We start from the raw sequence: 142,312 nt of genomic DNA on the forward strand, positions 1-142,312 counted from the left end.
ATCCTGAATGAGCCAACAGCACCTGTGTCTCCCTCCCCCCTCGCGCCTGCCTAGTCCTGGCCAGTCCTCTCCTCTCCGTCCGCACACAGCAGCTCCCAGCTTGGCTCCGGCCCAAACTGCATCGGATTTCCCTTCAGCCAGAGCGCTGCTTGCTCCTTCTCCGCCATGAGAGCGATTCCGTCCCCGAGCCAGGGCGCCTGGGGCCATCTCAGTTAAACGTTAATAGGTGTTATTATGCTCCCCGTCATTATCACTACGGTTATTACTAATGTGCTTTTCGGCAGCGCCTGGAAACCGCTCCCGCGGTGACATCTGGCTCCCAGGATAATGGATCTTCTGATGGGCAGCGTGTGGACCTGATGCCTGCCGCTCTCATCCCCGAGACGGCGCTCCTGACCTGGGGGGCCCGCGGGCGCTGGGCGCGGTGAGTCCCGGCTGCGTGGCCAATGCGACCCAAACCTCCCTGGGCAACCAGGGTGCCAGACTCCACCATAGTCACCGATGGGAACAAGGAACCCACGCAAGTACAATTCATTCATTCATTCATTCATTCAACACAAGGTTGCTGCTCACATGCGGACCATTCATTTTATTTATTTATTTTTAGCCCAGACGCGGTGGCTCCGTGGTTGAGTGCCAACCTATGAACCAGGAGGTCATGGTTAGATTCCCGGTCAGGGCACATGCCCAGGTTTCGGGCTCGATCCCCAGTGTGGGGCATGAAGGAGGCAGCCAATTCATAATTCTCTCTCATCATTGATGTTTCTATCCCTCTCTCCCTCTCCCTTTCTCTCTGAAGTCAATAAAAATATAGGGGAAAAAATGAATAAATAAAATTGGGGCCAGTTGCTTTGTGGCTAGAGCGTCGGCCCTCAGGCAACCCCACCGACAGTTCAGTTCGGGCCTCGGGACAGCATGTGAACCAGGAAGGGCGGTCAGAGGACAGCACTCACTGTGGTCGGAGGAGTCCCAGGTGGTGGAGGGGATTGAGGAGTCCCAGGTGGGGGAGGGGATCAGGGAGTCCAGGTGGAGGGGATCGGGGACACCTGGAGAGGACCTTGCCAAGCAGGAGGGGAGGGCCGTGCCGGAAACCCTTCCGGGCCAGCAGGAAGCAGCCGGCCTTGTCCTGGAGTCCCAGGCTGCTGGTGAGGAAGGAGGGAGCCGGGAAGGACCTGCCGGCGGATGCTTCCCAGCCAGGCCAGGCCACGCCAGCTGAGCCCATCTCCCTCCCGTGAGTTTCAACCCCAGGTCACCTTATGGCTGTGCCTTCTCTGCATTTGTTGCCTTTCCAACCCTGAGGGCAGGAGCAGAGTCAGTCTGACCGATCCCTGCTGAGCAGCAGAGGGTTAGAGCTCCCAGAAGGAAAGCAGCGGGTGGGGGACCTCCTCTGAGCGTGGATTCTCCTAAACATGGCGGGATGTTTCTGACAGAAGCCCTGCTCAGCGCCTCGGCAGTTAAACGCGGGACTCTTCCCTCCCAGCTCCTGGCACACAGGGCCCTGGGAAGACCAATGGCATGCTGAGGGCCGCCCTGGCTGGATGCTGAGGGCCGCCCTGGCTGGATGCTGACAGCAGCCCTGGCTACGCGCAGACTCCCCCGGCCTCCCTCCCAGAGGCACCGTCTCAGACCCTGAAACATGCAGAGAACAGCACACGCACCTCCATCGAAGCCCCTTCCTGGGTAGCGTCCGCGTTTGTGGGGTTATCCGTGGAGGGAAGGACGGATGAGAGGCGCTGTGGGCGGTGGGAGGGAAGTGGAGGTCGGAGGAGGCGCCTGCCTAGGAATCGGGGAAAATAACTCATTGTTCCAGGAGCAGGTTGTGCTTCTGCGAAGCCCTGAGCTTTGCTTTCCTCCTGGGCGCCCGTTAGTCTCCGCTGTTCTGTGGGGAGAAGACGGACTGGCCCCGGATCAGCAAAGACAGGGCCTTCCTGGCAGGAAATGAACAAAAAGGCCAGGAAGCAGAGGAGAGGGCCCGGGAAAGAGCAGGAGGAAGCGCTGTCCCGGCAGAGAGAAACCATTTGCTAAAAAGGGCATTTGGCTCCATTGCCTCCCAGTTCTAGTCCCACTGGGCCTTCGGATCAGCAAGCACAAAGCATCGTGGAGAGAGACTAGCGATGGGACTGTGTTGCCCTGAGATCCTGCAGGGGTTGCCAGGGAGGGGGTCACGACCCCAAAGCGCTGGGGGCTCCAGGCGACCTTTCTGATGCACCAGCTGTCCGACCTGGGCCTGGAAATGAGTCCAGGAGTCGCCGTTTCACCAGCTGTGGTGCGAGGCTGTAGCCTGTCACGGAGGCGCAGGCTCAGAGCCCATGCAAGGCTGGCCCCTCTGCCCTGCCTTCCGTCAGCCCGTGAGACTAGCAGGTTCCTCAGCGTGGGCCACGGGATTGTCAGGAAAGACCCACCGTGGTCAAGGCTGATGGAAAGATTACCAAAGGGCTGGGCGCCGGAATCCCAGGAGGTGGAGCCTGGGTGGCCCAGACCTGGGTTTGAGTCCCGCCTCCTGAATTGCTAGGGTGTCCGCCTGCCCAGCTGCCGGTCTGGAGACCTCGGATACCGACCTATCCGCCGGGGAAGGGAGGCCCGTCTGGAAAGGCCCGACTTGAGATCGTTGCTTTAGACACCGGGAAGCCCTCACCCAGTGAAGCGCGATGCTCGGGGCTGTTCTGTGTCCTGGTCAGTCGGGTCCCACCACAGAGGAGGCAGAGGAGAGGCCCAGGAGAAGAGTTCGCATAGAAACGGGAAATGGGACGTCACGCAGGGCCGCCGGGGCCGGGGTGGGGGTGGGGAGGCCCCGGCGTGTTCAGAGGCCGGAGGGACAGGAGTGAGGGAGAGCCTAGGCCCTGGCCTTTCACAGAAAGGAGAAGAGTAAACACACACGTGTATCTCACATGTGCATACACATGCTGGCACATACGTATGTTTATGTTGTCCCAGCATGCCTCGGGAGGGGCTACTGTTGAGCTCCTTGACCTCGCAGTCGCTGTGAGGAGGAGACGCATGCGTTGTCCCTCCTGAGTGGCAGGTCAGGACCGAGGCCGCAGACTCTGCGTCTCCAGCATCTGCAGCTCCCCTCGCAGAGAGACCGGGAGCCCCCAGACCTGACAGCCCAGCCTGCCCTGGCGCAGGAGCAGCGCCCGAGGATGTCTCAGAGCCACGAAGCAGCCACTCGTGTGCAAAATAGAAAGTGGCTCCAGCCGCTGGCCCTCGAGGAGGGAGACCAGGAGGCAGGGACCTCTCTCCTCCCCTCGTGGCTGGATGTGCTGGCGATGAAAGTGCGGGGCCGGGCCTGCGGAATGGCCACCGCAGGGTGAAACAGGCCGCTGTTATCTAGAGCAAGAGGGTTGTGCACAGCCGCCCGCGAACACCTCCTCATGCGGCCCGCGACGCGCTCACGCCAGCGCAGCCGAGATAAATCACCGCGGACGCAGCGACCTCAACACGCCGTCGGGCATGAACCCGCGGGCGGCGCGCAGGGTCTGTCTGTGAAACAGGAGTGTCAGTGGCGCGTCCACCGCCTGCTTCCTCCGCACCCGTGCCCCCCCGCCCCCCCCAGGCCAAACCACAGGGGCAGGAACAGAACCCACAGGCCTGTGTGTTTCCAACCGGCATGCGAGCACCCAGCAAGTCCATGCGAGCGCCAGCATGTGTATGCACATGTGAGATACACGTGTGTGGTTACTCTCGGGGCCCAGCCGCGGCCAGCCGGGAGAGCTGCGTGACTGAGGGGGCCCAGGGGACCGTGTCCCAGTCCGTGAATAGTGCAGGCTTCCCGGGAAAAGAGAGCAAAGCGTCGCTCGTGTTTTCGAGAACACGGGTCACGGGAAGTCGGTTAGGGAAGCTTCATTTGAGTCACTGCGTGCTCCTGAAAGCAGAACAGGGGGAATCTGTTTTTACCTAAAAAGATGACGTTTTCATAGAGGGCCTTAGATCTGTTTTAATAAAAGGATGAGATTTTTGTTTATCATTAGCATAGCAGTTATTTTCAGATGGCACTCCAAATAATTTGGAAGTAAAAAATACTTTTTAAGTGTTTCTCTTCCACATTCACCTCCAAAGCCTTTAACGTTGGCTGTTCTACTTAATAATCGTCTGTCTCAGGTGACCTTTAAGCCGGCCTTTCTCCAGATTGGTTCTCACTCTGTGAGTGCACGCACGCCAGCGTGACCACGAAGGCCCACTTCTCCTCTCCCCGCCCCCGCACCCGTCTGCTGCCCGTTGCCCATGTCCACACAACTCCCCCGTCACCGGATCGAGTCCTGTGCACCCGGCACGAGGGCTCCCTCCAGAGACTCGTTAAGACACATTTACTGCCTGTCCGCCCCGACAGGTCCCCTTCTGCTCACCCCGCTGCGGCGGCAGAACTGACTCTTTCTAGGTGAGCCCAGTGGCGATGGTTCGCTGCTGTTCCTTCTCCATTCTTCATCCAAACACATCAGCCTTCACTCTTCCATCGCCCGGTGTCCTCCACCGCACAGCTGGTGGAGCATCAGGAGGCCACCTGGTCCCCGTCCCCAAGACCGTGCAGTCCTCAGTCCGTCCATGGACCAGGCAGCGTGCTCAGAGCGTGGGCACCGGAGAGGGAGCCAGAGCGTGGGACACGCTCACCTTCACTCAACCCTCAGCCAGGCGTGTCCACCTCCTGAAGAATGAGAATTGCACTAATGACCTGATCACTCAAGATGTCGCAGCTAAAACACGACTGAGTTGGGACTCAGACCCAAGGCCATCTCAGTCTAAACCCACAACAAGAGAGATTGAACTTGGGGTCCATCAGAAACCCACTCCCTTCCAGTCCCCTCGGGGCATTTTGATGAAGTGCATCGCACAGCCTCTGGTGCTGAGGGAGCAAAGACTGGACACCAGGACGGGCCTCTGTGGGCTGCGGAGCCGGCTGCGGGTGAGCACTCCTGGCCGAGGCAGAAGAAGGAGAAGGGACAGGAGACCGGGGTGATGCAGACTGGCCCCCAGAAGAAACGCGGCAGTGACTGCTCTAAAGGAGATCCCTGAAATCAGCTCTGTGCTTTCACACGGAGAAAGTGTCCCCTCTCTGCCTGGCGTGGCGTGTGGCGTCCTATAGATGAACGAATTGCCCCTTCTTGTCACTTCTCTGCATCTAAAGCGTCATGTGTCATGCGTGGGTCCCGATTCCAGTGTTAGGTCTGACAGGGACAACAGCCTCTTCCTGCGGACGACCTTGGGTTCTCACCAGCTCTGTCACTGGGACGTCCATCCTTATGGGGACGTGGGTGGGATAGTAACGCCTGCCACAAGGGACTGTCCATACAGCGTGCCCGGCGGGGGCTGGCGGGGGCTGGCGGATAATCTCCTACCTGTCTGACCTGAACACATGATGTTAATAAATTTCGTTCATTTTTAGGACCTCAGTTTCTTACACTTCTCATTCCACAAATACCGGGGCGCGTTCTATGGGACAAAGCTGGGAAGGCGGCCACACACAGGTGCAGAGGTTCGTGGCCTCGTGCGCGTACATCCCAGCAGGAGAAGCCACAGAAATAGGTTAATGGTTAAAACAGTGCAGAGCTGTGATTCAGGTAGGGAACAGAGTAAACACGATGATGTGAGAGAGAGGAGTCGGTGGGAAGTGACGTGGCCCGAGGGTCCTTCTGATTGTCACGGCCTGCGGGCAGCACCATAGTCTGCCCTGATCACCCGACCACTCACACGTGACACCCACGTTTCTAAAAGGGTGCAGAACGCAGTGGCTGCGTGCTGGCCTGGACCACCTCCTACCTCCCCGGCGTGTGAATTACTTGACCTTGAGCAAGCCCCTCCACTGCTTTGGGCATCACTGTGGTCCTCCATCAAATCACATGATCAACGTCCTAATGCGGTTGGTATAAAGAGTACGTGAGCCCTGGCCGGTCTGGCTCAGGGAACAGAGCATCGGCCTACAGACCGAAGGGTCCCGGGTTCGATTCCGGTCAAGGGCACGTACTTCAGTTGCAGGCTTGATCCCCTGCCCTGGTCGGGGCGCATGCGGGAGGCAGCCAATTGATGTGTCTTTCTCACATCGATGTTCCTCTCTGTCTCTCCCCATCCCTTCCACTCTCTAAAAATTAATGGAAAAATATCCTTGGGTGAGGATTAACAAAACAAAAAAGAGGCGCTGAAATAACGCAAGCGAATGGCTCGACAGGCGTGTGCACAGCCGCTAATGATGCCCGTGACAGGTTTCCACTCCTGAACCTGATCTCGTCCTCCTGTCGCAACAGGCCCAGGGTGGACACCGGAGACACAGGTATGTCTTGCCATGGCCCCTTTTGTTGACACAATGATGCACTTCCATTGTACGGGTCGGTCAGCCGTGGACAGCGAGCTGTTACCCAGGAGCCCATGGGCCAGCGGGATGCTGGGAAATGCTCTGTGATAAACATGCCCCTCCCGGTCCACGCTGGGCGGGTGGCAGCTGTGTCCCAGAGCACGTCCTCCTCCCGGGGGAGGTGGGCGCACGGAGGGAAGTGAAGTCACCCTGCTTCCTGCGGCCCAGGCTTGAACTGGCCCCTGTCCATCCACCACGTCAGAGGCCCAGCCGCGTCCCAGGCCCCGCCCAGCATGGATTGGGGTGTGGGCGAGAGCCGGCCCCCCGCTGGATGGGAGTGCAGGGCCTCGAGGCACAGGGTCCAGGAAGGTGGGAAGTCAGAAACAGTGATGCAGTCTACCGCATCCTGTCATCCGCTTCACCCCAAATTCCGTTACGAATCATTCCCAAAACTGGGCAAATAATTTTACCTGGAAACTCCATTTCATAGACAATGCATGGAAGGCCCACAGAGGCGTCACCGGACCCCAAGCCTGGGAGGCAGTGCCGGCTCCTGGGTGGACAGGCCTGGCCTCGGGAGGGATGAGGTGGGTGGGAGTCGTCCCCCGAGGTCCCCGAGCCCATCTGTGTCAGGCGACTCGCGATCTGAATCACAGAACAGCTTTGCCACGAGGATCCTATTCCTCCCACTTTACCAAGGGCAAGGAAATCAAACACGTAGACAATACCTGAAATCTACTCGACTTTTTTAAAAAATGATAAATTGTGTTCCAATTGTATGTACTACTTTGCATCGTCTGTCTCTTAAATGTATAAAAGGAGACACGTAGTCAGCACTTAGAAATGACGTGAAACCGGGGGATATGCCCGGGGGCAGTGGGGGGAATGCAGGGGGGTGGCGGTGGCCAGGAGGGATGGAAATGCTTTTCCACCAGCAGAACACTGTGCAGGCGGTTAATGATGGCTTGATTGTGCTGATTGCAATTAGAGCCCTTTGTCGGGGGGAGAGCCTGTGGGAATCCCAATCTAGGTGGAGTAGGCCCGTCTCCAAGAAGTCTGAGGAAAAGCAAGAACTGGCGACCCTCACACTGTGAAGGTAAGGGGCCGGCACGCTGTGTAAGCTCCTGGGGAAGAAAGCCACTCTCAGTCAGCACCCTTCATCAGCACACCCGCCCCATTACACAGACGGGAAAACTGAGACCCTGAAGGCCAAATACTAGTGACCGCGATCCCGGCATGTGGGCTCAATGCTCGTTTCTTTGTGGCACAAATACACTGTGTGGGATTCCTCTGCGCCAGGCCGTTCACTGTCTCCAGGACAAAGAGGTAAATTAGCCGAAGTCCCTGCACTCAGGCTGGTAGATAGGACCTGTACCTATATAGTGCATGTCTACACAGTGTATTTTACATAACACACATACCATTAACATATATTAACGCTCTTTCCTCTAGTGTATACACAGGGTGGGCAAAGGCATGTTCACAGCTGTGTTTACACGAAACCCTTGTGTGATTATTTACTTGTTGTATCACTTTCCGTACGAACAACTGTAGACCCGCTTTTGCCCACCCCGTGTGTGTGTGTGTGTGTGTGTGTGTGTGTGTGTGTGTGTGTGTATCATAAGGCAGGGAAGTCGTGTGTGTGTGTATCACTAGAGGCCCAGAGCATGAGATTTGTGCACAGGCGGGGGGATCCCTCAGCCAGGCCTGCACCCTCTCGCAGTCTAGGACCCCTCGAGGGATGTCCACCTGCCAGGTTAGGCCTGATCCCCCCGAGGATCGGGCCTAAACCAGCAGTCAGACATCCCTCTTGCAGTCTGGGGCTCTCACAGTCCGGCACCCCTCGCTCCTTACTGCCTGCCTGCAGCAGAGGCGGAAGATGTTCCCACCTCCACCGCTGCACTCGCCAGCTGTGAGCCCACCTTCTGATTTGGTTTTGGGCCGAGCCAGAGCCTGGACGGCTGGGCTGTCACAGCCACAGCATCCTGAGTCGGCACTTGTGTTCCCTTCACGAATCAGCAGGCTGGCAGACAAGTGCACCCCTCATGGAAGGTGCTGGGTTCCGGCCCTGGCGGTTTTCACTCCCGTAGCATAAAGCCCGACACACGCAGGTCTTAAGATTCCGCTCCAGGGAGAGCCCTTCCGTCCTGCACCCTCCATCCGGCATGAGTCTGCGGTGAATGAAGACGAGGGGGCTTTTACGGGCCTGTCACCCGGGCGCAGCCAGTGCTGGCTTTATTCTCCATATCCGACCTTAAAAATGTTTTGTAGTTTGTCAAGGTTATAATTTTCATCCAGTCGGCTGCAGGGGCAGCTAATTAAGGGGTGTTTAATGACGTTTGTTCCTTACAGGAGCCTGATTAAATGTACCGTGTAATTTTTCACCAAATCAAGCAATTCACCCAATTTTCCAATGTGCTTAATAAGCCAGGCCTGAGCCATCAGCCCGCCGGTCGCAGGATAGATGCAGCCCAGGCGGGAGGGGTCTCGGACCTGCTCTGCCGTCCTGCCTCCCTCCATGGCTCCCTCCCCGGGAACATCCCTCTCCTCCCCTCGCCTGTTCCCACCAGACTCATCCTGGACAATCAGCCTGAAACTTTCTGGGTTTTTTTAATATGTTTTTATTGCTTTCAGAGAGGAAGGGAGAGGGAGAAAGAGACAGAAACATCAATGAGGAGAGAGAATCATGGATTGGCTGCCTCCTGCACTCCCCACACTGGGGATCGATCCTGCAACCCGGGCATGTGCCCCGACCAGGAATTGAACCGGGACCTCCTAGGTCATAGGTCAATGCTCAACCACTGAGCCATGCCGGCCTGGCTCTGTAGGCTGTGACATCAGATGAGCCTGCCCTTCTCCAGGCCCCGTGACTCTCCTGCCCCTCCTGTCTGACTGTGTCCCCAGCTGGTCAGCTCCCTTCCATCCACATCGGTGCCTCTGATGTTCCCAGTGAAACTGCAGCCAGTTCTCTCATCTGGCAGGTTATGAGCCCGAGGCCCAGTGTGCTGGGGGACAGACCCTGCAGAGGCACCTTGCGACCGTCCCTCCAGCACCGTGCCAGTCAGGGTGACTTTGGGAGAAAGGAGAGGGTGGCTGTGAGCAAGGTATCCATCTCTCCTGGAATGCGGCCAGGTGCCCTGGGCCTGGGGGCGGGGCTGGATGACTGGCTGGTGGGATGTGGGCCCGGCCAGGAGGAGAGCCGCAGCCAGGGCCCACGGCGGCCTGCCCTGCGGGGAAGTGACGGATGAGGCTGTCACCTGCCTCTAAGGTCCCCGGAGGAGGGGGAAAGTCCTTCTCAAAGTCAGATGATGGGGAGTAAGTCCAGGCCCGGCTCAGTGGGAGAGGGGGCTGAGGGTCTCACGGGCGGGGGGGTTGCGGGGAGGGCGCCAGTCTACTCAGGTTCTCAACAAACTGAGAAGTTGCATGAAGAGCAAGGCGGGTGGAGGTCAAAATATCTCCTGGGGGTGAGGGCCAGGTGAGCCTGTACATGAACCTCGGAAGGAGGCCGGCCTGTGTCCGACCCTCAGGGCAGGGGGGGAGCCAGGACCCTCTAACCCACCCAGTCTTCACAGGCTCCCTGTTCTCGGCCTGTGACCCCGTGACGCTCCTTATTCTCACGTGATGCTGTTCTTCTTCGGGCCGATCACCTCCCTTCACAGCCCAACCAGGTGCTCTGGGTCCCACAGACCCCGTTAACCTCCCGTCCACAGCACTGTCCCGGGAGAGTTCAGGGACGCCCCTGGACTTGAAGACAAACACAAAAACATGGGCCGCAGACACAGAGCAGAAGAGCGGTTGCCGGGGCGGAGGGCTGGGGGAGGAGGGAGCCGGAGGTGAAAGGGTACAGACTGAGGGGCGGATTCGTGTGCAGGGCGGCTGCGCTGCTGACCACGTAAAGGTCCATGGAACAGGGTCCTGGGGGCCCCAGGCGTGCGGAGAGCAGGGAGGGACGCCATGATGTCCTGAGGGTCCGGGAGAGCCTGGAGGGGGCTTGCGGAGGGGGAGAGGGGTGGGGAGACAGACTGCTTGGAACTCACTCAGAAGTCTGCTCTTTCAACAAGCCCGCGCCCTGATAGGAAAACCCTCAGGGGAAGTTACTGCCTGCCTGCAGCAGACGCAGGAGATGCTCCCACCTCCACCGCTGCACTCGCCAGCTGTGAGCCCACCTTCTGAATTGGTTTTGGGCCGAGCCAGAGCCTGGACGGCTGGGCTGTCACGGGCCACAGCATCCTGAGTGGGCACTGTGTTCCCCGCACGAATCAGCAGGCTGGCAGACGAGTGCACCCTCATGGAAGGTGCACGTGTCTGGGTTCCGGCCCTGGCGGTTTTCACTCCCGTAGCATAAAGCCCGACACACATGAGTCGGGCTCATGCAGCCCCTTTGCCTGTAAACCCAGCACCTTTTCCTGCAGGAAGGCAGAGGGGCCCCCGCTGCGCAGCTGAGACGTCCTCGGGGAGGCTCGGGGGAGAGGCTGGCACCGTGGGCATCCGCAGACAGGCGAGCGAGCAGAACGGAGCCTGCCCGGTCAGAACGCAGGCCCTGCCCCAGCGGGTCTCCTCGTCCCCTCCCTGCACCGCCCAGGCTGCTGCCAAACCCCAGCTCCCCCAGGCCCTGCCCCAGTGGGTCTCCATGTCCCCTCCCTGCACCGCCCAGGCCGCTGCTAAACCCCAGCTCCCCCAGGCCCTGCCCCAGCGGGTCTCCTCATCCCCTCCCTGCACCGCCCAGGCCGCTGCCAAACCCCAGCTCCCCCAGGCCCTGCCCCAGCGGGTCTCCATGTCCCCTCCCTGCACCGCCCAGGCCCTGCTAAACCCCAGCTCCTGCGTTAACTCCGCAGAGCTGATACCTCAGCCTCCCTCTGCGTCGCCCGGTGCTGAGTGCACAGTCTCTTTAGCAGAGTTTGCCGATTGACTGCTCCTGACAGACAACACAGGTCTCAACATTTACACGGAGCTGTCTGTCACGAAGCAAAGGAAAGAATGCCCTATTTTAGGCCGTCTCTGTGCTTAAAGCACGGGAGAGAGGAGAAATCTCCTAGGCGCAGAACAGCAGTTACGCCTGGAGGCAGGTCTTGCTGGCAAGGTTGCTGAGCAACTGCCTGGCGTGTGTGGGGGGGGACGAGGTGGAAAGGCTCCAGGGCCTGGGCACCCTGGACAAGCAGAGCCCCCTACCCCCAGGACACGCTCCCCGCCTGCGGCAGCTAGGACCCCTCGAGGCTGATGGCGGGGTGAGGTTCCTCTCTGTGGCCTCGAAGCCCATAGGAGAGACCCCACAGCCAGGGCACAGCTGGCACACGGCACCGCCCCTGGCGTTCAGTCTGCCACCTCCTGTGCAGCCAGCGGACTCAAACGGGGAGTCCGACAACACTCGGTGTCTTCATCCACACGCGTGTTTCCGCTGTAGCACGTCACACCGAGAGCGAGCCTGTACTCGCCTCGCGTACCGCCGCCACCATGTTACACGGAAACGGTCTGTGTCTTGTCCGATGTGCCCAGTGGGACTGTGAGGTCCACGCTCAGGGCCACATCTCCCGCGTCCATCTGCTCAGTGGCCAGGACACGGCCGGAACGCAGCAGGCCCTCATTACATGTTTCATTGGACCTTGGGCATCGAGGCCTCTCAGAGTGCCCAGGACCAGCATCCGTGCCCAGCTCTGCCCACACCTCTGCCCTCCTCACCGATCGCCCTTGTCCTCAACCACCCTCCCAACTCCACCTTCACCAAGTCAGCACTCATCTCCCGGTTTCCTGAATGAGCCATGACCTCTGAACCATGATGCCCGCTCCCTGGTGAACTCCTGGTTAATACCTACTCATGCTCTAAAACCCAACTCAAGTGTGAAGGCCTGTATGAGTTTACTTAACATCTCATCTACAGGTGGAGAGGATGGGATGGGAGTAGAGGGGACTGGGACACTCCCAACACCCAGTCTGAGATAGGTAGGTAGGTAGGTAGGTAGATCGATAGATAGATAGATAGATAGATAGATAGATGATAGATGATAGATGATAGATTGATAGATGGGTGGATGGATGGATAGATAGATGATAGATGGGTGGATGGATGGATATATAGATGATAGATGGGTGGATGGATGGATGGATGGATAGATGATAGATGGATGGATGGATGGATGGATGGATGATAGATGGGTGGATGGATGGATGGATGGATGGATAGATGATAGATGGGTGGATGGATGGATGGATGGATAGATGATTGATGGGTGGATGGATGGATAGATAGATGATTGATGGGTGGGTGGATGGATGGATAGATAGATGATTGATGGGTGGGTGGATGGATGGATAGATGATAGATGGGTGGATGGATGGATGGATGGATGGATAGATGATAGATGGGTGGATGGATGGATGGATAGATGATTGATGGGTGGATGGATGGATAGATAGATGATTAATGGGTGGGTGGATAGATGGATAGATAGATGATTGATGGGTAGGTGGATGGATGGATGGATGGATAGAGCGAGAGGGAGAGAGAGCCATCCTTTTGTGACCTGTGCTAGTCCAGGCCGTGGGGCATTGTCGGGATGTGGCCTGCTGCAGATCACACCGAAGGCTGGTAGGCAGGTCTGAGATAGAACCCCGTTCTCTCTGATCCCAAATGCCTGCACATCTCTCCGGTCATAACTTGCCTATGGCATGGCGTGCAAGTCATGCCTTCATCAAGTCAAACCTTTAGTCGCCGTGTATCAGTCGCTCGGGACCGGCTGCTGTGGAGGTGCTGGAACACTGCTCATCCGCTCCCAAGGTCAGGCACGCAGGCGCGCACTCAATGAAGAGCACAGGCTCGTCCCGGGGGGTCCGGGACGCACCGCCCTGCCCTTCGGGTGCTCAGGTGGACGTTGACCCAGCACTGGGCTGGTTTGCTCACCTGTGCGGTGGCCTTATGGTCGCACCTGAGCAATCAGCCCCTAGTAGGCTCTCCGGGGCTCACCCCCGAGCCCTCCAGGGGCCGCTGCCTGGGGTTTGGGCCACAGAAGGGGGCTCATAGCTTCCCTTTGTAGAAAGTGAGCTCCTCCTGGTTCCTTCATCTGATTTACTGCAGCTCAGTTCCAACGGCGGAGAGGAAGGAGGTCTGTGAGGACCCACTGTGTGCCTTGCTCTGTGCGCCCCCACTGTGGGCACTTACCCCTGGGACAGCGCTGAGGCAGAGACTGCCCCTCCTGGCCTCCCCCATGAGAACGCCCAGCTCAGAGGCCATGGGCAGCCTCCCACCGCCAGGACCCACGTTCCCGCCATGGAGCGCGGCCTCAAACAGCCTCGGAAGCGGCTTAGAATCCCATCGACTCAGACCAGGAGAAAGGGGGTGTCCGTGGGAGAAAAACGGGGCAAAAGCATGGAGGTGCGCAGCATTAGGGAACGCGGAACGCCTGGCGTGGCCAAAGCAGAGCGCGAACATGGACGGACTCACGGAAAATGCGCTGGAGGGTGGGGGACAGACATGAGCCCTGGAGCCCTCTGCGCACCCCCCAGCCTCCTGGCCCTCCCCCTCCCCCGTGAACACCAGCACCTGCGCGTCAGGGTCTCCTCCACAGCCAGCCCCCCTCCACGGGGGCCGGAGACGCTCAGACACTGCCTCCTGCCCACCCGCCGTGCTGGCTGCCTCGCTTATCTCTCTGCCTCATCGTTTACAGACCCCCGCCCCCCCCCCCCCCCCCCGCATGTGCACGCCCGGGACATGTCATTTCAGATGCCTCGCTGTGAGCCAGCTCCTAGAGGAGGCTTGCGCCCGACAGGGCGAACCCCGGGCTCTAACCAGTGAGCCACCAGGTCAGCGAGGGTGCCAAACCAGCCACCTCTCATCTCCATGTGACACGCAGACAAGGTCAGCAGCCTGTGACGGCCAGAGGGAGGGGTGCAGGAGCCGGGTGGAGGGGGTTCAGGGGGGGAGTGGGGGCATCTGTAAAATGTCACCAATAAAAGTAAAGTTAAGTGACAACAGCTAGGAGTCTTTGGAGGAGGCCACCTTATCACTTGAGTCAGTACTTAGGACTTAGTACTCCAGTACCCCCCTAGGGACATACAGGACAGGGGATGTGGCCAGGAAAGTTCTATTGAGCCCACGGCGACCTGCAGTGCATGTCTGGATCCGGGGCCACTGCCGCTGAGAGCAGGCCGGGCTGGCTGGGGGCTGGAGGCCCCACCTCCGTGGCTGCTAATTGGGCTCTTCTTAATCACAGCCCTCCTTTGCGCGCCTTGCGCTAGGGAGCGGGAGGGAGGCGATGAGGGTTTATTTTTAACAGCTGCGCTCTCGGGGGAAGGGCGGCCCCATTGACAGCCACACACATGGGACGGGACGGGAGCCAGGGAGATGGCCGGTGATGAAGTGCACATCAGAGGCCCGGCCCCTGGAGCCGGAGCTGGCGAGGGCTGTGCGCAGACTGGGCGGGAAGCGCCCTCCATCCCGTCCTTCATCGTCTAAATGGTAATTAGTGGGAGATAATGTGCCTCGCAGCCCGCTCACCTCTGATTATCTGCTTGACGGAGGTAATTGTGCGGTTTCTCTTTGTTGTTGGCTCTCTTCAGCCTGCTTCCCGGAGTCCTCCTGGTGCGCGAGGGGGCTGGGGACGCGCTTTGTCTGGAGTAACCATGGAAATACACAATTAGACGTTCCTCGTGGTGGAACGACCCGGGCGGCGGGAGGTCCCCGCGGAGCGCGCTTTTAATGATGCCAGGACTCTCTGGGAACATCGGGCGCCATCACCTTCCCCCAGATGCAGGAGGCGCATCTCGGGGGACCGCGGGGAGCCGGTCTGGCCCTCGGAGCCTGTGTTCTGGCCCTCGCCCTGCCCTTCCTGCGATGGCTCACTTCTCCGGGGTCGGGGAGGGCCCAGGTGAGGTCGGTGAGCTCTTGGCTCCTGTGCTGCTCTGCGTTGCCTCCTTAGAGAGGCAGGGGCCTGGCCAGGGTCCTCTCGCCGTTAGAACGGTCACGTGCACCGTGGTCTGTTCTGTTAAAATGCACACACTCGTCCCGTGTGTCATGGTCACGAGGAGACTAAAGCAGCGCGTGTGCTCTGACCATCGACACAGAAACCAGTGGCCCCTGAGGGCGTGGCTTCTAGCATTAGGTTTCCTCCTCCGGGTGGAAACCTGGACAGAAGGACCACTCTAACAGATGGTGACGAGGGAGCCCCCCAAGACATGGAGGGAGAGGGGGAGGCGGAGCAGGCGGACACGTGCGCGCTGCAGGCCTGGCCAGTGCACGGACGGCAGGGTCAGGTCTCCCCGAGGGTGGCCTAGCGCCAGGAACCGCGTCCGTGGCTCCTTCACCGTGAATCCCGAGTCCCGAGCCAGGCACGGCGCCTCTGTGACCTGAGCATGACCCACACCCCACTTCCCGCCTCAGCCCCTCACGCCAGCCCCCGCCGCCTCCTCCCGCCTCCTCCCCGGTTCTGTTTCAGTCACATGGAACTTGTGGGCGTTTCTGGGATTCTCTGCGCTCTCCATCACCTCTGACCTTGTCTGTGCTCGGCCTTCCGCCCAGGATGCCCGAGCTTTCACACCGTCTCTGCAGCGGATTCTGTGCGCAAGGGTGGTGCTCGCTGCTCCGGGCCCACGTGGCGTTCCTGCTGTAGGACGACTCCTCTGCCATCTTGGTCTGCGGGGTAATGTCGTCATTTACTAGTGAAAACCATAGAAGGAAAGCAGCACCCTGCCCTCTTCCAGTGAAACGCAGATGACGGGCCAAGAGGAGGCCCTCTCTCCCGGGTGAGGTGTAAAGAGGAGGCCGTGCACCTGGGCCTCCGCGGGGCCATATGGAGGCGCTAGCCTGGGGAACCCCACGCCGTTGGCATGGAAACAACATGTGTCTACAGTCCTGATCAGCAACAGGAGGCTGGTACCCAGCAGCCAGAGAGGTGGTGCAGAGCCAACACCTCACCCTTATGGTGCCGGGAAAGGAAACGCTCAGGAGACTAGAACTACGCACGGGGTGGGACGGCGGTGGCTCTCAGCCTGCCGTTCGGTTCCCCAGCCGCGCACGCTTCCTCCCGACGGGGTGCCGTTCCCCTCGGCCCGGGCCTCTAGCTGCTCCCAGGCCCACCCCCCAGCCTTCTGTCTTCCCCTCCATCTCAGCTCTTCTGTCACTCTTTCAAGCAGGTTCTCACAGACTTTTATAAACAAATATGTTTTAATTGATCTCAGAGAGGAGGGGAGCAGGAGAGAGAGAGACAGAAACATCAATGATGAGCGGCGGCCTCCTGCACGCCCCACCCTGGGGATGGAGCCCGCACCCCGGCATGGGCCCCGGCTGGGAACTGAACCGTGACCTCCTGGTTCATGGGTCGACGCTCAACCCCTGAGCCACGCCGGCCGGGCTCTCCCAGACTTTTAAGACCAAATGCTCCCCTGCACATCCGAAAGCCTCCCCCTGCACCTGGAGCCTGGGCCTGCCCAGCCCCGGCCAGAGGTTTGGGCCGGTGCCAGGTTGGACTGCACCGCGAAGGGCCCGGGACGCCGGGTGTTGCCCTGCAGGCAGCGGGGGCCTAGCAAAGGTTCGCAAGGCACGGCAGGGTGACCCATCCGTCGCGTTGGCACCAACGTGTGTGATAAGGGGCAGGGGCCGGGCTGGGCAAAGGGTGCCTGGCCCGGGTGAGAGTCTCCATCCAGCACTGGTGAGCTGTTTCTAAACTTAATAAACCACGAAAACGTTGACTTGCAGCAGACACCTTAAAATCCTCACAGAGCCCCCCAAAATGCCCGGAGGAGCACCCATGCGGTCTCCACAGCCTGCCCAGTCCCAGCGGGACCCCGAGCCCTGAGAGCGCGCAGCACGCCCTGGGCGGATCAGAACGCATCAGGGAAAACGTATTCCATCGGCGGACGCCATTTCTCTCTGGTGCAAAGTGACTTTCGCTCCTAACGACAACAAAAAGTGCCCAAGGAAAGGAAAGCCTCCGTATCAAAGCCGTATTGATTTTTCTTTCATTTACAGAAAAATCAGCCAGGCCTGTCTGTCAAAAGTGGAACGTCCGAGGGCCTGAGCTTACGTCGCACCAAGAACCCAACATCCCGCTGAGTTCAAGGAGGCTCCTCATGAGAAGCAAAGCCGAAGAGGCCGGAAAAGGGCGACAGGCCGAACCCCAAACCCAGCTCTCCAAACCGCGCTCCCTGGCCCTGTCCCGCGAGCCACGGAGTTTGGAGTTGAAATATCAGCATCAAAGGCCGGAGAAGCCAGGCCTGTTGTCAGCAGCCTTCTGCGCTCCTGCTGTGTCCACGTGCGGCCCCTGCGGGATGGGGGGGGGGGGGCCCAGAACCAAGCACCACATGCACCTTGCATTTCAGGTTGCAGCCCACGCTAAGCCACGCATGTTGGTCACGTGTGACAGAACGCCAGGACCGGCCAGCAGGTTGCAATAAAGAGACTTGATTGGCTCCTGCCCCCCACGAGTGACCGCCGCAGGCCGAGCTGCATGCAGGGCCCGGCAACGACCGAGGCGCTGCATCTTCCTGCCCGCGCCCATCACCGGCTCCTCTGCTCACGGCTGTGTGGTGGTTAGGGTCCAGCTTCCTCCACGTGGCGGGCAAAGCAGCGGCGCCAGCCCCCGGCCTCCGTGCTTGCGACCCCAGGTTTGGAGGAAAAAGACGGTTCCTCATGGATCACCAGCTGCCAGGGTCCAGGGAAGGGCTCTCACCGGCTGACCCTCACCAGGAAGTGTGAGCATCGCCGGCAACGCGTGGAGGGGGACAGAGGTACCCCGAACCGGGGGACATGGAGAAGACATTGTCCCCGCATTCCTCACACACACACCTACAAGCCAGCAGGTCAACATAATCCCACGTCCCCCAAGTGGAATAGTCTAAGGATAACACGTGAGGCATCTAATCTAATAATAGACAAATATGCAAATTGACCGTACCTTCGCTACACCTAAGCCATGCCCACCAGCCAAGCTACGCCCACCAACCAATCAGGATGAGTATGCAAATTACCCCAACAAAGATGGCGGCTAATTTGCATATCAAGACAGCGTGGAAAGAAGCCAAGAGCTGCAGAAGGGAGTAAAGTTTCGAAGAAGCAAGCAAGCCGGGCAGGGGGTGTGGGGGGAGGAGAAGGGAGGAGCGAAGTCAGGGCCGGGGGCGCAGGCGGGCTGGTGGAGAAGACGGGGCGGGTGACAAGGGCGGAGCGGAGGCGGGGCCGGGGGAGAAGGGAAAAGCAGGCGGGCTGGAGGAGAAGGCGGGGGGGGGGGGCGACAAGGGTGGAGCAGAGGCGGGGTAGAGTGCAGCAGGAAATCCTATTGCAGGATTTTTCCTGCAATGGGAACGCTAGTTTTATTACATAAAATTGGCTAAATCACAATGACATTGTCCTGCTGCGGAGGGACATCACGCATTGTTCACCAGTGAGACAGGATCTGTGGCCCTGGTCGGTGTGGCTCAGTGGATAGAGCGTCGGCCTGCAAACGGAAGGGTCCCAGGTTCAATTCCCAGCAAGGGCACATGCCTGGGTTGCAGGTTCCATCCCCAGTAGGGGGCTTGCAGGGGGCAGCCGATCAATGATTTCTCTCCTCATGGATGGTCCAGGTAAGGGGCTTGCTGGGCTCTGTTCAGAGGAGGCCGGCGCCGGGCCTGCCTGCCGGCTGGGGAGAGCTCTGTGCCTTAATGGCCCTGCATCGATTGGCGCCATCGACCTCTTGGTTTCAAATAACTGACGTGGTTTCCAATGGACCCAGATAATGAAGACGTCTCAAATGGCAACTAATAATTTGTGGGTGCCGTGTGGGCAGCCACGCTGCGGGGGGTCTGGTCTTGCTAATGGAGACTCAGAAACACCACTCGCCTCCTGACCCGAGCAGCCTCGGGGGGCGGGGGGTATCCCACTGATTGGAAACCACTCTCGGCTCAGCATTGGGAGTGTGGGCAGTGGCTCAGCACCCCTCCCCACTCGCTCACAACGGCCAGCCCTGGGGACCCTCAGGCTCTTGTCACAGGTCTTTCTGCTCCAGCCCCTCCCTCCCCAGGGAACAGGGTGGCCTTCCTTGGGCCTTGATGGCTCTGCTCCCACACCACCGTGTGCAGAAGGAGACAAAGTCCAGAGTTTTGCAGGAGATCGGTTCCAATTCCTGGCGCCCCTGCGTTCCACACCCCTGCACCTTGGCTCGGGGCTTGGCCGTGTGCCTTTCCTTAACCAATGGGATGCTAGTGAGCCCTGAGTGGAAGCTTGGGACGGGCTGGCCCAACTGAGCATGCCCTGGGTCGCTGCTGCTCCAGGAGGGAGAGCCACGTGGCGCAGGCTGCGCCCCTCGGCCACCAAACGTGCAGAGCCCAGGAGTTAGACATTCCGGTGCCCCAGGGTCAGCGACCTTCCTCTGGACCCCCTGAGCTGCTCCTGGGAGACCCCGTTCCTGGCTGAGCTGACTTCGGGCAGAAAATGAGTATCTTCTCAATACATTCAGATGACCCAGGCCTCTAAAGGGATCAAGGTCTCAGACAACCCAGGAGGCTGTGCGTGCTTGCCGCGAGAGGACCCTGTCTTCTCACGAATCACCACGCCCACTGTGAGCGAAACGTGGGTTTGGTTACCATTTGCTTCTAACTTCCAGGTTCATTTCTCTTGCGTTTGCTTTTTCTCCCCTCGCGCTTCCCTTCCGTTTCCCATAATCTTTAATTGCATTTCCTTTCATCTCCTTAGCCATACATTTAGATGATAAAAGGAGGAATGCCTCATAAACATCCCTTTCAGGAGCCTGTGATGTATTATTTGTTTTATTTGAAACATTCCAAAACATCCTTTCAATTACAGTTGACATGATGTCTTGCAGCTTTATCCACTTCTTAAAAATAGGTTTTTATTGGTTTCAGAGAGAGGAAGGGAGAGAGGGGCAGACACGTCAATGATGAGAGAGAAACATTGAGCGGCTGCCTCCTGCACGCCCCCTCCTGGGGACCGAGCCTGCAACCCGGGCATGTGCCCTGACCCGGAATCGGACCGTGACCTCCAGGGTCATGTTCATGGGTGGACGCTCAACCACTGAGCCACGCCTGCTGGGCTTTATCAACTTTTCTGAATGCATTTCTTTTACGTTTTCTTTGTGCTCAGGTTTCTCTTCTGACCTTCAACAACGTACGTCAGAACCCTTTAAATATCTCCGTGCCCACGTGCAAGGCTGGATGGCTTTATAATGGCCAGACCGCTCGTCACCTCACAGATCTTTAAAGAGAGAGCTGGCACCGCATGTAAAATCACGCATCTGTAACGCAAGCCTGGAAAGAAAGCGGTCAATGTCAGACGCGCCTCGCTGTCAAGGACTCAGCTTGGCGGAGGCAGCGTTTCCTTCAACAGGATGAAGGGAGCGAGACGCTCACAGCACGCGAGGGGCTGCGGTTCAGTGTTTCCAAAGAGCGTGCGAGGCCTTGGTTCTCCGGGAAGAGCGATGTTTTCACACGACTGATGTGAGTGACACTCAAGGACACGCTACAATAGTCCACAACTCGTGTCACTTTGTCCAATTACCGTCACAGATAGTGGTCAGTTGGCAAAATAACTTAAAATTTTCTCCTGGGGTTTTCTGCTACGAGGAGCCCTCACCATCAGGCTGCAGGTCTGTGCGCCCACCGCGGGGCAAGTTCAATTCCAAGTTCAGGCCCCCTGTCCAAATCCAGCCAGTTTCCCCTCTGAGCTGTGTTTTAGCCGTCGGCCTCTCCCTCCCTCTCCCTGGGCTGTTTCTGTAGGGAGCTCGGCATGGGTCTCTCTGCCCCACAACCCCTGGCATGTGCCCTTGACCGGAATCGAACCCTTTGGTCCGCACGCTGATGCTCTATCCACTGAGCCAAACCAGCTAGGGCTCTTTCAGATTCTTAATGGACAATCCCACGTCCCACCTAAAAACCATAGCAGATGATGGGATCATAAAACGTGAGTTAGCAGTGCCTCTTCCCGGCGCTACTGACACTTCAAACCACGGAGTTCGCCGAGGGAGCCTTCTGTCTGCCGCCGTGAAAGTCCGGCGCTTTGAGCACCAAAAGGAAATTAAGCCAACCAGAGTAATTGATTGAGCATCTGTGAAAGGCAACGTGGTTCTCCAAGAGCGAGAACGAATAATAATCGCCATGATTGCTATTAGTGCCGCTGGGAACGCCCACCGTGCCCTGGGAACGTTCTGTAGTTCTCGCCCCTAAATGCGGAACCGGCCCTGAGAGCCGGGTGTTAGTTCCCGTGTTTCTGCGTGTGCTGAGGGGTGAGCGTCTCCCCCGTGGCTGTGCGGGGAGCAGGGAGCCCGGCGGGAACCCAGCCCCGCGTGTCTCCCACTGCAGCCCCTGGCTGGACTCCCCGCCCATTGCCAAGGCTGACGCCCATGCTCCGAACTGGGAAGCCCCCCCCCTCCCCAGCTGGACCTGCACCCCCCCCCATCCCCTGGCTCCCATGGGGCCCAGGAAGGTTTGGTAAAGCCCTCAACCCGGTTCTCAGAGCCAGACCTTGTGGCAAGTTCTCCCAGAACGGAGTCCGTGTCCAAGGGCACTTCCTGCCCTGTTGGATGCCAAGAGGGTGACTCCCACGGAGCAGCCATCGGCAGCCGCGGCCTGGTTCGTGTAATGAGTACTTACTGAGCACCTGCTGCATGCCTGCGAGCCCTCAGGCCGGAGAGGGACGGCGTGGCTCTGACATGCTACTGAGAGGGCGGGGGGCCCGGGCTGAGGCAGGCTCCTCCTCCACGCCTCCCCCAGGGGCCCCAGCCAGTGCTTCTTGGGACAGCCTGTCCCGAGATGGGCGTGAGGGGGGTGGCCCACAAGTGCTGGGGCACAAGCTGCCCCCTTTCTCTCCCTGGGAGGCCGGCTCATCAAGGCCCATCCTGCTGGGCCCAGATCCCTGGCAGCTGGGGGGTGGTCACATGACCCGACTCCAGCCAATGAGAGTGAAGGGCAAACACAGGGAGAGGCTCTGGAGAGGCCTCCCTGGTGAGAAGATGCAGGTGCACAGGGAGGAAGCCCAGCCCTCTCCTCCCATCTCGGTTTTCATCTTGTTGTGGGAGGCCCTCAGCCCCTGGTGCCAGGCCGGTGGAAGGGACTTGGCACAGAGGAGACGCGTAGGAAGACAGCGAGAGGCGGGCCTGGCGGCACCGGGAGGCCTCTCCGTGCCTGTGACAGCAGAGCGGAGGCTGCCACGGTGATGGCAGGGCAGCCCCGCATCCGAGGCCTCAGGGCAAGAATGGAGAACGCCAAGGAAGCCGTGTGGTTGCTGGGCAGGAGGAAGCACGCGGTGAGGCGGCTGGAGGCCCCTCCGCAGCGCACGGCACGAGGCTGCCCCAGCACCGCCCGCCACTGTCCTCGGCCCGAGGTGTTTGAGTAAGTGCCCACAGCCAGGCCGCCTGCGGCTCCGAAAACAGAGCCCGGACTCTGGTCCCGTCTTCCCTGCCCCCTGGGATCCAAAGGAAGAAGAATAAACCGTAAAAACAGCAGGCGCCAGCCTCCGCAGCCGCCACCCGCCAGGTCCGGAGGAAATGAGGCCGAGGGCGCCTGGGAATGAGCCGAGACGGGCGAGGCCGGGTGGGAAGGCTCCTTTATGCATTTCTACGTGAGCACATCTCACACCGCCCCAGAGGCCGGGTTCCATCCGCAGAGGTAACTGGGGTTCAGCGTCCGGCGGAAGGTGGCAATGCCACCACTCCTGGGCCCTCCGAGGCCCGTGGGTTTCCCAGCGCCTCCTCCAGGGGAACACAGGCCCGACCCGCCCCTTCCCAGGAGTTCTCAGTTCCCTGAGGCGTGACCTTCCCCTGACCTTGCCCTTCAGCCCCTGCCTGTTCCTGGCTCCGCCCCATCAGGACCCGCCCACTCCTGCCTTCCTTCACGCCTCGGGGCCTTGACCATGTGGTCCTTCCTTCATGCACACAACCAGCACTGATTGAGTGCCTTCTGTGTACCCAGCACCGGAGCAAGTAATGGCATACGGAGGAGATTGGACAATCCCAGCTTTCAGAGTGGCTGAGCCTCGGGGAAGCTAAGGTACAGAGAGAACCTGAGGAAGCAGCCCACGGGAGGGAAATTTACCAGAGACGGCCCTGCGGTCCCAAAGGGTCAAGGCTGTCAGAGTCGGGAGAGACCAGATCTGGGTTCCCTGTGCCCAGGCCTCTTGCCACACCTTGGGCGGCCCTTCCTTCCCCGCTGAGCCCCCCGACAGCTCGACCGCGGTTCCCTTTGTGTCCCATCCACCTCCCGGAGCCACGGAGACACCGACATTCATGTTGCTGTGGGTCACCTCATCCCCGGCGGTGCGAGGTTACCAGGGGAACCAGAGGAATTGCAGTGATCAGCAAGGAAAATAATTACTGGGCTGGAGGAGTTGCTAATTGCCAAGTGGTTGAAATTTGCAGAGAGCTGGGACGACGGAGCCGGCTAATGGCTCTTCCTGACAAGGCGTGGGGAGAGGCACCCCTGCCCACTCCCGTCGCCGCCACTTGCCATCCGGGAGGGAAAGGAGAACGAGTCTGTGTCATGCTACATACATGTCTCCTGTCCCCACCCCGCAGTGAGCGCAGACAGGCCCCAGCGCCGTGCTGGGCACTGAGGTCGCACGCGGGCGCTGAGCTGGGACGAGGGCCGGCCCTGCTTCCGGGATGACCCAGCAGCAAGCAGCTGGCACTGAACGCGGCCCCAGCATGGCGGGGGCACAGCCTGAGGCTCCTGTGGCCCCTCCACGTGGCCCCTCCCATCGTTCAGCCAATCGCCTGGACTTTCTTGGATCAACACAACTGGATTCCGAGAGGGAGCCTTCCAAGCAGAGAAGGCTCAACACACACACATTTAACGCCTTTGCCTGCATCATGCTTGCTCACGTGACTATGGCCAAATGCAGAGTCACCATCGGCGGCGAGGTGGGCTCACGGGGCACCATGCAGCTGTCTGCCACACCGGTCCGCCTGCAGACAGACGGGCAGGTGCCCGCCCCAGGGCCTGGCCCGGCTTTACGCTGCGAGGAGCCGGGTTGAGGAGATGTGGTCCTGAGCTGAGCGAGGCCCCGTCCTGGTACTGCACCCGGGACCGCCTGAACGGGGAACAACGGCGAATGCTGGGCACGTTGTGTGAAGTTTTAAAGCCAGGCACGGAAGAACATTAGAAAATTCTCAGGGGCCAAAATCAGGGAGAGGGAAGCCAGCAGTGATGGAGTCGCTCTCACCTGGGACACCACACCAGCTGGGCCCTATGAGGCGAGCTTACCTGCTGGTGCCCACACTGTGTAGGCGGTAAATGTGGGGCCATCAGTGGAGGGGAGTCAGGAGATTCTAAATGGAGCCGAATCCCAAGCATGAGGAGAGAAGGGTTGTCCACCTGTGCCGGGTGTGCAGCCTGTGCCGGGTGTGCCGCCTGTGCCGGGTGTGCAGCCTTTACCGGGTGTGCAGCCTTTACCGGGTGTGCAGCCTGTGCCGGGTGTGCAGCCTGTGCCGGGTGTGCAGCCTGTGCCGGGTGTGCAGCCTGTGCCGGGTGTGCAGCCTTTGCTGGGTGTGCAGCCTTTACCGGGTGTGCAGCCTGTGCCGGGTGTGCAGCCTGTACCGGGTGTGCAGCCTGTGCCGGGTGTGCAGCCTGTGCCGGGTGTGCAGCCTTTACCGGGTGTGCAGCCTGTACCGGGTGTGCAGCCTGTGCCGGGTGTGCAGCCTGTGCCGGGTGTGCAGCCTTTGCTGGGTGTGCAGCCTTTACCGGGTGTGCAGCCTGTGCCGGGTGTGCAGCCTGTGCCGGGTGTGCAGCCTTTACCGGGTGTGCAGCCTGTGCCGGGTGTGCAGCCTGTGCCGGGTGTGCAGCCTGTGCCGGGTGTGCAGCCTTTACCGGGTGTGCAGCCTGTGCCGGGTGTGCAGCCTAGACAAACTATGCAGCCTGGATCAGGCTTGTCTTGGCCACACCCAGCCACCAGAATCTTCAGTTCGTACCAACATATGGAGGCTTTAACGGGGTCCAATATGTCTACTGACCAGATGGTCTCCACAGCATCTTACTCTCAAGGCTGCACCTCCAATGGCCGCGCTGTGGGAAAGGTGGGCAGAGCAACTGTCTGAAGCACAGGTGGGTGGGAGCCTCTGAGTGCCTGGGTCCAGCTCTCCGGCGACCATGTGTTCTCCAAGACCTCCCCCAACACCGTGAGAATGCCAGCATGCTAACATACAAGGCGCCACTTGCACATGGCTCCACCTAAGAATGATGGTAAAACCCTGTTTCTCACCATTCCAACCTGAGCAATAAACCAACGAGGGGAATTCTCTCCATTTATTACCAACACTAGAGGCCCGGTGCACAAAATTCGTGCACAGGGGGTGGGGGTGTCCCCTCAGCCCAGTCTGCACCCTCTCCAATCTGGGACCCCTTGGGGGATGTCTGACTGCCGGTCTCGGGCCTAAATCGGCAGTCGAACATCCCCCTCACAATCCTGGACCACTGGCTCCTAATCGCTCACCTGCCTGCCTGCCTGGTCACCCCTTACTACCCCTCCCTGCCTGCCTAATTGCCCCCAACTGCTCCCCCCTTGCCAGCCTGGTCATCTCTCACAGCCCCCCCGCCAGCCTGGTCGCCCCACGCAGGCTGCTGTTCAGTCGTTTGGCCGTCCCTCACTAACCCCCCTGCTGGCCTGACCGTAGGCAGCCATCTTGTGAGGGCGTGAGGGTCAATTTGCATATTACCTCTTTATTATATAGGATCTCCTCCCCCCCTCGCCCCCCCCCACCCCCGTCCAAGGCTCAAACCAAAAATCCTCCTTTGTTTTTCGGTGTGTTTTTCTCCATTTGTAACTTTTAAAAGTCAAAGCACATGCACCTACAGAAACCTGGTCTAACGCTGACTCAGCTCTGAGTTCCTTACGTCCTGCAAGCGGCACCTCACTTGGAGGTTGAAATTGAAAAGTGAGTTTGGAAATTCAAGCCAAAGCTCGGCACACGAAAGGAAGTCAGTGCCTGAGTGTGCCGCTGTGTCTGCTGCCGTTCCCTTTTGCTGACAGTGACTGACAACCAGCTCCGGCGGGCTTCTCCCTGCCCCCCCGCCCCCGGCCCCACCGTCAATTTAATGATGAGTTATGGAAACCACTGCTGACATAAGCAAGTGGGACTCCACGGTGGCCACGGTTCCAAAGTAAATTTCCAGCCCAGATGAGCCACTGACAAGTTCTCCAGGACAGCTCCTCACCGACAGCCTGAATTCCCAAGGCCAATGCTGAGTCCTGAGCGATCCCCTAACTCTAAGCAGGGCGCCCCGTGATGGGACCTTCCAGGAAGCTGGGAGGCCTCTCTCTGAGGTCCCTCCGGAGCAAGGAGCCCCTGAGGCCACCAAGCCTTAGGATCACTGGGCCTCAGATGGGGCGGGCCTCTGAGTCAGCTGGTCCAGTGGTTTTCCCACTGGGCTCCCATGGCTGGGTGTGCCCGGGCTGAGCACCAGAGGGCGCCCCTGGTGAGCGCCAGAACGTGGCCTTGCCCTGCACAGCCCCATTGCACCAGGTGTTTTATGGGTAAGATTTCACTTGAGGAAAGGACTGTAAAACCGATGGCCAGGCGCAAAGGGCTGTGGGATGCAGGCATCCCTTCCCTGGCGAGAGGAAGCACCCCCCACCCGCCAGTCGGGGCTGGTGGAAGATCCCATCTTGCTCCTCCCGGATCAGAGCCAACTGAGCTCTCAGAAGTCAGCTGAGTGGAGATCAAGACGATGTCTTCTATTGCTTGTAGCGGAGGCTGCTGGTGGGCATGCAACATTCTTTTTATTTTATTGCTTTTTTACAGAGAGGAAGGGAGAGGGATAGAGAGCTAGAAACATCGATCAGCTGCTTCCTGCACAATTCCTCCTGGGGATGTGCCCACAATCGAGGTACATGCCCTTGACCGGAATCGAACCTGGGACCTTTCAGTCTGCAGGCCGATGCTCTGTCCACTGAGCCAAACCAGCTAGGGAATGCAACATTCTTTTTTTTTTTTTTTTTTTTTTTAGATTTTTATTGATTTTAGAGAGAGAGGAAGGGAGAGGGAAACATCCACTGGTTGCCTCCTGCACGCCCCCTACTGGGGATCAAGCAAGGTCACACCGGGGCATGTGCCTGACCTGGAATGGAACCTGCGACCTCTTGGTGCCTGGGATGGGAGAACGCTCCATCCAGCGAGCCACAGGGCCAGGGTCACGCGCCATTCTTTCTCTCCCCCCTCCTGGTTTCGTGCAGGCTGTGCACGCTGGGAAAGGATGGCCTTGTTCGGCTCCCTGGCAGCCAGCACCGAGCCCGTGGCTGAGCACTGGCCTAGACGGTGGAAACCAAAACGCCCTGCCAGGCTTCCCAGCAGCCTGTGCGAGGAGGCGCCCACTTCGCTGGGATCCACACCCGTCCGCCCTCCCTTCTGCCTCCCGCTGCCACCTGGGCTGCCGCAGTGCCAGCCCGCTCAGCTCCTGCCGGTGAGAGCCCGCACGGAGCGTGGGGGAGGGGGCCCTGCTGGTCACGGTGCAGGGGTCCCTGTCGGCCGGTGGGTAGACATCTTTTATGGGAGAGAGACCAAGTGGGTCACGGCTCCTGGGGTTCGCTCCGGCTGCCGGCAGCGTCCCCGTCACGCTGAGCTGGGAGGTCTCCTTGGGGAGGCGGATGCTGCGGGCGGGCGGCAGGTCCGGATCCGCACGGAACAGCGTGAGCCCCCTGGGCAGGGCCCGCGGGTGCTGCCAGACAATGCAGGCCCGAGGTTAGGGTTTCCGATGAAATAGAGGGCATCCCGTTCGACTGGAGGTTCAGGTAGACAGTGAATTTTTTAAAGTAAAATCTGTCCCCCAAGTCACAGAGGACATACTTGCACCGGGAAGGGTGGTGTGTGGGCTGAGATTCAGAGGGAAAGGGGCCTCCTCAGCTCTTATTGGCTAAATCTGGCAGCCCAGGCCCGGGGGGGCCCCAAATATGCAGTCAGATGGCGCCCCAGCTTTGAGGAAGGAGGCGGGGTGATGGAAAACGCGAGGCAGCTGATCTGTGACCCCTGCCCGGGGTCCTGTGGGCGGGCTTGAGCACCCCTCCACCCCCCGAGTCTCCCCTGGGGATCCAGCCCACACCAACCCCAGCGTGGACAATCGCCCCCAGTCGCCCCTCCTCTGTGCCCTCTGTACCCCAGTTTTGCCTCCCCGAGATCAGCTGGGACACGGGGCTGAACCAATCAGAATCTTCATCCTCTGGCTGCAGCCATTGGCTGGGGGCTGGCCTCACGTGACCCCAGTACATCCAATCAGAGTGGACCTGGGAGTTTTTTGCTGCGCCAGGAAGGGGGTCTCCCCGGGAGGACCTTGCACACCCCGAGGCCCAGGGGCAGCCGGGCCAGGCCCAGGTGCGCCCCCTCCGGCCGGAAGCCGGCCTGTTCCGGTGTCTCCCACGGGAGAGACCACCGGCTGTGATTACCACGCTCAGCGGACGGACCTGGGCTAAGCCGTGTGCGGAGCGCTGGGCACGTGGCTGCCTCACAGGGTTGTCTCTCTCCACACTCAGATGCTCACAGTGTTAACTGGTAAGGGATAAGATAATAATAATAATAATAATAATAATCAACACAATAATAAAGCAGCTAACGTTTATTGGAGCAGGCCGAGCATCCGGTCCAGGATGAGACGTTGGCTCTCCTGTTGGATCCTCACACCAGCCATGAGCGAGGGGCCCTTTAGGTCCAGCTTCACAGATGAGGAGACCTTGCTGACATGACCTGCCATGGCGACGTGGAGAGACCGGAGGTGATGCTGGGGCGCGCCCCTAGCCATCTGTCCCAGGCCTGCACCCTCCATCATCGTGAGCGAGCCGTGTCCTTGTTTTGGGCACCGGGGCAGCTCAAGCAACAGCAGCCCACAGACACCGCTCCCCAGCCCGAGGGAGGGTCAGGCCATGGCCCCGCCCCCTCTCCTCTCCTCAGTGCCCGGGGAGGAGGCCGAGGGCCTGCAGGGGCCAGGGCTGGGCGGTGCGCCCTGCTGCCCCGTGCTCAGGGGCAGGTGACGGGGCCGCCTGGAGCACCTGAGCAGGAGGCCCACCTGGAGAGGCACGTCCTGCCACCCTGTGGACACGGGAGAGAGGGAGGTGGCAGCTCCTGGGCCTCTGGACCGGCCTCTGCTGGACAGAGTCCCTGGGCAGCTCCACCCGCTGCCCGGGGCTGGGACGCTGGGGACCAGGCTGAGCCAGGAGGGCGGGGGAAGGGCATCAGGGAGAACCTGGGCCTCTTGGGCTTGGGCGGGTCCTTGCTGCTCTCCGTCCTGCACACCCTGAGAAGATGCATCCCCCTGCCTGGGGGGTGAGGGTAGGAAAGAACGGGGGGTGGGGGCTGTTCCAAGGCCCTGGGCTGCAGCCAGTAGGCCCCGTGGCCCCCTCCACAAGGCAGCGAGCTTCTTCTGAAATGTGGATTTCATCATGCCACTTCCCCAGCTGAATCCCTGTGGAGAGCAGCTACAGGGTTTGGACAGGTTCAAGTCTTGGACTAATGAGAGGGCACAGTCCTCTCGTTGCCACGTGCAAGTCCCAGCTTGGAGGGCAGAGCCCTCCCCGCACAATGATAGCCAACAGCTGGAGTTGTGAGCTTGAACCTGTGGTCCGAACACGTGGCCCCACGTGCCTGAGTGATAGAGGCTGCAAGTAAACAAAGCTGGATCAGGTGCATGTGATTGAGTGGAATCGAAGCCCATGAGGATGTTGTAAACATCTTGACCCGCCCTCACTGTGCCTCGTGGCATCGGCTGTAAAATAAAGACACGGCTTGTGGTCCGTGGCGCTGTCTCTCAGAGAAGTAGCGTCCCACCGAGACCCAGCTTTCATTCTCTTGTCTCTTTTCTCAACCCTTCACCGCCCCCTCTCAGGTTCACCCCTGGCCGTGCTGGTGCGGCACAAATCCCCAGTGGCCCTTCACAAGGTCAAGTTCTAGCTCCTCAGCAGGCAGAGTGGAAGGTGCTCCTGGCTCCTCCTCGGGCCTCCCCGCTTCCCAGCCCCCTCGCCCCTTCTCCAGCGACGCAGACCTGCTTGGACCCCCTGCACCCCCTCCACCTCTCCCCATCAGGCTCTGCGCGTGCCACCCGTGGCCTGGGCTGTCCTTCATTCCTTCCATGGCCAACAGGCACCAACCTGCCAGATGAAAGGCAGGTGTTGTCCCTTCCAGGAAGGCTTCTGGTTCCCACCCCCCTGCCTTCTGCCCCTGCCCCTCCCCCTGCCCCTGCCGCCAGGCTGCTGGGGAGCCCCTGTGTTCTCCCCGGAGGGTGTAACTTGTGGACACTGAGTCCTGCAGTTACCCCCAGTCCCTTTGAGCCTTGGCTGCTGGGATGCTCGGGGGCCCATTTCAGGCTTCCAATCTCGCCTCCCTCTGGTCGCCTCTCAATTCCTCAGCCCCACTTGCTTCTTCCCCCCATTTTCTCCTCTTTTCCTTTTACCCTACTGGGTTGCATGCATGCACTGCAGGAACCACCCCCAAATCCTTTTACGGGGAGTGAGACAAAGCACAAAAATAAGTAAATAGAAATGATAAAACTCTACCAACGTCTATGAACCCAATTACAAAGCTAATAGCAGCCATACATTTCCACGGCGAGGCGATGAGACGGCGTGCCTGCCCCTCGCCCAATGTAAAATGTTGTTGGTGTTTAAAGGAAACGAAGAATAAATCCCCCTGGCGTCTCCCTACCATCCCATCCGCTCCTGCCGAGCTCTCTCTTAAGTAACCGTGGAAACCCATCGGGAAGTGGGAAACGAGGTTGCTCATTCACCTGCCGCCTCCCAGCTCCTCGCAGAGCAGGAGACGCGAGGCAGCTGGCCTCACTCCAAGCTCGGCCGCTTCGGATCACATTCAAGGGCCCTAAGTGGTCTCAGGTGTGTGGGTCCGTTTCCGAAGGCCGCCGTAATGAATTGCCACCCACTTAGTGGCTTAACACAGCCCCGATTATCATCTGGAGGTTCCGCAGGGCGAGGCTCCCTGAGCTCGGGGCGAGATGGGGGCGGTGGGGGTGTGTTCCTCTCCGAGGCTCCAGGGGAGGACCCCTCTCCGGCATTGTCCAGCTTCTAGAAAAGGCCGCGTTCCTTGGCTCACGTGGCCCCTTCCTCCGTCTTCGAAGAGCATCCCAGGCCCTGTCCGCACACCCGCTTCCTCCGACCTTGACCCTCTTACAAGGACTGCAGTGACCAGGGCGGGTTCACCTGGATGGAGCGGGGTAGCCTCCTCCTCCAGGCCCGAGTCACACGTGCAGAGCCGCTGTGCCGTGTGGGGAACACGCTCACAGGTTCTGGAGACGGGGGCGTGGACATGTTCAGGGGACATGATTCCACGACAGCCAGTGCACCCCGCCCCCCAAGCAGACCTTCAGAGACAGCCTCGGGGACACAGGCAGTGGGTCCTCCCACAGCGTCATTGGCAGGTGAGAGGCAGCAGGCACGACGCCTGTCTGATCAGAGCAGGGAGGCCGGTTCCTCATGCAGAACCTGCCGGCGACCTGTGAGGCCGCACCTCTGTGTGTCTGGAGGCGCCCGGAAACAGGTTGGGGTTCCCGTGGAAGAGCTCTGAATGGGCAGCCATGCTGAGGAACCCGCACATCCTGGGTTACCGTATTTTCCGGCGTATAAGACGACTGGGTGTATAGAAGATTTTCCTGGGTTAAAAGGTCGTCTTATACGCCAGAAAATACGGTACTTTTTTATTAGGAGACAACAAAGGAAGATCGGTTTGCTTTCCTTTTAACAGGCTTCCCATAGGACAAGGCATACCGTATTACATAACATTTCACAGAACACAAAATGGGGCCAAAAAAAGAAAAATGAAGATGGTTTTCCAATTCCCAAGTGAATTCCGTGACCGAGGAGGCTCGCTGGTGAGCGGGTCCTGCCGAGCGGTCCCGGTGAGCGGCTCCGGGAAGAGGGAGGGATGCCCGTGGCACGTCGGGACGGACACGCAGCTCGGCGGGCGGCGGGATGCGGGCAGAGGCGGCAGCCAGCAGAAGTTGACCAGCAACAAGGACTTTTATGGAAAACGATGCAAAAGCTAGGAGTTGACATCAAGGACATAAAATACGGCAGGTGAGGGACGAAGACCGCATGGTGGTGACCGGGACGGCACCTGGAAGGACACGCCTGGGTCGGATTGGAGAGCGTTTTCCGTGGGACTCCAAGATGAAGACACGAAACGAGATCCGATGGACACACACAGGCTCCGTCCTCCCGTTATGTCATCTGGTAGGAGATTCAACTCTCAGATATATTTTTAAATTACAACTTGAAAACACCGAATAATGTGTGTTGATGTGCTGGAGACAATCAGACGGTTACCTCAGAGCCTACGTGGCCAGGAGAACAGCCCCATCCCCGTGGCCGGCGGCCAGCACTCCGTCTCCAGGGCCATCGAAGCCACAGGGGCCGGTCACCCTGAGAGAGAAGCCGGGTGCCGACCGCCCACACAGCCGGCGCGAGATGCCTGACCTCAGGGTCCCCCCAGAACCTCGGCCTCGGATAGGCTTCCGCTAGCGGAGGGAGGGCGGGTTCCGATGTTAAGATGCTCTCCCGCCTTTCTCCAAGGCGGCACGATCAAGCACAAAGGGATGTTTTACGTTTTACATGGAACGATGGACTTTTTCCTTCCTAGCCGTGAGACACTGATCAACGTAAACAGACGTTATTTGCATTAAAAAAAACAAGCCTTATTATTGATATTCGTCACATATGCCCTAGAAAATGGCAGAGATGGAGGTTAATTGGATTTTTATCTACTTTCTTTAAACCTTTAGGGTTAAGTCCTGGGACCACAGACCCAGTCAAATTCCGGGATCAGCCCAGGGAGCGAGACTGACTGAATTGCCGCGCTATGACCATGAGTGACATTTCTTCTTTTTTTTTTCGTCTCTGCTAACTGTCCCACACGTAATAAACATCTCTAGTCAACTTGGAGTTCTCGGCGTCACATCGTCCTGTCCCTTTCCAGGTCACACGTCACTCCGGCAACAGGGTCCCACTCATCCCCACAGCATCCACACGGGACAGGCCTCATGCTCACAGCGCTGCCCCAGAGCGAGACCCGTGCAGGGGGCGGACCCACACACAACACTTTAAAAAGATCCAACGTGTCGGGCCTCAGGGGTGTTTCTGACGCTTGGGAAACAAGCCTCTCTGAAAAGTGAGGCCTAATGAATGCCACCTCCCTCCCCAGACACCCAGGTTTTAAAAAATTTATAATATTCGTATAAAAGTAATGATTCATTTTGCAAATTTCAGAAAGGATTGAAAATCACACACGCGCGCGCACACACACACACGCAACCGTACTTCCACAAACTCAAGAAAATGACTGTAAAAAATTCCCACTGTACCTGGCAATTTCTTGCCTATGAAGATAGAGGACACACAGTTTTTAAAAAATAAAATTGGGATCATATCACACAGGTCTCTCTCACTTAATAACTTGGAAAACTTTTGCATGTTATTGACTAGGCTAGTTATGTATATTTTTAAATATCTTTTTATTGACTTCAAAGAGAGGAAGGGAGAGGGAGAGCTAGAAACATCAGTGATGAGAAGGAATCATAGATCGGCTGCCTCCTGCACGCTCCACACTGGGGATGGAGCCCGCAACCTGGGCACGTGCCCCGACCGGGAATCGAACCGTGACCTCCTGTTCATGGGTTGAGGCTCAATCACTGAGCCGCGCCGGCCAGGCGAGGCGGTTACATTCCCGTTGGAGAAAGTAACTGAGTGCTGCCACACTGTGACGGCCTCTTAAACAAAGCTGAGCCGGTCCGGCTTGTTCACGTTCAGAAGCTCCATTTCGGCCTGGACCGGTCCACCTGCTGCAAGCGCCGGCGCTGGAGAGGCCCCAGCGAGGGGCGCCTCCCGTGCGACTAGGGGAGCATGAAGTTGCCTTCATCTTCCGGACACATCACAGTCTCGGACACAGAGGACGCTCACCGGCTCTGCGCCGGGGCCCCAGCCGTTCCTTCGACTTCGCAGCACGGCCCACGTCTCCTGACAAAAGAAAACACCTTTTCAGTCAGAGAGAAGGAGAGCCCTCAAGAAATTTAAAAAAAAATTTAAACGTTTCATAAGCTACAATTTTAAAGACAACTTATGCCGAAAGATTAAAGAGTAACTTTATGAACTATTTGTCAGTGTTAGGTAGTGCCCTCAAGGACTAACCAAAGAATGTATTACAAACAACTAGTTATGAGGTTTTTACATTTGTTTAATAGGGGGTAACTGGCCCCAATTACACTGGCTAAGCTACGGCTTTTTAGAGGACTAAGACGAATTAAACTTTTTAAAATGAGAATTTAGGTGAGCTGGAAACCCTGGTGGGGCTTCTAGTGAAACTCCCTGAGTCGTAAGCTCCCTGGTTTTAGTCTTTCTATTAAAGATAACTTAAGTGAGATTAAAACCTTATTTGATTTATTTACCTTTGGCAATGAAGACCGTTTAAGGGCTACACACATCCTTGGCGAGGGCGACCTCATTTAGTCAGTGTCTTTAAAAGCGTGGGCTTTATGGCTTCCGGCACGGGGCGAGGAGCGCATTAAGGCACCAACATTCTCATAAAAAATCCAAAGTGGCGCTAGTGAGAAAACGCTCGACAAGATGAAGACGGATCACATCCCGCTCCCGAAACTCAAGTCGTTCGTTTAAAACCAGCGTCTAAGCAAGCTCTGGCCCGGACACCCCTGGACTCTCTACACAGCATTTAGGTCTACGGTGAGCGGCCCTGGGGTGGCGCGGTCAGTTTTATACCGTTTTTAAAAGAAGGTGTGCGATGCTTAGCGTGACCCTTTTATGACGAGCGTCGTTAAGTGAGTCCTCTCCCTGTTTACAGCTATTTATGAAGGCCTTTTTAAGTCAGAAAAGCATGAAACTGTTAGCTCACACACACAGGAACATTTCTTTCAAAAGTTTATTTAGTATCAAGCAAGAGGAAAGTCTGCTTAACACTACAGAACATTCCAAGACTGGCGTTACAAAAAGAAGACCACAGTATGTGCACTCGTAATTGGCTTCCCTTTTGACGCAAGAGGGAAGAAAGAACTGGCATCTGGCTGAGAGATAAAATAACTGAACTCTATGGAAACCTTCAAAATGAAAGGTGAGGCGAAGGTTAAAGGATGGGTTAACATGTTTAGTAAACCTATTTTTTCGTTTAACACTAGTTAATCAAAGGTGTGTGTGGTTTTGTTTTTTCCTTTTGATGACCTATTTTTTCCTTTCAGATACAGATTGGAAATAACAAAATTTTACATGTCTTTTTTATTGTTTTTCTCTTTCTTCCCAGGTTGATGTTTCCACAAAGTAGTTTTAAGTTCCATCCATTCCGATTTTTAAGCATTTTGATTTATTTAAAAAGGGGGTTGTTCGTAGAAAAAAATTACTTTGAACAGTTTACAGGACGGGTGGAAACGGGCTATTTCACAACATCAGGAAGTCAGTACAGTCAGTAGCGGCCGTACGGCTGGTCTCGGTAGACGCCCTTCGCCGTCCGCGCCGAGGGAGCCTTGTGTCTTGAGTTAGTCCACTCCTCTTGCCCTGAAACCAGTAGACGAAGCACCGTTAGACCGTCTGCAGGATCTAACTCGGCCCTGGGCCTACCGCGATGTCACACTGGAGACACATCGCCCGACCCACCCAGGGAATTCACTGAGGAGAAATGACAGACACCACGCAAGATGGCCATCTCCTCGCCGAAACCCATCCGCACGGCAGAGATGTGGTTTTTGGATCCTACGTGGCAACCGACTTGGCGGGAACCTTCCTCTGGGCCGCTCACCGAGCTCCAGGAGCAAGTGAGCTCCCTCTTGCTACACATGAAGGCATGTATAGATGGGGAAGGGTGGCTTAGATTTCTTCTAACAAAACACAGGAGAAACAGCTGTGAAGGCAGGCTCGGCCGGCGTGGTTCGGTGGTTGAGCGACCCCCAGCCAGGGCACATGCCCGGGTTGGGGGCTTGGTCCCCAGTAGGGGGCGTGTAAGAGGCAGCCAATCAATGATTCTCATCATGGATGCTTCTCTCTCTCTCTTCTTCTCTCTGAAATCAATAAAAATGTATTTTTTTAAAAAACAGAAAAATTAAAAAAAGAAAGAGTCGTGAAGGCAGAAGGACCTGGAGAGGAACGCGGGGAGGGGCGGACGGGGGAGAAACGCCGCATTGCCCCTCGTGGGTCCTCTCACGGAGGGCGAGAGAGCCGTGGGGGTGCAAATCTAACCTCGGCCACACTTCACGGCTGCGAGGTGAGGCATGGCCTACGCCACGTTTAACTCAAGTGACACGAGCCCACGCGGGACGGCGCCCCAATGACCCGGCACCCCATCGTCCTTCCGCCTGAAGCTAAACACCGCTCAGCTCCGGGCCTCCGAGACCCCGGGTCTCCGACAGCAAGCCGTGCACCCCTGCACCCCAGCAATCCCAAGTCCCCTGGCCCGGAGACCAATTTGAAAAGCTGCCAAGACAAAGGCTTGGCACAAGCACGCCATCAGTGTGCCTCCCGCCAGCTAACTGGCATCCATCTAACCGCCCGGCGTTCAGCGGACCAACGTGCTTCTCAAGTGGTCGCTCCGAATAATGACATAAAAAGTGACCGTCCCACGTGCAGTGGTCGTGGCTGGGGCGGGCGATGGGAGGGAGGCATCTGCAGAGGAAACACCTGGAAAGGGCCTTGCAGGGCGTCACCGACGTCAGCACATCCGTCACCCAGAACCCGACCCGCGCCGGGTGCCGGGCGCAGCGTGACGGCAGCCTCGGTCCTCTGAGCCCCGTGCCCTGCGGCAAAGGATCTCCTGCCCATTATTATGCCGCCACCGCCGCCAATTCTTTCAATTAAACCGGTCGTCCTTCTGCCTACAGAGGCTCGGGCCTGGGTTCCCCCGGAGCCGGCGAGAGCACCCACCTTCACCTCGGCTCGGGGTCCTGTCGCCCCTGTGGGTGGCTCCTCGGTGAGTGCTCAGAGCCCTGGGGCTTGGGGGTGAATTAAGCTATCAGGATGGGGTGGGAGGTCACCCCAGGGCTGTCCTCCCAAAGGGTCTCACGTCCCTTTCCCGTCAAGAAGCCGACACCCTCCAAAAAGCCCCTCCGATCAGGGGCTGGGCGGCCAGCTGGGCCATGAGGGAGGTCACCAACCCAGGGCATCCCCCAGACAGAGCCCCAGTGGGAACCCACTTCCCGCGTCCTCCGCGAGGCTCCCTCCTCGCTCCTTTCCACATCCTCCGGGAGCTTCTGAGCACAGGCGGGCAGGGCGGGCGGCGACGAGGCGGCTGGGCACCGGCCTCGGGTCCGAATCCCCCTGCGGCCTGTCCCGCGGCCCGCACTCACCGTAGGAATCGTACGTCTCGTCGCTGAGCCCGTGTCCGTAGTCGTAGTAATCGGCGCCGCTGCAGGGAGACAGAACAGGGGAGAGGTGAGCGGGGGGCCGCGGGGGGTGTGATTCACACCCAGTGAAGCACTCTGCACCGAGAGACAGCCTGAAGGACAGGCTGGCGACAGACCCCCACGGAGGCCGCAGGCTTCAGGGGGACCAAAGGCCCCGACGTGAACACGTGACAAACGCGCCGACACCTTCGCCCCAGCGGGAAGGTCTGCTGCACACGGAGCAAGGACTTCCCTTCCGATGCGCCCCTCGCCCACCGGACGACTCAGCTGTGTGAGCCACAGGGACGGCCCCCTCCCACGGGCACCACACGGCCAGTGCTTCTCAGAAACACAGCACTGTGCCAGGCCAGCGTGGCTCAGTGGGTGAGCATCGACCCATGAACCAAGAGGTCGCCGGTTCGATTCCCGGTCGGGGCACGTGCCCGGGCCGCAGGCTGGATCCCCAGGGTGGGGCGTGCAGGAGGCAGCCGACGGATGATTCTCTCTCATCATTGAGGTTTCCATCCTCTCTCCCTCTCCCTTCCTCTCTGACATCAATTCTAAAAAACATTAAAAAAAAAAAAGAGAGAGATTCAGCATGAAGTCAAGAGAACCACACCCCTCTTGTCAGAGGCCAGAGGCCCATCTTGATGGCCCCCGAGACAGATGCAACCCTGGCGTCCTGGGAGACTGACCTTCGTTGCACAAATAAGATGAGAGCAACCCCTTCATCAAAGTCAAAGTGACACCCTTCCCTGGACAGGCCCCACTGCCCGCCGGGGAGCTGCGAGCGGCCGTCCCGTCCTCAGCAGGACCCGCGCCGCCTTTCGAGTCTCCTTCACCGAAGGCGCGGGCGGTGAAGGCGCGGGCGGTAACCGCACCGGACGGGCGGGAATCGCTCCCACAGCTCAGCCCGGAGCAGCGGTGCGGACGGCTCTCCCCTGAGCGGGAGGACAGAGGGGGCGTCACGTGGCCCAGCCGCGGATTGCCGATAAGGCCATCTTCGTCCTGACAAGGGAACACTTTCAACTGACGTTTTCCATCATTTCACCGGTTTCTGATTATTTGCTGCGAGACTGTCATGATGCCACGAGCTGGGAGCAGCTGCGCCCCTCACGCCTGTCAGCCCGTCGGGACGGCTCCCCCCGCGTTTCATTCTGGGGACCTCGGGGGTCTATTAACGAAGGACGTGTCCAATTTCCCAAGGATACGCTGAAGCCCCAGCCGTGGCAAAGATGGTGGAAAACACCACCTCCTCCTCACCTAGGTTCACAGCTTCCAGCGCTGATATGAGGCAAGAAAACGCAGCCGGCCGCATACACCTCAACCCCATCGCGAGGTCCAGGTCAAGGGCGCCCCTCCCTCCATAGGTCGAGAGTGGGCTCCTTGCCACGCGAGGCCGCGTCTCCTATGTCTCCTGTCCTTCCCCCATGCCCGGGTCCCCCATGCCCGGGGTCCCCCATGCCCAGGGTCCCCCATGCCCGGGTCCCCCATGCCCAGGGTCCCCCATGCCCAGGGTCCCCCATGCCCGGGGTCCCCCATGCCCGGGTCCCCCATGCCCGGGTCCCCCATGCCCGGGGTCCCCCATGCCCGGGGTCCCCCATGCCCGGGGTCCAAGGAAGTCTACACGTTCAGCATAATTCCTGGCTCTCCCAGGGGTCCCGGGTCCCCCATCAGAGTCAGGAAATAGGCCCAGAACGGGGAGGAAACCCAGGGTTACGGAGCAAACGGTATCTCCCTGGGCCTCCTCCCTCCCTCCACAGGGTTCAAAACAAGGGCAAAGGCCCCGAGTGCCTGACCGCCCGTCTCTGTGAACGGGGCTCGGAAGGACTCCTGACTTGTATCCATGCACCCCTCTCTCTCCCTCCCCCGCCCCCACCCGCGACCTCTTTAAGCCTCTGCACAGCCCGTGGTGTGATCTCCGCAGGCCGCCTGGGAGGCTGAGGGTCACCGGGCAAGTGCGGCCGGAGCCTGTGCCTGACACCTGCCTGCGCCCCTGCGCCCCCTCCCACCCCGGAGCTGCGGAGGCTGCAGCGCATCCTCGGGAGCCAGCCCAGCGCCCGGGGCTAACGCGCTGCGTCTCCTCCCTGTCCCGGCCGCATCCGTCTGGGCGCCTGGGGTGCCCTTTGCATGTGAACCGTAACGTCTCATTTTTTTCGTCTTTGTAGAGTCTCTCTCCTCCCGTCACTCTCTCTGCTGTCCCAGCTGGGACGCGGCCCCTGGGCTCCGGCCTCCGTGTTCCTGGCACCGGTGGCTCCCGGCCCTCCCCAGCGTGGAGCAGCCGCCTCCGCCTCACTCGTGGGTGAACTCCCACCCCCTCGCCGGGCTGGCCTCCCTGGACGCGGTCCTCTTACCCACTGAGGACGAACCTCCTGTGCCACGGCCGCCTCCTCTCCTCGCCCTCTGCCCTCTCCGGGGCCAGGTCTCCCGTCTGCTTCCTAGTTCCTCCGACATTTGGGGCGTGTGCTCCTTTTGGCACGGGGGAGTCCCGTTTTCCTGTCCGGGGACGGAAGCCCTGTTTGGAGTGGCTGCGTCTGGTGCGTGTGGACGGGGACAGCGTGTACTGGTGCGTGCGGTGGGAAGTAACGTGTCCTGAGTTTGGGCCCCGGGTCCCCCCGCGGGTGGAACCGTGAGGCTTGGCTCTGCACCGTTACCTTCTAACCGGGGACCAAACGCTGCTGCGCGCTGGTGGGTCCGAGGCTGCAGGAGGAGCACCGGCCTCGGCGGGCCGGCTCACAGCCGTCGGTCAGGGGCTGTCTCCCTGCCCCCTCTTCCTCTCCTGGACCGGACAGACCCCTCTCCCCAGCGGGGTTTTGCTCCATTTTGTTTTTTTTTTTGTAGATTTGCTTTCATTTGCTTCCTCCTCCTCAGGAATCTTTCATAACCTTCTTCTGACCCTTCATGGAATTTTTAAAAATATGTTTTTATTGATTTGAGAGAGAGAGAGAGAGGAGGGAGAGGGAGAAAGAGATAGAAGCAGCCACGAGAGAGGAACATCACTGATCGGCTGCCTCCTGCACGCCCCACACTGGGGATCGAGCCCACAACCCGGGCATGCGCCCCGGCCGGTAATTGAACTGTCGACCTCTATGGCTCAGGGGTCAACGCTCAGCCCCTGAGCCACGCCCGTGGGGCCCCGTGGGGGTGGGTGGAGCAGATGTATGTCCCATCCTCTCGACCCGTCTCCCTTTCTCATGTTAAGTCCTTTCTAGCTTACAATGCCTTTAGAGACTGTCACCTCAAGTCCCCATACTGTGTCCTTTTCCAGGTACGACAAGGAGGTCAGAAGATGGAGCCATGGCTACCCCAGACCTGTCTCTCAGGGGTCAGTCCGGTAGCAGCATTCCAAAACCAAGAGGGGAAAGAGAGAGGACTGTGGACCCAGGACCGGACCCGGCCCTGCTCCGTGAACAGCGGCCATCACCGCGCTTTGCTGCGACGGCGGGGACAGCTCTCTGGGGCGGGAGCGGCTGCGCATCCTCCAGAAGCTACACCAGCCTTTTCGGTGCCGTGAGAATTTCTCCAAAAAAGGCTGACATTTCTCCCGATTATTCTGGCCCATTCCTTCCAGGAACATCTTATCTGTAATCGTTCTGATAACTATGAATATTAGCAAACGGCTAATAAATTCTTACTACATGGCAGGAGAAATGGAGGGCCTGACCACGCCTAACCCAGACATCAGCTCCAGCCCGGCTCTCGACTCGGGAGCCTTTAATCCCCAGAGGACCGTTAATTTTTATAGATAAAGCAGTGAACGAGAAGCGCCTTTTGAAACGCCACGCCGGCCACTCCTGCGGCCCCATTCGCACCGAGGCTGGAGGACGGCGCGCCTGCGGGGAGCGGCTGCACCTCCCAGCGCTGTCCACCGCCTCACGCACCGCACCCGCACCGGCACCCGCACCGCACCCACACCCGCACCCGCACCCGCACCGGCACCCGCACCCGCACCCGCACCGGCACCCGCACCCGCACCCACACCCGCACCCGCACCCGGGGGCTCTTCCAGGGCGTTTAGCAACACTTCCCAGGGCAGGGGTCCTCAAACTTTTTAAACAGGGGCCAGATCACTGTCCCTCAGACCGTGGGAGGGCCGGACTATAGTTTAAAAAAACGATGAACAAATTCCTATGCACACTGCACATATCTTATTTTGAAGTAAAAAAACAAAACGGCAAAAACACCCGCATGGGGCCCGCGGGCCGTAGTCTGAGGACGCCTGTCCCAGGGCGCCCAGAAGAGGAAGTGTCAGACTCGGGGGGCCAGCCGGGTGGAGGCGGGTTAGAGCCCCAGCCCCGGGCTGTGTGGCCCAGGTCCAGCCTCACGCCGACCGGGGGCCGCTCCCCCAACGGAGCTAAGACGTTCGTCTTTTCCACGCACAGACACGGGCACCTGCCGTGGCGGGGAAACCGCCGGAACTTCAGCAAGAACCAGGCGGAGCTAGAGCTGCACTAGCGGGCGTGGGGCTGCTGGTCTTGTGAGGCAGTTGCGTCGTTAAATGTCTCGATCGAGCTGTAAGTGACGCATGTTCCGAATCTCAACTCTCCAGCAACCCCTTTCATGATCCTGGGCCTTGAAGTGCGAGGCCCCGTCCGTCCCGGGGAGGCCGGGGCGGTGCCCAGCGTGGGAGGCCCACGGGCTGCGCTGCCCGACGTCTCTGTGCAGGAGAGGAGGGTGGCCGCGAACGGGGGCTCTTCAGCCTTCGCTGCTGGGCGGGTGGTCTCTCAACAAGGAAGGCAGCGAGCCGTCACGGGGAGAAAAACAACAGGCCATGTGTTCGCAACGTCCAAGCAGGAGCCAGCCGCTGTGAACACCGGTCTCTGCCGCAGGGAACCAGCGAGTGGGCACTTGGCGGCCTCTCTGCTGAGACTGGCGAGGGTGGCATCAAATCTGACTCTTTCAGAGACGTAACGAGACACGGCACAGCATGGAACTCGGCGAACCGGAGCTTCTCGAAGGACCCGTAGTGATGCGACCAACTCCATCGTGGCGGGGAAGGCACACCACGGTCCCCCGGAGCCCTCCGCGTCCGGCAAGCCTGCCGACCGGGTTTCCGGTCCACAGCTCACCGTGAGGCACGGCCGCCTGCCACGTTCGGGTGCAGCATCAGAGAACAGCCACCCTCACGTGCACGGCGAGCCAAATGCTCTCCCCTTTCCAACGGCGCACCCAACTGTCATCCAACTTCTTCCCCCAACACGACAGGCCCCACCGGGCGGGACACAGAGGCTGATGGGAGAACCCAGCCAGCCCCTCCTGAGCCAGACAATAAAGAGGTTTGCAAAAATATAGGAGAGATGTCTGTCATTGTATTGTTTTTATGGAAATAGTGATTTTCCACGAAAATAAATTCTGTTAACATGCAATGGGTTGATTATTGTTATATATTTCATGATTAATACATATTTTTAAACGTTTCTGTTTGGAGTCTGAATATGGTAAATGGTAACAGATAGCAACCATGTCCACGGAAGAACTTCGTGGCCCTCGCTAATTCTGGGGGGTAAAAGGGTGACATGTGGTCGGGTAACAAAGAGAAGGAAGCCAATCAAAAGACATGACTGCTCGGCATGGCCAGGACGTCATGGCGTCAGGAGGAAGTCTAGTTGCCCTGACTTCCAGTGTAGCTCCTCTCCACACCATGGATCCAATCTAACCACTAATCCCCACGTTTTCGGAATAACGGGAAATATGTCTGTGTACTTTTTCAAAAAACCCAGGTAATTCAGGGAGACCAGACGAGATGGCTGTAAGAGATCCACAGTCCAAAGAAAATGCCCAGAACCTTCCAGGGTGTGGGAACGTCCTCTGGTTACCAAGCAAACATTCACTGAACTACTAGGTGTACCGGTTAATAATGTTGGATTTTGTCATCAAAGAAAACACGGTAATTTCAAGAGAAACATCAAAAGGGCTTTATTCAAAGTAATGTCCATCGCTAGCCACACATTTCCCCCATCTTTCAGGTAATTTGTGGATACCGTCCCAATAGAACTTTTCTAGTTTTGAGGCAAACCATTCAGAGACCCAATTTTCCACTTCATGAACGTTTTGAAGTGCTGCTCAGAAAGTGCATGTGCCATCGATCAGAACAAGTGGTCATCTGAAGGAGCGAGGGCTGGTGAATACGGCGGGTGGGTTCATACTTCCCAGGCAAGATCTTTCAACGTGTCTTGAACTGGTTTTGAAGTGTGTGATGGTGCGTTATCATGAAGCAAAATTACTTTGCCGTGTCTTCTGGCCCATTCTGGTCATTTTACGATCAAAGCGTGGTTCAAATTGATTATTTGTTGTCGGTAGCGATTAGTATTAATGGTTTCACCTGGTTTTAGAAGCTCATAATACACCACCCCTTCCAGATCCCACCAAACACAGAGCATTGTCTTCTTTCTGAAGTGATTTGGCCTTGCAGTCGATGTTGATGGTTGACATGGATCAAGACATGATTTTGTGCGTTTGGGATTCTCAAAATAAATCCACTTTTCATCGCCAGTCACAATTCGATGCAAAAAAGACTTTCTTTCGTGCCGTTGAAGCAACATTTTACTGATGACTTTCGGTTTTCCATTTGTCTCTCCTTCCGTTGAGGTGGCACCCATTTTCCTTCCTTTAACATCTTTCCCATTGCTTGTAAACGATCGGAAATTGTTTGCTGAGCAAAGAGTTGCTTAAACAGTTGCAGATGGGCCCTGGCCAGTATGGATCAGGTGGTTGGGGCGTCATCCCAGACATCAGGAAGTGGCGGGTTCGATTCCCGGTCAGGGCACATGCCCAGGTTGCAGGTTCTATCCACTGTGGAGGTGCGTGCAGGAAGCAGCTCATCAATGTTTCTCTCTCTCTCCCTCCTCCCTTGCTCTAAAATCAATTTTAAAAAAGGTTGCAGAAGGTTCTACATAATTTTTACAAACACTGTGGAATTTTGATGAGATTCTAAGAAAAAGGGAAAAGCACAAAGCAGAGTTTTGTTGACAAGAGCCTCCCGTTCACTGTCCCCGTCTCTTCCCCCAACACACAGCGGCCCGGGGTTTCACAGCCGCGCACCCGGGGCTGAGCTGAGCGTCCCCGCAGAGCTAAGTGTGCTTTCCTTACACGGTCGTACTGTCATTTTTAAGCAGGTTTCTCATCTTACTGTAATCGGTTTGAAAGACAGGAGAGAATTAATAGTTAAGACTCGGGCTTTGGAGTCAAACAAACGTATTATCAGAATCTAGCTCCGGCACTTACTGGGTGTAAGCTTAGGCGAAGTTAATTCAATTTCCTCTAAAATGCTTTTAAAAATAAATCTCGTATAAGACTGTTGTGCGATTTAAATAAGATAACGTGCCACGTTATTAAGCTCTTATTCAAGGATAGCTGTCATCCATCTTAGGAAAGCGAAGTTCCCTCTAAACAAGCAGCATTTTGCCCAGAATGCGTGCTTGGTGCGGTACAGCCCATTGTGCTTAGCAAGAGCGCGGCCGCATCCTCAGCGACACACGTCGGACCAAAACACGGGAACAGGCCCCTCCCCTGCGCGTGCTCCGCAATGTCACCGTTTTATTTGATTTTCAGGAAGGTGAGTCCTGTCTTGTCCACTCACCCCATCAGTGAAACGCGGGGTTCCCTGAGGCGCGCCCTTGGCGTGCTCAAGGTCACCCCGCAAGTGGCAGAGCTGGATCCAAAGGCACAGGGAGACCGGCCTTTCAGCTCGGCTTCGGGATGGCTCCTGGGGCTGCCACTCCAACAACAAACCCACTCCTCAGGCCACTAACCGCAGAGTGCGATTTCTCACGAAGAAGCACCAGGGAACGGATCCATTTTTGTGACATTTTTCTGGCAAAAGATGGTTTTTAAGAAGGTACCACCGTGTGCCCACCACCCAGAGTGAAGTCATCTTCCACCACTAGGTCCCGCTGCCCGACGTCCCCGGAGCCGCTCCGGGCTGTACACCCCGGCTGGGGCGCTCCCCGTCTTGCCCAATTCGCCGGCGCCGCCTCGGACGCTCAGCCCCGGCGTGCGGGCAGGACCACAGGGAATCTGGCAGCCCGCACCGCGCCAGGCAGCGCCGCCCACAGTCCAGACTCACTCCTGCGGCGCGACCACAGCCTGGAGACGGCCACCGAGCCCCCCGCCCCCCTCACCGACGGACCCGAAGCGCAGGTCACGGGACCCGGCGTGGCTGCCCTGGGAGCAGGGGCAGAGCAGGGACCCCTCGGCTCGCGTTGTCCTCGCAGCCACGTCCACTCGGCCTCCACGAGGCCTGTCTCCTCGGGGCCGTGCCCGGCCACTCGCTGCCCACCCGCCACTGCCCCGCCTGCCGGGACCTGCCGGAACCGCCGTCTCCTCCGTCCACGCGGCGACCAGACGCCTGTACAGTAAGCGTGCACTCACCATAGACCCCGGGTCACAGTGACAGCACGTGCCAGCCCCGCGATGGACGCCGGCCGGCTCCCTTCTCGGGGACAAGCCCACGGGAAACGCAGCCTCATCCGGACTTACTGCAGCTTCCCGGGCCCAGAGGCCGGGCAGTGAGGGCGGACTGGACCCTGGGCATCGCGGCGGGCACCCCGACGTCCGTGTAAACCGTCGCTCACAAAACCCGCGCTCTCCGCGCCCCGGGTTCCAGAGTCTGCACACCCCGCCAGGCCTTCGCGGACTCCTGTCCCACAGACACCGGGGTCTCCGTGGCACCTGCAATGGTACTCGGTGCTTCCTGGTTTGGATGCTACGCACCAGCGTCATCCTCAGAGGACAGAAGCAACCACGCAGGTCGTGATCACCAGTTCCACGGAGGGCGGTCCCACCCAGAGCCGGATCCATGCGCGACTGAGGCACTTCCTCCCCATGGGCCTCAGCCTCTGTGCCTCAGTTTCCTCATCTGTGACACGGGCAGTAATAGCTGCCCGCCTCCCAGGGCTGTGGCACCCAGGGCAGGAGACCTCACTCCCAGTTTGCTCAACTCCTGCTTGTGACGGACACCTGCTGCCGCCACAGCCCCGCCTTACAACTCCCATCTTACTGTCGTCGTTGTCACGTGGAGACCAGAAGAATCCGGCCGTGAGAGAACGTGGCCCAAACCCCGCGGCTACAGGAAGCGAGGGAGCTGGGGCTCCTTTCCATCCGCACCCCAGGAGTGAGCACGTTTTCTCAGAGCGAGCGGAAGTGAGTGGGATGGGGGGGAGAGAGAGACACACCGACATCAGAGAGACTCACTGACTGGTTGTCCCCTGCTCTCGCCCCCACGGGGGCCGGGAAAGAACCTGCAACTGGGAATGGAGCCCCGGCCCCTGAGGTCTGAGAGCGGATGCTTTAACCACTGGGCCACACGCCCTGGGCAGGGAGCGGGGGTTTCAGTCCAGGCTGGTGGAACGGAACGTGACTGTCATTTCAACCCCTTCGATCACGCCTCCTAGTGGAGGAGCTGGGAGCCATACAAATGGTAGGTGGCTTTTCTTTTCTTTTTCACTAAAAAGAATGTAGGATCTGTTTTAAAAAACCCTTCTAAAACCAACAGGAATGCATTTTAGGATTGTATGAAACGGGGGAAGTGAACAGGGGCTCGGGGAGCAGAGCTTGACCTACCAGGCGTCAACATCCGAGAGTAAAGACTGGAAACGGGTGGGATGGCCACCGGCCCCTCTCTCACCGCCACAGAGGCGACTTTCCCGTGACGGAGCCCTTCCCGGCATGTTCCCACGCGGAGCTGTCCCTGCGAGGGACGGTGGGCGTGGCCGGCTCCGTCCTCAGCCACGGAGCAGGTGGCCGCATCGGGCCCAGTGACGGCGCCCCGCCCGGTGGACGCTGTTCGCACGCGGCCGTCATCCTGCAATCCCTCGCGACAAATCTGGCGTGTGCCTGGGAGCCGCACCTGATGTATGACCGCCCGTGTGCCCGAGTCCGGCCATATGTCCCCACATGCCTGTGGGGATCCACGTGAAGGTGGCTCGGCGGCTTCCGTCCCGCCTGGGGGGCCGAGGGGCTCTGGTCGCGTCTGTCACCAAAGCAAGCCAGTGGTTTCATCCGGAGACGCGTTTCTTCTGGAGAACGGTGTCTCGGGGCAGACAGAAGCCTCGCACCAGTATCTGTCAGCTGTGCCTCTGGAGACAGATGCGCCACCCGCTGTCCGCAGCTCCCCAACAGGGGCAGCCGGAGAGGAGGGCCCCGATGGGAGCACAGATAATCCACAGGAGGACAGACAGCCGGGCGCTGGACCTGCCAGTTCTCCAAGGTGGGCAGCCATTACTTCCAATTCCTTTTCTTCAGTCAGGTAAAGTGTTTTCATGAAAATCACAGCGACTTAGGAGGACGGAAATGAAGTACGTACTTGAAAGTACGGTCAAACCCCACAGCGCGGTGGGAAATGAGCTTGTCAGTGTTTCACGTCCAGACGCCAATGCCCCTACCACACACTCACCCAGGTGCTTCCGTGTGGGTGTGGGGTGTGTGTGTGGGGAGGGGGGAGGGGGGTGGTTAGCACGTGTGTGAAACCCTTTTATTCCTCTTTCTTTATGATCACTAGAGGAATCAAATATCTCCTCGGAGAACTTACACTCTTCAGAAGCACAGACCAAAGTGCCGTGATTTTTTTTAAAATGAAAATTGTACGTAAGTGTAAACACGATTCGATTCACAGACAGAGTGGCGTGATTGTTGTATGTAAGTGGGAACATAATGACTTGACATACAGAGAGCCAAGCTCACCGGCAGGCCTCCTCCCTCAGGTACCTTTTCCGGGTGTGAGAGCCCCTGAACCCTGCCTCCTCCCTCAGGTACCTTTTCCGGGTGTGAGAGCCCCTGAACCCCACTCTCTGAGCCCCTTTCCGGCCTTCAGCACCGCGCTGCGTTAGCGAGAGCCGTCACGCTGTGAGCTGTGATTGTCATCAGGGTTACAAATAAGACGGCAAATGGAAATTCACTCCACTCGGCTTGGAGGGAATGAATACCTTTCCAAAGGGTTTGCTGGAGAAGAAGCGATGGTTTCTGTGAAGGCTCGGGTCCCGTCGGCTCAGGTCAGTGAGGGCGAAGGTCGTTTCCCGCCTGCTCGTCCCCACGCAGAGACGACCTCCACCTGCCTCGCAGGGACTGCGGCCTTGCCTGTCTCATTCAACCTTCAGGCCGCCCTCGAACACAGAACTACGTCACACCGTCCACGAGCTGGGGCGTGCAGAGGCGGAGCCACTGCCCAAGGTCACCCCCACAGTCAGCATGAAAGGGGGATCAAAGCGCAGGTCTGCAGACTCCCCACACCTCTATGGCACGGGTCCACAGCTTTTTTTTATTTATTTTTTTATACAAGTAAACGTTCATTTAGACACAAAGAAGTGAGCCATGGAAAAGTGAGCCAACTGGGCTGCGTGGGCTCAGGACCCAGGTTACAGCGGCAGAAGAAGGGCCCCTGGAGCTCGGGAGAGAGAAAGCAAGTCTAGTGTAGGCCTGGGGGGAGGGAGAAGGAAAGGAAAGGCGTGGGTGTGCTCCAGAGAGAGCCTCCACCCCACGCGTGTCTGTGCATCGGAAAGAAGGCTGTGGTTGAGCTGGTAACTGTGCATGTGTGACATGTGTCCTATAACCTTAACAAGTTATAGCTCAGACACAGAATGAAACATCAGAACAGAACATTTGAAAGGCTGAGCAGGAGCTGAGGTTCCCTAATTCTTTCTGCTTCTAGTGAGCTGACCTACTGACCTGAGGGCTTAATCGTATACTCTGTGTCCCCTTTCTTCATCGATACAGCCCCACACTCTTCATCAAGTTGCTGGGCCTTCAGTGAGATATGTAAGCTCTTACCCAGAAGACACCAGTGCCAACCAGCACGGAGAGTGCTAACAACCTCACGGACACAGACACCGGGCACCAGGCTTCCAGTAAGTGAGTCTACTTTTTAAATTAATATATTTCTATTGATGTCAGAGAGGAAGGGAGAGCGAGAGAGAGAAACATCAATGATGAGAGAGAATCATCAATGGGCAGCCTCCTGCACGCCCCGCACTGGGGATCAAGCCTGCAACCCGGGCATGTGCCCCGACAGGGAATCGAACCATGACCTCCTGGCTCATAGGTCGATGCTCAACCACTGAGCCACACCGGCTGGGTGAGGCTTGCCCTAAAAAGGACCAGCTGACACAGTCTGAAGGCTACTAAACTGTTACAAATGATATAAGAAAATAACTTGGCGTGAGCAAAAAGGAAATACATTTTTAAATCACTGTCAACCTCGGTATCAGCATGAACAAGTAAAACCTTGCCTGGTAACCCGTCTGAGTCCAAACGTGAGTTTGCGCTCCATCAAAGTGACCACGTCGTCCCTAGTTTTAGTGCTTCACAACGCCAATGTTTTCTTTTGTGTTTGTCTACCTTTATTCTCCACTTAGAATTTCAAATATAAAGCGAGAGGTTTCTCGGCATTTAGGAAAACATTCTGAACAGAATAAACACTGATTTCAAATATCAATGAACAACCAGGTATACCATCACAAGAGGAAATTTTAAAGCTTTTTTATTTTTGCCTCCAATAACATGTATTTCTGAATAAATACTTCTTTAGAAAGCGAATGGGAACCCACTCATTATTACCAGGAACCTGAGGTTCTCAGAAGCCGGAAGGCGTCTGCTGCGGATGGAAATGTTCCGTGAACACAGACAAAACCTCCTGCTCTCTCCCGGCACGGACAGGGCAGGGTGCGGACACGTTTCTCACGTGGCCTGGGGCCTCGGGACCTGAATAACCAGACTCCACCGACACTGCTCCTCCCCAGAATACACTAAGCGGCTAAATTCTCAGAGTGAATAAAATTTCAATGTTTATTTCCCAAGCCTTTTTAAAAAAATATTTTTTATTGATTTCAGAGAGGAAGGGAGGGGGAGAGAGAAACATCAATGATGAGAGAGAATCATCAATCGGCTGCCGCCTGCACACCCCACACTGGGGACGGAGCCCCCAACCCTGGCATGTGCCCTGAGCGGGAATCCAGCTGTGACCTCCTGGTTCATAGGTCAACACTCAACCGCTGAGCCACGCCCACCGGGCCCAAACCACATTGCTTTAAAGCTACAGCCAGTTGCAGAGGAGGTTCTAGTAGACATGCTGGCTGGTCAGCCACATCCACATCCTTTCCCCAGAAAGGACACGGGGGGGAGGAGAGGGGTACGGGGGGGGAGGGGAGGGCAGGGTCGGTTACAGGGCCCAGAGACGGGCTCTTACCTTTGGGCCGGGGTGCTATAGCTGTTATCGTAGGAATCGTAGTTCTGCTCGTCATACGCAGTGCCATAGCCATCGTCGTAGTCCTGAAACAGAACGGGAGGAGGACAGACGGTCAGCGGGTGTCTGGGAAGAGCGAGGCGTGCTGCTTGCACTGCGTCTTCATTCACGCAGCCGGCACTTAGCAACCTGTCTGCTCAGAGAGTAAAGGGAAGTGTAACAGGGGCATCAGCGGAAATGATGTGGCAAAGCCTCCAAACGCAAAACGCAAAACAGAGAGAAACCGGCAAAAGTGGTCAGAACCCACATTTCCCAACTATGGGAATTCGCCAAGGCCTGCGGAGATCGAGGGAGCACTCACTTTTTTAAAGGCTCAATCTTGGGTATGAACAGTGAGCTCTGTCATATTTTAACTTCTCCTCTTCCCACCCCTCACTCCCAGCTCTGTGGGGACCTTAACATCCAACAGCCACAATCACTATGGAAACCAGGAGGCTGGAGGCCAGTGGAGGGGGCACAGCGGGGGGGAGCTGTATCAAAGCCCCATCCTCAGAGGGATATCTTTATGTGACATGACTTGGCGCTCATCCCATGAAAATACCCTTCTCTCCCGGGGTGTTTGAAGAAAATCCTCAGAGGCAATTATTTAAGGTTCCTGCTGCCTGTGATGGTGGAGAAAAACTAGAGCCGACAACAGGCGAGCAGGAAACAGTCGGGAACAGGTGTGCACATGGCTCGGAGAAGCTCTGATCTGTTTCTGGGCGTCTAGACGACTGTGTGCATGCAGCGACAAGGACGTGCCCAGGAGACCTGAGCGGGCCCCGAGCTTCCTCCGGGGGCCGACCTTGAGGTTCCGTGCAGGAAGGAAAGGCGAAGCGAAGGCAGCGTTAGCTGTAAGCTGGGTGGGTGGGTGTGGAAGACACGCTCCAACAGGCGCCCAGAGGAAGGGAGAGGGAGAGAGAGAGAAACATTAACGGTGAGAGGAAACCATTGATCGGCTGCCTCCTGCACGCCCCCTGCTGGGGATCGAGCCGCAACGTGGGTATGTGCCCTGACCGGGAATGGAACTGTGACCTCCTGGTTCATGGATCAACACTCAACCACTGAGCCACACTGGCTGGGCTACCAGAAGTCTTGATGCGAGATCTTAGTTTCAAAAGCCCCACAGAACCAGTCTCCCGTCCCCGCTGAGCCCGCAGTGGGCCTGATGCATCCGCCTCTGTCACTGCTCAGAAACGAGCGGCACAGCCTACCCTGCCCCTGGGGCCAGGGCCAGGTTGTTGGACCCAAGGCCTCCAGGGGCAAAGCCTGCTCAGCCCCAGGCCCAGCTGGCATGGCTCAGGGGTTGAGCATCAACCTATGAACCAGGAGGTCACAGTTCAATTCCCGGTCAGGTCACATGCCCAGGTTGCGGGCTTGATCCCCAGTGTGGGGCGTGCAGGAGGCAGCCAATCCATGATTCTCTCTCAGCATTGATGCTTTTATCTCTCTCCCTCCCTCTCCCTTCCTCTCTCTAAAACCAATAAAAGCATATTTAAAAAAAAAAAAGAGGCATGCAGCAGGGTCTGATAAATGAATACGTGAATAGACGAACAAATTAAGAAACAAGTGGCAGGAAAGAGCAACAGCTTCTTCGAATGAATGCAAATCAAGGGGACGCTGTGCCATGAACGGCAGTGTTTGGTAAGAGTGCCCGTTCCGATGAGCCCTTCCCCGAACTCCTCGGCCACGCACTGCCCGCCACCCTCACGTTCCCTGGCCCAGCAGGAAACTTCCCTTTAAGACGCTGGGTTCTATTTCTGAACATCAGAGCAACATCATTAAAAACAGTGGACGAACGCGGACAAGAAAGAAAAGTGGACTGATAGACGTCCCGGCCTCGTTAACAAAGACTTGCTCATTTTTTTCATCAGGCTACACCTCTGGGCTGTTACCTTGGATGAAAAAGGTGTCTAAATGCTATTTCTCCGACAGGGGACCCGGGCATGGGGTCGGTGCCGGGGCGTCCGCAAGGGACGCCTGTTCCACCACCCGCCATTCCCGACCCACACACGCCGACCCACACACGCCGACCCACACACGCCGACCCACACACGCCGACCCACACACGCCGGACAGCAGGCGGGTCGGGCTCTGAAAAGAAGAGCTTTTCCAGGATAAAGGAAACAGCGTGACATTTCATTCTATTTCTGTCACGGGTAAAAGCGAGCGTAGCCGTTCAGCCGGGGAAAACCATTTCAAACAGGCAGGAGAATCGACAAAAGACGGTTTTTTGAAAAATAAGGGTTCAGCTCCGAGTCCTTTTAAAAAAGACAATTACCCTACGAAAACCTCACCTTAATTAGGGTGATGCCTGGTCACTGCAAAATGTGCCAAGTTTTCATGGATAACGCAGCGTTCACAGCTGACTGAGAGCTGGTTTCACAACGGCTGCTTTGAGTTTATAAAACAAACGGATGAGCTCCTTAGGCTTGGAGAAATTCGTTCTTCCTGGGGCTTTGAGTCATAATGTCCTCGCCGAGTGTCACCCATGACCATGAACACATCACATCATGTAACCACGTTATTTCATAAGTAAAGACAAAAATCACAACATTACTAATCATTCTAAGTAAGAATGTTTCCCATCATCATGTAAATAAAACACCATCTGACAAATCGCATGGGCGTGAGAAGTATGTTATTTGTACTGGAGACTCAACACCTTCGGGGCCTGATGCCCATGCTCAGACTCCAGGTCAAAGTAAGCAAAACAGAACAAAAAAACAACCCACCCAAATGCATGTGGGAGCCGGCGGCACAGTTCCTGCCAGGAAAGGCCGTTTCGTTTTATCTGAAGGTCCGTTTCCTTCCACATGCTCAGGCCGTCAGGCCAGAGACCCACCGAGCCATGCAGGCATTTGTCTTCGCGGGAGGCGACACAGCCTACGCCTGCCTGAACGGCGGCGCCTGCGCTTCCACAACCACGGATGGCAGCGTTAACGACCGCGCCTCTCGGACAAAGAAACACCGGCCGGATCAGCCGAGACCCGGCCCCCGCAGAGCGCGGCTGTCAGAAGCGCTGACGTCCATTCTTCACAGAACACCTTCTCCTCTCCCGGCTCCCATCTCGCACAGATGTGTGTGGATGGGACTAGGTGTTCGAAAATGCAATTCAGGAAAATAAAAGAACAAAGAGGCGAGCCCAGGAATCCCACAGCGGGAGAAGGAAGAGCGTCAGCAGAAACTGAAGACGACGGAACGGAACCAGCACTCCCACGGAGACGGGGACGGGGCGCAGGGCCCGCAGCACGCGCACCGCGCTGCAGGTGTCGGGGTCGGTGTGAGCGTTCCCCGGGACTAGGCGCTGCTGGGCGCCCACGGTGTGGCAGACACCGTGCTGGACACGGGGGTGGCGTACCGCAGACGAGACACACACAGCGTCCTCGCGGCTGACATTCCAGTGGGGGCGGGCGGGCAAACCAAGCATCGCAGATATAACCACGCTCCGTGGCACAGCCAGGGCGGCCGGGAGAGAGACGGCGAAGGAATGGGAAGAGCTGAGGGGCGGGTTGTGCGGATTATTTTAGGGGGAGGGAGTATTCCAGGCAGAAGGACAGCAAGCACAAACGCCCTGAGGCGGAGAGGTCAAAGTGGAGTGAGCCAGAGGGAGAAGGGGGGTGGGCGGGGACACAGATCACCTGGGGCCTTTGAACTTCAAGTGAACAGGAGGCCACGGGAGCCTCTGTGCTGGGGTTTCTGTATTGTCCGGGTTTGCGCTTTCGACCTTCCGGGCGCCTGCTGGGGGCAGCAGGTGGTGCCAACCATTTCTCCAACGAGGCTGCACCAGCCTACACTCCCACCGCGACAGGTGAGGACGCCTACTGACCCACCCCCACTGCAGCTACCACTGGAGACGTCTTGTTCACTTCCGTCCTCCTGGTGCGTGTGGCCAGTACTAGATCCGTGGTCGGCAAACTCATTAGTCCACAGAGCCAAATATCAACAGGACAACGATTGAAATTTCTTTTGAGAGCCAAATTTTTAAACTTAAACTTCTTCTAACGCCACTTCTTCAAAATAGACTCGCCCAGGCCGTGGTATTTTGTGGAAGAGCCACACTCAAGGGGCCAAAGAGCCGCATGTGGCTCGCAAGCCGCAGTTTGCACACCACAGTACTCGATATCACGCTTCTCATCCCTTAGCATCTGAGGCACAGGGAGCAGAGTTTGCCCTGAACGACAGAGCTACCTAGTGAACTGAGGAATTCGACTTCTGAGCCAACAACAAAAATATATATCTCTCTTTCTGAGCCAGGCGCTGTTTCCCATACTCCCCACACGCCGGCCTAGCTAAGCTTCCTAACCACCGCGTGCGGGAAGCACCAGCATTCCCACTGAGATAGAAACGGAGGCGGAGGGCGGCGAAACCCCTCTGGAGGCCGCGCAGCAGTGCCAGGCACAGCACGGCGTGACGTGGTCCGTCTGGCTCCTGCCTGTGCCTCGAATGTCCTGATACACCGCTTGTCCCAACCACCGAGGGCCAGCCTGCGCTGTGAGGGACTCCAGGACGCGGCCCCTTCGCGGCGGACCTGGGTGGCCAGCTGGCCTGGCGTCCGCGTCACCCGCCCTGACCGCCGCCTCTGCCCCTCAGCGTGTGCCAAGGCCCCGCCCTGCTCTGTGCCTCACGCCGTGCCACCGCCGGCAAAGTGAGCGATCGGAGCGGGAGGATGGAGATGCGCGCACCTACGAGGCGCCCGGCGAAGCTCCCTGGTGGCCCCGGCACCGCCGACACCCTCCACGCGCCCACGCCGTCCATCCCAGCGGCGTCCTCCCGGAAAGCCGGCGCCCCGCCTGCCCGAGCCGCCAGTCCGGCTCCCGCCTGGCTTCCACGTCATCGCCTCTAGGAGGTCGGTCCCCATCCCACCCAGGGCTCAGTCCTCCCACTCTGCCCTCCCTCAATGTTCTGGACGCAAGCCAACTGCGGGTGCTGATACCGAGTAGTCACTGTGCTTTGTCTCTGCATCAAGACATCACACATCGATTCCTTATTGCACATGCTGGACGCTGTGGACACAGAGGCATGACCGCTGTCATCCATCATGTGACTGTAATGGGGACAAGAAGACAGAAAGGCGTGATCCCTCGGCTGCAAGGTCAGCACCTGCCCCGGACACACACACACGGAGTCGGACCATAGAGAAGCACCGCCCACGAGACGCAGGAGGCCACGGACGGTTCCAGGACAGGACGCGGCTGCCTCGCTTCCTCGACGGGACCCACTTGGAGGCAAGGACGGCGTTCTATGATGCTGACCAAATGCTCCCGAGGACGGTAAAACGAAGAGTCGGGTTCTTGGGGAAGGAAAACCCAGGGGCTCTCCGCTTCCCCTGGGGGGCGTTCCACACCCATCACAGCAGCTCAAGCGCAGCCACGGCCACGGGGCCCCCTGGGGCGGGACCAGCTGACCAGGAAGGCAGAGTCTCCCTGTCTCGGTGACACCGATCGCACAGCCCGCCCTTCCTTCCTAAGCCACTTTTTGGGGTTGTTTTGTTTAAAGTCAGAAGGGAAAAAAATAAACTCCTCCATATTCATAAATTTAAATCTGAAATGATTTCCTCAAGTCTTGGGTTTCTAAAATAGGTCAATCTTTCAAGCATTTAGAGAAGACATCGACTTGTGAAGCTCCTGACAGACATTTCGAGTAAATTGCCTACGACTCTGATTCTTGCTTCTGGTAAAATGGATATTATAAAAAAAAAAAAAAAATTACAGAACCTTCATCTTTTTGTCAGAAATAAAAAGGTGTCCCTAGGCTTTTCAATTCACATCTAAAAATGCATTTTCATAAATAACCTTTTCACAATCTGTACTCTGTTTTAATTTGTCACCATGGAAAACAAGGTAATTGAAGCAGCTGAGAGATGGGTGAACTGTCAGAAAACGAAGCCAGCAGTCACTGCACGGGGAGGTTCTGCCCTCGCCACAGCCTCGTCAGCGCTCAATCCCCAAACGAGTCAGGTAATCAAAACTTCAGGGGAGCTCTCCAAAGAATGGGGAGCATCACGTCACAGAATCTCCCCACAGAATCCAGGTTAAAGAATTGCATGTGCCGGCTGGCGTGGCTCAGTGGCTGAGCGCCAACCTGTGAACCAGGAGGTCCCAGTTCCATTCCCGGTCAGGGCACATGCCCGGGTTCCGGGCTCCATCCCCAGGAGGGGGCGTGCATGAGGCAGCCAATCAGTGATTCTCTCTCATCATTGATGCTTCTGTCCCTCTCTCCCTTCCTCTCTGAAATCAATAATAAATATATATATTTAGAAAGAACTGCATGTACATTTAATACACACACACACACACATATACACACACACACTTTAACACTCAATTTTCACTCCTTTTCAGGTTTAACTGATTTGAAATAATGGGTGAAGCCAGACTAAGTTTGGAACAAGGAAAATTTATCCTAGTGTACCAGAGAACTCTTTTCTATGGGGACACAGAAAAGATAAAGTTATGGTACAAAACGGGCAACAGTCGACGAATTGAGGTGCAACCGAACCAGCGGGTTCTCGATGTTTGCGATTCCACGGCTTCGCGGGGTCAGCAGGGCCTGGGCCAGGCGGTCAGCAGTTTGAAGACAGGCGTTGATAAAAACATTGTTCCCATCTGAAGATTATTTTAAATTGTGATAATAAACTGTGTTAATAAACACTGATGTTATAATCATCCAAAGTGCACATACACTGTGTATGTGGTTTTCCCTAAAGACCTTCCCTGATGCTCCGTCGTTGAAATTTCCGAAGAGTTTATTCTTATGCCAGAGGAGGGGACGGGGGTCCCTGTCCTGCCACGTCACCGAGCAGGGGCCGCGTGTGGCAGCACGCAGCGCCCTCCTTCGGACAGGTGTCACCTTTCACAGCTTCCCGGAGCCACGCGAGACACAGGGGCAGCCTTCCGCTTCCACTCCGAACGGTCTCTGATGTTTTAACCTGGATTCGGTGAACGGGTGGGACTCGTCCTCCCCAGCCACATCTTCATTAATCCAACCGGAGAGAGAACATTAAAAGGGCAGACACCAGCCCCCCTGAGAGGACGCCCACGCCTGCCTCTCAGCACGGTGCTGCGGGTGGAAGAGCTGGAGGCGTGGTGACTATTGCGAGTTTGGTGAGAACGGGACTAAACAGGAGCCAGGCCAACCGTGAGGAATACAAGTGAGGAGACAGAGGCCACGCCCTTCCAGGGGCCGGCGGGCGGGTGGATCTGCGGACAGGAGGTTATCTGTGGACTGTAATCCACTGAGCTCCCAGTTCGCACTTGCTGCTGAGTAGGAAGAGGTAAAAGCCAGCCAGCCATCCAACCATCCATCCTTCCTTCCTTCCTTCCTTCCTTCCTTCCTTCCTTCCTTCCTTCCTTCCTTCCTTCCTTCCAGGTGCCCCTTCAAAAAATAAAAAGCCATCCATGCCTGTCCTCCCAGAGGTCACAGTCCAGGGCGGAGGGAGCCATGGAATGACCGTGGGGATGTGGGGGGTCAGCTACTCCGAACGTCCTAGTGAAAGCTCACCGACGTGGACATGACACGCAGGAGGCGTCGGTGCAGAGAAAGCAGCGTGAGCCAAGGTCCGGAAGCCCGTGGGCAAACAGCGTTTCCAGCATTTTCGCATAACCCTTCGTCTTCCTTTGACGTCAGTTGTTACTTCTCCACGCTCATTTCTGCTTTTATTTTTCTAAAGAACTGGTTTCAGTGTTTTTTTTGCATGTTTTTTTAGACTCTTTCGCTTGTTTCTGCTCTGAACTTTATTATTTCCTTCCTTCTCACCTTTGGCTTTGTTTGTTGTTCTCTTTCAAGTGTAAAGCCAGGTGATTTGAGATTCTGCCTGTGTCTTGAGGTAGGCCTCTGCTGCTCTGAATTTCCCTCTCAGGACCCTCTCACTGTGTCCCATAGCGTTTGGGCTGGTTTGGCCTCATTTTCACTGTCAAGGTATCTTTGGATCTTCCTTGCTCTCACTGTGACCCCAGTCATTGTTTATAACATGTTATTTAGCATTCACGTCTTTCTGTGTTTTTTTCAGTTTCCTCCTTGTGATTGATTTAGAATTTCATAGCATTATGGTCAGAGGAGATGCTTGATATGATTTCAATCCTCTTACGTTTACTGAGACCTGTTCCGTGTCCTAACGTGGGCTCTCCTGGAAAATGCTCCATGTGCACTTGAAAAGAGCGTCTATTCTGCTGCTGTGGGGTGGAATGTTCTGAAGATGTCAATTAAATCCCCCTGAGCTAGTGTGTCATTTAAGGCCACTGTTTCCTTGTTGATTTTCTGTTTGGAAGACCTATCCATTGATGTCATGGTGTTAAATCCCCCTACTATGACTGTGTCCTTGTCAATCTCTCCTTTTTTTATTATATATATTTTATTGATTTTTACAGAGAGGAAGGAAGAGGGATAGAGAGTTAGAAACATCAACGAGAGAGAATCATTGATCGGATGCCTCTTGCACACCCCCTAAAGGGGATGTGCCCGCAACCAAGGTACATGCCCTTGACTGGAATCGAACCTGGGACCCTTCAGTCCGCAGGCAGACACTCTATCCACTGAGCCAAACCGGTTAGGGCTCCCTTTATGTTCTATGTTCACTGAAGCGTTATTTACAATAGCCAAGATTTGGAAGCAGCCCAAGTGCCCATCAGCAGAGGAGTGGGTAAAAAAATTGTGGTACATTCACACAATGAAGTACTACTCGGCCGCAAAAAAAGAAGAAGGAAATTTACCCTTTGTGACAACAAGGATGGACCTGGAGAGTAGTATGTTAAGTGAAGTACGCCGGTCAAAGACAGACAAATACCACACGATTTCACTCCTTTGTGAAATATAATGAACAAAATAGACTGAGAGACAAGATAGAAACAGACTCCTGGAGAGAGAACAGACTGGCGGAGGGGAGCGGGGTTGCAGCGCCGGGTGGAAAAGGTGAAGGGCTTAAGGAAAAGGACTCAGAGACACGGACAGCAGAATGGTCATTCCCAGAGGGAAAGGGAGGGGAGAGGAGGCAGAAGGGTAAAGGGGGGATAAACGGATGGAAGGAGACACGACTTGGGGTGGTGAACACACAACACAATATACAGGTGGTGTATTGCAGAACTGTACACCTGAAACCTATATAGTTTTATTAACCAATGCCACCCCAATGCATTCAATTAAAAGAAAATGAAGAGCAAAGCATGAATACCAATTGGGTCTTGCATTTCAGCCCTGTCACTGCCGCCCTCTTGGAGGACAGTCACACACTCTTCCTTTAATACTCCCGATTGCTGATGTGAAACTGTCCACTACTACTGCCCTCCCTTTACGGAAACGAGGATCCGAGGGGTCTGTATTCTTGTGAAAGAATTCCTCCCCCCGCCCCCCAGGCGGTTTTCAGGGTTCTATTTTCTTCCTCGTCTGTTCAGCAAGTCTGTGAACCCTATCAAAGAATTACTGAATGGGGAACGAGAAAAATGGATTTGCGTGAATTTAAAAAACGGTGAATTTCTGTTTTCTTCCCTGAGAAGATTGTCGGCTAAGAATCCATACTCGCAGCAGAGGTAAGAGGAGACGCTTCAGTGTAAAGACAGCCTGGCGCGTGCAGGCAGCTATTTTTAAACGACTGGATTACGAGGAGGGGCCCTGAGGCGGAATGTGAGGGGTGTTACGGGAGCACCCTATAACAGCGTGGCGACGCGCTTCTGGAGCCTAGTCTTGGACTCCAAACCCACCACCCAAAGTCATCGTCGACAGCTCGGACTTCAGCTAGTGGGTGAGCGAGGCTCCTTCTCTTTGAGTTTCTGTGCCTCTAGCACCAGGCACTCATTGGGCACTCAATAACCCCTGCTCACACACCCCGGGGAACAGGCAGGGAGGCGCGCAGGGGAGGGGGTATCCGGCTGGTACACGTGCATCGGGCCAATCAGCCCATCAGAGCTGCTGTGCGATGTGTCACTTACGTAGTCGCCGTACGTGTCCTGCGTTGGGGGTGGCGGTGGAGGTCTGTACCCCGTTGGGGGGACTCCTCTTGCTCTGGGGGTGAGAAGGCCTCGTCCCCGACTCACAAGCCCTCGGGTGGAAAGGACTCCCCTGGACGCCGACGCCCCTCGGGGGGCCACAACGCCAACGGGCCGGGCGGTGGCGCCTCCCCTTCCCCTGCAAGCAAGAGGGACAGGTTAGCAGTGTCTGTCATGCTCTCCACCGTCCCGCCGTCCCGCTGATACCGCAGAGGAGTGCACAGGCCGTGAAAGAAAGGAGCGATATGCGAAGTAGCAAGTAAAGCGGGAGAAGAAGGGGCGTCCACCAGAAAGAAGCCTTCCGGGCAGCGCACGCCGCACCGGCCAAGGGAACACCAGAGACTCTCGATTTCGCCGAGAACCCAAAACTGCCCTCATCAATAAATCGGGTATTTTTTTAAAAAAAACACACACAACAGCATTTACTGCGGCAACAAAAGAAGTGAAATGAAATGTTATGGCACACGGCTAAGAAAGTATGTACAGAAACCATGTAAAAAAAAAAAAATACAAAACTCTGATAAGAGAAATGAAAGGAGAGATAGTCCAAGCTCATGGTCTTACGAGTCCATAGTGCTACGTTGCCAATTCTTCCCGACTTGATGTATGGACTCAATGCACCCCCCATCCAAATCCCAGCAAGCTATTCTGGAGATGGACCCACATATTCTAAAGTACACCAGGAAAGTTTAAAATAAAAAAAAAAAAACAGAAGAGACAATACACTGCTGAAGAAGGAAAATGTTGGACGACTCATAAGGCCTGACTGCAGGACTCACTTAAAAGCTACCGCAATCCAGAGAGCGAGGCCTGAAGACAGGACTAGACACACAGATCGATGGGCGGAAGCAGAGGGCCCAGAAATGGATCCACAGTGAGTCAAGGGGTCACTGACAAAGGAGCAAAGACAGAGGAACAATTTTCACAAACGCCCATCACGCTGGTCCACAATGAAAGACGCTGTAATTTCTAGCGTGCTGCGTTCCTCCTTTACCTCTGGTGCACGTCTAGAAAAATCTTCAACGTGATTAGAAGAAAAACGCAGTTTCCACCTACAGTGCGTCTAACCCACCGGTGATATTTCAGCTCATCTGTGTATATTCCAGCCAAGGAAGTTTCCTGCTTCCTTATCGAATGCCCCTCCATGGCCATCCTGCTATGTGGGCCACAAAACAGTCGCTATGTCTTTTGAATATATAAATGCATGTCTTTCATCAAGTTGAAAGACATGCATTTACATATTCGAGAGGTTCACAATTCCTCCCCATCATCATGGACATTGTTAGATCAGGGGCCTATGGGGCGGACGGAGTCACACTGAGGTGCCTGCTACAGAGCTTCAGACAGGTCGTGTGATAGGTGTAGCTCCAGACACTTCTCTGTAAAAGGTGCGTTGAAGACTCCTTTTCAAGGGAACGTCCATGGGAATGGAGTCGAGCAGTTAGGAGCACTGCTTTAAGTGATACCTTGGGGAGAGGAAGGCGTGATGCCGAGTGACACGCTACCACAAAAACCCTGTCATCCTGCAAAGTACTCAGGTGGGTTTTTCTTTTACTTGAAACGTTTATTCAAATGGATAGAAGCAGGCGCAGCGCTGTTCTCAACTAGGACACGGAAGAGCAGAAAGGTAACACTGAGTAGAAGGCTTCATAAGCGGGTGGATGGATGTGGTTGTAATGGTTCCTTCTGTTTATATATTTTCAGCAAAGTGACCAGGGTTTCTAGCTTTGAACCTCAAATATAAAAATAACCCAGAGAGGTTTTTGTAAGGAACAGCTATTTTTGAAGGAACGGCTTGAAGCGGCTGATGACAATAAGTATTGATTAATCAGAAATGAATTAGCTTGTCAATTAATAACAGGTTTTGAGATGTGATGAAAAAGCACATGCTTTGGGTTCCAACATGCCCAGATCTACTCCGTCACGTCACTGCTTCGCCTTGGTTTTCCCATCTGTAAAGTGGGTTTCACAACATGAGCTCTCGCAGGACGGATGCGAGGTCCACCCACAGGGTACACACAGTGCCTGGAGCAGGCACCGGTGAGCGGTGACGATCACGGAGACTCCCCCGTGGCTCTGTCCCGATGCCTTCTGTCTGCCGCTTCCTGGAGGAGGAGGCGGAGGGAGCTGGGGAAGGTACCCCTCCACCCCGTCCTCACTTCACAGATGTAGCAACAGTGCGCTGGTACCCACTGTGTACCCTTAGCAGCAGCAATAGTGTGGCAGAGTGGGAGTGAACATCCTGCACTGTTTGGCTTTTATTCCTAAATTTTACGAGAAGCAGGAAAAGAGGGTAAAGCTACAGATTTGGGGGCGGCAGCCGGGACGCGCAGGCAGCGCCAGCATGTGAACCGGTGACCACGGCTCCCGGGTGCGGCCTGGGCCGCAGGAAGGGAGGCCTCCGGGGACCGGAGCAGGTGTCTGCGGGATCGGGCCCCAGGCCTGCGCCTGGCATCGCTGTGTCCCCGTGAGATCCACGTCCCAGGGGTCCGTGCGAGGCCCACGCCTGCTGCAGGAATGGCCTGAGGGCCCTTTACTCCCGCGGAATCCGTCCTGCATTGGACAGCTTCTCCTCCTCCCGGGAGTGTTCTTCTGAGAGCACAGCGTAATCGTTCCGAGACTCTCCCTGCCGGAGGCGGACAGGGGAAGGAGGGCCAGACACGGGGAAGGCGAGCGCGGCCGCGGCTCCCGCCCTCAGCGGCACGTGCAGCACTGTCAGGGCCGATGAGGACGGAGACTTCCAAACAGGCGGCCTTGGCCCTGGCCGGTGTGGCTCAGTGGGATGAGCGTCGGCCTGCGGACTGAAGGGTCCCGGGTTCGATTCCGGTCCAGGGCACGTGCCCGGGTTGTGGGCTTGATCCCCAGTGGGGGACGTGTAGGCTGGCAGCTCCCCCCCCAGCACCTGTGGCGATCAGTGGGGCTCCAGGGCAGGCTCCTCAGGGTTCACCTGCATCCTCATCCCCGGGACCTCGTCTCCGGGCAGAGACTCACCAGCAGACCCGGGGGGCTGGGGGAGTTTGGGGGGGACTCTTTCCAACCACCTCTCAAGTGCTGCTGCTGGAGCTGGTGTGGATCTGGAGGTGACGGACCGGTTGTGAAACCTGCTGGCTATCTCACGTCTTTATCGTGATCCGTCCAATCTTGTAATTTTTTAAAAAATGACTCAGCAACTGGTTACACTGTGCCGAGTATGAAAGAGAGCCAAGGTGTCCTAGCCGGTGTGGCTCAGGGGATAGCGCGCCGGCCTGCAGACTAAAGAGTCCCGGGTTCGATTCCGGTCCAGGGCACCTGCCCGGGTTGTGGGCTCGATCCCCCAGTAGGGGGCGTGCAGGAGGCAGCCAATCAATGATTCTCTCATCACTAATGTTTCTCTCTCTCTCCCCCTCTCCCTTCCTCAGAAACCAATAAAAATATATTTAAAAGAGAGAGAGAGAGAGAGCTCCAAGGCAATTTGCTCTGTCTCCAACACGGTGCACAGGGTGATGAGCGACACTGCGGACAACAGAGACAGCGAGTGAGGAAGCCAAGCTCTTCGGAAGCACAGGGAACGGTCCCCCTCCTTCCCCAGGCGCCGCACCTGCCCCCAGAGAGCTGACTCCTCCCTCCGAGGCTGCCACTGTCTCCCGTTGGGGCGGTCAGCACCTTTCCCCTTTGTTTCTTTATTCCAAAACAAAAGCAGGAAGATCTTTATCACTTCCCACGGGGCTCCCGGCACCGTCTTCTCCCTCTCACCAGCGGCACTGATGACAGAGGAGCCGAGGGAGGCGTGGAGGTCCTTTAAGGTCCAATGGCGAGGGACTGACCCAGCATCGGTGTGAAACATTCAACGCTGAGGGCGGGGGCCTTTCGAGTGATCAGAGAAGGAATCAGTCCGGTCTGGACTGGAAGGGGACATTTAAAAAATGAATCCAGTTTCATCTTAAAAGACCTTTACGACGGTGAGTTCCAGCTGGAAGACTGGTACGACCAGGCCCGGAAGGACGGCGGCCGCGATGACAGGACACTGACCGGCCGGGAGAGCTGCCCGACTCTGAGGAACGGACACCGGGACGGCTGCACGCACCGTGTTCTGACGACAGAAAACGCAAGCCCGCGAGCGATGGCGACGGCCTACCTGGCTATCGTGGGGGTCGGGGCGCCTCGGGTGCGCGAGGCGGATTTCCCTCGGGCCGCGGGGGCGTCCGCACTGTCGGAGCCGCCGTTCAGGTAGGTGAGCTCCTGCAGCTGCGCCTGGCGGATCTCGTCGTTGTAGTCCTGGGGAGACACGCAGCGTCACCACGGGAAGAGGGGGAGCAGTCAGGACACCACGCACACGGGTTTGGAAAGATGTTTTTATTGATGTCAGAGGGGAGGGGAGGGGAGAGACAGCAACATCAGTGATGAGAGAGAATCGTGGATCAGCTGCCCCCTGCACGCCCCACACTGGGGATCGAGCCCGCAACCCGGGCGTGTGCCCTGACCGGGAATCGAACCTTGACCTTCTAGTTCAGAGGTGGAAGCTCAACCACTGAGCCACACTGGCCGGACAGCAAACAATTTTTTTAACAGATAAAAAGGGGTTGGGAAAATAGGAGACTTCATAAAACAAGATTTGAGTTTGTTAAAATAAAAATGTATCAATAAATTTTAAAAAGCGAAAAAGCACAGTGTTGTTCCCCAAGGTAAAATTTTCCGCCATCAGCCATAACTCTTCCCCCTCAGGCATGGATTCCAGGTGGGACATTTATAATGAAATTAAAACCGCACGTGACAGACCCATGGGCAAGGCCACCCACAGCCCCGTTCCGCCGGCCGCCGCCGAGCACCTGCGACGCGCCCGCCGGGGAGCAGGCAGCAGCCAGGGGCCGGCGGGACCTGCAGGCTCTTTGTCCATTTCCACTTGGGTAGTGAGCACATCTTGTACTGGAAAAACAGCTCCTGCGTGGCTTATGTTCCTGTCCACACGCCACCCGAGGACTCTGGGAGTCACCCCTGACGCCCCCCCTTTCCTAACTCCCCGCTGTCAACCCCCGGCAAGAACAACGTGTACCGAGCAGAGAAGAGAGTGACTTAGCTCACAGTGAAAGGGAAGCTCCGACGTGTGTGACGGACAGGAGCGGCACCTAACTCAGCTGGAGGAGGAAGAGGGGTTTCTACAAGCATCACCCAAGGGTGAGGGTCAGCTAACTGCCGGAGAGGGGGCACCGGTGTTCCCGACGGGGGGAGGGCAGCGTGTTTTAAGACAATGGACCGGCGTGTTGAGCTCGCTGCGAGCGGCAGATGAGCTGAGGGGCCGGGCCCAGGGGTCACTGTGCACACAGACGCTTTCTCTCACGTGTTTGCGGTCCTGGGACCCCAGGAGGCTCACTGGGATCCATCAGTAGCGCGACCTCTCACAACCAACCTATAAATACGTTTCCTACCATGTGACTAACAACGCGTGAGGATTAATAAGCTATTTGTAAAGCACATGCTAAATAAAACGTGCCGCATGAATGCTAAATGCTTGCAAGTGTGAGGCGGGGTGACACAGAATCGTCCGGGCTAAAAACAGGTCCCCGGGGAAAGTGGACGCAGGCCCTATGCCCGCACACGGAGGGCACTGGGGTCTGGGTCCGAGAGCATCGCACTCCCAGGGCAGTTCCAGGCTCACAAAACCCTGGGACCAGGGACTGTGCTCTTCGCCTTCCTTACTCGTGTGACCTCAGCAGCCTGGCCTCATCTCTGAAGATCGGTGGCCTCACAAGGAAAGGGGGAATGATGACCAGTCATTCGTGGGGACAGGGTGAGGTCTCCTTGCCATGACGCAGGCGAGGCTCTGGGGTAGACAGAGGGCCCTGCCAGCACCAATGGCTGCTAAGTCACCAAGGATCTGAGTAAGGGAATGCCCGGCCGGCCGGCGTGGCTCAGAGGTTGAGCATCGACCTAGGAACCAGGAGGTCACGGTTCGATTCCAGGTCAGGGCACATGCCGGGTTGCCTAGTGGATCCCCCGTGTGGGGTGTGCAGGAGGCAGGTGATGTGATCGATGACTTTCTCTCATCATGGAAGTTTCTCTCTCTCCCTCTCCATTCCTCTTTGAAATCAATAAAAATATACACTGAGTGGCCAGATTAGGATGATCTCTGAACGCATAATAATCTGGCCACTCAGTGTATAGCCAAATTGTCCCCTCGACTAGGAGTTCAACCAGCAGGCAAGCTGGCCAATCGCCCATGTCCCCTCCCCCTGGCCAGGCTGGCCGGACCCCACCCATGCACGAATTCATGCACCGGGCCTCTAATACACACACACACACACACACACACACACACACACACACACACACACAGAGTGGCCAGATTATTATGCGTTCAGAGATCATCATAATCTGGCCACTCAGTGTATATTATTAAAAAAAAACACACGTGAAGGAAGAACTGGAACTGCACTAACGGGAATGAGGAACTTCTTGATCTCCTCCAAGGCGTGGCCCATGCGGGCGTAGGCTTCGGCGGGCGGGGCGAACACCTCGATGAGGACGTGGAGGTCGTCGTTGAGGTGGAAGTACTTGGCCTCCCCACTTTTCCTCAGCTCTTCTTCCTGCGGAAACACAAGGCGCGGCAGAGGCTGTGTCGTCAGGAGGAAAGAGGGAGACGAGAAAATCTGCCCCGAGCTCCTCGCACGCGGCTGTCACAGAGGATCCACCCCGAGCAAACGCCACCTAAGGAAGAGTTTAAAGTATAAACGGGTCCTGCCGTTCCGAGCCCAGGCTTTTAGGAAAACGCGAAGGCATCCAGCTGGCGCTCAGTCTCTGCTCCTGTCTGGGGGCCTGGGAGCCCCGCCCCTGCCCTCTGCCCCACGCTGGGCTCCCTGCCTCCTTGGGCCCCTCCAGGCTCCGCACAGACCGCCTCTGTGGTTCTCCAACTGGCTCCGCAGCCCAGCTCGCCTCTGCACTGGTCACGCTGTGCGCCCGCGGTGCCCTGATCACGTCCTGAGCAATCTCCAAAATACCTGCGCGCCCTGTCTGCCGCTCGCCCCTGTCCTGACTTCTCTCACTGCAGGTGACCGCATGGAGCACAGACCGCGATGGCCCCTCTCGGTGCTGCAGCCTTCTTGTTCAGAAAAGTGCTTGGCACAGAGCAGATGCTCAACAGATACTGACTGGGTGAGTGACTAATTGTCTATTCATGTCTATGTCCATTGGCTGATGCAGGTGTCACTCAAAAAGCATTTCCACATGCCAGGCACTACACCCTCCCTGAGGACACAACGGTGAACACGATAAGATAATCGGCGGGCTTTATTAGCTGACTGTACGTAATCGTGATGCATATTGTCTAATTGATTGGTTGTTGTTTGCACAATGAAATTTAGGGGGAAATTAGGAGGGAAAACAGATCATTAAGGGACCAGTGATTTCGCTACATCATCTCTGTATTTTTTTCTTAAGATTTTTTTTTTATTGATTTTAGAGAAGGAGGAAGGGAGAGGGGGAGAGAGAGAGAAACATCGATGTGAGAGTAACGCATCACTGGCTGCCTCCTGCATGTCCCCCCTACTGGGGATCAAGCCCACAACCTGGGCCGGGAATCAAACAGGCGACCTCTCCTGCCACCAGGACAGATGAGTCTGGGAAACAAAGCATCAGTCAAGACAGGAATGCTTAGTGAGTCCTTACACGAACCTGGCCGTGACTGAGAATTATTTCACACACCGACTGGAAATTCACAGTGAGGCTCCACCCTAAACAGGTTGGGACCTGGGGGGATCTCTACTGTTAAGCAGCGTCCCATGGGCGTCTGATGCATAGCCATGTTTTCATCAAGTGAGAGACTGACCCTCCCTGAGCAAGCAGGCCATACACTCGGATGCTCTGAATCGCACTTTCCTTACATTTGAAAGCAAAATGTTGTTTATCTCCCATCCTGTGTCCAAGGATAACATGGAGGAAGGCACGCGAACTGTCACAGCGTGTCTGAGCCACAGTGACTGTTCAATAAACTAATGGTGGCTATTTTCATACGAAAGCTGCTATTTAGACGGACTCTCGGGCGAGGAGGCTGGACTCGGTCTAAGTGACTTCCTTGTCTGACACGGCCATTGTTCCACCCTTCACGGTAAGTGATCACTCAACACAGATTTGGTTCTTAGTAACGTCAGCCTTTAAGCAGTGACAGAGCGACAGAGTGATGGGGGAGAACAACGTACGTGGCAGCACACTGGAAACGTGAACGTTCTTTTCAGAACTTGTGTGTTTCAGAAAGAGATTAGTAAAAATAACAGTAATTTTTGCTTATTAAAAAGGGAAGCATGCCGCCTGTCAGAATGGCTCCCATCAATAAATCAACCAGCAAAGCGCCGCGAGGGTGCGGAGGAAGGAGCTCGGTGCACCGCTGCTGGGATGCCGACTGGTGCCGCCGCTGCGGGACGCAGTACGGAGTCTCCTCAAAGGTTAAGGAGGGAACGGCCTTTTGTCCCAGCGGTTCTGGGGACTTACCCAAAGAGACCCGAAACAACAATTCAAGAGGGTATATGCACCCCGATGTTCCCTGCAATGTTATTGACAATATCCAAAGACTGGCAGTGCCCATCAGCAGGTGAGTGGATACAAGAGCTGTGGTACACTCACACAGTGGAATGCCATTGGGCCATGAGGAGGAGGACATCTTACCTTTTGCAACAGCATGGGTGGGCCTGGAGAGTGTGGTGCTGAGGGAAATAAGCCAGTCAGAGAAAGACAAGTACCACGTGACCTCACTTACATGTGGAATCTGATGAGCAAAACGAACTGACCAACAGAATAGAAACAGACTCATGGATACAGAGAGCAGACACACTGCTGTCAGGGGGTCGGGGGGTACAGGGCTGGGTGAAAAGAATGAAGGGATTAAGCAAAACAAAAAGCAAAAGACAAAAAATCTCTCAGACACAGACAACAGTGCGGTGATTACCGGAGGGAAGGGGGGAGGTGGGAGAGGGTACAGGCAAATGGGATGGAAGGAGACTTGACTTGGGGTGGCGAACACACAACACAACACACCGATGACGTGTTGTAGAACTGGACCCCTGAAAGCTAAATAATTTTATTGACCAACGTCACTCCAATAAATGCAATGAAAGAAATCAACCAATCTTGAAATTCTAAAAATAAAAAAGGAGGCAGTTCACATGAATACATCCAAGTAGAATAACTGTGTGCAAGCAATTATTAAAACTTTTTAAGTCAATAGTATTAACTTGGCAAAATGCATAGGGTGCCAAAGGAAGGGCAAAAAGTGAAAATAAAGGTATCTACTTTATAAAGTCCATGATATGGGACACAGGCCAAGGACAAGACCCCGAGGAGCGTGTCTGAAGGGCAAACAGCAACGGTGAGAGGACAGACAACTCATTGCTCTTCGTGACAATGTCAGTGTCCCTGTGCTTTCTGCAAGGTGACATACCGTTTCTAGAATCAAAACCATAAGGGCCCGGCCGGCGGGGCTCAGTGGCTGAGCCTCGACCTATGAACCAGGAGGTCACGGTTCGATTCCCTGTCAAAGCTCATGCCCGGGTTGTGGGCTCGATCCCCAGTGTGGGGCGTGCAGGAGGCAGCCCATCGATGACTCTTTCTCATCATTGATGTCTCTATCTCTCCCTTCCTCTGAAATTAATAAAAATATATTTTAAAAAACGTAGGTACTACAAGATTATTTTATAAGCAAATATAAAGGTCACAAATGCTAGTTTAAGACACTGAACTGGCCGGTGTAACTCAATTTTCCAGTCTCGTAAACATCGCCCTCGATAACATTTTCCTGTAACTCCATTTGAGAGTCCAGTTGGCTTTTATATAATACTAGAGGCCTGGTGCATGGATTCATGCACCGGTGGGGTCCCTCAGCCTGGCCTGCAGGGATCGGGCTGAAACCAGCAGTCCAACGCCACCTGCCACTCCTGCCTGCCGCTCCTGCTCATCCCGGCCCCACTGCACCTGCCACCGCTCAGTAGGCTCACTGCCGCTCCGCTGGGGTCTCTGGGGGCTGCAGCAGCCAGCTGTGAGCCATGCGTCTGGCGCCCGTCCATCAGCTGAGCGGTGCTCCTGCTGTGGGAGTGCACTGACCACCAGGGGGCAGCTCCTGCATTGAGTCTGTCCCCTGGTGGTCAGTGTGTGTCATAGCCACCAGTTGTTCGGTCGTTCAGTCATTCGGTGGTTCAATCGCTTAGGCTTTTACATATATAGATGTAGGAATACAATGGATGATCTAAAGGTGCATTACAAGCAGCCACACGTCTATAAGGAGCCTTACCTTTGCCTTGTCCCTCATGGAGCCTTTGCCAAGGATGGACATCTTGGTCAAGGTCTCTTCTTGTAAACGCTTCAGAGAATTGCCACGTGGGCCCAGAAGCTTCCCCACGAAGTTGAACTAGGAAAAACACAGAAACCACACTTGTAGCGCCCGTACCTGAAGGTAACGTCTCACTCTCGAATGCTAGGAAACACGGCGGTATGCTCCACATCATTGATTAATCACAAACAGGTCAGTCCCCGCTACGTGAATCACACTGGTTCCACACACCACAGGTAACAGGGCTAAACACGGTAAAATAAAATAACCATTGGTACGTTTCTCTATACCAATCATGCCCGTGATGGCTGTGTTTCACAACCTGTAAATGCAGTTAATTTCCTTGACAACAGGCACACACGTGCAACACCCACCATGGACAGCGCCGGGGTTAGGACACAGGTGAGGGAAAATGCCGCTACATGCTACATGTCCTGCAATGTCCCTCGACTGGTCATAGCATCTGGGCTCTTCGACCTGGCCAGCACTCAGCCTTGGCCAGTCAACCAATGGAGGCTGACTTCAACATGTGGTGGCTGACAGAAGCTTTGCCATAGATCCACCGATCTCTTCGACAACTAGCTATGGCAGTGGTTCTCAACCTTCCTAATGCTGCGACCCTTTAATACAGTTCCTCATGTTGTGGTGACCCGCAACCATAAAATTATTTTCGTTGCTACTTCATAACTGTAATTTTGCTGCTGTTATGAATCGTAATGTAAATACCTGTGTTTTCCGATGGTCTTAGGCGACCCTGCTAGCGGTTCTCAACCTGTGGGTTGCGACCCCTTTCACAGGGGTCACCTAAGACCATCGGAAAACACAGATATTTACATTACCATTCATATCAGTAGCAAAATTACAGTTATGAAGTAGCAACGAAAATAATTTTATGGTTGCGGGTCACCACAACATGAGGAACTGTATTAAAGGGTCGCGGCATTAGGAAGGTTGAGAACCATTGAGCTATGGGGATGTGGACAACTTATGCAGGCTGGATGCTTACGGTTGTTTATTTAACAAGCAGAGAAGTGAGTTACTGAAGGCCCTGGACTCTGAGGCGAGGCTACCCGGGTTTCAAAACCCGGCTTTGCCATTTGGCAGCTGAGGAACCCTGGGCCAGTTACCCAACCTCTGCACACCTCGGCTTCCTCACCTCTGCACACCTCGGCTTCCTCACCTCTGCACACCTGCTGTTCAACGGGACTGTCCTGAGGACTCAGCTGGTCCATATAAATAGACTAGAGGCCCGGTGCACGAAATTCATGCAAGGAGCTCGGCCCCCACAGCCGCAGCGGCTGCCTCTGCCTCAGCCCCCGCCACCACAGCTTTGTCCGGAAGGTTGTCCGGAAGGTCGTCCGGTCTAATTACCATATTACACTTTTATTATTATAGATTATTTAGAACAATGTTTGGCGCAAAATAGACAATAAGTATGTCTTGAGTGAAAGAATTATCATTAGGAATGTCACACAATGTTGAAGCCTCACTATAATGAAGGTAAACCATGAATACTTCTCACTCCCGCACAGAAAGGCAGCCTTCTTTACTACCCAGAGAGCACCTGTCTGTCCCCTGAGGCACGCTGGTTGGTGACAATCTCATGCCTTCACCACTCTGATGTCGGCCACCGTCCCGGGGCCGTGCCCCGGCCGCACCGCTGCTGTTTTTAAGAGAAAATTGTCCTCCATTTGCCTTGCTATGATAATTGAAGTCATTTTCCTGAAATGCCCACTTTAAGGAAAATCAAAGTACTTTTTCCTTGCTCACTTTTCATTTTATTGGTCTTCAACAAGACTCAAGTATCTATTTTTAACCTTTACATGCAACTTTTTATTTTTAAATGTTATGTAAATCACTTTTTAAACTGTATCAGTAACACAGAGTTGAAAATATCAGACAAAACTACAAGGTTGGGGGGATCAGTCTCTCGAGCCGGACACCCCTACCTGCTCCTCGTGCCCGATTTCCTCGGCTTTTACCTTCTTGGAATTTCTATTATTTGGATTCCGGAGCCCTGGGTTGGATCTCTAAGTTTCCTCTTTTTCCCCTCTTTCATCTTCTCTCTCTCTAGTTTTGGGGAGACTTCATTACACTAAGCTGCCACATCTATTATTCCTTCATTTCCACAATCAGATGTTAAACTACTGACAGCATTTTCTATGTGTGTTCTCTTCGTGTCCTTTAAAAAATGTCTATGGAAGCAAACGAGGTTCCTGTCTTTCGGAGAATCTGAATGGCCATGGCCCTCGCCCGTCCGAGTGTGTGACCTGGCCTCTTTCTCAGCACGGGCAGCCCTCGGCAGAGCGGCCCTCCTCTGCCCCGTCCTCAGCATGCAGCCCGCGGCTCTGAAATGCTGCCCGAAGCTTCCTCTCATGGCACCTGACAATGCTGTGCTGTGGCCGCCCAGGTTTCCATCAGAACCTACTCCAGCCCGGCCGGCGTGGCTTGGTGGTTGAGCGTCAGCCTAGGAACCAGGAGGTCACAGTTTGATTCCCAGTCAGGGCACATGCCCGGTTGCAGGCTCAATCCCCAATGTGGGGCATGCAGGAGGCAGCTGATCCATGATTCTCTCTCATCATCGATGTGTCTCTCTCTCTCCCTCTTCTCTCTGAAATCAATAATAATAATAATAATAATAATAATAATAATAATAATAATGTTTTTAAAAGCCTACTCCTATTTCGGTATCAACACTTCTTTCCTTCCGGGCCAGGCATCGGCCTGAAGAGGAATGAATAAAAATCACCCACCAGCCTGGCTGAGGTTGCTCAGTGATTGATCATTGACCTATGAACCAGGTGGTCACGGTTCAATTCCCGGTCTCCTAAGAGGAGGTATCACCTTGGTTGCCAGGATTCCAAGAACCCATCAGTGAGCACAGACACCCCTTTATTTATGCGTGGCGTAACCCCTATCTTCAGCGTGGCACCCCGCTCTGGTCCTCAGTGGCATCGCTCTGGGTCTCCTCTGGTTTGGCCTCTTCGGGAAGTCTTGCGCCTGGTGCTGGGTCAAGACGGGCAGACGCCGGGCCATCAGCACCAAGAGCCTCCGGAAACCGCACTTCTTCTCATACCACCTCCCCCCACGTCTTCTCCGTTCCACCCCGCAAGCCCCCTCCACAGGCACTGCGTCTCCAGCTCCGGGTCTCCGCGAGGTCTCCCCACACTGACCAGCTGTGTCTGGTGGACGTTCTCGCCCCACAGGCTCGGGGCTCTGGGCGGTCTCCCTGCATCACCATCGTCACCACCCCCCTCGCCGCCGCCGGAGCCTTCCTGGCGGCCTTTGCCTATTGGTGTGGTCTCACACGCACCTTCTTATCGTCACGGATCGGTGCCTTCTTAACCCATTCAGAGCCATGTTAGCGGGTTTCCAGGCTGGTGTAAAATTAAACTGGCGCGGCCAAGCAGCCATATTCACATTGCGTTAACCGTCACACATCCCCCATTAACAGCGAGGAGGAGACCCAACCATCTCCTTTGACTCTGAGAAGACGGAAGTCCACGGAGTGATACGACTTTTCAAAGTCACTTGATGGGACATAACAACACAGGGATCCATAGAAGAAGGAGAAGCCCTGGACACGGTTCCATGTCCCTGAAGGAGTCCCTCTCTCTGCTTAGCTCCTCTGAGTCTCTGTTCACAGAAAGTACATGAAGCAGCACCGTGACCATCAGAAGCCCTGCTGTGCCCGTCTTGGCTCCACCACGGACTGTGTATTAGCTCCATCTCCTCAGCAGGTTAACTTTCTAGAAGCTCTCTCCTCCTCCTCCACCACACAGGGGTCGCACTACCTCCTGTGGGTGCCCGTCGTGTGAATTAAACACCAACGTGAATAAAAATCACCCACCCGCCCGGCCAGCGTGGCTCAGTGGTTGAGCGGCCACCTATGAACCAGGAGGTCACAGTTGGATTCTCGGTCAGAGCACATACCCGGGTTGCAGGCTCCATCCCCAGTGTGGGGCATGCAGGAGGCAGCCGATGATCCATGATTCTCTCTCATTGATGTTTCTGTCTCTTCCTCCCTCTCCCTTCCTCTCTGAAATCAATAAAAATATATTCAAAACAAAGAAGGAAAGATCAAGTGCCGAGCCCTGAGCCCTGAGCAACAGGGATGTTGACGCAGTCCTCAGACCTGCCCATGGCTTCCTCCGAAGGACTCCTCTTCTGAGGTGAGACCTGGGATAACCCCGTTTACCCACAGCGAGGCCAGACACAGGCTCCCTGCTCTGCTCCCCAAAAGCCGGCTGGCCTGGTGGTCCCCACCGACGGCAGGAAGTGCTCCTCACCTGCCTTGATCAGACACTAGTCAAGGTTCCTCTTCAGGCAGGGTTGTTGTTGTATTTGGTCACTGGATGTGCAATCAGACGGTAAGAACTTACTACCTTTTTAAAAGATTTTAAAACATTGATCTTCAGAGAGAGAGGAAGGGAGAAGGAGAGAGAGAGAGGAAGAAACATCCACGTGAGAGCAAAACATTGATCGGCTGCCTCCTGCACGTCCCCTACCGGGGGACTGAGCCTGCAACCCGGGCCTGTGCCCTGAGCGGGAATCCCACTGGCAGCCTTTGGGTGCATGGGACGTCACCCAACCAACTGAGCCAGTTTAATACTAACTTTCGTTTTCATTAATGACTAGAGGCCAGGTTCGTGCACTGGTGGGTTCCCTCAGCCTGGCCTGCGGGGATCGGGCTGAAACCGGCTCTCCAACATCCCCTGAGGAGTCCCAGATTGCGAGAGGGGGCAGGCCAGGCGAAGGGACCCCACCGGTGCACCATCGGGGCCGGGGAGGGACTGCGGGAGTGCTTCAGGGCGTGCCCAGCCAGTCTCGCCCAGTCCTGCCCAATTGGCTGGACCCCAGCAGCAAGCTAAGCTACTGGTCAAAGCATCTGCCCCCTGGTGGTCAGTGTGCATCATAGCGACTGGTCAAATGGTCAAACGAATGGTCGGACACTTAGCATATTAGGCTTTTATAAGGTAGGATTTCATCGTGTGCATCGATGTGTACAGGTGAAAATGTTCCCATACCCACGACCACTGACTTTTCTTCAGGTGCTAATTATTCTATTACAAATATATACTACATTATAGGTGTTAGAGTTGCAAATAAAAAGTTTTTCCAATGGTTATGAAGACGGTGAATCAGCATACAGTAAGAAAGCTGAGTTTCACTGCACGCTGTGTACCGGCCAATTACCAGGTCCTTTGTTGGTGAGGCTGGTGTCCTGAACCCGCCGTGATGGATCTAAACCGTATTTGTGACCTGACCCTGCTCCTGGGGGAACAATTAGTGACGCTGTCATTTCATAAACAACGAGGCCTCCGGAACATGTCACCGTCTCCATTCAAATGTGTCCCCTAATTGGCTGCTCCCCGGAAGGCTGATTAGTCTGATGGAGGGCTGCCCGGCTGACCTCTCACTCCGCCCTGGAACTGAGCTCGCAGCCTCTGCCACCGCGGGCCAAGCACGGGGTCCTGCCAGGGCGCCCCAGCCCAGCACAGGGCAGGGCCGCCCACACAGCGACTCGAGCCAGGGGCCCCACCATTGTTCCGGAGCCACGGCCCCAACACCTGGCAGAGCGGCACTTACTAAATATTCAGTGAGTTCATTACAGGTTGGCAGTCTGCACGTGGGTCCCTGCTAACCTTCTGTCGGTCTGACTTTAACGCTGAAAGACTCCGATTCTGTAGCTGCACCCTAATGAAGGCTAGTTAGGAAAAGACAGCGGAGCAAAGCCACTAGTCCCTTCATTCTGTGTTTTTCCTCCTAATTTCCCTCCATTTCTGTGCAGCCAGCACAGAGACCCGGGGCGGGCAGCTCTGGGCGAGCCCGCTGCGGCGTCTGAAATCCGCCTGCGACCGAGGCGGGGTCACGTCTCTGTGTTTGGGCCACTGCGTGTATTTTCCACACGGATGTGCGTTCCCTCTCTCACCGGGGCCAAAGTGCGCCCCGAAACAGACCCCGTGCAGGGCTGCGAAGCGCGTGCTGGGCCCGTGCCTGCTCCGCGGGGTCCCACAGGCCCCCCCCTGCTTCCCTCCGGGCACCTCCTGCTCTCTCCCGTGGCACTTTCCAAATCAGATCTCAGCCCATTTCCCTCCGTGTTGGATTCCCGGGAAGAGGGCGTGTGCTTCACGCGAGTCTGAAACCTCCCCATCTCGCTCCCGTCTCCATTCTCAACGCACCGCCGCGCAGGGTCACGTGCAAAATGCACAGCTGTGCGGGGTCAGCCGAAGCAGCCGAGTCAACGCACAGGGTCCCGCCGATCGCTGCTCCACGGTGAGGAAGCCAGAACCCTGCCCTCACTATCAACATGGAAACCACGCTCTGGCACGAGAGGCCACGAATGGCAAAACGTTGAGCCCTCTGCCTACCCCGGCGCCCACGGGGGAGCCCTGCAGATCCCGGGTCCCGGGTGCACAGGGCAGCCGGCGTGAGCCCCCGCTCCCAGGGCAGCCTCGGCGTCTGCGTTATGGCTGCTTCCCACGGGGCCTGCTGTGCGGCAGCACCCCGTCCTGTGGTCTGAGTGGGGGTGGGGGCTTGGAGGCTCCTACTGTCCTGTGAGACTAAAAATTGTTTTAAAAGTATGTCTGTTGGAATTTAGATAAGACCCATTTATGCTGAAATCGGAGAGCATTTGTTGGAGACAGACACAGCGCAGTCCCTCCTGCTCACCGGGACAGAAATGCGCCCCACGTGTCATCACGGGTCTGCCCTGATGATCACACGCGTGCTTATGCTCCTTTCACATCCCCTATTTTTCTTGAGATGCACTTTATGATTTCACAGACAAGATCAAATCCTGGGATAAACCTCAGACTTGCTAAAAGTAATTCCCTTTGCTCCATTATGGCCCCTTTTCAGTGTCATTCTCTGCACCCCCCAACCTGCAGCCAACATAGGCATATCTCCTCCCCCCCCCCGCCAACCTAAACCCCAACCTGTAGCCAATGTAGGCATATGCCACCTCCTTTCCACGCAGCCCCACTGAATCAGGATCAGAAAACCAGGGACTGAGCAGTGGCACGTTATACTAGTATATGTACAAATACAAATACAAATACAAATACAAATACAAATACAAATATATATAAATATATCATAGAGGCCTGGTGCACAAAATTCGTGCACAGGTAGGGTCCCTAGGCCTGGCCAGTGATCAGGGCCAATCTGCAGGGCGACTGGAGGCCCTCGCTGGCACCCGCCTTGGCTGGCCCGGCGCTGCCCACTTGCTGGCCAGCCCCGCCTCCTGCTGCCACAGCCTGTCACCTCCCTCTGTGGGCCTGGTCCCTGCTGGCTGGGGGCAGTTCCTGTGTTAAGCGTCTGCCCCCTGGTGATCAGTGAGCATCATAGTGACCAGTTGTTCCACCAGTCGTTCCACCGTTTGGTTGATTTGCATATTAGGCTTTTATTATATAGGATATATATGTATATACACATATATACATATTCTTTTTAATTTATTTTAGAGATAAAGGGAGAAGGAGAGAGAAAGAAACATCCATGATGAGAGAGAATCATTGATCGGCTTCCTCCTGCATGCCCTCCACTTGGGATCCAGCCTGCAACCTGGGCATGTGCCCTGACCGGGAATTGAACCCTGACCTCCTGGTTCATAGGTTGCCGCTCAACCACTAAGCCATGCCGGCAGGGCCAGTGGCACATCTTAACGCCATCCTGAATGCTACAATCTACGACTCCCCATAATTAAATCGTCCCAGTCCAATAATGACTCTCCCCCCCATCGCCCCGCCTCTGCGTGTTCACAGCCTGGACTAAATTTAATTCCACCTGCAATTCTTTCCCCAGAAATAACCCTCCTCACACCCGTAACTCCCATGGAGTCCCTCCCCTCTCGTGTTAATTCCGTTTTACCTGAATGACTTAGTGACATTACCGCTTCTCCAGGAGGCGTGTGAATCCTGTGAGAGTAATTAGGACCCGCATTTGATTCATCATTTTTCCCACATAAGGAAGGGCTTCTCAATAAACAACTGGGGAACTAAAGTGGATTTTACCCCCAAATCAGATGGCACTAGTCAGCCTGGTTGTGATGGATTTTGTTTGCTGCAGACGTTATTGCAACACATTAAAACTTAATTTATTAAGTTTCCAACCACACATCTCTAAGATTATTGGCTGTGGTGGAAACTATTTGGTGTTGCTCCGTTAATAGTAATTTAACCTACCATCCACTTCTAAATGGTAAGCGGCCCAATTCTACGAGATACCCGCGACTCTGAACGTGAGTGGCGCGTGCAGTGACGCCTCCAGGAGACGACACGGGCGAGATTAATACCCACGGGGCACACGCGAGGAGCGGCCTGAACTAGCCCACCGCGTGTACCTTCTATCTCTGTTTGCTCACGGCTGGATTACATTCTTGAGGGTGGGGAGGGGTCGATGGCAAAACAAAGAAAACACATACATAACCACTTTGAAACGGTGAATCCAGAAAAGTGCAGGCTGGGAGTGTGGAGAGCAGAGAGGAGGAGCTGAAAATGAAGGCAGGAATGGGTCTGGAAGGAGGCTGTCAGGGTAGACAGAGTAGAGAAAGAGATGGATGATGATTCAGGAGCATAAATAACAAATATACACGCCATGGCATTTTAAGACTGGAGGGGAGGAGGTAAAGGAGCAGAAGCTAAGTTACAAAAAATAATAATAATAAGAGGCGCCCCGCCAGCGTGGCTCAGTGGTTGAGCATCAACCTATGAACCAGGAGGTCACGGTTCCATTCCCGGTCAGGGCACATGCCCAGGTTGCGGGCTTGATCCCCAGCAAGAAGGGGTGGGGGAGGGGGCAGGGGACCAATGATTCTCTCCCATTGTTGATGCTTCTCTCTCTCTTTCCCTCTCCCTTCCTCTCTGAAATCAATACAAAAATAAATTATAAAACACACACACACACACACACACACACACACACACACACACACACACACAAATGATGCGCGGTGGTTCCGGGCGCTGAGGTTCACAGCTATCTGTCACCCACAGAAATAACAAACCCGGGAGCGGCCCGGGCTCGCCAAGAAAAGCAGGTCGAGGCCACTGTGGCCACGTCACAGCTGGGACGGCTGCGCTCCCCACAGGGAGGGGTCCGCAGGTGGAGCCGCGCCCTACACAGTGGCCTCTGGACCTGCCTCCCTCCCCCGGTACCTATGTGACTGTGTGTCACGTGTCCCTCGTTTCATGTAACTATGTGTCAATGCCTGGTTTGGACAGAAGGCCACAGCTGGGTCCAGGGAGGTTATCCCAGGCGGCTGGGGTCCCGGGAGAGCGGGACACGGTTGTTCACACTTCCTGTCTGTGTCACTGCAGTCGCGCACTGCTCAGCAGACCGAGCTGGTGGTCCTCAGGGCCCAGAGCCAAAGCAATCAGCCCAGTGACCTTCCAGAGATCTAAGCCAGTAACAGGTCACAACATGGACACCCCGAGAAGCCCATCTGCTCCCCCCAATCATGGAACACCCGGAGAAGCCCACCTGCCCCCCCAATCATGGAACACCCGGAGAAGCCCACCTCCCCCCAATCATGGAACACCCGGAGAAGCCCACCTGCCCCCAATCATGGAACACCTGGAGAAGCCCACCTGCTCCCCCCAATCATTGAACACCCCGAGAAGCCCATCTGCTCCCCCCAATCATGGAACACCCGGAGAAGCCCACCTGCTCCCCCCAATCATGGAACACCCCGAGAAGCCCACCTTCCCCCCCAATCATGGAACACCCCGAGAAGCCCACCTGCCCCCAATCATGGAACACCCCGAGAAGCCCACCTGCCCCCAATCATGGAACACCCCGAGAAGCCCACCTGCTCCCCCCAATCATGGAACACCCCGAGAAGCCCACCTGCCCCCCAATCATGGAACACCCCGAGAAGCCCACCTGCCCCCCAATCATGAAACACCCGGAGAAGCCCACCTCCCCCCAATCATGGAACACCCGGAGAAGCCCACCTGCCCCCCCAATCATGGAACACCCGGAGAAGCCCACCTGCCCCCAATCATGGAACACCCAGAGAAGCCCACCTGCCCCCAATCATGGAACACCCGGAGAAGCCCACCTGCCCCCCCAATCATGGAACACCCGGAGAAGCCCACCTGCCCCCCCAATCATGGAACACCCGGAGAAGCCCACCTGCCCCCCCAATCATGGAACACCCGGAGAAGCCCACCTGCCCCCCCAATCATGGAACACCCGGAGAAGCCCACCTGCCCCCAATCATGGAACACCCGGAGAAGCCCACCTGCCCCCAATCATGGAACACCCGGAGAAGCCCACCTGCCCCCCCAATCATGGAACACCCGGAGAAGCCCACCTGCCCCCAATCATGGAACACCCCGAGAAGCCCACCTGCCCATCCTCTAAAACAGCTCAAATACCACTTCTCCACCTCACAGTGCCCGTGGCCAACACTGCCCCGCACTCTGCTCCCTAATCACTTTATTCATAAACCCTGTAACAGCGATGGGAAACCTTTTGAGCTTGGTGTGTCAAACTTCGCCAAAAAACTGAGCATAACTCGGGCAGTGTGTCACTTTGAGGAAAAAACATTATTTCGCAAATGTTTCATCCTCAGGAGCAGCAAATGTTTCATCCTCGGCATGCGGCCGCCTCAGTGGCCGCGTGTCATCAGAAATGGCTACGCGTGTCAGTGCTGACACGCGTGTCATAGGTTCGCCATCACTGCTCTATAAGCATCTGCACATCTTATTGAAATGAACCTGTTGCACCAAATAAAACGGCCCGTAATTTCTCAAGTGGCCTCTGCCCTCCAGAGTGCTCCCGTCGTGACCAGGTCGGCCCCACGCCGTCTGACCCTGGCCCCCGCCCAGCCAGCGCCTGGGGCCAGTGTCAGCAGGATCCCCCTCCTGTCCCCCCGGAGCACCTAACCTTGAGCCTCTCCCGCTGTGCTGAGAGCATCAGCTTACTCCTCGGCAGGCCCCACCACACCGAGAGCTTCTTATGGAAAAACTTGCCTCCATCGCATCTGTTTGCCCGGCACAAGGCCTGGCTCAGAGAAACCCCTCAACGGATGTGCGGCGCGTAAGCGGACGGACGGGCTCCCGGATGGATGAACCAGGGGATGAAGAGAGGGGAGCGCTCCTGGCCCACAGGCTCTGCGGGACCTCAGCCAGGGCTCCTGCTCCCACGCTGACGTGGCCCTGACCTCAGCTCCGTCACCTCTAGTCCCTGCTCAGCACCCAGGGGAGGGCTGATCCCGGGGAAACCAGGAAGAGGTCTCTCCAGCTTAACATCTTCAAAAACAACCGCCCTGAAACAGCGCTTCCCCCGAGTGTCAGGCCTGACACGCTCAGACATACCACTCGGGAGAGTGCGTGTGCTTCAGGTCTGAGCACTCAGACTGCCGTTCAATGGGGTGCAGTTGCACGAGTGCTGACAGTAGCTCAGGAAGAGAAGAGAAAGGGCCCTCGCCGGTGTGGCTCAGTGGACAGAGCATCGGCCTGTGGACTGAAGGGTCCCGGGTTCAATTCCGGCCAGGGGCATGTACCTCGGTGGCAGACTCCTCCCCGACCCGGGCCCTGGTGGAGGCTCGTGCAGGAGGCAACCAATCGATGTTTCTCTCACATCGATGTTTCTCTCTGTCTTTCCCTCTCTCTTCCACTCTCTCTAAAATTCAATGGAAAAATATCCTCGGGTGAGGATTAAAACACAAAGAGAAAGCATTCCATGAATGGAAGATCATCTCAGTAGATGGGAGTTTCACACACAGCATTTCTCTCTCGCCCCCGAAGCTGAAAGTTATAGGGTCAGCATCGAGTCCACATCAAGCCGCCCTGTGCCCACTGCCGGGCCAGAGGGCCATGCACCGCCCCCTCCCCCGCCCCCCCGCCTCTCCCAGCCCTGTCTGTTACCTGGCACCAGCAGGAACGTCTTTTAGAACTGGTGGGAGTGCACCATTAGCCTTTACACCGGCTGGCGGCCTGAGCCCTACATGCTCAATCATGCTAAGCAGAGATGCCTCCTTCCGCATCCTGAAAGCAGGGGTTTCTCAGCAGCCTGCTTCTAACATCATAAATACCTGCCATGGACGCTGCTCTCCGTTACACACGGAAATGACCATCTGTCTTCCCCTGCTTGCATCAAAGCTGACGTTGCAAAGCGATGTTGGGGATTTTATTTCATATCCTTTACTTCATGCACTTACTCATACGCAACGGAGTATTAATTATAGATTCATCATCTACTGGGATACGCACTATGTGCTCACTCACACACAACAGAGTATTAATTATAGATTAAGCGTCTACTAGGCTATGCACTCTGTCCTCACTCATACACAGCAGCGTATTCATTGTAGACTGATTAGCTACTAGGCTCTGAACTATCTGGAGACGGGCAGCGATATGATTGTCTATGTACCGCACATCAAGCATACAGAGGGCTGTTGAGTATGGTTATCATTTTATGAAGGTTTCCAGGAGCCATACTTCAGGTCGTAATGACTCAATGAGAGGGTCCCAACAAAGTTTGCTGAAAAGGCTCTGTACGTATGACCGAACTCCTAGCAGGCTGAATGTCTATAGAGATAGTAACTATGAACTCTTAAGCTCCAAACAAATTATAAAAACCAACTATCGGAAGCCCGAGGAGACTGGTCAGAAACAAGAAAATTCTGGAAGAGAGTCAGACTTGGGAGAAGGGAATGGCCTGGGCGAATTTACAGATTTTAGAACGTTTAGCCTCAATAGCAGAGTTTCAGGCAACTACAGCGTTGAAATGTCAGAGAGGAATACTAGAAAAGACAAGAGTCAGAGCTGAGGAGCCCCCAGTTTCATGGATAAAATCCAATAATATATAAAAGGATAAAATGTCATTACCAGGTAAGGTTTAACCTAGGAATGCAAAGTTGGTTTAATTTAAATAAATCAATCAATAAGATTCACCATGTGAAAAATCCAAGGGAGTAACATCCTGTGTTCATTTCAATAGATTCAGAAATGGCATTCAATAACATTCACCACTTCATCAGGATCAAACCCCTCAGCAAAACTGAAGTACAAGGAACTTCCTCTACCTCATAAAGGTCATCTAATAAAAACCTACGGCTATTACCAGTCTTAATGGTAAAATACTGAATGTTTCCTACATTGATTGGGATAAGGGAAGAATGCCTAATCTTCCCACTTGTATTCAAATATTATACTAGCGATACTAACCAATGCAATAAAGCAAGCTAAATACATAAAGAGCACACAAATTGGAAAAAAAGAAGTAATCTGTTTATACAGATGATATAATTTATGTACATAGCATATCCTAAAGAATTACAAAGCAACTTACTAGAACTAACAAGTGAGTTTAGCAAGGTAGCAGCACACAAGGTTAATATATAAAATTTTAATTAGAAGAAAAGAATTTTAAATATTCATTTTACAAGTGTCAAAACATAAAACTTTAGGAACAAGTTTAACAAAAGACAATCCCTTTATCCTGACAAGTATAAAATGCTGTTGATAGAAAATAAAAACCTAAATAAATGGAAAGATATACCATGATCAAGGAAGGGCAGTCTCAGTATTTTTAAGACGTCAAATCTCCCTAACCTGATCAACAGATTCAATGCAAATCCCTAAAGAATGTTTAGGGACAATTCATACAATACTTATTTAACTTATATAAAATTGCAAAGGATCTATATCCAAGAAATCCTGACAAGGAAGGACAAAGTTGAAGGGACTAAGTTATCTAACTTGATGTCTTACTATAGAAAACTACCATAATGAAGACAGTAGGGTAGTAGCATTAGGATCCGTAAGGAGAAAGTGTAAAAACAGACCCTCACTTTCACAGTCAACTGATTTTCATCAGAGGTGCACAATCAGTGGGAAGGAAACATCTTCCAACAAATGGTACTGAAAAACTGAATATCGGTATGAAGAAAAAATGAATTTTGACCCTCTATCTCACACCATCCACAAAAATTAATTTCAGATGCATCGTAGACAAAAGTAAAAGCTACAATGAAATACAGGAGACTGTCTTTATATTTAACAAAGAACTTTAAAATTTCCTTGAGCTTGGCAAAGATTTCTTAATTGGTAAAAGGTAACAATCAGAAAAGAAAATCCTGATACATCAGACGTCATCAAAATCGAAAACATCTGCTTATCACAAGACTCCATGGAGAAAATAGTAGACGAGTCACAGGCTGGTCCAAGTATTCACAAATCACATGTCTAACAAATATGTGTCCAGGATCTATAAAAGCTCCTACAATTCAATGATAAGAAGGCATCCATCCCATTTAGAAATAGGCCAAAACTCTAAAAAGACACTTCACAACAGGAGATAAATGAACAGCCAATACATACATGGAAAAGCACGCAAAACCGTTACTCATCAGGAAAATGCAAATTACCACCACAAGGAATGCCACTATGTAATACACCAGCAGACTGGCTGAAATGGGAGCGGTTGGTAACATCAAAAGTTGGCGGAGACCTGGAGCAATCACCATTGTGTGCACTGTCCCTGGAAATGTCACACGGTACAGACAGCCACTTTGGGGTGGGGGGAAGATAACCATAACGTGTGTGACTTAGAACTCCAGGGGCCGGGAGTTCTCAGCAGCTCTGTTGGGGAGTGGGGGGAGGGGAGTGTATGGCAATTTCTTGTAAAACTAAATGCACAGCAATTAAATGCCTAAGCATTTACTCAACATAAAGGAAAACACATGGTCACAACGTGATCTGTATGAAAACGTGTGTGCAATTTGGTTTATCATAAGCCGCACTGAAAACTGCCCAGGCAAATGGACAACTTGTAGTGTACTCAGGTAACGGATTATCATTCAGCAATCTAAAGAAACCCACCACCGAGATCTACAAAAGTGTGCAGGAAACGTGTACATGGACTCACCAAAGAGAGAAAAACAAGTAAAAATAGTACCAATTCGGGCCAAATCTAAGACCAAGATTTTTAGATACAAACTTGAAAGCACCTGATGGCACAAAATAACACTTGCGCAATGAATGAAAAACAAAACCTTTCCTATGGAACGGGTAACTAGAATAAATAGTATTTTGAACATTTATGTGCTGTACCCCCTAATTTCATTCTTAATCCAACCCTCCTCTTACAAATCAAGAAACTAAAGTAGAGCGAAGTTAAATGAGCTGTCCGTCACATCGAAGTGTGCCCCGTTAAGCGTACTTCTAGGGCTCCACACCTCAGACAGTAACGACAGGGTCACTACGGTTTTGACTGCGTGTAACAGTCGGTGTGCGTTGGGGGCGGGGGGGGGGGCTGTGCTAAGGGAACGCCCCCTCGGGAAAATATCAAACACCACAGAAACGTGTACATGGACTGGGAGGAAGCTCACTGCAGCGGGCCTGTCTTACCTTAGGGAACTGTTTTACGGGAATTAACACTTTCTGTCCCAGCTTCATGTTCTTATTAATCACCACATCAATGTACTTCTCTTCGTCCTTTCCTTCTCCTTTTTGAAACTTTTCTATTTCTGTGGAGGAAAAAAGATAACCATGAAGCGTGTGACGTGGAACGCCGGGGGCCGGGAGTTCTCGGCAGCTCTGTGGCGGCAAATGCAGAAACGCGGGCTACCAGATGGCTCCATCTCATCAATGGTTCACCGCCGGGACCGTGGGAAAAATGCGCAGGCCACGGCCCTACGGAGCAGACCTCAACTGCCCGTGCTAATGGAAGCTCACAGACGGACAGGGGCATCAGAAGAGGTTCCCTGGGACCTTCTGGAACCCGAGAGCAAGGCCGAGCCAACAGCAGCGAGGAGCCAGGAAGGATTCTCGGGGCCGGGTTACCGAGTGCTGACAGCCCTGGTCGGGCATGGGCACCCTGCCCGGCTCGCCCAGGCTCCTCCCCTCAAGCTCGGATTCTTCAGGTGCCTTTCCAAGTCCCAGAAAATCCCTGTCAGTTGCCCGCCCCAAGCAAATCTTCCCTCCTCACCAGGGACAAGATCAACGACAGGCCCCGTCTTTGCTAACGCTCTTCTCTCTACCTGGGATGTTCATCTGCTGCATGACTTCAGTTCCACACATACCAGTATCTCCTTCAAGATCCAGCCCTGTCAGCGGCCACTCTTCACGCACCTCCGGCCCTTTCCTCAGGGGGCAGCAGGAGTGGGAGAATCGCTCCCTCCCGCCCTGACACTCACAAAGCACCTCACACACAGCTGCACTGGAGCTCTCTGCTGCAGACAGTGTGTCCCCCCCCACCCCCAACCCCCAAATTCATATACAGAGATCCTAACCCTCCACCCCCGAATTTGACGGGATTTGGAGGTGGGGCCTTTGGGAGGTGATAGGTCATGAGGGTGGAGCCCTCATGAATGAAATTAGTGCCCTTACAAAACAGACCCCCTGCGAGGACACAGCCAGAAAACTGCCATCTATGAACCTGGACGGGCCCTCACCTGACACCACACCTGCAGGTGTGTTCACCTAGGACTCGCAGCCTCCAGATCCGTGAGAAATAGCTTTCGGCTGTCTGCAGGCCAACCAGTTTACGGTAGTCTGTTACAGGAGCCTTCGCTGACTAAGATGCTCTCCCAGCGGAACCCACATTTCTCTCAGGTAGCATGTGTTTCTTCGTGCAACAAACATCCCCCGCTAAGCACCTGCCATGTGCACGCTCCAGATCTTGGAAAACGTCAGTACAGTTTCCTCGAGTTACTGCATATAGCATTGGGCTGTGCAAGGAGCACACACGTAGGTGCTTGGATGACTGGTGAATGGATGTGCACATGGGCCGATTCCTCCACAGACTGACCACACAAGGTACCCAGGCTCCGAGGAAAACAGTGACGAAATACAAGGGAGTCACTACGGTCGAGCTGCTCAATTACTAAAACCAAGCACGCCGAGGCGCGGGGAGATGACCCTGCCCTGGTTTTAACCAGCCTGAGAGCTGCGGCTTGGGAGCTAGAGTTATGCCTGTAGATATAATACGCATGTACATATACACACACACACTGCGTGGCCAGATTATTATGACCCCCCATCAGTACTTCGTTGGGCCACCTTTTGCCTTCAACACTGCGGCGATTCTTCTTGGCATGGACTCCACGAGATGCTGAAAGGTGATGCGAGGAATCTGACACCATGCCTGATGGATAGCACTGTCCGGTTCTGTGAGATGTGATGGTTGTGGAACCAGCTGCCTGATGGCTCTTTTAACTTCGTCCCACAAACGCTCAATTGGATTGAGATCTGGTGATGGTGGGGGCCACCTAAGCAAGGTGAAGTCTCCCTCATGTTCTTAAAACCACTTCTGCACAATACGAGCACCGTGGCATGGCGCATTGTCTTGTTGGAAGAAGCCATCTCCATTGGGATACGCCATCAACATGACAGGATGAACTTGATCAGCAACGATACTTAGGTATGTTGTGCTACTCAGACGTTGTTCCACACGAATTAAAGGGCCCAAATCATACCAGGAAAACATGCCCCAAACCATAACACTGCCCCCACCAGCTTGAGGGCTTGTACTCATGCATGTGGGGTACATGCTTTCATGCTGTTTCCGTGAAATTCTCACTCTGCCACCTGCATGATGCAACTGGAAACGTGATTCATCGGATCACATGACTTTTTTCCAATGCTCGATTGTCCAATCCTTGTGTTCCTGTGCGAACTGGAGACGTTTTATCTTGGTAACGGCAGACAGCAAAGGTGTTCGAACAGGCCTTTGGCTTCCATATCCCATACGATGCAGTGTACGGCTAATCTGCCTACAAACGTCAGGTGGCCATAATAATCTGGCCACTCAGTGTAGTCATGTATAGACATATGTATCTACATATAAACATCCATGTAAATCCTATAGATAAACGTCTGATTATCCCCCAAAGGACTCAGGAAAGACTGTTCACACCTCCAGACCCCTTGACAGTCATCACGCAGATCGCCGGGCATCTGTAAGACTGTCATCTCGGACCAATCCACAAGCTAAGAGTGCAGGACCGAATCTCAGGCATGTACGTTTTGCTATAAAAACTCTTAGCTTTCCTTTCTTCTTTGGAGCACTCCAAACTTCTTGGAGTTGTGTTTCTGATTTGCAAACCCTAAAACCCTTGAATAAATATCATTAACTTCTAGCCAGAGCCTCCTGATTCATTTCCTCTTGGTGGACAGTTCAAAGAAGGGGACCGTTAAGTAGTGAGAAGGTACCACGGATGGCATCCGTTGTACAAAGGGGTGCAGATATTTATCTGTTTTGCTTGTGGAGCTGGGAATATTTAAGAACTCGATGTCACATTCCTGACACAATTCAATCCTCCCGGGCGATGACAAACAGGAAGTTCAGAAAGGTTACTTTGCTGTAATAAATGGCAAAGGTGGCATTTGTACCCAGGAGGATCTGACTGTAATACAGCATGCCGCTACAGTCTTCCCCCACCATTATTCATCATGTCCTGTCGGACAGGAAATACGATTTTCATGGCACCTTAGGGCGAGTGGGAAACACGTGTGAAGCTGGAGGCTTCCGTCACCACTGACGGGCCCGGGGGAACCTCGATGTCCTTCTCTTAGTAACTTCCCACCCCCGGACCCCTCACTCTGCTCATCAGCTGTGCACCACGCCTGTCCCTGCGGTATCAGGACTGAGCCTGCTCTCTCCCCCTCCAGTGGGAGTGCTGAACAAAGCCTTCCTTCCCATTTTACAAGTGTCAGGATCCTTGTTTCCTTCACAACGCAGAGTAGAAGCTCTATGACAGGTGGGATGTAATAAAATATATCTACCGTATTTTCCAGCGTGTAAGACGACTTTTTAACCCAGGAAAATCTTATACGCCCAGTCGTCTTATACGCCGGAAAATGCGGTATTTAGTCTTTGAGGCCAGTCCCCGGCACAGAGCTCCTACAACCCTTGGGATTTCCTGGCCTCCTGTTCCTCACAGCAAGCCCCGACAGGCACCCCTGAGCTCAGGTAAGGAGGGGAGCCCTGGAGGAAGGGGGTCTGGTTGCCAGAAAAGCCAGCCGGTGACTAGAAGGCTGAACCTTCAGCACCTGGGGAGGAGAAGCAAAGCTAGACGCTGAGGTCAATCCTCGGTGGACCCGGATGCAGGCAGGCATGCCCACGTGGAGGAAACTCCATAAAAACCCTTAAAGACCAGCGTGGGGAAGCTTCTGGAAATACCTTTAGCATAGTTAGAAGAGTCAACAAAATTGGGTACACTGAAACTTCCTAGGAAAAAAGAAAGAAACTTTAATGTACGTACGCTTGTCAAAATAGATTTCGCTACCTCTTTTCAAATAACAAAGCACTTTATGATTTTGGAGAACTTGGAACATATGCACAGTTTAACGTTCAATTCCACAATCGGATCGCAAAATGTTACTCCTCGCATCAGCTGACATTTAACCTTTGAAGTAACATGTAAAGTCATAAAGGCAAGGTTAAAAAATAAGGGGGAAAATATGTATTTTACCATAGATTACATTAAAGTTTGAGATATGCCTGTGATTTTAAAGAGGAAAATGAAAATGAAAAGAAAATATATATTTTAAAAAAAAACTTATTTCCTTTCTTGATAGTCAACTTTGCAAATCAGACCTTACTAAATAAAATACCTTGTTACCTTAAGGAAGTTTTGGACATGTGGAAATATACATTTCACTGCTGGTGACCCCTCCCAGGGTGGGTGGAGGGAGGGGTCCCAGTCCTGAGCACCCCCACCAGCCTCCTGCTGTGTCCCCCCAGGGTGGGTAGAGGGAGGGGGGTGCCCCAGTCCTGCGCACCCACCGGCCTCCTGCTGGTGACTCCCCAGATTGGGTGGAGGGAGGGGGGTACCCCAGTCCTGCGTACCCACCGGCCTCCTGCTGGTGACCCCCCAGGGTGGGTGGAGGGAGGGGGTGCCCAGTCCTGCGCACCCACCGGCCTCCTGCTGGTGACCCCCCAGGGTGGGTGGAGGGAGGGGGTGCCCAGTCCTGCGCACCCACCGGCCTCCTGCTGCTGACCTCTAAGGGCAGGTGGAGGGAGGGGGTGCCCAGTCCTGCGCACCCACCGGCCTCCTGCTGGTGACCTCCCCTGGGTGGGTGGAGAGAGGGGGTGCCCCAGTCCTGCGCACCCACCGGCCTCCTGCTGGTGACCCCCCAGGGTGGGTGGAGGGAGGGGGTGCCCAGTCCTGCGCACCCACCGGCCTCCTGCTGGTGACCCCCCAGGGTGGGTGGAGGGAGGGGGTGCCCCAGTCCTGCGCACCCACCGACCTCCTGGCTCAGAGCAGGGAGACGGGGGAAGAGGACCCGGGAGAACTGCATCAGCCGCCCGTCCGGCCTTTGGTGGAGGGAGGGTTCTCCAGAAAGAGGTCTGACGCCTCTTTCCATCCAAGAGTCCCATGTGAGGGGCCACGTGGATACCACACAGCGAAGTACAGCAGGAACGGAAGCGGGGCCAGAGCCCCCGACGGCGCCGGTAGTGATCAGGTAATTACTATGGCGACTGTGCTGACGCCGATTCACCAAGCGGAGGGCTGTGTGCCTGACCTAAAGCCTCTCTCGCGTCTCATCCATCGATGATCGATCACCCGCGCCCCCCCATGCTCCCCGCTTTGCGAAAACTGCCCCTGAAGATCAATTGGGAGAAACTTGCCGAAGATTAGACAGCTTGTAATTAGTCGGACGCAGAACGAAATGAGGAGCCCCGGGAGAGTGAGAACACCTCCTCGCTCTACACCCCGAAACCTGTTCCAAAGTCACACGCAGCCCCGCCGGAGGACTCAACTGACCCCAGACGAGAGAGAGGGTGCTGGCAGCCATCTAAACTCTGTTTGACAGATTACTAGCATGTTCCCGGGGCGGCTGGTCGGAAAGGACGTTTCTTAACCTCCACCATGACAGATGCATTCGCTAAGGAATTGTTTTATCTAAGCAATCCAAACCTAACTGAACGCCTATTAGATTCAGCCGGAGCTGAAGGCACTAAAACCTGCCCAGACTAGACTGAGGAACACAGCTCATGGCCGCACAAATGCCCTTCCATGAACAGGAAAACATGGCAGAGGAGACATGCGTGTCAGTGTGTAATAAGGACCCATCAGCTCATCGTAAACACACATGCATATACCATCCAGGGAGCAGGTCTGACTATTAAGGATGCCCAGAAGTGAACTTGGGTTTTTTTAAATATATTTTTATTGATTTCAGAGAGGAAGGGAGAGGGAGAGAGAGATCGAAACATCAATGATGAAAGAGAATCACTGATAGGCTGCCTCCTGCACGCCCCCTACTGGGGATTGAACCCACAACCTGGGCATGTGCCCTGACCATGAATCATTGAACCGTGACCTCTTGGTTCCTAAGGTTGATGCTCAACCACTAGGATTATTCCTAATATAACTCAACACATTGGTCACATGAAGATTCGGCAAACCCACAGATTAAATCAAGAAAATAGAGCATTAGGTTAATTCAGGTTAAGAATGACTTAAGCCAGTAACTATTGGGAGTAGGGATGAGAATAACAATCAAAGATTGGAAAAAGAAAAATCGAATTTTTAGTTGTAGCTGCCCAAGGGTTCAACCACATTTCTCACTTTTAATTGCGAACATCGTTAAGCATCCAGCAAAAGACCAGCTATCTTCAACTATTATCAGGCTCCGGAGGTCACCAATTAGAACCCTGCAAGGATTCGAATTAAGAAAAGTTTTGTGATTAGGTGAAGTAATGATCCAAGGGAGAGATTAGTCCTGTTCGGGCTGCGCTCATTATAAAACCCATTTCCTGCGTGTGGCGCTCCGGAGTCTCCCGTGTACCCTGCCGACGGGACACCAGCTCACTTCGAGGCAGCTCGAGGGCTGTGCCGACAAGGTCCTACCACAGCCATGTGACATACGCGCTTGGCTCTCCTGAGACGCCGAGTGAGTATTTGCTGTTGATTAGACAGACAGACAACAGCACAGACTTGAAGGGTGTGAGACATTCCCAATGAACCCAAGGGTGTAACTGTGCCACGGCTTTTCATTTCCAGCTCACCGCCATCACCACAGTCATTCCTTATTCACATACAGAGCGTCAGGGTAATCGGGGGGAGATGATCTTTAAGATAATAAGCCACAGTGTTCATCTGATGATGATCAACAGGGGCACTTTTATGAAAAGAATTCCAAAAAGCAAAGAGCCTGACCACGGATTGCAGCGAGGTCCCAGAGAACACGCCTACTCCGCACACCTATCCACAGCCCCGGCCCGTGTGGCTCGGTTGGTTGGACGCCGTCCCGTGCACGGAGAGGCCGCTGGTTAATTCCCAGTGAGGGCACAGGCCCGGGCTGCCAGGTCAACCCCCAGTGGGGGGCGTGCAGGAGGCAGCCAATGGATGATTCTCTCTCATCACTGATGTTTCTCTCTCTCTCTCTCGCTCCCTCTCCCTTCCTTTCTCACTAAAAGTCAACAAAAACGTATTTTAAAGATAAATAAATAATAAAAGGCCTGTCAACAAAACCATAAAAGACATGCTAGAATAATAAACATGGCCAGAAAAATGCAGCTTCATGATAATAGTACAAAAACGTACCAGAGCCCTGACTGGTTTGGCTCAGTGGATAGAGCGTCGGTCTGCAGACTCAAGGGTCCCAGGTTCGATTCCGGTCAAGGGCATGTACCTTGGTTGCGGGCACATCCCCAGTAGGGGGTGTGCAGGAGGCAGCTGATCGATGTTTCTCTCTCATCGATGTTTCTAACTCTCTATCCCTCTTCCTTCCTCTCTGTAAAAAATCAATAAAATATATATTTTTTAAAAAAAACAAAAAACGTACCAGATGCCCCCAAAGTACCAGTATTTCCCTTATAACTCAATATCCTAAGCTACCTGAAAATTGCCAAAGAGGCATAAAAACACTGTGTTTCAACACAAAACACAACTGCAACAGAAACACCGTGTTGTCCCTCAGATCTAGCCACCCTAGAAAGTTTAAGACCGTGGTCGGCAAACTGCGGCTCTTTGGCCCCTTGAGTGTGGCTCTTCCACAAAATACCACGGCCTGGGCGAGTCTATGTTGAAGAAGTGGCGTTAGAAGAAGTTTAAGTTTAAAAAATGTGGCTCTCAAAAGAAATTTCAATCGTTGTCCTGTTGATATTTGGCTCTGTTGACTAATGAGTTTGCCGACCACTGGTTTAAGACAATGACAGGATGCCATTTGCACTGAATTCAATAGTCACAGCTTCTGAGGACACATCCAGCCACTGAACGCGGCACACGGCCTGTGCCCACTGACAGCAGCAGGAGCTCTGTGGACCCGCTCATGCTCCACCGCGTTTCCTAGGTCGCTTCTCCTTACGAGTCTGACCCTCTCCCGGGGCCATGCCCAGTGGGTTTTCTTAGAGGGATCTGCCAGGTGAGGTGCCGATCTTCCCATTCCGGACCACGCTGTGCATGGGAATCATCCAGGATCTTAGGAGAAGTGACTACACGGAAGCCAGTCGATAGCATTTGCCTCTTTACATCTTGTCGTTCGACCACGATGCATTCAGTTAGCAACGACACACACCAGTGGGTTCCAAGTGTCACAGCGACTGACGGCTGATGGCTCTGTTTTGAGGCTGACGACACAGGTTACTATTACTTTACGGAACTGCCCCACACAGGCAAACGAGACAGAACTAAAGGGTAAGTGAGAGCGTTCCTTTGGCTAAAACTTTGACTACAACTAACAATGCGTATCTTAGGTTGATGCCTGACTCCCTTCTGTTCTCTTGGCTCAAACACAGGAGGCTGCCCTGGCCAGTGTGGCTCAGTGGGTTGGGCACTGTCCTGTGCACCGAGAGTTCACCCATTCAGTTCCCGGTCAGGGCACATGCCCGGGTGGTGGGCTCGATCCCCAGTAGGTGACATGCAAGAGGCAGCTGATCGATGTTTCTCTCTCTCTCCTTCTCCCTTCTTCTCTTTAAAATCAATTAAGAACATACTTAAAAAAAACAAAGAGGTAGAATAGTTTGTTGACCAATTTTAGGAACGAGTAACAAACTAGGATGAGAACACTAAGACTAGGAATCCAGGGACGTGTCCGGAGACCAGTTTCAAATATTTACCGACTGTTATAGCAACAATGGTGGTTCCCCCCACTCCATCCCCCCCCCACCCAAGGGCCACAGCACAAACAGGTGCACCGCAGACCTGAAGAATTACTACTTCATGGGAGTGTGCGGGTGCACGACTGGGGGGAATTGTCCAAAAAGGCTCTGAGAGGGAGGAAATAATGGGGAAAGGTTGCAAAGCACGAAGAGAAGCGGCTGAAATGACTGAAAGCGCTCGCCCTAAAGGGTAAGTAATTCAGGAGAAAGCAGGACGTCCACACAAACACGTCTGCGTGCCTCACACAGGAGGGACCGCCGCTGACTCCGTCGGGGAAAGGCCGGCGGCGGAGCCCGCAGGAAAGGGGGCTCCCACCCCCTGAGAGACGCAGATCCTGGCCCCGCGTTTCCCAGGGAGGACCTGGCGGCCTGGAGACGGAGGCTCCTGCGGAGAGCCCGCCCAGCCCGGCCGCAGGCTCCGGGGGAGATGTCACAGACAGCTCTTCCACCCACAACACGGAGCGGTTCGGCCCCACTTCCCCGGACCCAGCTCTGCACCAGGAATGCCACATGCACTCAACATGGTTACTGAGCCCTGGTGCGTGTGGCGCAGCTGCTTGAGCATCCGTCCCCAGGAGGGGGCGAGCAGGAGGCAGCCAACCCATGTTTCTCTCTCTTTCTCCTTCCCTCTCTCTCTCTCTCAAACCAGTAAAAACATTTAAAACATACACCCATTTCCATTTGTTGAGTGACTATTCCAGGACGTTGCTCATGGAACCGCACAGCAGGACCTGATGAACGTCGAGGATACCGGGGTTTGCGTGACGCAGCATGGAAGCCACCTCGCCCGCTGCCACAAGCAGCCAGGGGGCGGCAGGTGCTGAGCGGCTGTCCCTCAGCTCCAGGGGGCGCACCGGGCCTGCTCCGGGTGCTGGCGGGGACTCTGCACGCCGTTTCTCCTAGGCCGGAGGTTCCCGATAGAGCCGGGCGGGGGAGGGGGTAGGAGGAGCTCTGAGGCGTGGGGTGCTGCTGGGTGGCCATTAGCAGAGGTCTGAACCCCGCAGCTATGCCCTGACACCCGCATGGGTTATCAGAGCCACGTTTCTGATTTCCCCGTGAAAAGCGCAGGACGGACGACACTACAGCCCGGGCCCTCGAGAGGCACAGCCGTCGGCAGCTGCTTGGAGCAGGGCAGCCCCCATGCCTGGGAATACACGCGGCCCCACACGTTAGCCAGAGGGAGCGTGTCATCATCTTGCAAACAGGTGCTATTCCAGGGACTAATTCCGTGTACACGCGGCGTTGTGAGCGCCAGGAGGAGGAGAGGGACACGTCACATGGCTGATTACGCCGCTGCCAGAGAAAAGGTGGCACACGGGTCCCACGCAAATGCCTGGCCAGCCGAGCCCTCCCGATGCGGTGGCCCCAGTGCGCCCGCACACGAAGTGGCTCGGTGGGGGGTGGGGGGGGATTCCAACGCGGCCCTAAGCGAACGCGGCCTCCGGTCACCATGTCACCGGCCTTTGCTCAGGGCGCCCTCCGAACTGGGTATTAACCCGCCGACCCCAGATAAGCATGGCCGTCTAGCCTTTTGACAGCTGCAGGAGGAGATGGATTAACGATAACATGTTAAGAGGAGCTTGATTTAGTGAGGCCTGAAGTAACAGGAACTAACGAGAACACGGGTTCAAAGGGCAGCCCAGCACTTACGGACAGCCGACAGGCTCCAGGTCCCCTCGACCTCAATCAGGCCCGGTGACACCTCCTCCCAGGATGAATGCCGCACCTCATGCCACGCCTCCACCCGCACAGGACCCCCTGCACGCTGCGTGCTGGTGTGTCTTCGTGAGGGCAGGGCACCTCTGAAGAGACGCTGATCACCCTGAGCAGACCCCCGTGTCAGCGTGAGGAGGATGGGTGAGGACGTCCCCCCGGAGGGGAGTCACAGCGACCCCCGATTCTCCCGCAGTCACATCCGCTGGGCAGCGCCCCCGGGGGAGGGAGTGGTTGGGCGAAACCGGAGAGCCTGAACATCGGGGTGCAGGTTCTAGAACCCTCTGCCCTCACTCGCCCCTTGCCGATGGCTTACTGGGGGGAGCTGCTCGTCCGCTCTGAGACTCAGCTGCGTGACCTGTACGATGGGACCTGCTATTGCCCCAGGGAGCCGAGGAGGAGAGCACACGTGAGTCCGTGGGAAGGCACCACTCCCAGGTGCAGGGGCGCCTGGTGCCCGCGGGGCCACGGCAAGGGCCCCGAGGCAGGGCCCCTCGGAGGTCACGGCCACGGCCACGCAGCGGAAGTGAGCGCAGGGCCCTGGTCACTGTGGGAGCCCTTCCAAATGCAGAGACACCTTTGCCTCAGGGGCCTGGCCGGCTCCCAGGCTCGGGGCTCCTGCGGAAACACAGGCGCCTCCCCCGAAGCAGGGCCGGGGTCCGCTGGGTGAGGGGGAGCCCCCTGCAGGGGTCCCGAGCTGGGCTCTCCCACGGCCCCTACAGACCACGGCTCCGGGCCCTCCCGAGAAGGACACACAAGCTGGGGAGTGCTCTGTTCCCGGGACACGGTCGCTGCCGCTCCTGCCCTGGGAGGCCGTCACAGTGAGTGGCGAGGCATCGAGCCAGCCCGCTCGCCCGCCCGCCCAGCAGGACATCCCGGGACGATGGAGGCGGATACCCGTGTGGTCACGGCAGCAATCACCACTGTGGGGCGCGGCTACAGCGTTTGGACAGGTTCAAGCCTCGGACTGAGGAGAGGGCACAGTCCTCTCGTGGCAAAGCCACGTGCAAGTCCCAGCTTGGAGGGCAGAGCCCTCCCCGCACCATGACAGCCAACAGCTGGAGTTGTCAGCTTGAACCTACGGTCCGAACACGTGGCCCCACGTGCCTGAGTGATAGAGTTCAGGTGCATGTAGTTGAGTAGGATGGAAACCCACGAGAATGCTATAAACACCTTGACCCGCCCTTACTGTGCCTCATGGCATCGGCTATAAAATAAAGACACAGCTTATAGTCCGTGGTGCTGTCTCTCTATCCGGGAGCAGTGTCCCACCCAGACCCAGCTTTCATCCTCTTGTCTGTCTTTTCCCAATGCTTCACCGCCCCCTCTCAGGGTCACCGAACCTGGCTGAGCTGGTGCGGCACATAAGGCGCCTGGGGCTGAGGATGCCATGGCCGTGCCGGCTCGCCACACACCACCACGTCTGGCTTCTGAGCATGTGAAACGCGGCTGGTGTGTGTGTCTGACTGAAGAAGTGAACTTCTAGTTCTAGTTCAGTTTAATTAATTACATTTAAAAGCTTCACGTGGCCAGAAGCTATGACAGCACAGATCTGGAACATAGCCAACAACCAAACCACGCGTGAAGAGGCAGGCGGGTGAGCTGCAGAGAGAGAGGACGGTTAAACATGTATTTTTTCATCCCGCCATTGACTGAGGCCTGCGATATCCCGCCATGGCTCGCTAACGGGCACCCGTGGCTCTGAGCAGGGGCCGGAAGGGGCGGACCACCACGCGGGCCTCGGAGGCAGGTGACCACGGCTCCATAAACGGTGGAGCCTGATACGGGGATACGGACCCTGTGCTCAGGAAAGACCACCTGTGGATGCTCTCAACACAAAGTTTAAACTTTGAGCTTTTTTTAAATTATTATTATTGATATCAGAGAGGAAGAGAGAGGGAGAGAGCGATAGAAACATCAATGAAGAGAGAGAATCACTGATCGGCTGCCTCCTCCATACCCCACGCTGGGGATGGAGCCTGCAACACGGGCCTGTGCCCTGACCGGGAATTGAACCCTGATCGCCTGGTACCTGGGTTGATGCTCAACCACTGAGCCACACTGGCCAGGCTAAGCCTCTCGTTCTGTAACACACACACACACACACACACACAAATGAAGGATTACAAAAGGTAAAGGAGGCATGGGACTCCCAGGTCCAAGCTCAGGAGAACTTCAGGGTGGGTGTGTCCTGTGTGTGAGCTGAGGTGAAGGAGGGGGCGTGGCCATGAGAAGGCACCCAGTGCAGGGGGGTGGGGCGGGAGGTTAGGGGGCGGGAAGGATGCTCAGTGGACAGATCCCTGGTCATGTCTGCAGAGACCAGGGGCCGCAGCAGCAAGAGCCTCAGGCGCTCTGAGGAGGCAGTGAGGCGGCACGGGGGGAGGGACGGGCCCCGGGGGGCGCACCTGCAGCTCCTCCGTGCAGGGGTAGAGGGGTAGGAGGCGGGCTGGAGCCCGGAGGCCCGGCCCCGGCTGTGGCCGGGAGATGCCCAGCTCAGGAAGGGAGCAGAGTGCGGGGATGGCACTGCCCACGCGCTCTGTCCCGACGGAGATTCAGTGTCCCGCATCGGGGTGAAGGCTCAGCTGCTTTCGTAAACAAAGGTGCCACAAGCAGGCGGCACAGGAACAGAAAAGGAGATTTTTTAAGTGGTTCTGAGACCCTCTACCGGCCCCTGTGACGACCTACATCAGAAGAGGGAAGCAAGATGAAACACGTCGGCAATTCAAGCAAAAGGCGCAGGAGCAGCCCTGGCGGGGGGCTGGGGGGGCTGGAGCATCGACCTGTACACGGAAGGGTGGGGGGTTCGATCCCCACTCGTGGCGAGTACGGGAGGCAACCGATCAGCTTCCCTTCCCAGACCCTTCCCCTTCAGAGTGCCTTCCTTCCTGCCCGTGGCGAAACCTACTTCTAGAATCTTCCATCCAGCCCGTAACTCCTCAAATCCTGACCGATTCCGGGTTTGCGGGTTACTCAGGGTCCCTTCCTATTCTTCGTAACAAAGGACCGTGAGCGGCACAGCGGGAAGCACCGAGTGAGCGTCCCAATATCCCTTCTTGTCACCTCAGCCCTTTATGTACCAAAGAAAGAGGACCACCACCCTGCCCCCCGGCCGGGGCGTGTGACGCCTCACGAGGGACTGCGACGCCCCACCGGCCGCTGAGCCGCTCGGAGCCGCCTGCCTCCCGGGAGCCTTTGTCCACGTTGTCAGGCCCGAGTCTGACCGCCCTCAGCAGCGGTGAAGGCGGTGGGGGTGGGTGAGACCTGTGCTCGCCTATTAAATAGCGAGACCCAGCGTCGCCCATATGAAAACATGACTTACGATTAAACACCCTCAAGGGCGCCCGGCCGGTGTGGCTCAGTGGTTGAGGTCGACCTAGGAACCAGGAGGTCACAGTTTGATTCCCGGTCAGAGCACATGCCCGGGTTTCCGGCTCGATCCCCAGTCGGCCCCAGTCGGGGGGGCATGCAGGAGGCAGCTGATTAATGATTCTCTCTCATCATGGACGTTTCTATCTTTCCTTCCTCTCCCTTCCTATTTGAAATCAATAAAAATATAATTTTAAAAAACCCCGAAGGTCATTGTAGACCCTGCATAACAGTTTTAGCTCCGCCCCATAAGTAACAAAGGTCAACTCTATTTTAAATGTAACAAATATTTTCTATTTCATCGTAACTTTGTGGCAGGATGAGGGGGACGAGAACTCTAGCATGGGAGGAGACCACTCAAAAGGAAACTGTTTTATATATTTTGTTTTTGTTTTATATATTTTTAAAAAATATTTTTTATTGATTTCAGAGAGAGAAGGGAGAGGGAGAGAGAGATAGAAATATCAATGATAAGAATCACTGATCAGCTGCCTCCTGTACACCCCCACGGGATTGAGCCCACAGGCCGGGCATATGCCCTGACCGGGAATCGAACCATGACCTCCTGGTTCATGGTGGACACTCAACCACTGAGCCACGCCGGCCGGGCCTGCATCCTCTCTCTCTCCCGGCCAATGCTCCACATATTTTAGGCGACTGAGTGGACAAATGACTAATCTAGGTGCACTGATTACATTCCAAACCACAGAAGAGTTTAACAATGAACCTCTGCCCACGGCTTCCACATGCCCGTCCTTCGTCTCCCTATCCACTGCCTTTCACGCGCCAGGGGCCACGCTGGCTGCAGAGTTCCTCCCCAGACGAGACTGAAGGCGTCTTGGTGACGGGGACACTCGGAGCAGGAAAGCAGGCATTCGGAGGAGAATGATGGCATAGGCGGTGCACGGGCCATGGCGGCCTTAGCCGAGGACTCGGTCCAGTCTGCTCAGGGTCCGAGGCGAGATGTGCAGGCCGGGACCCAGGGAAGGCTTCCCCCCAAGGAGCCGGTGGTCGGGCCCGGCTGTGCCTGACCTCTGGCCGCCGGGGGAGGGTGTCGGCTGGGTGAGGAGCCGCTCATCGAGGGGGAACCCCACAGGAGCCTGGTGCGGAGACACTGCTCCGTGGTGACGTAAAGCTCTTAAGTACCAGCCCCCCAACGCTCCCCAGAGGAAGAGTGCCGTGTGCGCTAAGGCCCCCGTCCCCCAGAGCAATCAACACAAGATGGACAGACAGGACAGGATGGGGTTTTTCATCCTCGAGCCCGTGGTCCTCCTTGAAGCCATTGATGTATATGGAGCCATGAGGTATCCCTCTAGGAGCACAGGACTTGAACCCTAGACCGCAGGGCAGCCTGAGGGGAAGGAAGGAAGCGGCATCCCGCCGCTGTGACTTAGCGCAAAGGGACAGGATGCTCCCCACTCAGCCGTCACAGGGATATCAGCCGACCGTGGCCCAGTTATGCAGAATAATAACCTATTTTTTTGAGAAGTCAGATGAACAGGCCAAAAAGCACAGTCAATTTCCAGCCTTCTGGCCTTGGATGTTATTTATCCCCTAAGTCACGCCTTCCTTGCTTGTAAATGGAGAAAATACCACTTGCTTTTCATGGTTGAGAAAATAGGCTGGATGCATAAAGGACACCTGCTGAGCGCCGCACTTGACGCTAAGCAGACGTTGATAAGCGAATCCTGCCTCGGGACACATTGTCGTTAAAACACACCAGTGTCTCCTCGGGCTCTCCTGTTTGTGGAGACCTGGCCTAAGAACCTCACCAGGGTGGGCTGTTCACCCCCTTCCCAGGGTGCTGTGCTCCTCGGGGCGAAAGACAGGAGAGACGGCCCGGCCGGCGTGGCTCAGTAGTTGAGCATCGACCGAGGAACCAAGAGGTCACGGTTCGATTCCCAGTCAGGGCATGCACCCGGGTTGCCCGCTCGATCCCCAGTAGGGGGCGTGCAGGAGCCAGCTGATTGATGTCATTTGCCATCCGATGTTTCTATCTCTCTCTCTCCCTCCCTCTCTCTCTCTCAAAATCAATAAAAAGTATTTTTATAAAAAAAGACAGAAGAGATGCCTGTGTCAAAGGTAATATGGTCAACTCCATGCAGAAAATAAACATTTACGAACCCTGAACGCCTTCAATGCAGCCATCCAGACGCCGCAGGAAGGGAGCGGGGAGAGAAAGGCATGCCTGAGAGAGGAGCCCAGGTCAGGAGACCTCTGGGCGTGTGGGCTGGTGACGGCACCTGGTCTTCTGAAGCCTCCACATGGCACTCAGAGTCAGGACCGGAGGACTAGGGGGGAGGGCGAGGGAGGAGAGGGGGGATGTGGGGGAGGAAGGGCTAACGCACTGTGAAACAAGGAAACCTTGAAACATCCTCTGTAACACAAACATCTAGGGCAATAAAACCATTAATCCTACCAGCCGACCTTCCCAAGGTCATGGCCAGGTCATGAAGCAGGCAGCTGAGGTCAGACAGGAGTCTGGGGCGCGGAGGTGGCAGGAAACACCAGGAGGAAGCGCCCCTGAAGGGCGGTGCTGTGAGGACCCAGAGGACCGCCTCGGACTGGGGCAGCAGGAGGCGGAGGACAGCGCGGAGGGCGGGCGGGCAGCGCGAGGAAAGGCAGGGCTTCGGCACCACGTGCCCGGGAGCAGGGCACCGCCACGGATGTGCAGTGCGCGCCCCGGCCCCCGGGAGACGGGGGTCTGCCATCTGCCCTGCCCCGGAGATGCTGTGGGGAACGGAACCCACCCAGGCCCGACCTCTCGGGGACCACAGCCCAGCAAGGGGACGCACCGTACAGGGGTTGGGGAGGGGTGGCCAGAATCACCCAAGGAAACCGGAAGTCCTCCAAGTGTACTGCCAGCTACAACGGGATCGTGACGGTACAGCACCGCCCGTCACCACAGCAGCTGCGCCCGCTCGCGGCTGGGCCCCCGCCACTGCGGGGCGGGGCTGGGCTGGGCTTTGTGCAGACATCGGGCCTGGTCGGAGCAACGAGGACACCCGCGGAGGCGAGGTAACCCTCCTGACGCACGGCTACCGGCCAGCGCTGGTCGTAGCCCAGGCTCCGCTGGGCGGAAACACCCAACAAGGTCCACTCGGAAGATGTGTAAGCGTCCGCTACGGAGAGGACCCCCACACGCGGGGCCCACAGCAGTGAGCGCGACCCGACCTCTCTCCACGCGAGTCTCCCTGATACACGGGGTTCGGACGCGACGCTCAGAGCCGCCTGGAACCCGGCTCCCTCTGCGGTGCCAGGAACAGCCTGACTCCCAACCAGCGAGGACGTCAGGGGCCAAGGGAGCCCCATTTCCTCAACGTGCCCTTGACGGGGGCACCATGTCTGACAAGGACGCCAAGCCCGGTGGGAACCTGGCCCCCTCTTCTTCCCTCTCCCGGCTCCGGATGCTGAAGCCGACAGCAGCACCGAGGGGGCAGGAGCTACTCCCCTGCGACAGGGGTTCCCTGGGAAGCTGGGGGTGAGGGGTCCCCCAGCCCCTCGGCCGGGCGGCAGGTCAGCCGCAGCCAGGAGGGTGTGCTCAGGGCTCGGCCACAGAAGGAAAGGCGTGCCCGCCGACGTACGAGCCAGCAGGGCACCTGGTCACGCCGATTAGCCAATCATCTGGCAGTAACAATGAAAAGACCTAAAAGCCTCACTTCCCCCTTAGGTTTGTATTTTAGATCAACATGGTAATCGCCTCCCCTTGGCCAAAGCTAAGGGTACGAGAGAGCAGTATTAGCAAGTGTACAAGTCAATCAAGTACACGGGTATCACTACAGAACTATGTCACTTTACATAGAACTACAGTTTCCTAGAAATGCATTTATCTGTTATAGAAGTGCGTGCATTTATTGGTCCGGGGGACATGTCCCACAGCGTTAAAACCATCCTGTGAGCCTAACACTGGTCACAAGCACCCTTCCCATTACTTTTCCGGCTTCTGTCCATGGTCCATGGATCAGCACCGACGCGCCAGCGGGTCCTGTGCGGCGGCCTCGCCCTCGCAGTAACCGTGCACCGGAACCCTCCCCATTCCGGAACCCGTGCGGGCACCGGCGTTCTGTGACATCGCCTCTGCTGGGCTCCTCCTCCCCGGTCCCCTGCGGTCCCGTCTGCGTTTCAGCCCACCCTCAGGGGCAGCGCGGGCGTGCGGCTCCCCCTGCGCACCGGCACACGGCGGCACCGCGCTGGCGAACGCCCCGCTTCCCTCACGTCTTCTTCAGGCCCATGTCCGTCTTGAGAGCAGAAGGTCGTCGTCATTCTCCTTCCCTCCTCCACGCGGTCCAGGCACAGCCTCTCCGACAGCAGATGCTCAATAGCATCACCGCCCGGCCGGCGGGGCTCAGGGGCTGAGCGTCGACCTAGGAACCGGGAGGCTGTGGTTCGATTCCCAGTCAGGGCACAGGCCCGGGTTGTGGTCTCGATCCCCAGTTGGGGGTGTGCAGGAGGCAGCCGATCAGCGATTCTCTCTCATCGTTGATGTTTCTATCTCTCCCTCCCTCTCCCTTCCTCTCTAAGATCAATAATATATGTAATTTTTTTTAATAATAACTACTAGTTTGAGAAGATGTTTCCTCACAGGTCTGACCACTGTGCCACACGCTTAATGTGGGGGAAAGAGCCCCTAAATAGCACCAGGACCTTCTAAACGAGCCGGGCGCACAGAGGACTTGCACGGTAAACAGCGCTTCAGCGGAGAACACACATCCCTGCTGACCTTCCTTTCCCACACGGAAGGGGATGCGGACAGAGCGGGGAGAGGAAGAGGGAGGAGAGAAACGGGGGTCTGGAGAAGCCCTGGGAGAAGAAAGCCTCCCCAGGAACGGCACCTCCAAAGCCACGCCCGCTGCGGAGCCACAGAATCCTCGGCTACCTGTTCCGATGGAGGAGCCGCCGAAAAAGGAGGGAGGACGCCCGGGCACCTGCCAGGCACGTCACGCTCCGCCCCAATCTCCTCTCCCTGGCCGACCTTCACACGCACGCCCCTAACTCCACGGCGGGCGGCGTTCCCCTTTAACAGGGAAGGAAAGGGCCGCGTTGGGGAGCAAACCTGCCGGGTCCCTGAGGTCACAGCTCACCTGGAGCCCTTGGCATCCACTGGCAGGCAACCTGTCCAGACGCTGACATCAGAAGCTCACAGAGCACGCTCCTCCCAGGCCCCGAGCCACGGCCCTCCCTCCCAACACACACACACACAGACACACACACACACACACACACACAGGCCCCGAGCCACGGCCCTCCCTCCCAACACACACACACAGACACACACACACACACACACAGACACACACACATAGACACACACAGAGACACACACACATACACACACAGACACACACACATACACACACAGACACACACACACAGAGACACACACATACACACACATAGAAAAGAGAGAGAGAGAGAACGGGTACCCTGGGGACTGTCAAATGCACAGACACTGGGCATCGCAACTGAGGACCTGCTTCCAGAAGCCAGTGGGCACCCAGCACCCACCTCTCCCCCCCTCTCCCTGGGATGGAGCCCATAAATCCAACCACGCCCTGCCTCCCGGGCGGCCCTGTGAAATGCGCTGCAATCCTATTACAGGTTCTGGGTGCGAATCCAGGCGCTCACACACCACGGCTAATTACTTTCTCTCCGTCCGGTGGACGGCGTCGGCCACGGAAAGGTCCACACCCAGCCAGCTACCCCGAAATCACATGTTAATATAATTCACGACGGCGGCATGACAACACCTTTTTTTTCAACTTTGAAAAACCACCGGAGACCAAAGTGCTTTCCCAGAGCTGCTCCGAGGTCTGAAAGGCAAAGGCATTCATGCTGGCCGCCAGCCGCTCGCCGGCGGGGTCATCACGCTGAGCGCCACGGCAGCTCCCACCACAAGGAAGACAAATGACAGCTGAGGCACTGGTTCGGCAGGAGGGGAGACGGAAATCCAAACGCCCCGTTTTCTAGGTTAGCACACTCTGTCCCATTACCACGTCCCCAGGAGCGGTGACGGCGGAGAGCCCGCCAAATACATGCTTCCTGCTTAGCATCTCCCAGAACAGCCCCGGCCCCAGCAGCCACCACAGAAATGACGCCAACAGGTTTCGTCTCAATGGGACACAGAAGGCCCCGTATCTGAGCATGCTCACACTCACTCCTGGCGGAAATGAACTTGACCCTGGGGGTCAAGAACCTTTATGCTGTGGATGAACTCCGTCCCATCATGCACCTCTGGGGGCCTAAAGAAACCAACCGAACAGCCCCGCAGACTCACGCCCGCACGGAGGCCCCGCAGCACCCAGTGAGTCAACGCGTCCCGAACACCTGCCGGGTCCCAGGCACAAGGGGGTCCAGGGGCCCTGCCTTCGGGCGCTCACTCTGTGAAGGGGAGACTTAAGTAAGGAGGAGATTGGAATCCAGGGTGACAAAGACCACGGCCAAGGTGTGCCGAGCGCTGGGAGACATCAGAGAAGGACAGAGAGGGTCCCCAGCCCGGAATCCAGAGTGGGGGGCACCCTGGTCTCCTCTGGGTGTGGGGCCTGCGCTGAATCCCTAAGATTATAAAGGAGCGGAGCACGAAGAGGGAGAAGAAGGGCATTTGCCTTAAAAACAAGCAAACAAACCAACAAACAAGCTAAAAACAACACAAAACACGGCGCTGAAAGGAGCACGGGGCTCTGTGAGTCAGACAAGACAGCCCAGCAGGGCGGGAACCACAGGCCCCAGAGGGGGCGCAGGTGAGAATGGGCAGGGAAGCCAGGCGTGGAACCAGCCTGGCAAACAGCTTTCCCCTGAGGACAGGGTGGGAGAGAGAAATCTAAGCCACGCAGAGACCTGGCTGGATTTGCACCTTGGGGAAGATGTGCATTTTGCACAGCCTCCTTCAGAGCCCACGTCTGGGACGAGGACGCCGGCTGGTGGCGAGGAGGCAGCGTCAGGCCGGGGGCAGCGAGGGGCCGCGTGGGAGCACACGGGTGGGACGGGGCAGGACTGTTCCTCCCAGACACCGGGAATGCTCCGTGGCGCGCACCCAGCTGAGGGGACGAGGGCACACGGAACAGGGAGCGTTCCGCAGCCGTGGAAAGCGGCGTCCCCAACTTTCCGAGGACCGAGGAAAACAACCACATCAGAACCTCAAACTAAACACCGAAACACAACATTCCAGATGGCGACGGAGACGATCCGAAACATTGACATGGACTCTCTCCAGCATGTGGCTTTAGGAGTGCCATTGTGTTTCTTTGGGTGTTTTTAATACTTCCTCTTTTTCCCATAACATGCATTCACTTACCAAGTGTGTATGTGAATACAGTGAATTCTCCGGATCAGGCACGTGGGTGGGTGTGAGTGACACAGGGATCTACAGACAGACACGGACGCCGGCCTCATGAAGCTCATGGCCCCGTGGAGCACATACTCTGTTTACCATCGGGACTGTCTCTTTAAATTCACCTGCAAAAGGGAAGGGAGGGGGGTGCCCTGAACGTGTTTAGTAGGTGCAGCAGATTTCTAGTGGGTTCCTTGTGGTTTCCTATACAGAAGACCCTGGCATCTACCAACGGAGTTAACAGTGCCTTTTCCTCTCCGATCCAGATGCCTTTCGTCTCAACGCCTTGCCCGGCGGGCCTGGCAGGAACCTCCAGCGCCAGGTGGATCACCGGGGGGGAAGGCGGTCAGGTTGGTTTGCTGCTGGTCTTAAGGGGCAAGTCCTTCCGAGTCGTGCCGTCACCCGGGGTTTTCCGCAGACTGCACTTGCTCAGGTTTGAGACGCTCCCTGCTACGCCTCGCTTGTTGAGTGTGTTTATCATGAAAGGATGTCAGAACCTGTCACGTGCTCTTATTGTGTGTCTACTGAGAGGTCTGTGCTTTTGTCCTGTGTCCTACGGATACGGTGTACTAAATCACGGATTGGTTTTTGGATGCCAAACCAACCCTCTTTCCTGGGATAAACCCTACGTGATCCTGGTGGGTCATCCTCTTTGCCTGTTGCTGGATTTGATTTGCTAGTATTTGGCTGAGGACTTTTGTGTTCATATTCCTAAGGGAGAATGGTCTGTGGGTTTTGTGTGAATCTTTGTCTGACTTGGTATTCAGGAATGAGTGGGGAGCGAGTGCCCCTCTTCAATTTCTTGGGAGAGTCTGTCAAGAATTAGCATTAATGACTGTGTACGTTTTTGGGAGGACTCACAGTGAAGTCCTCTGGACCTGAGCTTTTCTTTGTGCGTAGGTTTTTGTTTCCCAGGTCACTCATCTCCTCACCACTCTATTCAGATCCCCATTTCCTCTTGAGCCAGATCTGATGGCATCCTTCGAGGGATCTATCCAGCTCATCGAGGTCATCTAATGTACGGGCATGTAATTGTTGATAGTTTTTCCTTATAATCCTACTTGTTTCCATAAAGTCAACAGTAATGTCTTCTTTTTCATTCCTGATTTTAATCATTTGAGCCTTTCTCTCTCTCTCCTTTTAGTCAACGTATCAAAAGTTTGGTTAATTTTTATGTTTTCAAAGAACCAACATTTTTGGGCTTGCTGATTTTCTCTACTGTTTTTTAATTCTATTCATTATTTTTCATTCTAAGCTGAATAACTTCCTTCATTCTTCTTGTTTCAGATTTCCCGGTATCTTAAAATGAAAGGATAGGTAACTGACTTGTGATTTATCTTCATTTTTTAAAATATATTTTTTATTGATTTCAGAGAGGAAGGGAGAGGGAGAGAAATAGAAACATCAATGATGAGAGAATCATGGATCAGCTGCCTCCTGCATACCCCCTAACTGGGGATTGAGCCCGCAACCCAGGCATGTGCCCTTGACCGGAATTAAACCCGGGACCCTTCAGTGCTCAGGCTGACTGACTATCCACCTAGCCAAATCAGCTAGGGCATTTATCTTCATTTTTTACATAGGTGTCTATAGCTATAAATTTGCCTCCAAGTACTGCTTTAGCTGCATCCCATAAATTTTGGTATATTGTGTCTTCATTCTCCTCAAAATATTTTCTAATTTTTCTTGTGATTTCTTATTTGGCTCACTGGTTGTTTAGGAGTCTGTTCATTTCCACATATTTATTAATTCCCCAAATTTCTTTCTGTTATTGATTTCTAATCTCATTGTGGTCAGAGAGCGTGTTGTGCATGATTGCAATACTTCAAAAGTTATTAGGCCTGTTTTATGGAGTCGCCCATGATCTTTCATGGACAAGGTTCACATGCACTTGAGAAAGGTATAGCTTCTTAGCTCCTGCTGTTGTTCAGGAAACATGTTCCATCGATGTCTGACAAGTCTATTGAGCTCACACTGTTGTTCAAGTCTTCTATTTCCTTATGATCTTAGTTGCTGTATGCACCTTTTTCAAAGGGTACTGCAGTCTCCAACTATTCCTATGAAGCAGCTCATAATGATTTAAGGACGTTGTATAGCTTCCTATCGCCATTGTAACAATTGACCACAAACGGAACGGCCTAAAACGACGACACGAATGCATTACGTCATCATTCTGGAGGTGAGAAGTCTAGAACGGGCAGCAAGCGAAACGTGGCATTTCCTCAAGGGCCGCAAGACACAATCCTCCCCCTGTTCTTTTCCCAGCGCCTCCAAGGCTGTGCTCCCCGACATGAAATGAGTTGGGAAAAACCATCTGTTGCAGCTCGTGTGTCAAAAGTCTGTGGCCAAAGTTCTTTACTAAGAAGAAGTGTACGTCCGACGGGAATGTTGCCTCCGTATCTGCAAACACCCCAGGAGCCGCTGAGGCGTGGGGGGTGGGGGTGGGGGGCTCTGCCAGGCAGCAGGATTCACATTCAGGGTGGAATCTGGACCCACCACCGCCTGCTGAGGATGCAGCGCTAACCGGAAACACTCACCAAGAAAGCAGTGATTTCGCGTGTACTTGATGGCAAGAACGGAAGCCACGAAGCCCAGCACTTAAATGTAAAGTCACCGGGAGAGTATGAACCAACTCCCAGTCCATTTGGACGCCGTGTGGCCCCTGACGAAGGAAAGCTGTCAAGAGCAATGAGCTCTGCAGACAGCCCCGCGGTGACCCATCATCCCGCCGCGTTCCCCGAGCGCCTCCTCCTCATTCCTCCCAGCGCAGGGCTCCAGAAGCCCACACACCCTGCTTTGCTTAAGCATCACAGGCAGCCACGCATTTTAAGATTTCCATTGAAAAGAAATGCATTACAAAAAAAAAAGAGAGAGAGAGAAAGCTTTTAAAATAAACATTTTAAGTGTGATTTACACCGAGGGGATTTCATGACGTTAGTTCCCTTAAGGGAGAAAAGGACACAACTGGGGTTCCTCACCACCCGCCCCCAAGCCATCGATGCCCGCACTCTCCCTGGGGAAGGGGAGAGGGGGAGGGTGGCTCTTCCTTCTCCTTCTTGCCCATGGCTTCAGATACAAGGCGAGGCAGGTGCAGTGAAAGCAGACGTCCAGAAATACTGACTCTGAACTGCATCCTTCTAAACCTTCCGCCCTGTATCGCTCGGCATCCCAAACGAACTTTCTAAACCGCACAGCTGCCCACGTCATCCCCCGCGCCCTGCGGTGGTGCCCCAGAACCTTCCACACGTTCACACCCCTCAGCCACCTGCAGGCCCTGCACGGCCTAGGCCCCGCCTACCCCTCTAGTCCCATTTGTCCATCCGGGCGTCCATCCAGTCCTGCCTTTACCTTACATCCAGACAGACGGCCAGAAGCTGCTCTCACATATCCATTCAACAAGCACTGAGTGCCCACGGCGAGCCGGCCCCGTGCTGGGCAGGGAGGTCCAGCCGGGAAGGCAGGCCGGGCCCAGCAGCCGGGGGATGGTGGCAGACCGGCTCGGGCACGTCACTGAGCCTTCCCCACGAGGCCGGGGCAGGTGGCATCGCACCTGTTCTGACAAACCAACGGCGCGGGAGCTGAGAGAGGGGAAGGTGTGCGCCCAGGGCCAAAGGCTCTGCCACGCAGAGGGGGCTTCCCACTGGTCTGAGCCCCAGACCCAAGGCCGGTGCCCCTGTGATGCCCACGCCTGGCACACGGGCCTGAGAACCAGTAGCCGGCAACTCGAGTGAAAGAAAAGCCCCCCATTGCAATCTTCCTGCACCAGGGCATCATGGGATGAGGCCTGCAAGGCCCGGACCCACGGGGAGAAACTGAGCCCCACCCACGGGTCATCCCACAGACACGTCCTGACCCCGGCCGCCCCAGGCGCTGCTGAGCACCGGGGAAGGAATGGAAGGGAAGTCCGATTGGCGGATGGTAAGGAACCTGGGTTCCGGGGGGAGAAGTGACTCCCAACACATCATGACCTTCTGCCGTGGGACGTGTGCGAAGACGGACGCGAGAGGAGGGACTGCAGGTGCCGGGAACACAGAGGGAGGAGGGGCGCCCTCATGGCACCGCCGTGCCAGATGCAGCAGCGCAGGCCTGTCTCACTGGCAGCCCAGGCGCCTCCCCACCTCGCCGGGAGCCACGCACACCCCTCCTCCTGGGACCCCCTCCTCCTGGGACCCCCTCCTCCTGGGACCCCCTCCTCCCGGGACGAGGCCGAGCTCCCGGGCCGCCGCCCTGGGCGCCTGTCTTTGCGCAGCACTCACACCCGCACCATAAAGGCTTTTCACGCGGCGGCTTCCTCGCTGCGCTGAACACCCTGTGCCCAGGACTCGGTGCCACCCGCATGGTGGCCCCGCTCTGAGCCTCGCCCAGGGCTGTGAGCTTCACAGAGTGAGGACTGAACCCCCTCCAGCCCCGTGGGAAAGACCAGAGGAAACACCCCTCCGGCTTTTCCCAGACGGGAGGTCCCACAGGCCGCACAGCCCGGAGTCTGACAGGTCCACCCGCTGCTCCCGCGCCACCTCCTGACTCCCGGGCCTGGGAACGCCCCTCCGCTCTCACCCTCTGTTAGAGGCGAGCTGGCGCCCGAACAAAGCCTGGTGAGCCAACAGTTCACGTCCAGTTTCCTAAATAAACGCTTCGCCCGGCCTGCATGGCTCAGGGGTTGAGCATCGACCTAGGAACCAGGAGGTCGCGGTTCGATTCCCAGTCAGGGCACATGCCCAGGTGGGGGGCTCCATCCTCAGTGTGGGGCATGCAGGAGGCAGCTGATCCGTGATTCTCTCTCATCATTGATGTTTCTATCTCTCTCTCCCTTCCTCTCTGAAATCAATAAAAAAAATAATTTTAAAAAAATGCTTCAATAAGTAGGTCACAGTGTCGTCTCCGTGTCGTGGATTGTGGGCTCCAGGAGAAGGAAAACGGAAGCCGGGCCCGCTGGGCTCGGGAGGAGAGGACCCTTCTGAGAACCTGCAATGCTCTCGTGACTGTTTCACAGCCGAAGAGCCTGAAGCCCGGAGAGCTTGTTATCACCAAAGCGACGCAGCCAGCTCCCCAGCGAGGCGCGGGGAGGAGGGGACAGCATGCCGCCAAGGTCCGAGGCGTCTGTCACCGCAGGCCACGTGCGCACGGGGCAGGGAGTGATGGGTCTGTCCTGAACGGCGGGCACCGAGTCAGAAAGCAGAGAGACTCCTCTGTCCGCGCCTGTCTCAGAGACAGACAGACGGACACGGAGGTGTCATTTCCCTATGGCGTCCTCTTCATACTGAACAAAATACAAACAGAGTAACACACTGGGAACCAGTCAACATCTCCGGAGGCACCCGGGGATGGGAGACACGCCCGGCTCCCCCTCGCCCCCAGGCCGGGACTCTGCACTGCCCTGGGCGGGCCCGTGACCCGCAACGGGGAAGCCACGCACGTGGGCAGACGGTGGGCAGCAGGGCGCGGGAATTCCCACACCAGCGTCCGCGACTCTCGTCTGCGCCTCACACAAATCAGAGCATCCGACTTGCATCCGGCCAGGCAGACGCTGCCGCTGTCCCCAACAGAACGGACGGGCCACCGCAGCCAGCTATCCTCACGCTTTCCTTGGAACACGTTTCTCAGCTCCGGCTTTTGGGATATTTTTCCTTTAGGGCGCCGTCAGCCCTAGACTGGGAGTTGGCCGCGTGACCCTGAACCAGGTACACCCGCCTCCAGCCTCCAGCTCTTTCTCCGCGGAATGACCACAAGGAAACACCTCCACCAGGCGGTCACCGGGGCTGAAGGAAGTGAAGTGGGGAAAGGACCGGCCCCGCGGGGCCTGGCACACCGGGGGCCCTCAAGGAACAGGGGCTACAGAACAGACACAGGCCACCACTCCCTGCAAATACTCCTCGGAGAGCGGGCCCCTGACAACATCCGAAATCTGAGAGCCAAAAGCCACGCCAGCTGGTGGATGGATCAGGGCTCAGGCTCCCGAGCAGCCCAGCGCTGAGGCAGAGGGCGACCGCGCTACGGGCAGCGCCACCTGGTGGCAAGAAGAGTGGCGTGCACATGACGTACATCCTGAAACGGATGAACAAGGGAACGGGATGGGAGGGAAGCCTGCCCCTTCTCCCCTCCATTATCATTTCTCCCGGGAGCCAGACCCAGCAGTGACCCAGGATGTGAGAGTCCTATCAGCAAGGGAGACCCAGAAGGGTGCTCTGGCACGCTCGGGCTTTTTCCCACGCCAGGAGTATGCCGGGGATGCCTTGTAAAGCCCTGAAAATAGCAGCCGGGCTGGCTGGTGAGAGGCTGCAGAAAGGGACGGCTCGCCAGGGCGCAGGAGGAGAGCTGTGCCTGGGGAGGCGCGCTGAGTGTCCGCACCCGTTCACAGGTGCACGCAGAGGCCCGGCTCTGACAGCCGGTGGGTTAACTGCAGCCTCGGGCGCTGCCTCCCGTGGGAGCATCGTAAAAGCCCATCAGAGGCGGCTAACTCTGCACCCCACATTCACGGGAGACGCGTCCCCAAGAATGTGTTTCTCCCCGGCCGCTGTGGCTCAGTGGTTGAGCATCGACCTCTACAGCAAGTTTTCCCACTTCCTCCTGGACCCCTGACATACACGTAACGAAGACCCCTGCCTGGAACGCGTACTCAAGACTGAAGGCATCGCTGGGGAGCACAGGGGGAAAGCCAGCCTGCCTCCAGGTAAAACACATGTTCGGGAACCTCCTTTAAAAATTCATCCTCCCCGTCCCCCCCCTCCCCCGCCCCCAGAACCCTGAGGCTCAGCTGGTTGGGCATCTTCCTGTGCGCCGAAAGGCTGCCGGTTCGATTCCTGGTTGGGGCACATGCCCGGGTTGTGGGCTCGATTTCCCGTAGGGGGTGTGCAGGAGGCAGCTGATGGATGTTTTGCTTTCACATCAATGTCTCCCTCTCCCCTCTCCTCTCTCCCTCTCCCCTCTCCCTCTCTGGAAATCAATAGAAAATCTTTAACACATGAAGCACCCAGTCAGTCACCGGCGACTGACACTATACTTTCCATCCGGAAGACAAAACAGGCTGGCGCTTAATGTGTTAAAGGACTAAGGACTGGAAATGAGCTTCCCTGGACATCTCCATAAATGCTTACTTAAGGTATTAGGCAAAAAGCAAGCCTGAATTGAAGGGGAACAATGGCAAACGATTCTTTAAAAATAATAATAGTATTAAATAATTCATCATCACCAGTGGAAACTCCTAACCGGCGTCTACCATAGACACCTCACAGGAAGCACCGGCACTGAGGGCCCGGGATTTGGCAATGGCTGTTAGGATTTTTATCCCCAATGCTAAGGAGCACGCGACTTCCTTCTAACTGCTTAAAAAAAACGTAACGCGTTCTCCCTTCCCCGTGGGGGGGAGGGCACCGAGCACCAGGGCCCTGTGGTCCCCAGGCTGCCGCGGGCACTGCATCTGCTCACTCCATTGCTCCTCTGGTCCTGGGTGTCCGTGTGGCACCCGGGACGGCAGGCCGCTCCTGCAGGTCAGAAGGCTCACGTGGCATGTGACCAGGCTCCAAAGTTCTGGTTCTGATCTGCCCTAAGCACCCTCATTAGGGACTTCAGGAAGGAGAGCTGATTGCATTAGCGGGCACCGGCTCCAGCTCCCCGGGAAAGGATCAAAGGAAATAAACCTCTGATTCAAAGCAGACCTGACAGCCGCTCCTCAGTATCTCCCAGAGAAGGCCCATCCCCAGCGGGGCTCACTCTGCATCTCACGTAGGACCTGCTGGCACTTGTGCCTGGGAGCCAAGCAGAGACCTCCTCCCCCCTCAACTCAGGTGCTCCACCTTCGGAAGGGGCAAGGCTCCCCTGAGGGCTGGACTCCGAGGGTACTGATTCCTCTTCCTTTATGCTAATGAAGACATTCAGCTGAAAGGGCCAGGCACCATGTCAGGTGCCAAAGACAGAGACACAGGGCGAGCCCTGCCTCCAGCAGCTCACTCTGTCCCGGGGAGACAAGAGGTGCCAGAAACAGCCTGGCCGGTGTGGCTCAGTGGTTGAGCGTCGACCTATGAACCTGAGCATCGACCTATGAACCTGGGGATCACGGTTCGATTCCCTGTCAAGGTGCATGCCCAGGTTTCGGGCTCGATCCCCAGTGTGGGGCTGCAGGAGGCAGCCGATCACTGATTCTCTCTCATCATTGATGTTTCTATCTCTCTCCCTCTCCCTTCCTCTCGGAAAGCAATAAAAACATATTTAAAAACAAACAAACAGGAAACCCTAAGAAGTACAGTTAAAATCTAAATCACCACGCCCTCCTCCGGGTGTAGCAGAGGCTCACACTCTAGTATGAAAGAGCCCCACTTAAATATAATTCTGCAACTTTCATTCTCATTCTTCTCTTGTACTTTACACACCTGAGGACAGTCAAGCAAATCAAAAGCGTTTTCCAGAAGGCGTCCTCAAAAAATGAAGCCGGGTTTTGTGGCACAGAGAGGCGCGCAGGGCAAAGGGACACGTGTCACCCCTCACGTGCACCCCGCGTCACACTGAGTCCCAACATCAGAGGAGCGGGTGCAAGCTGAACGTTCGTTCTAAGCGACCGACACAGCGCTCCATCAACCGGGCGCACACGGACCACCTTCCTCGCGACTCCTCTGCTCCGCGGTCTCCCGCCACCGACCACTATGCATCACCTGGCAGCGAGCCAGCCGCCAATCCATATATTACATCCGATAATTAAAAATACAGGGTTCTGTAATCTTATTTAATGGTTCCTTGGCTTGTACTGAGAACCATCCACAGCGAGACCAGAGCGCGGGATTAAATTATAATGCGTAAGGCATTTCTGGAGATGGCTCGGAGTCCGAGTCAGCACTGGCCTCCCAGCAAACACAACACAGAACACAGCCCAGGGCAGCACTTTCATCTCCAATTAGCCTCCCTGGCAAGAGAGGGCACGGCCAATGCACCCTGCAGGCGCCTGCCTGGGGGGGAGGGGGGCGGGGGGAGGGGAAACAGCAAAGCCCTTTTTCTTTGATTTGGTTTTATATCATCAAGTAAACATTACATTACCCGTTACTTCTGGGAAAGAAACAAAAGTATTCAATATTGGGGGGGGGCGCGGGGGGCGGGCGGGCGGGCAAACCAGTTATCTTGAGAAAACAAAAATGAGAGTCAGCAACAAAGGCCCATCATAAAACACCAGCCGGACAAAGTCTAAAAGCCAACCTGACCCTGGCCGCTCTGGCTCAGCGGACAGAACATCGGCCTGTGGACTGAAGGGTCCCGGGTTCGATTCCGGTCGAGGGCACCTAGTTGGGCTGCAGACCCCCATCTCCAGCCCTGGGTGGGGCGCGTGTGGGAGGCAGCCAATCCATGGGTCCCTCCCGCGTGGATGCTTCTCCCCGTCTCTCCCCCTCCCTCTGGCTCTCTCTAAAAATCAAGGGAATACTATCCAGGGGTGAGGATTCACAAAATACAAAACGAACACATAAAAGCCAACCTCTGCTCCGATGTCCTCCCAGCTCAAGTGTTCACTGACAGCTGATTCGGAGAAAGAGGAATTCGGCCGGAGAGCTGGTCCCTGTGAACAAAGCCTTACTTGTTACTAAGGGACGGCGCCTTACCCGCAGGCTGTCCCGTTACCGCACTGCGCTGACCCCTGAAGTGACGGAGCGGTCGGGGGAGGGCTGCCCCTCCAAAGAGCCTCTTGGCCCGAGCGTGAACACCCTGCCAGAGCAGGCAGCCCCGAACGTTTGCTCCTTCGAAGGAGACCGGGAGACAAGCCCGGGAAGAAACGTTTTTTTGGGAAAATCCAGGTAAGTCGACCGGAAGCCAGCGTGTGAATGAAACCGATCTCTGAGGGCTCTAAGGGAACGCGGGCACAATGTTCTGCTCCATCTTTTCGGGGAGGCGTGCGCAGCAGGAACAATGCCCTAAAGAGAGGGCCCCGAGTTCCAGTCGCATCCCTCTTGGTCGCCTTATAGGCTTGCAGAGCGAGCGGGTCCTGGCTCCCTCCCCGGGAACGTGGGGACTTCAGAGCCGGCCCACAGGGCGCTGGAAACTTCCAGGCGCCACGCGGACACAGGCAGGGACCGCCCTGGGAGGCCTTCCCCGCCAGAGGTCACTGTGCCCGCCACCCCACGGGGCGGTGAACCCACCATCACCGTGCCAGTTGGCGCCGGACACCGAGTCCGGGGTCGGGGAGCAGAAGGACCTTGGAGGGAAGTTTCCTTGAGAGACAAAGGGAAACACAGCTCATTAAGCATTAAAATGCCCCCCCCACCCCGCACCAGCCAATCCCAAGAGATAGATGGCCTGATATCAGATTTAAAACCACAGCTGCCTAGCTGGGGGAGCTCCGATCTCAGGCAGTTTCAGAAACGCCCCGGCAGTCGGGGAGTTACGTAACAGCACCCTGAATGTCCCAGGGGCAGGCCCTGGCGCGGGGAGAGCAGCCTGTGGCTTGGGGGGGGGGGGGGGGCTGGCGTCTGGCGGAAAGGAAATCATCAGGAATGAGCCACACGGGGAGCGCACTCCTCCCGCCGCCCGACTGCTCGGGGTGAGAGACGTGCTTCCAGCAAGAGCCGCGTTTTCCGTGGAAAAGCGAGGGCTGGCATTTAAGATACACCGAATGGCAACGCTGCCCGGCGTCTGTTTCAAGGAACCGGAGGCCGGAACACTAGTAACAGCGCAGAAAGCAGAGGAGCTCTGAATGGGTGAGCCACACGGCGCTATGGCAACGCGGCCCGGGAGGGCTCTGACTTCCACAGCAACTCACTGAACTCGCGCTCTGCTCCTTCTGCGGGCACCCCGTCCCCGGAGTCGGCCTCTCTGTGCGGAAAAGCCCCCCCACCCCCACCCCAGCCCGCGGTCCAGAGCACTCCTCCCACTGCCCGTCTCACAGGACGGACAGGGACGTGCCCTTCACAGCGACGACGGCCCAGCCGGCAACAGAAGACAGACGTGGGTGCGCCCTGGAGAGCAGGGGGACAGCCGCCCGCAGACCCCACTGTGCAGCGGGGTGGGCATCCCACTTCGGTCCCCCCCCTCACGGAGGAATCCGCGCCTGCTACTCTCTCCCAAGCCCCTCTCCCTCATCATGAGCCCGAGATGAAAACCACACGGGAGCGCCCTGCACACCCCATCCCTGTCCCGCCGCCCAACTCCGACCGGACTCCCGGAGGCCGGGAGTCGCCCTCGGCTGCCACGGCCATCGATGCGCACACAGCCCCCTCTGGCCAGCGGCGGAGGTCACGGCTGTACCATACAGACACCCGGACACGAATGGAACGTGTCTGCCTCATCTCTCACTTCCAACAAGGAAGGAGCCGGGCCGGCGTGGAGGGCTTATCTCAGGAGCTATCTAGGCTGTCGCTGCAGAGTGAGCCACCAGGTCTGACCGTGCCCAGAAAGGGCTCCTGCCTTCGCCCTGAGGAAAAGCAGACCCAGGGGCCCCCCGCACCCCTCTCCATCTGAAAGGCGGATCCCAGACCCAGGAGGAGCGGAGAGCTGCTCTGCTCTGGAAGGAAGGGTTCCTTCGCCCTCCATCCCAGAAGCTTCCGGGGAAGCAGGAGGAGGAACCAGCCCGGGGTGCTGTCCGGGGAGGCACGCCTCCAGGTGCCCCGCACCCGCCCTGCACCTGCCAGGGCTGCCCACACCTGGGCTGGCCAGGGTCCTGCTAATGCCATGGGCGGCTGAGACTCCTTGGACCCTGAGCCAGCCACCCATGAGGGTCACCCAGCTCTTCCCCAAATGAGGGCAGGCGAGCCACCAGGGGCAAGATCTTGCGCCTGCCCCTTCTCTCCTGCCCCCTCCAAGGGCCAGTGTCAAGGGTTGTCCTGACTGTCTCACCCCAAGGAGGGCAGACTGCCCCTCCCCCCACCCCGCTCCGCTCGCCAGGGCTGCCAGAGACTCCGGAGAAACACAGGGGGAGGAGAGGAAGCGGCGCTCTCCCACCAGGACCCCTGCGTCCTTCTCTAAGGCGCCTGGGGTCTGCCCCAAACCTCCTCCGAGGCCCTCAAACTTCCCAACAACCCTAGCACCTGTTCCCTTCCCCTCTCTGCATCTGCGCCCCTCGAATCTTCCATCTTCCTCCGGCTCTCTCTTCAGTTCCTTGGGCAAACCAAACCCCAGCTCCCTGCCTCCCCCGCTCCTCTCCCAAGAGATCATTCCGCCCCCGCCCCAACAGAGCCCCCAGACGCGCCTGTCCCCCACCCCGAAGTTTCCCTCGGGTCTCCTCGGAGTCCCCAAGGACTACCTTCCAGTCCCACCGGAACGCCCAGCCTTCTTCCTTCCCGAGCCTCCCAGGTGTCCCATATCCTCCCAGGTTCCCCCCAAACGCCCCCCGATGGCTACCTGGGCCCCTCCGGTCTCCCCGAGGGCTCTTTCCAGCGCGGTCCCCCCACCCCCCTCCCCTGGCCCCAGGCCCCTGGCCATCACTCCCCAGGCGCCCCGGGCCCCGGCGGCAGTTGAGGGCCGGCGGCGCGCGCCCTCACCTTGGTTCACCAGCCGCAGGGCGTGCGTGAACGAGGGGTCCAGCGAGTCCTTCTCGGCCATCAGCTCCGGCAGGTACTTCTCCTCCATGCTCGCCGGCCGCCCGGCCCGGGACGCGGACTCGAGGCGGGCGGGCGGGCAGCCGCGGCCCCGCAACCCCCGACCGCGCCCGCGCCCCAGCGGCGCGGAACCCCGGACGCGGCCAAGCCCAGCCGGGCAGTCAGCCCCGCGGCAGCCGCACCGGCCGCGCAGCTCCGGTCCCCGGGGGTGGCCGCCCGCCGAGTGCCCCGCGCCCGCGGCCGCTCCTTGGGACGCGGACCCGCGCTCCCGCACCTGGCGCTGGGGGAGCGGGCGCGGGCCGGCGCGATAGGGGGACCCTGGGGACGGCGGGCGGCGGGCGGCGGCGCGCTCGGCAAGCCCAGGCTGTCCCGGGCGACCCCGCCAGCCGCCGGCGCCCCGCTCAGCCGCGACCCGCACTCCGCGCGCCACCCGAGCTCTGAGCCGCCGCGCCGAGCGCCCGGCCCCGCCCCGCCCCGCCCCGCGCCCGCCGCGCCTGCGCGCTGTTCCGGCGCCCCGCGTCCTGCGCCCGGTGCCCCGCGCCCACAGCTCAGCCGCCGCCGCTGGGGTGGGGCCGCCCCGGCCGCGCAGCCGGTCCGCAGGGAGGGCGCATCGTGGGCTCCTCCCGCCGGCCCCGCCCCCTCCTCCCCAGCCCTGGGGGCGCTGCTCGCCGCTATCACAGCCTTGCGGGACCCAGGGACCCAGAAACTGAGGCCCAGAGAGGTCAAGCGGTTGGTCCAAGGTCACCCAGTGAGCAATCTGGGAGAGAGAGCTGTGCGCTCGGCGCCCCCGGGGCCGGGGCCGGGCCAGGAGAGAGGACCGGGAGCGGGCCGGGCTCCCCAGCGCGCTCTGGGGAAAGGCCACCGCGCAGGCTCCCTGCTCAGGCTCCCAGGACTTGCCCAACTTACTTCACTTTGCTGCCCCCTCCTATGGGCACGGAAAACCGCGGGCTCAGTCGTTCCCGGGCGCCTAGCTCTGAGCGCCTAGCCCGGACCCTCGGCGCCCAGGCCCATTCACTACAGAACAGCGCACGCCCTCCAGGGCGTCTTTGTCCTCCAGAGTCACCCCCGGGTTGTCATTCTCTCTGCCCAGAAGCCTGCCGTGCCTGGGTGCAGCGGAGGCAGTCGCTCCGGTGCCTGTCCCCCAGCGGGGAGAGCGCCCTGGGTGACATGGGTGCCTATGTCCTCTGTCCGCCTCAGCCCCGCCCCCGCGCCAACCTCCACTGCCCCCCCCAAGCCATTTTCCAGATTTTTTTCTGAGCCTGTGGAATAACCATCCCCCAGCAGGCCAAGGACTCCAGTCTATTCTGCCTCCCCCGCCCCCCCCCCCAAACCCCCACATCAAGTCCTGGCCTCCATGCCCCCTTCCCTGGACAGCCTTCCAGGAACCCCCTTCCCACTCGCTGCAACGCTTGTCCCTGTGTGCCCCCCACCCTCCCACGCCCCTCCCTCCCCAGTGCTGCTCGGCCCTCACTCCCAAGGCTGGCATTCTGTTTCCATCAGATCACCCACATCTAGTGGGCAGGGCTAGGTTTTGTTTCGGGGGGAAGATCCCCAGCACCGGGTGCACTGGGGCAGTTGTGGGGGCACCGGAGATGTTTGTGGGAAGGATAAGCCAGTGGCCTGCCACTCTCCTGGCCCGGCTGAACCTTCCTCCCGGGCCCCAGGCAACCCCCTGTGGGCAGGATGCAAACAGACCACAGACCTTGCTGAGAGTGGGAATCGGGGAGCTCTGAGCTGCTCTGAGTCCCAGCCCCAGTCCCCACTGTCTCCACTCTCAAAGCCCCCATCCCCTGCTGCACCCCTAGACTGACCTCCCGCCTCAGGTGCCATGTCAGAGCCCCCGTAAGCAGTTTCTCTAGGTCTCTCTCTGGGCCCAGCGTTCCAGAGGAGGTCAAATGAGACCGTTAACGCTGTGGCTCTGGGCCCGCAGCCTGGGTGTGGAAGGAGCCCTGCTGCGCAGGCAGCGGTGCATCCCGGGGGGGGGGGGGGGGGGAGGGGGGCATCTCTCTGGGCCCAGCTTCCTGCTCATAACGAAGTCCCCCAATCCGGCTCCAGCACGTGGGACATGCTTGGTGGCTTTGTTGGTTTTTCCCCTGCTTGGCTGGTCTCCCGAACCTCCCTTCCCCTCACCTGTAGCTCCACTCCCGCTCACCCCCCACTACCCCCACCCACACTGCCCAGCAGACTGAGTGAAGGGCCTGGGAGAAGACGGCTCTGCCTATCACCTGGGGCCCAGGGTGGGCTGCCAGGACCCCAGCGTGCGCGGCTCCAGTCCCAGCTCCTCCCTGACCCGCTGCCACCTCAGCTAATTCCCCTGTTGGCTGAGCTTCCGACACCTCTGCACCTGCCGGGTCGTGCCCTGGAACGGTGGGCAGCTGGGAGGCCCGTGGGGCAGTGTTTCGCAGGCACATCCCTCTGGCTTCCATTCCTCCATGGCAGGGCTTACCCTGTAGGGCGTGCATCCTGGACAGCCACTTGCAAACGGAGGCCTGGAGGAGGGCAGTGTCTGGGACAAGGAGGAGCCTCAGGAGAGGAGCACGGGACCTAGGCCGGCTGTTCCCTCACCACGCGGCCTCTCACCCTCCTTCCCATTGTCACCCTGTCTCCCAGGGACAGCCCTGACGGGGTGATCGCCGTTTTCATTCAGCATTTCCTAGGTGCCAGGCACGTGCCAGCGGCTCGGCCCTCACTGTTCTCCGTTCTCTCCACACCCTGGAGGGGAGATACTGTTCATCACCTCGTACCAGTGAGAAGACCGGGGCCCGGAGCAGCCTGATGCTCTGCCCAAGTCTCACAGCTGTCCACGAGGGACCCTACAGCTCCCTCTCCCTCCTTCCCTGTCCCACCCTCCCGGGGAGCAGCCGGAGACACTCCTGACTGGCTCGTCCCTCCCTCCCGCGTCGGAAGAGTTGGCAGAGGTGCCCACCAGCAGCTGGGGAGGAGGGCTGCACACCGGGAAGCCGCCAGCAAGGGCACTGAATCTTCCCTCAGACCCTCCTCCTCGCAGAGCCTTCCAAGAGGGCAGGTGCCCAGCGCCGCGAGTGCCCGTGTGGGGTCCTCCAGGGAGGACAGAGATGGATGTCTCTGTGAGATGCTCAGGAAATTGTCCCCACCCTCCCACCTGCTGAGCCGCTGGCTGGGCGGGGGGGTGGGGGAGGAGGCTCCTCCAGGCCTTACTGCAGAGGCTGCTGGCCTTCAGGAGACGGCCATCCTGTGGGCTCCAGCGCTCCGGTCCCTTTGAAGATGGGAAGTCAGGTTGGAGAAAAGTGGTCTTTTTCTGCAAGTAGGTCTCCAACTCCAGTCTCCGGGCAGGGAAGAGGCAACCCCCACGACCCGCGAGGGCCTGCACGGTTTAAACGGAAGCGCTGAGTTCATCCTGGGCTCTAGGGGCCTGCATTTAACGCATCCGACGCTCCCCCCTCGCCCTCCACGAACATTGTTTGTGCTCCTTCCACACTTAACCCATCGGCGCCAGGCACCAGACGCCCTGCCTCCGGGATGTCCTCAGAGCCTGCTCACCTCCACGCCCAGGTCTGTGCTGGCCCGGCAGTCGGTTCACGGCAAGCTCGCAGCACTCCTTTGCGTCCCTCTGTCCCGAAGGCGGTCTCCTCACAGCACGGCTTCCCGGCTCCCTGAGACAAATGAGTTTGTCATGTAAGACAAGCACCCCAAGATGGCTCGGCCTCGCCTGCGAATCAGTCATCCCCGTGTCGGGAGACACCAAGGATGCTCGCTCAGATCCCCGGCCGCTGCCAGTTACCGCGGGGAATGCACTGCCCACCTCGGGCGTGATTGGAAAGGCCTGACCCGTACAGGGAGTGGGGCCCCGGGAAACCTCCAGGCCGGGCCTCGGGAGGACCAGGGGGCTGTTGGGAGTCCTCTTCTGTTTACTCAACCCGCCTTCCCAAACCTCCTGCGTTCCACGAAACGCAGCTGCAAGGGACCGCCCAGATCAGCTGGGTCCCAGGCCACTCGTTCTGGGAGGTGAAGACACTGTTGCTCAGACATCTGAGTGACCTAAAGGCAGTAATGAGACCATTGCACACGTGGCACACTCCACCCACGCCTACGTATGGATGACGTCGGACCCTGCAGCCCGGTCACTCATATTCCTCAAGACACCTGCCTGTCTGCACCCATGTTCCCTACACGTCTGTTCCCTCCTCACACTATTTGGCAGATGGAAACCCCAAGCCTTCTAGGCGCCCCCCGCCCCCGCCCTCTTCCTTCCCCAGGAAGAGAGCCCTCCTGGTCCCAGCAGCTCCTAAAACCACAGCTATTGCGCACGCACCCCCTCGTGGCCAAGTGTGGAAGTGCATGCCCCCAAAAGTTCCTGTGGAGCCAGATTGATAACCCTTGGGTTGGACGTGGTCCCTAGGCCTTTGCCTGCCTCTCTCAAAGCCGAAGCGGAGGCCGCCGGGGCTGTGAGGGGCGGCCCTGGAGACAGAATGTGTGGGTTCCTAGCCCAGCTCTGCCATTGTAAATCCTGTTTCCTTGGACTGAGGAGGATTTAACCTCTTCGTGTCTCCGATTTCTCATCCGCCTGATGAAGGAAAATTGTCCCTGCGACGTAAGGTTGTGGTGAGAAGTAAATGAGCTATTACATAAACAGGGATTACACCCTGTTACCAGCACCGAGACCCAGCCTGTGTGCCCAACACACAGTGAGCTCCCTCCATCCCTCCTGCAGGGAAGCCCAGGGGGAGATCAGCACCGGCAGGATGGACAGCGCCTCCCTGGACTCAGCCAGAAGGGGCTCATGATTGGTGGGTCCCTGTCCTGGGCACATAGCGGGGAGCCCTAAGATCATAACCTACAGATCCAGCTTCCCTCTAGCTGTGGGACCTTGAGCTAGTTACGTCACAGCTCTGTGCCTGTCTCCTCTTGTAAAAACGGGACTATAGGGGCACCTGTATCACTGAGGACAGATCTACCTCTCCAAGGGGCTGGAATTGTGCCTTCCCCCCCTTTCCTCCTTTCTCCCTTCTTTCCTTCTCTCCGTCCTTCTCCTCGTCCAGCTGGCTAGATAAACAAATGACTCATCGCTCTGAGGCCATGAGTGTGTGGAGAGTCTTTCCATGTAATCAGCTAAAAAGTGCATCTCAATATGTGCTTCGTAAGCCACCTGCCCCAGCTCATTGCCGGCTCATTGACTGGGCTGGTCTGCCCTGAGGCGGGTAGTTTCCCAGGAGAAAGGGCAAGGAAGCCGGTGTGGAGAACCAGTCTCGGTGCTAAGGGAAACACGCCTGGAGCTGCGATCTAGAGGATTGTCTAGAGCAGGGGTCCTCAAACTTTTTAAACAGGGGGCCAGTTCACTGTCCCTCAGACCGTTGGAGGGCCGGACTATAGTTTAAAAAAAAACTATGAACAAATTCCTATGCACTCTGCACATATCTTATTTTGAAGTAAAAAAACGAAACGGCAAAAACACCCGCATGTGGCCCGCGGGCCGTAGTTTGAGGACGCCTAGTCTATAGATATGATCGGAGAATGTTTAAGGAGGTGGAGGGGCTGCAAATACAGGGCTCTCTTTTCCTGTGCTCATGAGAAGCATCAAGTTTCCAGAGTTTAGCAGCTGAGAGTGTGAAAAAAGAGTGTTAACTTACTTAATAGTTTGTTACATATCAAGTCTAAAGAGCCAATTATGTAAAAGAAAAAAATTTTAACGCATCCATTTCAATAACATTAAAATGTACGTGAGCCAAAAAAAAAAAAAAAAAAAAGCTTTGGTTGTGTTACATATTTTTTTTATTACTGTAACTGGTATTCGAGAAACTCAAGTTCCAGTCTCTCCCTCCATGATGGCCAGCCCATCTTTCAACAAGTCATTCATTTCTCCATTGAGTGCACCATCGGGTACCATGTGCCTTCTCATCCATTTCTCCATTCAGCACACGCCATCCATCGCGTACCATGTGGGGAGCACGCCATGGAGTATCCTGTGGGGCCCTGGGGAGCTACAGCAGATGGCTACATCCTCACCGAGCCCTGGTCCCACTCCTCCCCTGGGGAGACAGAAACCAAACACGCTCACTCACATCCATGTGGAAATTACAAATGGCGATGCACGCTGTGAAGGAAGAAGGGTGAGCAACCCACTTAAACCAGGGGGTCAGGAGACTCTCAGCGAGAAGGGGTCACTCTGTCCCGAGCCCCCGCGTGCAGGTGCGGAGCTGGAGTCCCAGGCTGGGAGAGAGAGGGCATTCCAAAGTCCCAGCTTTCTGCACGCGCTCAACGTGCTACATGCTTAACGGCTTCATCTTCACCAACATGGACTGAGCTGGGTTATTGCTAAGGTCTTTCTACCTCGAACAGTCCGTTAGCTCATTGAATTAAATCACTCAGATAGACACCCTTGGAATATGTCTTTTTTTTTCCAATTCTGTTCTGAATCATTGATGAAAACCAATTGTAATAATTCCATTGGGGGAATTATTTTTATCCCCCTCCCCCTTTTTAAATGTTGTCTCATTATGTCTGAACACGACTGTTTTTCTTACATAATTCCGCTCTGAAATGGAGCTACAGGTTAACATGTACAGACACAAAACGATTGATCGCAGGCCCGTGCGGGGAAGGGGTAGCATGGCCAGGTGATCCCTGCTTGTTCTGGTAGCCATGTAATCAGGATCGACACGCAGAGGACATTTTCTGAAATCGTCTAAAATAATCTATGTTTCATTAGATGGCAGTGTCAACAGAACAAAGTCTTGTCACAGAATATGTTCTCTGCAATCTGCAATTAATTAAGCAAAGGGACAAATTGTACTTAAAGGTCTGTTGAAAGGATATCAACACCGTTATTTTTCTAATACAAAGTGCTTTTCCCATGATGCATGTGACCCCTCTGTTTCCCCCTCTGGAGTACTTGATTGCAAAGAAATTCTTAAAATAGGCAGAGCCCTCATCACGGAACGTTCGTTATCTCTGGAATGTGTCTCGGGTCCCTAAATTCCACCTCCTTTCGCTGACTGTTCCCTGAGATTTCGCCGTGTGGTTTCACGCTGTCTGGCGGAGGCTTTGTGCTAAGTTGAACAGAAATACCTGGGTAGAGGCAGCTCCCCTCTTTCTTCCTCCCTCCCTCTCTTCTTCTTCTCCTTCTATCCCTTCATCCTGCTGGCCCTGTCTCCTTCCCACTCAAAATATCAAAAGTCCTCAACACTGCTGGCTGAAGTGGAGGTAGGAACTTGAGGGACCATGAGCATCCTCACCCGCCCCTTGCCCACTCAGAGCTAGCAAAGCAGCTATAGATTCAGGGCCACTCTGGGGCTCCCAGTGACCCCAACAATAGGGCAGCCATGGCAGATGGGAGCCTTCCTCACCGTTGCACAGTGCAGGGGACAGCGCGATGCCCTCTGATGGCTCCAGCCGGGAATTCAATCCACACCTGCTGGCTGACAATTACAGAATCTGAATCTGGCTCCACTATGTTGAGCTGTCTGACGAGGAAATATTCATTCAAGTGGGAATAAGGGCTCCGAGGGCTTTGACCCTTGCGCGGTAGAGTGCATTCTCATCTCCGCCGCCAGGGGAACCCTTGGAAACAGGCTTCCAGTGTGTCCACCTCCAATGGCTCCCGCCTCCTAGGTTTGTTGAGTGAACAAATTAACAGAGATGTTTTTTGCAAATAAAATACAATATGTTACTTAAAAATTCCACTTGTCCCAAGCTTTGCAGATGCACAGCTGTCTGAACGGTTGATGTTTCAATTACATTTCGCTTTCTCTGTGCGGCCTTTATGAAGTGGACAGTGGCAGGAATAAAAGGAAGCTAATCAGGGTAGAGAGCGAAATGGGATTAGCCAAGCAGATGTTGACCCTCAGGGGTAAGATGTGGTTAGCACTACCCAGGACAGGTGAAGAGGCAGCGTGGTCCAACCAGATGACCAAGGTCCTGGGACACACCCCCAACTTTGAATCTTAACTCTGACCCTCGCCATCTCAGTGACCTTGGCAGGAATCAAATTCTTCATCTGTTACGTGAGAAATGTAATATCCACCTCCGAGCAGGAGAGGCTCGTGAGTGATGGTGTGCATATGTAAGTGGGCCGCTCAGTAGGGTTACTCTTAAGTCCAGGTAATGCTCTTAACTTCGAATCTTCAATCGCTGTGCCCATGAGGTGGAGATGGGGGAGTGGCTTTAGGAATCAGCTCCCGACTTGGAATCTCAGTGCTGTGCATAGTGGGAGACTGGACGAGACCTGGCTTCCATCCAAACCCAAGGCCCAGTATTCATCCAGATTCAATAGGAAGCCTGATCCGAGCTCTGAAACAATATTTAGTGTCAGCCCCCGGTGCCGTGAGGTCTGCCTAATCCGTTTTCAGATTTGCTGAAGTCTTCTTTCCTATTTTATCAGCAATTATTGCCAATGACACTGGCAGCAAGCAATCGGATTACCAAATCGTTGACTCTCACATCCTGGTGGACGGTGAGAAGCAAATGTGGTTTTGGCCAGTTACCTGTCAGCTACTTGATGTTGGCTCAGGGAACAGCAGCTTTGGCCTGGAGAGACGGGAAGGATCTGAACTGATGAGAACCATGGAGTCGAGCTCTTGCTACAGGCATTCTTTATGTTTGCAAGACCTGACTCAAAGTTTTTAGAAATCAGCTCCTTGCCCAGCTGGCATGGCTCAGTGGTTGAGTGGCAACCCATGAACCAGGAGGTCATGGCTTGATTCCCGGCCACAGGCCTGGGTTGTAGGCTGAATCCCTAGTGGGGGGGGGGGAGGGGAGGAGGATAAAGGGGGGGTGTAGGAGGCAGCCAACCAATGATTCTCTCTCATCATTGATGTCTCTATCTCTTCCTCTCCCTTCTTCTCCAAAATCAATAAAAATATATTTTTAAAAGAATGAAATCAGCTTCTTATTGTCTTCACGATGCATAGTCCTATTCATCAAACTTCCCACCCTAATAATAATTTATGTTCCTATACTAAATGCCACGCCTTTAAGGTAACATTTGAGCGTGACTTGTCCTCCAAATAATTCTTCAAGGAAAACGAATTAGATGAAAAGTGTGGATGGTAGGGCCAGAGAGAGCCAGACTGAATCCTTCCTCCAGGACAGAGGTGCTTCACGTGGGGATAAAATGATAAGACATCCCGGCAACTTGTGAGGAAGGCTGAAAGCAGTGGTAACAGACAGAAGCAGTGCAGTCATTCCCGATGCTTCCCTCTGTTACAGACGCAGCTCATCTAGTCATCTGTTTGGTAAGGAATGTTTCCGTCAGATCCTAATTAGGGCAGAAGGCATTATTATTCTCAAAATGTTTTGCCTTTTACCCCCATAAGAGGATTATACATCCTCCACCATCATCTGGGTCTTTGAATGTGAAAACACATGGAACAGACCTGAATCTAATCTGTAGCTTTTCATAAGTCATTGTTAACTCAGTGAGATTGGTGGTGGTGGTGTGTAGGGGGGATGTTTGTTAAAGCAGCAAATGCTGAGTGATACACTCTGTGCTTGGAGTTGAGGGCTGAGCTAATCAGACACGGTTCCCTGCCTCATGCAAGTTCCAATCTGAGGAAGAATACAGCTGATAGACAAGGAGTTACAATAAACTGTGCAAGGGAGGGGCTTGGGAGTTGATAGCAGGAGACCTCATCCATCTTTATGGGGTCAGTGACCCCAGATGAGGTCACAGGCCTGGGACGTTGGTCGACTTGCCTCAGATCTGGGGGGTGGATCTCAGGGGAGGTGAAATAATGGCCTCTCAAGATGCCCGTGTCCTAATCCCCCAGAATCTGTGACTATGTATGCTTTACAGAAAGCGGAAATTAAGATTGCGGGTAGAATTAAGATTGCTAATTAATAAATTACCCTGGATTATCTGGTGGGCCCAATGCAATTGGAAGGGTCTTTTAAGTGGAAGAGGGAGGCCATGAGAGATTGTTAGAGTCAGTTTGATCTCAGAGAGAGAGCAGAGGATGCTATGCTGCTGGCTTTGAAATTGAGGGAAGTGGCTACAAGACAAGGAATGCAGCTGATCTGAAAACCAGAAAGGCAGGGAAATGGAATCTCCCTCCAGCTCCTGGAAGGAATGCAGCCCTGCCAACACCTTGGTTTCCTCCCAGTGAGACCCACGTCAGACCTCTGACCCTCCAGCGCTGTGAGATAATGTATTTACACTAGAGGCCCGGTGCATGAAATTCATGCACTCGGCGGGGCGGTGGGGGGGGGGGGGGGAGTGGGGAGGGTCCCTCAGCCTGGCCTGTGCTCTCGCAGTCCGGGAGCCCTCGAGGGATGTCCGACTGATGGCATAGGCCCAGAGCCATCAGTCGGACATCCTTAGCACTGCCTCGGAGATGGGAGAGGCTCCCACCACCACCGCTGTGCTCACCAGCCGTGAGCCTTGCTTCTGGCTGAGCAGCGCTCCCCCCTGTGGGAGTGCACTGATCACCAGGGGGCAGCTTCTGCATCGAGCATCTGTCCCCTGGTGGTCAGTGCACATCATATAGGATTTTTTTTTATTGATTTCAGAGAGGAAGGGAGAGGGAGAGAGAGATAAGAACATCTATGATGAGAGAGAATCATTGATCGGCTGCCCCCTGCACCCCCCACACTGGAGATTGAGCCCACAACCCAGCATGTGCCCCGACTGGGAATTGAACCGTGACCTCCTGGTTCATAGGTCGATGCTCAACCACTGAGCCTTGCGGGCAGGTTGATGCTACCTTTTGTAGCGGAATCTCAGCAGAGACTGCAGGTGGGACTCCCTCCATCCATCGCAGGAGGAGCCGCCGCGGGCCCTGCAGGGCAGCCTTGCGCTGACGCTCCCAGTCCCCTCTGACTTTGGGGACAGTGAGCGTGGGAAGGTCATGCTCAGACATGACCTTTAAGCCTCGGGCTGCCTCTTCCCCTGGACCTGCCCTCCCTTTTGCAAACCCGCAGGAGCCGCTTTCCACTCGGCGCCTTGTCCCCGAGCCTCTGTTCCCTCTCCCTCCCCGGCTGAGGGGGGGTGAACCTGTCTCCCTTCAAAGCGCCCAAGCAGGTGAAGGGGTGAAGGGCACACAGGAGGGGTGAGCGCATCTGAGAGCAGCCCTCTCTGAGGTTCGGCCTGGCGACCTGGCTCGCCCCGCTCCGGCTAGAGCCCCCTGCAGCTCCGGGTCAGCCCGCTGCACTGTCCTCACCCACTGCCTGCAACCCCCACCTTTCTCTTCGCAGAAGAAAGGCTCGGGGTGGCCCCGAACTGTGAGGATGAAACTCAGTGGTCATTGTGCCCAGGCTCCAAAGGGCTGTCTCCGCGCCTCTGAAAGGCGGGCAGGCAGCCTGCAGGCCTCTGTGATGTTCCCGCGAGGAGCAGGAAGCATTCGGGATCTGGGGAACCTATGGGACCAAGCAATCAGCACCACCTCCACCCTGCCTGGCCCTGGCCACATCACCCTTTCCCCAAATACCTGTGACACCTTTAGGATGCTTCCCTCACCCTGGAAAACAACAATTAGGACCTTATTATCTTCGTTTTCTCTAAGAGGAATTCTTTTGTGGGGTTGAAGGAGGGAGGGGGGCAGGGGAAAGACCCCACTTGGAAAAAAGGTCACTGTCCCGGCTTTGATTTAGCGTGTCTGTTGCTGTTCTGCATTCGGGGCCTCTCCCCACGGGTAACCTTCCCCTCCGTCCTCTCTCGCTTTGTCCCCTGCAGGAGGGAGGAGCAGACAGCGCCGGGGGACCCAGCCGGCTCTCTTCCTTCTTATTCCTGAACAAAATCTCTGCAGCTCTTTTCGTATGTGTCCACTGCACATGGGGAAGGGAGATGTGGGTGGGAAGGCATGGGGATAGGGTGCTGTTTCACGAAAAATAGCAAGGCTGATCTCACTCATGACATAGCAAGGGGGTGGGAAACAGGACGCTTCACACACAAATACAGGTTCAGTCGGTTTGGTGAAACTGGCATTATTAGCCATCGGCAGTCAGGTGTGCTGCAGCAGCCCATCTGCTCGGAAGAAGTGTACGTGGTTAGTGAGGCAGCAGGCAGACAAAGCGGCCACGCGCAGAGGCCCTGCTGGAAGGAGAGCAGGAATCACGGCGCCAAAAGTGCCATCAAGTGTGAAAACCGGCCTGGGAAAATGAAACACTTTGCTTGATTTTCATCGCGTTACCTGCGGAGACGTGACGTGCCTGGCATTTGGACCGACACGAAGCCTGGTTTCCCGGCTCAGGCTCAGCTCACACGTTCACACTTGGCCTCGCCAGCGATCTCCCCAAGTCTGGCCCGGTTCCCGCGGATGGCGGGGAAACGTGGGCCCGGGCCCCACCGCCTTTCTTCCCAAACGTCCCCTGAACTCAGCGTTCCCTTTTGCTGTTTCTCCTTCCAGGTGCAAGTCAAATACAGTGATCTGGAATGCCAGCCCTTACAAGAGAACCCAGCCCTGGCCAGTGTGGCTCAGGGCTAGAGTGTTGCCCCGCACACTGAGGGGTCGCAGGTTCAATTCCCGGTCAAGGGCACGTGCCTGGGTTGCAGGTTTGATCCCCACCCAGGTTGAGCCACATGCTGAAGGCAACCAAACAATGTCTCTCTCTCATCTCTCTCTCTTCCCCTCCTTCCTCCCTTCCACTCTCTCTAAAGATTAATGGGGAAAATATGCTCAGGTGAGGATTAACAGCAACGGAGAGAATCAGCACCCGTGTGGGCAGAGAGCGTAAGTGGGACCACAGAGAGCTGTGGCACCCAGGGCCCCTCGGTGCTCCCGGGACATCTGACACTGGAAGCAAATGGAGAGTGGGGACCAGTTTACATTTTGTCTGATATTTTTGGACAATCACAACATTGCCCGGAGCCCGGCTGGCATGGCTCAGTGGTTGAGCATCGACCCATGTACCAGGAGGTCACGGTTCGATTCCCGGTCAGGGCACATGCCCGGGTTGCAGGCTCAATCCCTGGTGGGGAGTGTGCAGGAGGCAACCAATCAATGATCCTCTCATTATTGATGTTTCTCTCTCTCTTTCCCTCTCCCTTTCTCTCTGAAATCAATTAAAAAAAATTTTAAATATATTTTATTGATTTTTTACAGAGAGGAAGGGAGAGGGATAGAGAGTTAGAAACATTGATGAGGGAGAAACATCTATCAGCTGCCTCCTGCACACCCCCCACTGGGGACGTGCCCGCAACCAAGGTACATGCCCTTGACTGGAATCGAACCTGGGACCCTTCAGTCCACAGACCGACGCTCCATCCACTGAGCCAAACCGGTTAGGGCAAAATGTTTGTTTGTTTTTAAAAAAAAAAAAAAACGTTGCCCGGAAATGGTTCACAATTCCTATTTTAATAGCCTCCCTGGGAGCAGTGCGGTTTCTGCAAACAAAGGAGCCCACACATCTCCGCAGGCAGACAGGCTGCAGGGCCTCCCGCCGGAGCGCTGAGGTCAGCACCGAGCGAACAAAGCGGCCTGTCCTTTGAGGAGAAACCCCTCGCCGCAGCCCGCCGCCTCCCTGGTACAAAGGCGCCTTTCTCCCAGCCCGTCCAGCGCGGTGTGTCCCACGTGACCTCTGCTTTCATCCCATCAAGGTTGTATCTGATCACAGTGTAAGACGGATGAAGGGGACGCTGCTCTGGGCACAGAGGAAACAGCAGAGGCCTGGGCCACTTGCAACAGTGGCTCTTCCCTTTCATGGGCCCTGTGTCCAGGACCGTCCCGGGTGGCCCGTCCCGGGTGGCCCTCCTGTGTCGGCCTAGAGCCGTGGTCGGCAAACCCATTAGTCAACAGAGCCAAATAGCAACAGTACAGCGATTGACATTTCTTTGGAGAGCCACATTTTTTAAACTTAAATTTCTTCTAACGCCACTTCTTCAAAATAGACTCGCCCAGGCCGTGGTATTTTGTGGAAGAGCCGCACTCAAGGGGCCAAAGAGCCGCATGTGGCTCGCGAGCCGCAGTTTGCCGACCACAGGCCTAGAGGAACCCATCTGCGATGCATTTCAGGGGCTTTGATGAGCCATCGGAGGCCGACCACAGGGGTGGATGCCGGACTGCGCGGTCGGTCCTTCTGGAAAAACGAGGCCATGGGACAGGAAGGAGTCCGGGCAGACACGTGTCCCCACGGCCTCCTGCCGCTCTGGGTCATCGGGTCCCCACAGCCTGAGCTGGCCGACAGTTCAGATGCCGTGGAAATGCCTGTGACTTCCGCGGAAGCCACACACTGTAAAGAACAATACGCATTTCCTTTTATTCCCGGAGACGGACGCGGGTGGGAAAGCCTACAACAGCTCTGGGCTGCACACCTAGCCCTGCTGCTCACTCATTCCTGCAAGCACTCTCTCTCTATAGCTTGTGTATTAATTTGGGCTAATTAGCCCTCTCAAGAGCTAAATGCGATAATGCACATCATTCTCTGGGCACAGTGCTCAGGGCACAGTAAGTGCGCAAGAAATGTCCCTATGACTACTCTTCACAGGGACGCAGCACTTTGAAGGAGGCAGAGCCCTGGCAATTCTTGCTGCCCTGAGCCCCGTGGGAAGGAACAGCGTTTAGTTGTAATAGAAATGGCACGGGTGTGGGACGTAGGCCTGTATCCTGTCCCCAGTTCTGAGTCCTTGGCTAGGTCTCTTTATCTTTCTGTCATCAGGTTTCCCGGGAGACACTTCTTCCTCCTCGTAGTTCGTGGCCTGTAAGGTGGGCAGGGGTGGGGGGGAGAGGGGCGGTGGGAACAGAAAGAGACGCACCATGCAATGTGCAGATGATATTTTATTAGGTTGTATCCTTGAAATCTGTGTGGTTTTGTGAACCAATGTCACCCCAATAAACTTAATTTTAAAAATAAATTTAAAAATATATAAATAAGCTTAGACTATGATGGGAGAGCAAAAAAAGGAAAAGGCATCTAAATGAAACGGGGTGGAGACGGGGGGGGGGGGGTGGCGGAGTCTTCCCAGGGTGCCCCAAAAGACCTGAATCTCAAAGACGATGGGACAAGTTATAATGCAGCACCCCCCCCCACCCAAACTGTTGTCGCGGGAAAAATGGATTATCTATGAACGTGCTTAGTAAACAAATGCTTTCTAGAACATCACTCTGCTTAAGGGTGCGCACCGCCCTTGCTTCCGGAGCTCGGTGTATTTCAGGATGGTCTGTGTCTTTTCTCTGCTGCTGCACAAAAGCCCCGGGCCTTCAAATTCTAACCTGGAGCCTTTAAACGCACGAGGAGACCGAGGGTGGGGGGCTGAAAGAGCGAGGAGCCGGCTGTCGGCACAGGTCTGGAAAGAGCTGCTGTCACAACAAGAAAGCTGAGTCCCAGGGTCCGAGCCCTCCAGCCCCTCCCAGTGTCGTCAGGGGACCTGCTGGCGAGAGGCTCTCACAAAAACACACACAAGAGTAATTGCTGTTAGAAATACTGTGACACATTAGATGAAGCGCCGAGGGATAGTCCTGTGTTTCTCCAGAGCGAGGCAGTTGTGCCCACGGTCATAAAAGTACCTTGGCGAGCAAGGACAGTAAACGCAATAACAGCCCAGAAATGTTGTCTGAGCTCACGAAGGAGGAGGGTGATCGTGTACTTACAGTCCTTCATAAAATCCTTCAACGCGGGAGAGGGAGAGAATTGGGTCAGCCTCCATCACGCTTGCTAACCCAGACAAGGTCGGTCGGCTGAAGAGCAGGGCCGTGTCGTTGTTCTGGTGAACACGGTGGGCCGTGGGGGAGAGACTGTCATTTCAGATTCAGCATAAGGCACGTTTTCAATAGAATGCCTACTCGATGGGGGTCGCGAGACCTGAGTTCTGGGCCTGCTTTTGTCTGAGTTGCTGTGGGGCTCGAGATAGTCACTCAATGTACTTGTCAGGACAATTAACTTGAAATGCTGTAACAAATAACTCCATCATGTTGACATCCTAACACATGATGCATTGGTTTTTCTCTGGCACAGCCGTGTAGTGTGGCTGCAGAGGGCTCTGCTCCACGTGGTCCCTCAGGGACCCAGGCTAAAGGACACACCGTTTTTTTGTGTGTTTTTTTTTTTAATATATTTTATTGATTTTTCACAGAGAGGAAGGGAGAGGGATAGTGAGTTAGAAACATCGATGAGAGAGAAACATCGACCAGCTGCCTCCTGCACACCCCCTACTGGGGATGTGCCTGCAACCAAGGTACACGCCCTTGACCGGAATCGAACCTGGGACCCTTGAGTCTGCAGGCCGACGCTCTACCCACTGAGCCAAACCGGTTAGGGCACACACTGCTTTTTTTAGCACATGATTCTCGGGTCAGCCTAGGTGTTAACCTCCAACCTGCAGGCGGGAAAGAGAGAAAGAGATGGAGGAGCAGCGGGGACAGGGTGGGGCAGGGACAGGAATTCCACAGTGAAATCTCCCACGCACAAAAGGAGAGAAGAGCCGGCACGGACCTGCTGACCTGCAGCGATGTGGGCATCGCGCGGGCGGGCCGGAGGCCGCCTTCCCTGGCAGAGGGCGATGTCCCAGACTTGCGTCCGGCTCTTCAGGAGGAACGAGCAGGCCTGTCTCCCTCAGTGGTCCCGCGTTACCCTCTGGGAGCCTTTCTCTTGCTTCTTCTCTTTCATGACCGAGGTGCGGGGAAGGAACTGTCCTTGCATTTTTTGGAGTCTGCTGTTTGCTGACAGAAGGTCAGAGAGCCAGGGGCTGTTTTAAGCCTCAAATCATCAAGGATTTGTGTTAGTCTGAAAGTGTGGTATCATTGGTTAGACAGTCCTCACAGAACCTTAGTAGATGTTAGGTCTTTTTTTTCTTCCAGTCAGTTCTATGAGCCAACAGCCATTCCCAAAGGTCTTTCCTGGACGCATTTTTCATACCTACTTTGCTTCCTCGCTCCCATGCCTCTCTCTCTTTCTCTCTCTCTCTCTCTCTCTCTCTCTCTCTCTCTCTTTCTCTCTCTCTCTCTCTCTCTCTCTCTCTCTCTCTCTCTCTTTTTCTCTCTCTCTCTCTCTCTCTCTCTCTCAATCGCGTGCTACCTATCTCGGTCAGGGTTCAGTGGAAAGACCACATGCCCAATCTGATCTCCGTGGCAGGGTTTGCTCATTTAGATACAGACTCTCGGTTTTATTTTCTGCCATCTGGGTCTTGAATCAGTCCGTTTTTCTGATCCTTCAAGGGTCTACCTTCCCGGACTCTCTCTGTTCCCTTTCATTTTTGCTTAGAAACCAGCTAATGGTCCCCTGAGTGCCTCTCGTTTCTGTAAGGCCTTGTCAAACAGCCAGGATTTGCCAAGCGCTCCCAATATTCGATCTTCCGCCGGAGATGAGGCCATTACCACCTTCAAATCGAACCCACATCAGAGGCCCTGTTCTCGGCTCCGGCCTGTGCTGAAAACTGACGTGTTTCCGAATGCACTGAGCAGGTCGTGTTTCAGGAAGAGAGAACTCCCCCCAGGTCTTCCGAGCAGGAAGGGGTTGAAGGCAGGCAATCAGAGTCGGGCTCAGTCACTGGAGGTGCAGGGAGGGCAGGCCCGGGACGCACCGCGCCCTCCTCCAAGCCCTCAGTCGGGGAGACAGTCAGAAACCTACAAGTGTCTTTAATTATTCACAGTTATGACGCATGTTAAATAAGAGGTTCTGGAGAACACTGGGAGCGTGCAGATGGGGACCCAGCATAAGCTGGTGGGTACTGGAGGCCACAGTTATTGTTGAATGTGGAGAGTTTTACTTTTGGAAAATGAAAGAATTTTGGAGGCGAGTATTGGTGATTATCACACAAGAATGTGAATGTATACTTTAAAATGGTTAAATGGTAACTTTTATGTTATGTATATTTTACCACGATTTTTTAAATGGACAAAAGATCTGTAGAGACGCCTCACCCAAGAAGCTATGCAGAAGGCAAACAAATAAGCATCGGGGGTTGGGGGATTATCAATGCCATTCGTCCTCAGGGAATTTCAAATCCCATGTACAATCAGTTGCCACTACAGGCCGAGTAGGGTGGTTAAAATCCAATCAAAGCCTGACAGTACCAATTCCCGGCAACACGCACACCTCCCACCCGATGTTGTTTGCTAACACCATTCTCCAAGAAAAGAAACTAGGATTCCTGGAGAAAGAGATATATTCTGAGACAGGGCCACAAAATACACAAGACGAGCCTTGTAATGCCCGAAAGTAAGGGAGTGTTAAAAAAAAAATAGTCACAGCCCGTTGGCGTGGCTCAGGGGTTGAGTGTCAACCGATGAACCAGGAGGTCACAGTTTGATTCCTAGTCAGGTCACATGTCCGGGTTGCGGGCTCGATCCCCAGTGTGGGGCGTGCAGGAGGCAGCTGATCAATGCTTCTCTCTCATCATTGATGTTTCTCTCTCTCTCCCTCTCTCTTCCTCTGTTGAAATATATTTTAAAAAAAAAAATAGTCACAACGAGGAAGGAGAGCTACCAAAGGGACACGGGAGTACATCAAAGAACTCCCAGTGGCCAAAGTGGGAACAACTCAAGCAAAACAAGTAAAGACTATTGGGTTATTCCCGAAGTATAAAGTAAATACTCATGAGTCCATACTGATCTAAATAAACAGTGGAATAAATAAATCAAGTAGAGAACATGACAATTTTTTTTTCTTGTTAATCCTCACCCGAGGATATTTTTCCGTTTATTTTTAGAGAGAGTGGAAGGGAGGGGGAGAGACAGAGAGAGAAACATCCATGTGAGAGAGACGCATCGATTGGTTGCCTCCTTCATGCACCCCCGACTGGGGCCGGGGATCGAGCCTACAACTGAGGTACATGCTCTTGACTGGAATCAAACCTAAACCCTTCAGTCTGAAGGCTGATGCTCTATCCCCTGAGCCAAACCGGCTAGGGCCACAGATAGTTCTTCAGCGCAGAGAAATTCCAAAGCATCTATGTAGCTACTCTGCCCTCTAGGGAGTAGAGAATACCCACACCCATGCCTTGTGGGTGGGCTGTACATGTGACCCCTTCTTAAATGTACACTGTGGGAAGGGGGAGTAAAGGTGGGCTGTCAGTGGAAACACCTGGACAACACTGCTTCAGAAAGGCCGTCAAGTTTAACGTGGACAGTGACAGGTCGTGTGGACAGGAGGGACTCTTGATACCATGTGAGGAGAACGCTGCTTCTCCTGGGAGGTCTTCCCCCCTCAGTGCACACATAACCCTCGTCTAGTCATGACAAAAACATCCGATCCCAGTTAAAGGACATTCTACAAGATACCTGCCCCGTCCTCATCGAAACCGCCATGGTCATCGAGAAGCAGAAACTGTCATGGCCGAGGGGAGCCCGAGGAGACGTGGTGACAGAGGGACAAGCTGTCCTGGGGGGCTCCTAGAAGAGACAAAGGTCGCTCGGTAAAAGCAAGGAAACGTGAATGCGGATGGACTTCAGTTAATGATAATGTTACTCCGGTGCTTTCATGGTGACAGTGTCCTGCACTAAGGCCAGGTACTAGAACTAGGCGGGATCAGGTGGTCTGTGAGAACTCTCTGTATTGCTTCAATATTTTTCTGTAAATCTAAAACTGTCCTAGATTTAAAAGTTTATTTAAAAATTGGAAAAAGCCCAGCCGGTGTGGCTCAGCGGTTGAGTGTCAACCTATGGTCCAGGAGGTCACAGTTCGATGCCCAGTCAGGGCGCATGCACGGTTGCGAGCTCGATCCCCAGTGTGGGGCGTGCAGGAGGCAGCCGATCCATGACTCTCTCTCTCATTGTTGATGCTTCTATCTCTCTCTCCCTCTCCCTTCCTCTCTGAACTCAATAAAATATATTAAAATAATAATAATAAATAATAAAAAGTGAAAAAAATAGCTTATGGTTATCAATTATGCAATGAAGTTAAAGGGATGAAACTACTGGAATAAAGGATTATGAATATTTTCATCAACATCCAGAGAAACGCATAAAGAACGTTGTTTTAATCACCAAGAAGGCCAAGGAGGTCAACAGGAAAGGGCAACGCCACAGAAGAAAACCAATGGCCAACGGACACGTGGGAAAACCCTCCCCTCCGTTCATCACAGAAGAAATTCACATAAGAGTGAGTGAAGGCTTTTCGCCTCCTGGTTCGGCAAAGAGGAGAGACAGATCCTGGACGGGGGAGACAGCTGGAGGTGGAAGCTGCACATATTGTTGAGGGAGGAACTTTCAAATGGGTGAAGCCTTCCGGAAAGTACACGTGACAATGGCTGTCAACACTTCCCAGGCCCCCCAGGCCCGGGATTCCACTTCCCTGAGAACATCCCCAGGGAAGGTCATTCCTGGGCCCAAGCCTGTTCCTCGTAGGATGTGAGCTGGAAATCTGTTTCGAACGTAGACAGTGGAAACACCTAAATGCCCATTAACAGGGACGAGGATGAACAATCCTCAGCATGCCCAAGAAAAACTCTCCATCCATCCGAAGAGAGTCAGGCGCTGCGGGGGACATTTTAAGCGAAAACAGCCATTTTCACAACCACGATTATGTTATTATCTCCTGTGTGTGTATACACAGAGTTGTTTGTGTGTTTGGGAACTTGAAGAACATGCAACAGGAGGTCAGCTCTGTCTGGGGGAGGGGCGGAGGGGAAGGATTAGAGGCATTGCCTTGCCTTTTGCTATATACATTGGTATTACTGGAAATTATTCCAATGGAAATGCACTCACATTTCCTGTGACATTAATAATAATAATAAAAAGGCAAAGAAGAAGGAAGGCTGGCAGGAAGGAAGGCTGGAAGGAAGGAAGGCTGGAAGGAAGGAAGGAAGGAAGGGAAGGAAGGAAGGAAGGAAGGAAGGAAGGGAGGCAGGCCCGGTCTGCGTGCATTTCGCTCTCCCAGAGCCTCACAGTTAATCACCAGCCCTCTCTGGCGCAGGTTTTAGAAGTCACAGGCGTCTGAAGCACAATCGACCTCTGTCATGGTGGCTTCCTGGAACCATTGACCAATCAGCTTCAAACAGGTACTTCAGAGACGAACAGCGACCACACATTTAAAAAGACAGCATCTCTCCAAATCCGCAGAATTAGGGGTGGGGAGCTCACACACACACACACACACACACACACACACACACACACACACTGCACACCTCACTGTGCCAGCAATGCTAACACAAACCACGGTGGGTAGTCAGAGACCTCAGAAAAGACACAGTTATCACAAGGTTGTACTTGAGGCAAGTTTCGTTTCTGCACACGCTGGTGTTTCTGAGGGCTGCCTGCCGTTACAGCTCATTCACAGAGTGCTGCTTCTAAGGTGATATGTTGGGTGTATCAGTCAGCTGATGCTGCGTAAGAAACCACCCAGGAACTCTGTGGCTGAAAACCGCAGACATTCTGCTTTCTCTGGAGCCTGGGGGTCTGTGGGGCCGCGCCACTGAGTGGAGCAGGTGCACTCATCTCGACCGGGCTCCCTCACTCATTGTGTCTGCAGTCGGCTGACAAGTCACCTGGGGGCTGATCAGCGGGGACCGAGTAGCCACATTTGGCAAACAAAAACACAGGACACCCAGTTAGATGTGAAGTTCAGACAAACAGCACATGTTTTTGGTATAAATGATGACCCAGGAAATCCTTCTCTAGAATGCCCTCGGATAAAATGACGCAGCTCTCCTGCTCCCCACGTCCCCGGGGAAGCTGGCTGGCGGCGGAAGGAGCCTTTGCACGGAGTGTTCCAGCATCTCAGCGGCCACCGTAAGCCACACGGCTGCGCCCATCTGGAGACTGGGAGGCAACCATGAGGCAAGAGTCGCAGGTACAGGCGGGTCATTAAGTAAGAGCTACTGACGCAGTATTAACACGAGACTCTTGGAAACTGCTCCCAGGGTGGGGGCCACTTGCAGAGACAACCAGTCAATGTGTCTCTCTCTCTCCCTCCCTCTCTCTCTCTCTCTCCCTCTCTCTCTCTCTCTCGCTCTCTCTCTTTCTCTCCTTCCCACCCCTTCTTCCCTCCCAGTCTCTCTGAAGAGCAATGGAAAAACTATCCCCAGGTGAGGATTAACCAAATATATATATTCCTTGAGATCTTCCTGCTCCATCAGATTCCAAAGTCTGGGCACCCAGGGGTGGGGTGCAGGACTCTGTGGGCACAGCACCCCTGCTGAGAGCCACAGCCTGGCAGCGTGACTGACAGCCAGCTTCCTCGGCACGGACGGTGAGCTCCCCTGGCTAGTTGACCAGGAACCAGCTTGGCTCCTGACGGCACTTCAGGAACCATCAGAAAGGGGGTGGGACACATTCATAGGAGAAAGACCTTCAGCCTGAAGGGTGGAGAGTCTTGATTGCATCCCAGCTTTGCCACCAGGCGGGTCATGTCACTGGTCAGCTCACCAGTCACTGGTCAGCTCACCAGTCACTGGTCAGCTCACCAGTCAAGACAGGAAGAACAGGACCAGCCTCCACTGACGCATAAGCACAGGGTGAGGC

General features: G+C 55.8%; 1 protein-coding gene across 3 annotated transcripts; it reads right to left on the reverse strand.

The window, feature by feature from the left end:
* Positions 1–35,515: 35,515 nt before the first annotated feature.
* KHDRBS3 (KH RNA binding domain containing, signal transduction associated 3) lies at positions 35,516–120,098 on the reverse strand. Of its 3 annotated transcripts, XM_054708452.1 has the most exons (10): positions 104,108–104,150; positions 90,168–90,215; positions 86,393–86,511; positions 70,989–71,105; positions 67,153–67,299; positions 64,854–64,993; positions 60,683–60,878; positions 50,724–50,806; positions 37,511–37,569; positions 35,516–35,729 (listed from the first exon to the last, which is right to left on the reverse strand). In XM_054708452.1, the coding sequence occupies exons 1-10, from the start codon at positions 104,124–104,126 to the stop codon at positions 35,638–35,640; spliced, it is 1,020 nt and encodes a 339-aa protein (XP_054564427.1). In that variant the 5' UTR covers positions 104,127–104,150; the 3' UTR covers positions 35,516–35,637. The 3 variants fall into 3 exon arrangements, with proteins under 3 accessions (XP_054564427.1, XP_054564426.1, XP_054564428.1); XM_054708451.1 differs by lacking the exons at positions 90,168–90,215; positions 104,108–104,150 and adding an exon at positions 119,949–120,098; XM_054708453.1 differs by lacking the exon at positions 90,168–90,215 and having other exon boundaries at positions 104,108–104,189.
* Positions 120,099–142,312: the final 22,214 nt, after the last annotated feature.

This window comes from Eptesicus fuscus, chromosome 19, assembly GCF_027574615.1.
Source record: "Eptesicus fuscus isolate TK198812 chromosome 19, DD_ASM_mEF_20220401, whole genome shotgun sequence".
Lineage (NCBI taxonomy): Eukaryota > Metazoa > Chordata > Mammalia > Chiroptera > Vespertilionidae > Eptesicus > Eptesicus fuscus.

Bases quoted from the DNA above. Each gene is read 5' to 3' on its own strand.
- KHDRBS3 (XM_054708451.1), bottom strand. From the start codon at position 120,036: ATGGAGGAGAAGTACCTGCCGGAGCTGATGGCCGAGAAGGACTCGCTG. The intron at 67,300-70,988 runs GTAAGGCTCCTT...GTGTTTCCGCAG, and splicing joins CCATGAGGGACAAGGCAAAG to GAAGAAGAGCTGAGGAAAAG. The intron at 60,879-64,853 runs GTAGGCCGTCGC...TCTTGCTTGCAG, and splicing joins CCGACCCCCACGATAGCCAG to GGGAAGGGGAGGCGCCACCG.